Below are 121,896 nucleotides of genomic sequence, written 5' to 3'. Positions count from 1 at the left end.
GTAGACCATGCGGTGTGGAAAGAGACTGACTCAACTGGGCTTGAAGAACTGACTTCCCCATATTCATACTTGCCCCACTCTCTCTATTCGTAGAGTGGCTGGTATGATCTTAAAAGATCATAAAATGCAAGCATGGTCACTTGACAACTCAAAGTCCACTGTTCTCTAATGAATGACCTAGTCTTTACCCAGAATGCCAGTTTGGCCCCTTCCACCACTTCTTCGTTTCTGCCCTCTCCGTTCGGCCCCTCAGGCTGCAGCCACGTTGCCTCCCTGAGACCCCCAAGCCTCAAATTTTGGAGACTCAACATGAAGTTACTATGCAACAGCTCTGTTGAGTCTCTAAACTGATCACGAGGTCAGGAGATTGAGACCAGCCTGGCTAACAGTGAAACCCCGTTTCTACTAAAAATACAAAAAATTAGCCGGCATGGTGACACGCATCTGTAGTTCCAGCCACTTGGGACGCTAGAACTACAGATGCGTGTCAGCACAGGTGACTGTTCTATTTTGTTGGAACAGCCCACAGCCCTCTCCATTGTTGGCTGAATCCGCCGTGATCCCTAGGGCAGCCTGGAGAAAGCGTGCAGACTGCACACATGCCAAGCACACAGCTTTTGGGGCCCTGTGGGTTGAAGATGTTGTACTGACAGTTCATCTCATTCCACAGAAGGTTTAAGGCAAACCGACGTCCTTAGTCCACAATTTGAGGGTGGATTCTTTAAGGATCTAACAGAGGATGAAGGGGAAAAGCAAAAAACAGAGCTGTGACACGTTTTAAAAGTTGAACAGAATATTTTATTTCTCAGCAGTTGTATGCAGACAAATTAAACATGAGATGAATAGAGAGTTTATTGAGAAAGCAAGAGAAAATTTCTATCAACCCCAAGAAGGACTCAAAGTGAGGCTGGAAGAGGACTTAGAGTATGAAAGTACTCTAAGAGTTTATCTAAGTTGCCTTTTCTGGGTGGGAAAGTTTAACCTTAGCGACGAGGTAAAAGGACATCAGACATGAAGATGTTTAAGTTGGAGGTGGCAGCATGAACTGCCAACAGGGCCTGCTTCAGTGACTGTGTGCCTGTAGTTCCAGCTACTTGGGAGTCTGTGTGAGGCCCGGGGTGCCAGCACACCAGCTAGATGCTCCGTAACTTCTAGGCCCCATTTGCCCCTCTGAAAATAAGAGGGTTGGATCAAAAGATCTCTTGGGCCTCAGCATCTCAAATCCTGTGGATCCTCCCACTCATCCCTTAGAGAGCCTTGCTGGGAAGTCAGTCATTAATGGTGTGGCCAGTTATCTGCAAGTGGTAAGAGCCTATTTACCATAAATAATACTAAGAACCAACTCAAGTCAAACCTTAATGCCATTGTTATTGTGAATTAGGATTAAATAGTAATTTTCAAAATTAACTTGATTTTAAAAATCAGTTTTGTGAGTCATTTACTACAAGCTAAATGTGTACACTATGACAAAAACAACCATTGTATTCCTGTTTTTCTAAACAGTCCCAATTTCTAACACTGTATATATCCTTCAACATCAGTGAACTTTGTTTTCTTTTACTCCAGTAATAAAGTAGGCACAGATCTGTCCACAACAAACTCGCCTCTCATGCCTCGCCTCTCACTGTGCTCTGCTCCAGGTCAGCCCCCTTTTGGCCTGTTTTGTCAAAAGCCTAATCTCCTTGCTTTTCTTGGTAATATATGGTAATATATATTTAGGGAAGGTGTTGCTTTGCCCACACACAGGAAGCAAAGTAAATACAGACCACAAATGTTCAAATTGTAAGCCACTTAATAGCGTTTTGCACATTAAAAATGACAAGGGTTATTATACAAGTAGCCTTTTTAAAAATTCTCACACAAAACAGCTTTGTATTTAGACTTAAAGCTGTTGCTAGTTTGCTAGTGACATTTGTGTTAACAGTCAGTGTTCTAGGCCATTGATTATCAGAATCAGAAGTGACTGCACAAGAGCATAAGCCAGTCAGTCAGTGAGAACAGATTACAGGCTGGCACCAGCGCTTGGCACAGCACATGGAAAGGAGGACATCAGAGGGAACCCAGAGGTTCTCTGTCTCCCCTTCACAGCAGATGAACTCTTCCTATAGGTGGACTCTTCCTATAGGTGGCTGTTAATTTACACAAAGTTATATTCCAGAATCAGGAAGCCCCACTGTCGCCAACACTTGAAGAACTATGTTCCATTTTTGGTGTTGAACTTCTCATGAAATACCTATTATCAAAAATTGTGACATCTTATTAGACACTTCAAAAGTACCCCCAAAAAACTCTTTAAAAGACCAATCTTTTCCTACACACAGTACATACTAAAATTTCACAATAATCATTTTTAGATGTACATTTTATTCAGTACATTTCACAGTTTTCAGTATTCAGTCCCTTATGAACATTTATACTCATCTCTTCAGTCCTGATGTCAAATGTGATTCCAGTTCAATTCAGAGTGTATGATTCCGCTTTTCATGCTGATCAAGTAAATTTATGGTATCTCTTTTCTGATCTTCAACATTAAAAACTAAAAAGGAAAAAAAGATACACGTAATCTAGTATTAAACATTTTGAGATACCAGCCCTAGGCAGGTCCCATTTTATCAATTTCTAGAAACTGTGTCATAAAGAGGACTATCTCCCACAACAACACTGTAATTGGGAGGTGCATTCCTCGTCAAGGACAAGATAGCAAAGGTGATACGGGAGGAGGGCAGGGTGTCTGGCAAGGGCTCCACCCTCAGGCCTGTGTCCATGGACCTACATGAGAACAAGCACTCCTGTCTTCGTGCTCAAATGTTGCATTTTCCAAGACCACTCCGGCCTGCCATGCTCCCCCATTCTGTGCCCATAAAAACCCTGAGACCCCAGCGGGCATACACACACAGGCAACTGGACATCGAGACGAACACACTGGCAGAACACACCGAAAGATGCTGGCAGGCCACTGACGGCAGAACGATTCGGACGCCAAGGGAAATCTGGCCAAGGACAGTAGGAGGAGAGCCCGGCTGCTAAGCAGCCCGACTCCAGGGGAAGACCACCTTCCCACACCATCCCCCTTCTAGCTCCCCATCCATCTGCTGAGAGCTACTTCTGCCACTCAATAAATCTTGCATTCATTCTCCAAGCCCACATGATCTGATTTTTTCAGTACACTAGGGCAAGAACCCAGGATACAGAAAGCCCTCTGTCCTTGCGATAAGACAGAGGGTCTACTTGAACTAAGCTGAAGGAGCGCACTGCAACACACACCCACTGGGGCTCCAGGAGCTGTAAACACACAACCCTAGATGCCGCTGTGGGGTGGGGATCCATTCTCCCCACGACCTGCCCGTCTGCGTGCTCACCCTAGGGGTTTGAGCCGCGGGGTACTGAGGAAGTGAGTCACACCACCACTGCATGCCCTGTGAGAAGGTAAGGGAACTCCTCCCCCTTTTTTTTTTTTGAGACAGAGTCTCACTCTGTCACCCAGGCTGGAGTGCAGTGGTACGATCTCGGCTCACTGCAAGCTCTGCCTCCCGGGTTCACGCCATTCTCCTGCCTCAGCCTCCCCGCGTAGCTCGGACTACAGGCACCCGCCACCGCGCCCGGCTAATTATCTGTTGTCGTATTTTCAGTAGAAGACGGGTTTTCACTGTATTACCCAGGATGGTCTCGATCCCCTGACCTCGTGATCCGCCCGCCTTGGCCTCCCAAAGTGCTGGGATTACAAGTGTGAGCCACTGCGCCCAGCTGGAACTCCTCCCCTTTCAAAGGGTCCAAATGGATGGCCAACAATGTGCCATGAAACAAAGCTGAAGCACCTAAAGATTCCATACTTGTTTGTAACAGTGACGTACTGCCCCATATGCCATAGGAAATGGACAGTATCAAGTGCACTCATGACATTTTAATACAATCACCACGCTCCTGTGCAGCGTGATTCCCTGGCTACTGCACTTCGAATGGCACACGCTGCCTCCTGAGAGCGGTCGGCAGCTTCAGACAGCTCTTGTGACTCCAAAGCTCTCCCTTTACAGAGCTGATGTCTGTGTAGCTTCTACCATCTGGTCTTACTCTATCCTTTCACACACAGAAAACATATAAAGGAACATCCCAAATAAAACCTAAAACCACGGTCTTGATTGATAACTATGGCACATTAAATGGTAGTTTAATGACAATTCATTTAAATAACTGCCTTATTAAATTAATGGTATCTGTTAAAGGCTCTAATAAAGTTGGAGCTAATGCTTTTTTCTTCCAATTTCCCTGGAGCAAGTAAGGTCTCACTATTTCAATGACAGTCTTAATGTTGAAGCTGATGTTGACGACATTTCTTCAACTTCTTCAAAGAGCTACCAAGGCACTCATCATCTTTACCTTACCAACTTTGTTTCAAACCTTGCACAAGGTCAAGTCCTTAGGACGATGTGAGTGTAGGAAATGAGAGATCCAAAAAGGCTTCACTGCAAAGTCAAGCATTTAGTAGGACACTAGGCCCAATTTAAAAGGTTTCAGAGCCAGGCGCAGTGGCTCACACCTGCAATCCCAGCACTTTTGGAAGGCTGAGGCAGGCGGATCACCTGAGGTCAGGAGTTCGAGACCAGCCTGGCCAACATGGTAAAACCCTGTCTCTACTAAAAATACAAAATTAGCTGGGCATGAGCCTGTAATCCCAGCTACTCGGGAGGCTGAGGCAGGAAGATCATTTAAACCTGGGAGGTGGAGGCTGCACTGAGCCAAGAGCATGCCACTGCACTCCAGCCTGGGCAAAAACAGCAAGACTCCGTCTCAAAAAAAAAAAAAAAAAAAAAAATTGTTGTTAGAATAGAGGTAAGACAGTGTGACCAGACCGTGAAACGTGCTCAAGCACGCACATGAGTGGAGTCAATGACAAAGAACAGAAAGAGACTTTGTATTTGCTTCAAAGTCTGGCTGCTAGTGTATTTTGCCATTTGCCTTTTTAAAAAATGGCCTAAATGAAGATAGCTGAAAATTCAAATTAGGACTTGCATTCTAAAAATTCCAAACTCTGCCAATTGAAACAACTGACATCCTGGATAAATATAAAAGATAATTTTTAGGGGGACATTGTTGAAGAATCAGACAAGCACAGATTGAGGGACTTTCAACCAAATAACTGGGCCCCTATCCTGCAAAACAGACCCACACCACAAATGATAAAGACAGAAACTGCTCCACGATAAAGAACACTACAGAGGTCTGACAATAAATGCAGTGTATCATCCTGAACCAGAAACAAGACATGAATTGGACACTCACTAAATTTGAACGAAGTCTACAGATAATAGCATTGTATCAACATTAATTTCCTTATTTTGGTAATTTTACTATGGTTATATAAGATGTTAACAACTGGTGAACCTGGGTGAAGGGTATACAGAAATTTTTTGCTTTTTAAAAAAATCTAGATTATTTCAAAATGAAAAGGTAAAAAAATGTAAGTATTAAAACATTAAATGAATAATGCATTGGCCAGATGGTAATAAAAGAAGGCATTGTTAGCCAGACGTGGTGGCTCACGCTTGTAATCCCAGCACTTTGGGAGGCCAAGGCAGGCAGATCACAAGGTCAGGAGATCAAGACCATCCTGGCCAATACGGTGAAACCCTGTCTCTACTAAAAATACAAAAAGTAGCTGAATATGGTGGCGCGCACCTCTAGTCCCAGCTGCTTGGGAGGCTGAAGCAGGAGCATCGCTTGAACCCAGGAGGCAGAGGTTGCAGTGAGCCGAGATCATGCCACTGCACTCCAGCCTGGGCAACAGAGCAAGACTCGGTCTGAGAAAAAGAAAAGACAAGACACTGGCAAGATCAGCAAGGCCAAAACTGAAGTGAAGTAGTTGTTACAACTACTCCTGCTGCCCTGAGGATTTCTGCTGAATTCTGAAGTTTATGATGATATTTTAAAAGTAGTCACACTCAGAGGAAGACGGGAAAATAATTCAGTCATGAAAACTGTTAAATAAAAAGGAAAAAAATCAAGCATTTATCCTAATATCTACCTTATACAAACAATACCACTGAAGTGAAAAAAATCAAGCATTTATCCTGTCTACCTTATACAAACAATACCACTGAAGTGTTTTTTTTTTTTTTTTTTTTTTTTTTTTGAGGCGGAGTTTCACTCTTGTTGCCCAGGCTGGAGTGCAATGGCACAATCTCAGCTCACTGCATCCTCCGCCTCCTAAGTTCAAGCAATTCTCCTTCCTCAGCCTCCAAAGTAGCTGGGATTACAGGCACGCGCCACCACACCCAGCTAATTTTCTTATATTTAGTAGAGACGGGGTTTCACCATGTTAGATTGGTCTTGAACTCCTAACCTCAGGTGATCCACCCTCCTTGGCCTCCCAAAGTGCTGGGTTACAGGCGTGTGCCACCACGCCCAGCCGAAGTGTCTATTTCTAAGAACATTCCAGTTAACAAATGACATAAAAATGAATTGATACAGGCATTGACTATCAACTGGTATCACAAAAAGAAAGACACCAGGTTGCAGTTAGCCAAGATTGCACCACTGCACTTCAGCCTGGGCAATGAAGCGAGACTCCAACTCAAAAAAAAAGGAAGCCAGAAATGACGTCCCTCCCGATGAAAGAATACACCACCACTTATCTTACCAAGGGCTTGAGCCTGGACCTGAGTCTCATCAAGCCTCTGGGTCTAGCTGCCACTCTACAGAAAAGAGGGCAGGAGAACTCGCTCAACTGCCCCGTGACTCTACAATCAGCAGTATCCAGGCTGTGGGAAACCAGTCACATGGCTTGGGTTCTCTTGTTGAGACGGAGTTTCACTCTTATTGCCCAGGCTGGAGTGCAGTGACACGATCTCGGCTCACTGCAACCTCCGCCTCCTGGGTTCAAGTGATTCTCCTACCTCAGCCTCCCGAGTAGCTGGGACAACAGGCACGCACCACCACGCCCGGCTAATTTTTTGTATTTTTAGTAGAGATGGGGTTTCACCGTGTTAGCCAGGATTCGATCTCCTGACCCCATGATCTGCCTGCCTTGGCCTCCCAAAGTGCTGGGATTACAGGCGTGAGCCACCACACATGACCCAGAAAAATGTATTTTAAGAAAGTCCATAGTGATACCAAAACAAGCAAGTGTGTGGGAGGAGGGAGAGGGGTTCCTTACACAATGTCAAGTACTAAATGTTCTGGGATGGCAGCATGTAAAATGTCACCGCTTGGGCAGTGTTCATCAATGGATGGTAAAGCCACACAAGTTCCAAGCCTCCTCTTCTAGATGATGTATTAATAGCAAAAGGAAAATGCCCTTCTGAGACCTCATGGGCACGTTAGCTAAGGGATCCACCAACCACCTGCAGGACCACCTGCTGTTATGCCTCCTGGGGAGAAGCAAGAATTCATCAGCCTGAATCCATCACAAGCAAACAGACAAGGCCAGAGTTTGATATATTCTACAAGATACTGGCCTGGACTCTTCAAAAATTCAAAACAACACTACAAAGGGCAGCTCTCATAATTGCCTGGAAGCTCTATGCACATCCCGGGGCTTTTCATCTGGGAGGCAGACTGATTAAGTAGTGACCTAGCCATTTTGTTTGCAAATCCCTGAAAGTCACTGAAAAATCATCCTACTTAAAAGACTTGAGCCACACTGAATATGTTTCTAGAAACGATGCAGGCTTTCCGAATGGTTTTCATCAACTTAGGCTTCTCAACCCTCACCTCCCTCCACTGCCCTTGGTTTCAAAGGCTCCTAAAGAAGAGACGGTCTCTTTGCAATGACCTATTAATTACAATATAATGTTGGGGATTCACTGGATAATCACAGCGAAGGACCAGAAAGGGGAAATGAAAGGTGACCTCGCCACCGACCCAGGCCCCATTCTTACCATCTATGTTTCTGTCATTCCCTGCCAGGGCCGCCTGCTTGTCTGTCTCAGATTCTGCCTCATTTTCATCCATGTTGTAGTCATCTTCTCCTCTCAGTTTCTGCTGGTTTCTCCCTGTAAAATTAGCACATAAAACATAAGCTACATCATTTCTGTCTTGATGTCACAGGAGTCTCAGAGCACAGGTGCTGGGTGTTAGCCATACTTGCTCACAATCAGATCTGCCGGCTGCCTCTCTGGAAATGGTAGGGACGCACGGGCTGGCTTCCGGGACAAACACATGCATTGTGTACTCCACTTGAACTCTGAATCTAGAGACAGCATGGCCCTAAATAAAAGGGTGCATTCTAGGCTGAACACGGAGAAACTAGCTAACAACTCAAATCTCAAGGTAAAAGAAAGTGCCACTGTTGTGGGAAGGAACGGGTATCTATAGTTAATGACAACATCTCCTTAGAATGGAGAGAAGAAATGGAGCTGCCGCCGTGAGCCACAGGAGAAACCGTCCCTCATACTTACAGCGCGAGAACCCACTACTCTATTCACCCCTGGAGGGGCAGCAGCCAGAGATGATGAGGACAAAAGGCTTTCAAGAGACCTACTCAAAGGGTTTAACTTACATATTTTATGTGTGTGTGCAGGCGGGTAAACAAAAACCTTTTTTTTTTATTTTTATTTTTTGAGATGGAGTCTTGCTCTGTCGCCCAGCCTCGAGTGCACTAGCGCAATCTGGGCTCACTGCAAGCTCTGCCTCCCGGGTTCAAGTGATTCTCCTGCCTCAGCCTCCCGAGTGGCTGGGATTGCAGGCATGTGCTGCCACATCCAGCTCTTTTTTTAGTTTTAGTAGAGATGGGGTTTCACCATGTTGGCTAGGATGGTCTCGATCTCCTGACCTCGTGACCTGCCCACCTCAGCCTCCCAAAGTGCTGGGATTACAGGTGTGAGCCACCGTGCCCGGCCAAACAAAATCTTTTTTAAAAGTGCACACCTGGAAAAGCAGCTCTAGTCTATTTCTCTGGCTCACTGCCTGGGGTGGAAACTGCACAGGCCTGCATGTTTCTTCAAGTGAGGTCACCACACCTGCGTCTAGAAGCAGGTGCATCCTACAGGCACTGTGGCATCTCAGGCCCACCTTTTGTTACACTTCGTGACCAGCCGCTGAGGGGTCTGATGCTGCAGCGCCACAGGCTGAGCCAGCCGGTGGGATCTCCCTGCCTCAGGTACCATGAGCGTCTCCTTGCTGCGTGGACACGGAACACAGCGACCCAGCAGGAATACTTAGCGGGAGGCTGACAACATGCACTTCTTTAACTGGAACTTGGGAGGACACGTTCTTCAGAAAGACAATGAAGTGGAAATTAGATTGAAATGGAATCAGGGTAACTTCTGCAAATCAGTATATTCTCCAACTTGTGTGACTGGTCCACCCCAGAGCGCAGGTGTCATATCGTCAGAAGTGTTCCTGGCTCAGGTGGGAAGGACTTTTTCCCCATCTGAAGGGACTGAAATATATCCCGGAATAGTCGGTTGATCTCTGATTCCTACCCTTTATTTCTTTAAAAAGAAAAAAGTCAACCAAACCAAAAAGGATTCCCATGTCAAGTTTCCTCAATGTTCACATGCGCATGAACCTTCATCTACCCAATACTCCTTCCTTCCTTCAGTCATTCATTCACTAGGCACTGATTGTCTAAATGGCACCAGACGCTGCACGACAGTGGAGATGCAAAGATGGGCCATGTGGCCGGCCTGCCAGGAGGAGGCGTCCCCTGGATGCTAAGCACCCATCAGGCCACCCACCTGCAAGGTCCCCGCGACTCCCCGCCGATACTGCATCTAAAACCTCGAGTTCTGGAGCATATGCCGCTCTTCCTTCCTGCCTCCCTCTTGAAAACGAGTAAGAAACCTTCAAATGAAAAGGAACTGGCAAATTGTGGACTGTGTTTGGTGAAATTCAGGGTGCTCCGTCGGTGCTGGGAAGGAGATGGAAGTGGCTGGGTGTCTGGTGGAAGGGAGTCCACGGCGGCCCCCGAAGCTTCACACCCACCTTCCCTGGCAGCTTCCTGCTCCTCCTCCTGTCCATCGGGGATGACAAGCTGGTCTCGCTCGGGGCCCTCCATCTCCGGATTTTCCTGGCTCACTGACAGGGCAGCTGGCACCTGTGGGGTCCGGCCCGGTTCTCTGGCTCCCCCGAAGCCTCTTCCGTCCACAGGTCTGTCTTCCACCACCTGCTCCCGGCCTGGCTCCTGCGGCAGCCCCAGCCTGTCCCTCTGAGGCTCCTCCTCACTCACCACCCGGATCTCATCGATTTCCTCTGTGCACAGAACAGTCAGCTGTGACCTCGCCAGCATTTGATTTAAAAAAAAAAAAAGAAAAAAACCTCATTCCCCTCAATTCCCAGAACCTTCCCAAGGAATGGGGGTGGGGTGGGCTGCACACAGGAGAACCACCAGAGAGCTCCTTTTGCGATCTCAGCCACCGACTGCAGGCCTCTCTGTGCCTGCGGCTCATCATCAGAACCGCGACGAAGGGAAAAGCAGCTTACCAAAAAAACAAAACAAAAAAACAAAACAAAACCTGGACTAAATTATCCTGACAAGGTACAAAGGGAAGAGGGTGTCCTGCTGAGTGACCTGATCGTCTTGTCCGCTGGAGACAAGCACTTGGGAGCCAGGGCAGGCAGGCTCACCCGGGGCTTGCTCAGGGACAGCAGCCTCCTGGTTCCCAGTGTCTGGGGCTCAGCCTCCTCCCCCGAGTCCCACAAGCCCACCCACGTCCTGCATAAAGGTGCAGCCTGGGCCTTTCTCTACACAGCTGCCGAAGGACAAGGCACTGCGTTTAGAGGAGGAGACATCAGTCAGACAGACAAGAAGCCCCAGTGCCGCAATTCCAGGTGCCCAGAGAGACACAGCCGCTCCTGGCTGCCCGCTGCTGGGTTCGCTGACTGCTCAGCAGCTCACTGGGACCGCTGCCTCTGACGGGGCTCTGGAGAGCAGGGGACAGGGCAACTGCTGGGCTCTGCTTACCTTTCTCAACTTGTCTCTTCGAATCCAAAACCACTTCGGAACTGGGGGCTGGAGTCTGGAACTTGCTGTTACCGGGCACGTTTCCTTTCCCTTGTGGCACCTCTGCACGTGGCAGGCCTGCTGCCTGCTGCCTGGGCTGAGGCTCGCTGAGGGCTTGGAGCTGAAACAGAAGCACAGGACAGAAAGCCAGGGCAGGGCTCTGTGAGCAGAAGCCGTACAAGAATCCCGCCAATCCCACCACCACATCCTTCCGACCAAGACCCTGAGAAACGCCACAGTCTACTCTGGTCACGCCCTGGTCATGTGGCGTACATCAGACGACAAGAGGTTGAGTCAAGGTCTCCCAGAAAGTACTGTCAATACGGAATAAAACTGGGCAGAGATTCTGCTGAGAGGAAGCGTTTATAGAATCATAAAATACCTAGGCGGAAGATCAACAAAAAAGAAGACATGAACACCACAAATGCTCCTTGACAGAACGAACATCTCCAGAACCCTCAGTCCAGCAAGGGGAAATGCACCTGCTTCTGAGGTACACACGGAATATTTTCCGGGATGAACAAATGGCAGGCCACAAAGCAAGCCTCTATACACTTAAATAACTAAAATCACACAAAGTGAATTATCTAACAGCAATGGAATGGATTATAAATCAAAACAGAATGAAACTTGTGACATTTGCAAATATTTGGAAATTAAATCACACACTTCTAAATCACCAGTGAGTCCAACAATAAACCACAAGGCAAATTAGAAAATGCTTGGCCAGCCAGGCGCGATGGCTCACGCCTGCAATCCCAGCACTCTGGGAGGCTGAGGCAGGTGGATCACCAGAGGTCAGAGACCAGCCTGGCTAACATGGTGAAACCCCATCTCTACTAAAAATACAAAAATTAGCTGGGCGTCATGGCGGGCGCCTGTGATTCCAGCTACTTGGGAGGCTGAGGCAGGAACATCGCTTGAACCCGGGAGGCGGAGGTTGCAGTGAGCAGAGATCATGGCACTTACGCTCCAGCCTGGGCGACAGAGCGAGACTCTGACTCAAAAAAAAAGAAAATGCTTTGACACAAAACAATAACACAGCATACCAAAACTTAGGGGAAGCAGCTCCAGCAGTGCTGAGGAGGAACGTAAGACTTCGAGTTTTCAGTTCCTCACGTGAGAAGCTTACAAGTCACCACTCAGTCCTAACAACAAGTAAAAAGCTAAACAGACTGAAAAGTTATCAGCTCTTCTTGGATCCATAGGAGAGGTGAGGACAGAGTGTCAATCACTGTCCTTAAGCCTGGAGACAGGGTCCAATACGGTGAGTCCCGGCTCACCAGGACAGGCTCGGGCAGACGTCACCGAGGGAACTGGTGTTAGGGTGGGAGAGCCTGACCTGTCATGTATGAACTGTTTGAGGCTCAGTGTGGATGAGTCTGAGAGTTAAAAACCTGCCCCAGCTGGGTGTGGTGGCTCATGCCTGTAATTCCAGTACTTTGGGAGGCTGAGATGGGCTGATCCCCTGAGGTCGGGAGTTCGAGACCAGCCTGACCAACATGGAGAAACCCGAGATCTACTAAAAATACAAAATTAGTCAGGTGTGGCAGTGCATGCCTGTAGTCCCAGCTACTCAGGAGACTGAGGCAGGAGAATTGCTTGAACCCGGGAGGCAGAGGTTGCGGTGAGCCAAGATTGCGCCACTGCACCCCAGCCTGGGCAACAAGAGCAAAACTCCAACTCAAAAAAAAAGAAAGAAAAAAAAAAGTAAAAAACCTGCCCCAGTCGTAAAGGGCTCCCATACTTACGAGTTTTACCCCTAGGAGCTCAACCAGGCTCTCAGTAAATATCAGAGAAAAATTGGCTTGTGCTTCCAGCAGTGTGGCGGGGAAAGGAACCACTCTGAAACAGGCCACAGAGCTCTGTTCTCCTTAACCAGGCTGGCCCTCAGGAGGAGTGTATTACCCAGAGTCCCTGCTGGGATATTATCCGAGCCTAACTGACCTGGGGGAATGAAACACCCAACTCCAGTAAGCTCTAGACTTCCACTTGGGAGACGGAAGCTACTCAACTCCAGCCCATTCTAGCCACTCTGTCCCACTGGGGTAGGGAGTGGGTACTGAGCAGCATAGGGGACATACACAGCCAAGGGACTCAGGCTCACTGAAAACCCTCAAACTTACAGCACAGATTTTTGACAAAGGTGCCAGGACAATTCAGTGGGGGAAAAGCAGTCTTTCTTTCACCAAGTGATACTGAGACAACTTGATATCTACACACACACAAGAATGAAGTGGGAGCTCTACCTCACACCATATGCAAGAATTAAATTAACTGAAAATGAATCATAGGCCTAGATGTAAGAACTAAGAATGATAAAACTCTGAGAAGAAAATGCAACAGGAAATCTTCAAGACCTCGGGTCAAAGTGTTCCTAGATACAACACCAAGAACACACAACAAAAGAAAAAACAAATACAATGGATTTTGTCAAAATTAAGAACTTTTGTGCTTCAACTAAACACCAGCAAGAAAGTGAAAAACCCCACAGAATTGGGGAAAAAAAAAAAACTGGCAAATCATATATCCATTATATATTTAGTAAAATAGATTCTAAAAACTCTTACAACTCAAAAATAACTCAATTAAAAAATGAACAAAGGACCTGAATAGACATTTCTCCAAAGAAGATATACAAATGGCCAGTGAAGCATGTGAAAAGAGGCTCACTATCATTAGGGATATCATAGTTATGAGGGAAATGCAAACCCAAACAACAATAAGCTACCACTCCACACCTGCTAGGAAGGGTATCATGAAAAAGGTAGTTATCAAGAGTTGGCAAGGATGTGAAGAAACTGGAGCCCTCATAAACTACTGGTGGGAGTGGAAAATGGTATGGCCACTTTGGAAGAAGTCTGGGAGTTTCTCAATAGGTTAAATATAGATTATCATATAACCCAGCAGCTCTACTCCTAGGTAATATCCAAGAGATATGAAAACATATGACCACACAAAAGCTTCATGTTCATACAGCATTATTCATAATAGCCAAAACGTAGAAACACTCCAAATGCCCATCAGCTGATGACGAATAAACCACATGTGGTCCATCCACAGGATGGATTAATCAGCCACTGAAGGGAATGCAGTACTGATGCATGCTGCAACCCTGATGAGCCCTGAAGCATTTATACTCAGTCAAAGCAGCCAGACAGGCCAGGGGCAGTGGCTCACGCCTGTAATCCCACCACTTTAGGAGGCCAAGGTGGGTGGATCACTTGAGGTCAGGCGTTCGAGACCAGCCTAGCCAACATGACGAAGCCCCATCTCTACTAAAAATACAAACATTAGCCAGGCCTGGTGGTGGATGCCTGTAAACCCAGCTACTCGGGAGGCTGAGGCAGGAGAATCGCTTGAACCTGGGAGGCGGAGGTTGCAGTGAGCCAAGATTGTGCCACTGCACTCCAGCCTGGGCAACAGAACGAGATGCCCTCTCAAAAAAAAGCCAGACACAAAAGGCCGCACATATATGATTCTATTGACAGGAAATTGTCCAGATGAGGCAAATCAAGAGACACAAAGTAAATTAGCAGTTGGCTGTCTAGGGCTGTGGGGACTGAAGGTAAATGAAGAGAGAACTAAGAGATACAGGGTTTCTTTTGTGCCAATAAAAATGTTCTGAAATTGACTGTGGTGATGGCTGCATAATTTTGTGAATACACCCAGAACCCATGAATTGTAAATTTTCTATGAATCATAGGGAATGCAAATTATATCTTAATAAAGCTGCTATATTTTTTGAAAAACCAACCAAAGATCACCCAGAAGGCTTCAAGCAGCAGCTTCGTGGGCTGTGCTCTGCACGGGAGGCGGAATGAGAGCACGAGACGTGGAGTCGGCCAGACCTGAGGCCTTGATGGGCTCTACCACTGACCAGGTGGTGTGACGCTGGCCACAGAACTTCACCCCTCCCGTGGGCCTGGGGTCCTCAAATCAGGAAAACAGCAACTCTCTCCCAGGCTGGCTGCGAGCTTTAAATACGATAATTCCCGTAAAGCCCTGAGCTTGGGAAGTGGGACTGGCGGCCAGCACCCTTGGTTAGGGTCCAGTCATCCCCGGACCAAGTTCTGCTTTGTTGTATCTCAGGGAGCCAAGCCCACAAGGAGGGCAGAGCCTAGAGAAAGCCAGGCAGCACATAAAAGAAACAAAATGCTTCAAGATAGGGGTACCTTCTAGAAACTCTTGGCAAAAATTCCCCAGTTACCTGCTGTCTCTGATCGTTGTTTTCACTCAGGTCTCTGGAAGCTACAGCTTCGTTCCCCTTTTTGGTGACCTCTTCTATTCGCTCCTCACACTGTTCCTTCACTTCCTTCATCTGACTGATGCACTGGCTCCTTTGGTGAGAGAAAGCAAAGGAAGGGCCTGATGTCTGTGGCTGTGTCTCTGCTGGACGGTGACATTCACTTCCATAAGAGACACGGACCTTTTACACTGTTGGTGGGATTGTAAACTAGTTCAACCATTATGGAAAACAGTATGGCGATTCCTCAAGGATCTAGAACTAGATGTACCATATGACCCAGCCATCCCATTACTGGGTATATACCCAAAGGATTATAAATTATGCTGCTATAAAGACACATGCACACGTATGTTTATTGCAGCACTATTCACAATAGCAAAGACTTGGAATCAACCCAAATGTCCATCAGTGACAGATTGGATTAAGAAAATGTGGCACATATACACCATGGAATACTATGCAGCCATAAAAAAGGATGAGTTTGTGTCCTTTGTAGGGACATGGATGCAGCTGGAAACCATCATTCTTAGCAAACTATCGCAAGAACAGAAAACCAAACACCGCATGTTCTCACTCATATGTGGGAACTGAACAATGAGATCACTTGGACTCGGGAAGGGGAACATCACACACCGGGGCCTATCATGGGGAGGGGGGAGGGGGGAGGGGGGAGGGATTGCACTGGGAGTTATACCTGATGTAAATGACGAGTTGATGGGTGCAGCACACCAACATGGCACAAGTATACATATGTAACAAACCTGCACGTTATGCACATGTACCCTACAACTTAAAGTATAATAATAATAAATAAATTAAAAAAAAAAAAAAAAAGACACGGACCGTCTTCCGGCTTCAGGCGCTTCATCTGAAGAGCGCACTTAAGACAGGGCAACATGTGTGTTCAACGACTAAACGACCAAAAGAAACACACTAAAAATAATCATCCCATTGTTCTAAACAGTGAACTTTACTGATTAGGAAAAAAATTTTTTTTAACATACAATCTGTAGAATAAAAAAGTACATATATGTTTTGGTCTTCATCCCTGGCTACTGCCACAGAGCTCTTAAAACCCTTGGAAGTTCCTGAGGGGGAATCTGGCTCGTCACAACAAGCCCCTCTGGACCAGACTTGAGCTTACACTAATGAGGGGTCTTGGGAGTGGGGAAGGATGGGCGTCAGAGTTTCAGGACGGATGCTGACTGCTAGAAGAACCCGCCACAGGACTGGAAAGCTGGAACTTTCAGCTCCACCTCCTCCGGGGTGGGGAGAAGGACTGGAGATTGAGTTCAACCCCGTGGCCGACAGTTTTATCAATCATGCTATATAAAAGACTCAGACAAACTCCGGACCACAAGGCTCAGGGAGCTTTCGGGCTGGGGAACATCACTGATGCACTGGATGGGAATGGCTGACTCCACGGGGCGGCCGCTCCCGTCCCCGCCATGGCGCCAGCCCTCACCTTAGGACTCTACCACTGGGCTGTTGTGTAAAAGTCAAAACAGCTTTCCTGAATTCTGTGACAGTTATTCTGGCAAATGATCAAACCTGAGGGGGTGGTGGGTAATCCTAAAGCTGTGGCCAGCCAGGCAGAAGTGAGGGGGGCTGGGGGACACGTCGGACTTGTGGCTGGCATCTGAAGTGGGAGCAGGCGTGTGGGTGGAGCCCCTTAACCCGGGGGTCTGTGCTAAGTGGGTAGTATCAAAACTTGAACTGGAGGACACTCAGCTGAATTGTTGTTGCACTGCTTCAGCGTTCTGCCTGGAATTTATTTTAAGAGTATTTCGACAAGTGCCAGAGCTATGAAGTAATTAAGAGAACTATCTACTCATTTTGCAAATAAGAATGCTAAGGGGTGACACGGTTGTCTGGCACGGACCAGGGTCAGAGACAGGCAGAAACCGAAGCCAGACTCCAGCTCGCCTTTTCTGAGTCGCAGGCATTTCAGAGCCAAATGTGAGTGAGGACCACACTCAACCTCTGACTCTTGGAATATACCCTTCAGTGCAAAGCACCATGGGGTCACAATGCACCACACACAGAGAAGAGTACCAGGTGCTGCGGAAATAACGCAGTGCGGAGTTCCTGACCTGGGACAGCTGAGAGATCAGGTGAAAATTTCATTTAAATACAATGCTCACAAAATACAAGCCACAGGTGGTAGACCGGTGCACAGGAGCCGAAACAGAGCGAACAGAAAGCTGTCCGGATACTGTAGAACTGAATGAGCAGCTCATCCGCTATCCCTGGACCTTTAAACCTGCAAAGGGGAAGTACTGGTCGCCCCTGCTCCCAGCCCCGCTAAAATCAAGTACAAAGAGCCTTTATCTCCCAGCCTTGCAGATGAAGTGCAGCTTTCCACGTTGCAGCTTGAGAGCCAGGAGCCGAACTACCTCCATCCTCAATTCTGAGACAAAGGTCATGTAGACTGTGACAGCGTTTCTTCCTGAAGACTCAGGTTGGCTTTTTCTTACATGTAACTGGCAAATATTCCAGCACTAACTGGAGCTAAAGTGGAGAGAAATACAGGACTTGGCCACTAGTGATTATTCTAACTGGGGCAACTGATGGCCAGAGTACCACTGATGGAATGTGTTCACTACAAGGATCTATCGGGGCAGGTGATTCCATCACCCAGGGCACCGACCATCACTGTATTACTTTACGTTCCAGTATCAACACTGGAAACTGTCTCCTCATAGCAGGGAGATGAGATGGCGAGTGGTTCATCTCATGTGCTGACTCCAGGTGTTTCAGGGAGAAAGAACGCAAGGCTATTTTCAGATGGAGAGCAGTGATCGCTTAGCGATGCCTGCCACAGGTGTAGGAGAGTAAAAAGTGGGATGTGTGCTGGCTGATTCAAACAGAAAGAACAGTAAGAACACTACCTTGTACATCAGGAAACCTGGCCTGTCCATCAGCTTTTGTGTTCTTGGCACTGCCTTCTATAGAAGGATTAGACCAGACAGGATGTTTTAAGGGAGGGCGTGCAGAATTAAGGGAGGGCCCGAAGAATTCGCACAAATTGCACACTTTAGGCAGGTGTCCATTTATAAGTTTGCTAACAAAGTGTTCGTACTTTTTATCAGATTCTCTCAAAGGGCCTATAATCCAAAGAAAGTGAAGAATAACTAGCTCTTTTTTGCTTCCAACACTCCACGAACATTATCCCTGGGAAGCATTGCATATCTGGTACAGGACCTTGGGCACAAGTAGTGAAACAGACACAGCCAGAAAGAGCTTTCAATCTAGGTATCAACCTGCCAGGAGCAAAGGAGTGCATCCTACAAGTGTCTCCAGCCCAGCTTAGAGGTGTCCACCCATCGCCTGGGCCCAAGCTCTCCTACATGGGGAGCAGAGATTTCTTGTCACTGGGCTCTGATTTCCAGGTAGGTCAAAACCTTCTGGGGCAACATTTATCAAGTGAGGCCATTTATGGCTTTTTATGTTTCTATCTATATGAGGGAAATATTCACATTAAGGTGTCTTTAAGGATGAATAAGAAGACTGAGGTACTTCATTTCTGTCTAAATGCAATTCTTTAATCATCAGCCTAACTCAAGGTTTCTCAACCTTAGCACTGTATATGTTTTAGGCCAGATAAAACGTGACTGTGGGAAGCTGTCTTGCGGATTATAGGATGTTTAGCAGTGTGCCTGGCTTCTACCCACTAGATGCCAGCAGCAGCCTCCTTGTAAGCCGTGACAGACGAAAATGTCTCCAAACATTGCCAAAGGCCTATTGGGACAAGACTGCCCCCACATGAGAACCACTGGCATAGCTGAATAAAGTTCCACACACACAAGTGACAATCACATCTCCCTTCTACTGACTGGCTGCTCATGTCCTCTACAGAGACATGTACTTGGTTATAAAGTTAGTAGGAAGATATTACGGCAGGTGGACAATGTTTTGGGGGAACATGGAAATCCCCAAGAACGCAATGAATAGGAGACAACTGATTCTTCCAGGTTGCTGGTGACCATGCAGACAGCTCAAATCCTTTCAGAATGCAATTTGACAATTCACACCCAGCAACAGGCTAAACTACAGATGAGCCTTTTAGAAGGAAATAATCCAAAATAGTAGTTTTTAAAAGACAGGAGCTATATGGACGTTTTAAATATAATCTAAGTAATATACTTTTTTAAATTTAAAAATTAAAAAATAAGAGGCTGGTCGGTCGCAGTAGCTCACACCTGTAATCCCAGCACTTTGAGAGGCCACGGCGAACAGATCACTTGAGGTTAGGCGTTTGAGACCAGCCTGGCCAACATGGTGAAACCCCATCTCTACTAAAAATACCAAAATTAATCAGGTGTGGTGGCGCGTGCCTGTAATCCCAGCTACTCGGGAGACTGGGTCAGGAGAATCACTTGAACCCAGGAGGCAGAGGTTGCAGTGAGGCGAGATCGCGCCAGTGCACTCCAGCCTGGGAAACCAGAGCAGCGAAACTCCATCTCCAAAGAGCCTATAGCTAATGTGTTGTCATTACTTAGGAGAAAAATTATGGCAATGGATATTTTTATCCTTAAAATCCCTTTTTATCATTGCATATCTACCTAATTTTACTTTTAAAAATAAAATTTTTGTGGCCGGGTGCGGTGGCTCACACCTGTAATCCCAGCACTTTGGGAGGCCGAGGCGGGCAGATCATGAGGTCAGGAGTTTGAGACCAGCCTGACCAATGACACGGTTTTAGTAGAAACCCCGGGTATTGTAGCAGACACCTGTAATCCCAGCTACTCAGCAGGCTGAGGCAGAAGAATTGCTTGAATCTGGGAGGTGGAGGTTGCAGTGAGCTGAGATTGCACCACTGCACTCCATCCAGCCTGGGGGACAGAGTGAGACTCCATCTCAAAAAAAAAAAAAAAAAAAGAATACACACACACACACACACACATATATACACACACACATATATATACACATATACACACACATACATATATACATAATACAAGTAAGTAAAAGAATGATTAAATTGTTTGGATGATGACTGCAATTAAGTAAACATTCGTGTGAACTTGGGCATGGACTGGATAGAGTTAAGTCAAAGGGAAAAGGGCAGTCATGAGGGCTGGGCTGTGGGTGGCTGGTTCTCTCTGAATCCCAAACTGCCTACACATTAGCTGTATTGTTTTTATGAGGGAAAAAAGTAGAAAAAATAAACACAACCTTATCCTGTGACCTGTAAGCTGGTTTTTACTAACTTCCCACGGGGCTTAGCTCACTTTTCAATAGTTTAATATTGCTTGGCTTTGATTATAAAAGTACTCCATTCTCACTGTACTTAATGCAAAAATTTAGAAAATCACTGAAAAGTCTAAAAAAAACCCAAAATGCCCACAACGTGATCACCAGGCAATAAACTATTACTATAGCAATATTTTGCCAAAATGTCTTTTAGTCCACGAATCTGATTTAGCTCACGTGGGCACCTGTGAAACACATTTTTAAAGCTTTATGTTGTTGACTTCACCAGTACACCTGTGCCTGATAGAGGTTTTAAGTTACATTTTAAGGCATGCTGAGAAATTCGTTTCCTGCTGAGAGCTGGCCTCCTTGTGCGTTTGTGTAGGACATGAATCCGAGAGGGGCCCGGGGGCCCGTGCCTTTCTCAGTCCTGCATGGAGCAGAAGGTGCATGCTCTATCATAGGTTACGTCTCCATCCGCCACCCTCAGCTTAACCCCCTGCCCCCGGTGGCGGGCACCCTGCACTGTGGCACGCACTCTGAGGTGCACTTACAGGTCGTAGGAGAACTTCCTCTCCAGGTTGGTCTGGTTCTTCTGAAACTGGAGGACATCCTGCTGCAGCCTGCCGTAATTCCTCTGCAGGGTCTTTAACTGGTCTACACCAAGGGGACAAGGAATTGCACAGGTTACTGGCACAATAATGTCATGCATTCATTCAAAATATGACAGAGGCAGACTCACACATCAGACCATAAACAACAAGGACAGATCAGGACAAAGGAGGGGACGGACAAAAAGCTGAAAACACAGCCCCTCCGCAAAGTCACTACACCCCAGCCGTGGAGAGAGCTCTGGAAGAGCAGCAACCCGGAAGAACCTGTGTCTTCATCCTTTTCCAAACGTCTCTCTTAAATCTCCTTTATGGCCGCTAGCCTTTAACGTATATCGGAAGCTTCTATGTGCCTGGTCTCTTTCGTAGACATCATAAGCCCCGAGCTCTCCCCAAAGGTCACACATTCCACCCTGCCCTCATCCCCAGCCGACTCATCCTTCCGTCTGTAAAACACTGATTTTTGACGTTTGGTCAGATAAGCAGCCACTCCTGCTGACACCCTGCCCTCGGCCACCAGGCTACCGGCCAGCATCCTCCCTCCAGTCATTTATTCACAGCCAAGCCACTCTCCAAGGCCCTGTGCCCATTTAATCACCCAACACTCTCATCAGGGAAACAGCGGCTTTAAGGAAATTAATCAGCGCCACCCCTGCTGCCCTGATGACTCGGCTCATCCCAGTGGGCAAAGGGCCGAAACTGAGGCAGAGGGGAGGGCAGCCACCAGGGGGATACCAGAGTGGACAGGAGCAGCAGCCAGGCCCGGACACAGCCGGGACACACAGGCTAGGACAGATGTAGGCATCCCCGAGGTGTGCCCTCACAACACTAGACCTACAACAGTCTCAAGTGGAAAATGAAGTGAAATAAAACAGAAGGATTCTGTGAATTATGACACACACAACACGGACTCATCCCAAAAGCCTGCACGTGACACCATCAAGAGACAAAGCTGTGGTGAAGAAAACAGCTGGGTGGGAGCTGGGCCCAGAGAGAGAGGGGACTGGTGACTTCGGCATGGGTGAGGGGTCCTGGAGTGGCGGGCAGGTGCCATGTTGACTGCAGTGGTGATCCGCGAGACTTTGTTAGGACTTACCCAACTGTACCCACAAGGGGTAAATGTTCTTGTATATAAACGATACTTCAATATGCCTAACTGAACACACTCCGCAATTCAACTAAGCATGAGACAACAGAATACAATTCAGCAGACAAAGAAATGAATGACTTGTATCACAATGGCATGGACCAATCGCAAATAACTATGCTGAGTGAGAGGAGCCAGGCAAAAAATGACACAGATGGCCTGATGCCATCTGTATGCATGCACCCAATTATTATTATTCTTTTTAAATTCTACTTTAAATTCTAGGGTACCTGGGCACAATGTGCAGGTTACATCTGTATACATGTGCCATGTTGGTGTGCTGCACCCATTAACTCGTCATTTACAACAGGTATTTCTCTTAATGCCATCCCTCTCCCCCTCCCCCCACCCCACCACAGACCCCAGTGTGTGATGTTCCCCACCCTGTGTCCAAGTGTTCTCATTGTTCAATTCCCACCTATGAGTGAGAATATGCAGTATTTGGTTTTCTGCCCTTGTGACTGTTTGCTCAGAATGATGGTTTCCAGCTTCATCCATGTCCCTACAAAGGACGTGAACTCATCCTTTTTTATGGCTGCACAGTATTCCATGGTGCATATATGCCACATTTTCTTAATCTAGTCTATCATTGATGGACATTTGGGTTGATTCCAAGTCTTTGCTATTGTGACTAGTGCCACAATAAACATTCGTGTGCATGTGTCTTTACAGTAGCATGATTTATAATCCTCTGGGTATATACCCAGTAATGGGATCGCTGGGTCAAATGGTATTTCTAGTTCTAGATCCTTGAGGAATCACCGCACTGTCTTCCACAATGGTTGAACTAGTTTACACTCCACCAACAGCATAAAAGCGTTCCTATTTCTCCACATCCTCTCCAGCACCTGTTGTTTCCTGACTTTTTAATGATCGCCATTCTAACTGCTGTGAAATGGTATCTCATTGTGCTTTTGATTTGCATTTTTCCTATGACCAGTGATGATGAGCATTTTTTCATGTGTCTGTTGGCTGCATAAATGTCTTCTTTTGAGAAGTAGACACTTCAAATCCTTTGCCCACTTTTTGATGGGATTATTTGATTTTTTTCTTCTAGATTTGTTTAAGTTCTTTGTAAGTTCTGGATATTAGCCGTTTGTCAGTTGGGTAGATTGCAAAGATTTTCTCCCATTCTGCAGGCTGCCTGTTCACTCTGATGGTAGTTTCTTTTGCTGTGCAGAAGCTCTTTAGTTTAATTAGATCCCATTTGCCTATTTTGGCTTTTGCTGCCATTGCTTTTGGTGTTTTAGTCATGAAGTCCTTCCCCATGCCTATGTCTTGAATGGAATTGCCTAGGTTTTCTTCTAGAGTTTTTATGGCTTTAGGTCTAACATTTAAGTCTTTAATCCATCTTGAATTAATTTTTGTATAAGATGTAAGGAAGGGATCCAGTTTCAGCTTTCTACATATGGCTAGCCAGTTTTCCCAGCACCATTTATTAAATAGGGAATCCTTTCCCCATTTCCTGTTTTTGTCAGGTTTGTCAAAGATCAGATGGCTGTAGATATGTGGTATTACTTCCAAGGGCTCTATGCTATTCCATTGGTCTATACCTCTGTTTTGGTACCAGTACCATGTTGTTTTGGCTACTGTAGCCTTGTAGTATAGTTTGAAGTCAGGTAGCATTAATGCCTCCAGCTTTGTTCTTTTGGCTTAGGATTGACTTGGCAAAGCAGGCTTTTTGGCTCCATATAAACTTTAAAGTAGTTTTTTTCCAATTCTGTGAAGAAAGTCATTGGTAGCTTGATGGGGATGGCATTGAATCTATAAATTACCTTGGGCAGTATGGCCATTTTCACGATATTGATTCTTCCTATCCATGAGCATGCAATGTTCTTCCATTTGTTTGTGTCCTCTTTTATTTCACTGAGCAGTGGTTTGTAGTTCTCCTTGAAGAGGTCCTCCTCATTCCTTGTAAGTTAGATTCCTAGGTATTTTATTCTCGTTGAAGCAATTTTGAATGGGAGTTCACTCATGATTTGGCTCTCTGTCTGTTATTGGTGTATAGGAATGCTTGTGGGTTTTGCACATTGATTTTGTATCTTGAGACTTTGCTGAAGTTGCTTATCAGCTGAAGGAGATTTTGGGCTGAGATGATGGGGTTTTCTAAATATACAATCATGTCATCTGCAAACAGGGACAATTTGACTTCCTCTTTTCCTAACTGAATACCCTTTATTTCTTTCTCCTGCCTGACTGCCCTGGCCAGAACTTCCAACACTATGTTGAATAGGAGTGGTGAGAGAGGGCACCCCTGTCTTGTGCCAGTTTTCAAAGGGAATGCTTCCAGTTTTTGCCCATTCACTATGATATTGGCTGTGGGTTTGTCATAAATAGCTCTTATTATTTTGAGATACATCCCATCAATACCTAGTTTATTGAGAGTTTTTAGCATGAAAGGCGGTGGAATTTTGTCAAAGGTCTTTTCTGCATCTATTGAGATAATCATGTGGTTGTCTTTGGTTCTGCTTATATGCTGGATTACGTTTATTGATTTGCATATGTTGAACCAGCCTTGCATCCCAGGGATGAAGCCCACTTGCTCATGGTGGATAAGCTTTTTGATGTGCTGCTGGATTCGGTTTGCCAGTACTTTATTGAGGATTTCTGGATCGATGTTCATCAGGGATATTGGTCTAAAATTCCCTTTTTTTGTTGTATCTGTCAGGCTTTGGTATCAGGATGATGCTGGCCTCATAAAATGAGTTAGGGAGGATTCCCTCTTTTTCAATTGATTGGAATAATTTTAGAAAGAATGGTACCAGCTCCTCTATGTACCTCTGGTAGAATTCGGCTATGAATCCATCTGGTCCTGGACTTTTTTTGGTTGGTAGGCTATTAATCATTGTCTCAATTCCAGAACCTGTTATTGGTCTATTCAGGGATTCAGCTTCTTCCTGGTTTAGTCTTGGGAGGGTGTATGTGTCCAGGAATTTATCCACTTCTTCTAGATTTTCTAGTTTCTTTGGGTAGAGGTGTTTATAGTATTCTCTGATTGTAGTTTGTGTTTCTGTGGGATCGGTGGTGATATCCCCTTTATCATTTTTTATTGTGTCTATTTGATTCTTCTCTCTTTTCTTCTTTATTAGTCTTGCTAGCAGTCTATCAATTTTGTTGATCTTTTCAAAAAACCAGCTCCTTGATGCATTGATTTTTTGAAGGGTTTTTTGTGTCTCTATCCCCTTCAGTTCTGCTCTAATCTTAGCTATTTCTTGCCTTCTGCTGGCTTTTGAATGTGTTTGCTCTTGCTTCTCTAGTTCTTTTAACTGTGATGTTAGGGTGTCAATTTTAGATCTTTCCTGCTTTCTCCTGTGGGCATTTAGTGCTATAAATTTCCCTCTGAACACTGCTTTGTGTCCCAGAGATTCTAGTATGTTGTGTCTTTATTCTCATTGGTTTCAAAGAACATCTTTATTTCTGCCTTCATTTTGTTATGTACCCAGTAGTCATTCATGAGCAGGTTGTTCAGTTTCCACGTAGTTGAGCAGTTTTGATTGAGTTTCTTAGTCTTGAGTTCTAGTTTGATTGCACTGTGGTCTGAGAGACAGTTTGTTATAATTTCTGTTCTTTTACATTTGCTGAGGAGTGCTTTACTTCCAACTATGTGGTCAATTTTGGAATAAGTGTGACGTAGTGCTGAGAAGAATGTATATTCTGTTGATTTGGGGTGGAGAGTTCTGTAGATGTCTATTAGGTCCGCTTGGTGCAGAGCTAAGTTCAATTCCTGGATATCCTTGTTAACTTTCTGTCTCGTTGATCTGTCTAATGTTGACAGTGGGGTGTTAAAGTCTTCCATTATTATTGTGTGGGAGTCTAAGTTTCTTTGTAGGTCTCTAAGGACTTGCTTTATGAATCTTGGGCATGCATCCAATTATTTAAAATGCAAACTAGTCTACATGGCAGACCAGAGGCTGCCTGAGGAAAACGGATCACCAGGGCGCACAAGCAAACTTTTGGGGGTGATGAATATGTTCCCTGTGTTGACTTTGGTGGAGTTACTCGACATGTATGCTCTATCAAAACTGCTGTCCAACTGAACCTTTGCGTGATACCCCCCTACCCTCAGCCCCGCAGCCAGGCAGCCTCTTCAACTCTGTGTAACCCTATGTTTCCCCCAAACACATTTCACAAAGTGACTCCTTTTCACATAAGACTTTCTAACATTCTAGAACCTGACTTAGAACTAGAACTCTAAACCAGCCATGATCAAAAGAACTACAATGCAAGTTGTATAGCGAATTTTTAACTTCCCAGTAACCACACTTTTAGAGTAAAAATTATTCAACCCAACAGATGATTTAGCCCAACAGCATGGACCTTGCTGACCCTCCTGTCACAGAGGAAGGAGGAGCCCACCCCCCCCCCCCCGACAAAGGACAGCACCCATTTCCCGCCCCGTGGCTGCTTCAGAAGGACTCAAAGGAAAACCAATCCCCAGCTGCCAAGTGGAGTCACAGGAACAAAGAGGGGGAACTAAGTTGTGCTGGACAGGTTTTCCAAGTTTCATGCAATCGAAATTCAGCATGACCCAATTCACAGGTCACATGTACACCATGTGTATATGTAACAGAGTATGTGCCTATCGTAAGTACTATTTCTATTTCTCAACACATTCATGAGTGCCATTCTGAACTCTTCTGTATCTAACAGCTTGCAATGTATTTGGCAATATTGTTTTAAAAGGAAAAGCCTCTTAATGAGATAGAGTTAGGCAAAAAGAATAAAGATTGCTCAATGACTCATGATACTATCTGCCATGAGATTATCACGGAGACCCACCTGGGCCTAGAGAAGGATGAGAGAAATAGAGCTTCCTCCTAAAAACAGCGCCTGGCGTGGAGGAGCGAGCGGAACTTACCTTGCAGCACTCGGATGAGCCTCTCACCTGTGGTGATGTTATTCACCAAAACCGCCTGCAAGGAAGATAAACACGCATGAAACACCCAAACCAACACCTCAGCCTGACAGCCAGATGCGATGGAAACCAAAGATGGGGCCGCCCTCCCCAACCCAGTGCCGCTGGCGCTCAGTGCTTGGCCTGGACCCTCCCGTGTCTGCTGCTGAAAAGGAACAGCCCGACCTAGAGATCAGCTCCCCACCGCGGCCTCCGGACCCGAGCAAAAGCCAGCAGATCCGGACTCCACTCCAGCCCAGGAAACGCAGCTCCTCCAGGAAAGGGCCAACCAGGCCCTGCTTCCTCCTGCTCAACACAGCGGAGGTTCTGGGCACCCAGAGGAACAATCAGCAACCTCACACCGCACCACACCGCACACCACTCCACACCAAACCACACCACACACACCACATCAAACCACACCACACACACACCACACCACACACACACCACACCACACACCGCACACCACTCCACACCAAACCACACCACACACACATCAAACCACACACCACACACACCACACACACACCACACCACACACCAGTCCACACCAAACCACACCACACACACATCAAACTACACCCCACACACACACCACACACACGACACACCACTCCACACCAAACCACACGACGACACATCAAACCACACCACACACACCACACCACACAGACACACCTCACACCACTCCACACCAAACCACACGACACACCACACCACACACACCAAACCACACCACGACACACGACACCACACACACATCAAACCACACCACGACACACACCACACACACACCACACACGACACACCACTCCACATCAAACCACACACACACCACTCCACACCATACCACCAGACCACACCACACACCACGCCATAACTCCACACCACACACACCACTCCACACCACCCACACCACTCCACACACCCCACACCACTCCACACACCCCACACCACTCCACACCACACACACTACACACCACATGACTCCACACAATACCAAACCACACCACACACCACACCAAACCACACCACGCCACAACACACCACGCACACCACCCACACCACTCCACACACAACACACACACCACTCCGCACCCCACACACACCACTCCACATCACACACACAGCACACACACTACACCACACCATATGACTCCACACCACACACCACTCCACACCAAACCACACCACGCCACAACTCCACACCACACACACCACTCCACACCTAACCACACCACTCCACATCAAACCACACCACGACACACACCACCCACACCCCCCCACACACACACCACACCACACATACTCCACACCACATGACTCCATACCACACACCACACCACACACACCAAACCAGATCACACCACACCACACACATCACGTACCACACCATACACTGCTCCACACAACACCACACCATGCCACACCACTCCACACAACACACACCACGGCACACACACAAGACCACAGCACACCATACACCACCACACACACCACACACCACTTCACACCAAACCACTCCACACACACCACTCCACACACACATCACACACTCCACACACACACCATGCCACACCACTCCACACAACACGCCACACACCATTCCACACCAAACCATACCATACACCACTGCACACCCCACACAACACCCCACACAACATACCACACATCAGACTGCCCCACTCCACACACATCACAGTACTCCAAGCACACCAAACCATACACATCACATACTGCTGCACACAACACCATACATAACACACTGCTCTACACCACACATCACATACCATACCACACCAAACCAAACCACGCCACACCACACCACTCTACACCAAAGCACTCTACACCACACCGGCTCACACTGCATAGCTCCGCACCGCTCCACACCACACCAGCTCACACTGCACAGTTCCGTGCTGCTCCACCCCACACCAGCTCACACTGCACAGCTCCACACCGCTCCAACCAACACCAGCTCACACTGCACAGCTCCACACCGCTCCACCCCACACCAGCTCACACTGCACAGCTCCACACCGCTCCACCCCACACCAGCTCACACTGCACAGCTCCGCACCGCTCCACACCACACCAGCTCACACGGCACAACTCTGCACCGCACCACTCCACACACCAGCTCACACTGCACAACTCTGCACTGCACCACCCCACACGAGCTCACACTGCACAGCTCCGCACCGCTCCACCCCACACCAGCTCACACTGCACAGTTCTGCACCGCTCCACACACCAGCTCACACTGCATAGCTCCACACCGCTCCACCCCACACCAGCTCACACTGCACAGCTCCACACCACACCACTCCACACACCAGCTCACACTGCACAACTCTGCACTGCACCACCCCACACCAGCTCACACTGCACAGCTCCACACCGCTCCACCCCACACCAGCTCACACTGCACAGCTCCACACCGCTCCACACACCAGCTCACACTGCACAACTCTGCACCGCACCACTCCACACACCAGCTCACACTGCACAACTCTGCACCGCACCACTCCACACCAGCTCACACTGCACAGCTCCACACCGCTCCACCCCACACCAGCTCACACTGCACAGCTCCGCACCGCTCCTCCCCACACCAGCTCACACTGCACAACTCTGCACCACTCCACACACCAGCTCACACTGCACAGCTCCGCACCGCACCACTCCACTCCACCCCACACCACACCAGCCCAGGTCTCCCTCGTTCAGAGCTCAAACTCCGAATTCCAGGTTGGCTAAAAAAGAAAAGGGAATGCAGTGGCCACTCCACTAACAAGACCTCTTGATGCACTTGAACTTCTGGCCTCCTCCTGTCCACACAGTCTATAAGCTTAGGCACTGGAGGGTTTCACACACAGTCTCACCATGCTGGGAAAGTCAACAGCAGAGGAGGGCAGAAGCCACACAGAATCCAGATAACAACAAAGTGAAAAGTAGGAAGAGTGAGTGTCAAGGTCAGTGTAACAACTGGCCAATATGCCATGACAAGTCACTTTATGCCAGGAGCTCTTCTAAGCCCTCCACATCTACTTGCTCTTTTATTTATTTGTTTATTTTTAATTTTTGAGACAGAGTTTTGCTCTGTCGCCAGGCTGGGGTGCAATGGCACAATCTCCGGCTCACTGCAGCACCTCCCGGGTTCAAGCAATTCTCCTGCCTCAGTCTCTCAAGTAGCTGGGAGTAGAGATGGGGGTTTCACCATGTTGGCCAGGCTGGTCTTGAACTCTGACCTGAAGTGATTCGGCCGCCTTGGCCTCCCAAAGTGCTGGGATTACAGGCGTGAGCCACTGCGTCCAGCCTCATTTATTATTCTTGACAGTTATGTGAGGTAGTAGTATACTATCCCGTTTCGGAAAAGGGAAACTGAGGCCCAGGCTCCTTAAATGGCTCACAGTCACCCACCTACTAAGAGGCAAAGCCAAACTCCAGCTCCAACAGACATGCTCCAGAGAGCAAGTTCTTCACAGCTACTTGCCAAATTGCTACAAACCCAAGCAGGACACCAACGTAGTGGGCTGCAGCTAATGCTAAAAACAAACAAAAGCCTGAAAAAAGCGGGGAACAGAATATTAAGTGTCAGAGTGCACTGCCCAGGTAAACGCCATCTTACAGACAAACACATACAGCATGTCCGTGTGCTGGGCCACATGGCGAACATTTCTTACTGTGTCATCATCAACAAAGTTTGTAAATACTCCACTACTTGACATGCTGCCCATAACGTGGAGACACATTTGTGTCCCATTCCTGCTTAGTGGTGGACGGTGACAAGCACGGCACCTCTTCCTCCTCTGGGAACTTTGTTTTCTCAGGCCTGGACAGAAACAAGGCTTAGGCAAACAACAGCCTTCTGGAGTAAGGTGCTTGTGAACACAGGGATGCATGCCCACAAATGAAATCGCATCAAACAAATCTGGTGTTTGGGAGCTCTGAGGACACGGAACATTTCCTGGGGCAACAGCAGAGACGCTGTGGTGCTAACACCTGTAAAGTCATCCCTCAGGGAAAGATCATCCGAATGGGTGTGTATAGGTATGCTATACTCCAGGGATTTTGAGGGGAGAGAGAATAGGAAATGAAAGCAGGACCCACAGTAGGAATCAGATTCACGCAGCACCTGCTACTCTTGGAAAAAGCTCGCTCTGCATGAAAAGAGAAAAGATTACCACAGGATCCAACAACCCACTTGTGGGTATGAACCCAGAAGCATTTAAAGCAGGATCCCCAAGAGACATCTGCACTCTCATGTTAGCTGCAACATCACTCACCATTACCAAGAGGCGAATGCAACCCAGGGGGTCACAGAGGAATGAATGGATGAGCAAAATGTGGCATACACATACAATGAAATATTACGCCACCTTTACAAAGAAGGAAATACCGACACATACTACAACATGGATGAATGCAGACAACATTACACTAAGTGAAAACATAAGCCAGTCATAGAAGGACAAATGCTGTATGATTCCATTCATATGAAGTACCTAAAGTCATCAAAATCACAGAAACAAAATAGAAAGGTGGCTGTCCAGGGACAGGAGAGCGGGGAGGGAAATTGGTGTTTAGCGAGCATCGAGGCCCAGTGTTGCAGAATTAATTTCTAGAGATCTGTCGCACAACAACGTGAATATCCTTCACATCACTGATCTGTACACTTAAATTTCCACCTTGCATCGGTATGAAAACCATGTTTCCTCTGGAAATCAGAGTGAAAACCGAACAGTTAAAAAAAAAAAAAAAAAAAAGAACACTTAAATAATTATACAGTGTTTACCCCCAGAGTTGATCTCCTGGGTAAATAATATCTTCCATATCTCCCGGGTAAATAATTTCTATAAAAATTATGGCAATTTGATGCATGCTTTTCCATCCATTCCCCTTAGCTCCCCTCCCCTCCAAAATCACATTAGTGCTTGCAACTATCTGAGGGTTCAGATACTGCTGCAATTTGAAATATCTGAAGCTATTTCTGTCTCCAAGTGACTTTATTCTTCCAAAAAATATATATTTTTGTTATCTTCCCCCATCTACTTACTTATGCATGGAAAAATACAGCCTCCACTTAGGAAAATAAAAGAAGGATCATAAAATGCCATCAAAATCTTTTACATACAACTTTATATTTATAGAAATTTTGTTGAATCATTTTCAGGGAAACTATGAAAATGCTTCTTAGCTTCTTTTGGGATTCAACATATTATAAAGAAGAAAAAACTCTGAGTTCAACAAAATCATTTTTATTTTTGATTTAACATATATATATATATTTTTTGTGACAAAGTCTCACTCTGTTGCCCAGGTTGGAGTGCAGTGGCATGATCTCGGCTCAAAGCAACCTCTGCCTCCTGGGTTCAAGCTATTCCCCTGCCTCAGCCTCCCGAGTAGCTGGGACTACAGGTGTGCGTCACCACGTCGGGCTAATTTTTTGTATTTTAGTAGAGACAAGGTTTCACCATGTTGGCCAGGATGGTCTCCATCTCCTGACCTTGTGATCCACCCGCCTCAGCCTCCCAAAGTGCTGGGTTTACAGGAGCCACTACGCCCGGCCAAAAAAATTTGAGACAGTCTCACTCTGTTGCCCAGGCTGCAGTGCAGTAGCGCTATCATAGCTCAATGCAGCCCCCAGCTCCTGTCCTCAAGTGATCCTCCTGCCTCAGCCTCCTGCAGCACTGGGATTCTAGGAGTGAGCCACGGTGCCGGGCCATAATTCAACAAAACAGTTCTTAAATGAATTATATATTCTACTCTAAACAGCCAGGTTGTTTTTCACATATTGGTGCAGACGGATTTTAGGGGTAGCTGTACTTCCTGGTGTTCACGAGCTGTTCCCTGAAAACACAGTCACAGACAAGGAGGCAATAAGCACCACCAGTAATTAACTGGAAACTAAACCTCAAAGAATCTGGGTGAATCACACATGTACAAATTTAGTATGACCATTCCATCCTGGGAAACATGTATATTTCGATCAAACTTTTTCTGTATTAGATTCCTAGAAAAATAAGCTCAATATTTCATAATAAGTTTTCTTTTCTTTTTTTTTTCAGACGGAGCCTCCCTCTGTCGCCCAGGCTAGAGTGCAGTGGCGCGATCTCGGCTCACTGCAAGCTCTGCCTCCCAGGTTCATGCCATTCTCCTGCCTCAGCCTCCTGAGTAGCTGGGACTACAGGCGTCCGCCACCACGCCTGGCTAATTTTTTTGCATTTTTAGTAGAGACGGGGTTTCACCGTGTTAGCCAGGATGGTCTCCATCTCCTGACTTCATGATCCGCCTGCCTCAGCCTTTCAAAGTGCTGGGATTACAGGCATGAGCCACCGTGTCCGGCCTCATAATAAGTTTTCAAAGCAACAAATCTATAATAAAGTATCACATTCTGAAAGCTCAATAAGATGTAATGACTAATTTTTAAAATACTAAGATTTGAAAATCTCACTTGGAAGCAGGATGCTGATCACACTGTAAAAAGTAGAAGGTGACTTTTAACTACTGTATTTGTTTGGCTCATTAAAATAACCAACCTGCTTTGAGGGCGTGGGTCCACCTTAATTTTCAGGGTTTCTTAAAAAGGACATTTATCTAACCCAAGTCAACCCCCTGCATTCAGATGCCTGGAAAACTTCTTTGTACTGAAATTCCTGTTACTGCTTCAGAGTTACTCCTGTTACTGCCTTATAATGAAAAAGTTAATCTTAGTGACCTAGGAATGACATAAGAATGAAGGGAAGATGATCAAATATTCATTGGAATCTTTTTACCTCTTACCAATTTCAAAATGGTGCTATCCAAAGCAGTGCTATTCAACAGAAATAAAATGTCAGTCGTACCCGGAAATTAAAACTTTTCTAATAGCCACATTCAATTAAGTAAAAAGAAACAAGTTGGGCAAAAGATTTGAATAGACACCTCCCTAAAGTAGACATATAAATGGCCAATATGTATATGAAAGATGCTTAACCTCATTAGTCACTAGTGAAATGCAAATCAAAATGAGAAGATGCCACTTCACATCTATCGGTATGGCTGTAATTTTAAAAGAGGGGCCAGGCGCGGTAGCTCACGCCTGTAATCCCAGCACTCTGGGAGGCCGAGGTGGGCAGGTCACTTGAGGTCAGACCTGGCCAACACAGCAAAACCGTGTCTCTACTAAAAATACAAAAATTAGCCAGGGATGGTAGTGTGCGCCTGTAGTCCCAGCTATTTGGGACAGTGAGGCAGGGGAATCATTTGAACCTAGGAGGCAGAGGTTGCAGTGAGCTGAGATCATGCCACTGCACTCCAGACTGGGCAACAGAGCGAGACTCCGTCTCAAAAAAAATAGCCCGGGCAAGATGGCGAGGTGGCTCACGCCTGTAATCCCAACACTTTGGGAGTCCGGGGCGGGCGGATCACCTGAGGTCAGGAGTTCAAGACCAGTCTGGCCAACATGGCAAAATCTCGTCTCTACTAAAAACACAAACATTAGCTGGGTGTGGTGGTGGGCACTTGTAATCCCAGCTACTCAGGAGGCTGAGGTAGGGAGAATCACTTGAACCCAGGAGGTGGAAGTCGCAGTGAGCCAAGATCGAGCCATTACCTTCCAGCTTGGGGGACAGAGTGAGATTTTGTCTCAAAAAATAAATAAATACATAAAAATAAAATAAAAATAAAAAAGGAAAATAACAAGTGTTGACAAGAATGTGGAAAAGCTGGAGAGAAATAACCCCCATACACAGCGGCTAAGAATGTAAAATGTAAAATGCAATCCCTATGAAAAAGTCTGTCAGTTTCTCAAAAAGTTCAGCACAGAGCTACCACACGACCCAACAATCCCATTTGTGGGTATACACCCAAGAGAAATGAAGACATATCTCCACTCGAAAACCTGTCCACAAATGTTCACAGCAGAATTATTTATGAAGGCCAAAAAGTGGTAACAATCCAAATGTCCGTCAACATGTGAACAGATAAAGCAAACAGCTATATCCACATAAGGGAACAGCATTCAGCCATAGGAAAGAAGTATTACTGACACCTGCTACAACACGGATGAGGCTTGGAAACATTACCCTAAGTGAAAGATGCCAGGCACAAAACAAAGGCCATCTCCTGCATGATTCTATACTACACGATATGCCCAGAATAGGAAGATCTCTAGAGACAGAAAACAGATCAGTGGTTGCCAGGGGCTGGGGGAAGAGGGAAATGGGGAGGGATTGCTTAATGGGTACACATTTCTTTCTGGGGTGATAAAAATGTTCTGGCCAGGTGTGGTGGCTCATGCCTGTAATCCCAGCACTTTGGGAGGCCGAGGTGAGATCACTTGAGGTCAGGAGTTCAAGACCAGCCTAGCCAACATACTGAAACCCCCTCTCTACTAAAAATACAAAAATAAGCTGGGTGTGCTGGCACCTGTAATCCCAGTTAGGAGAATCGCTTGAACCCAGGAGGCGGAGTTGCAGTGAGCCAAGATGGTGCCACTGCACTCCAGCCCAGGTGAGAGTGTGACTCTATCTCAAAAAAAAAAAAAAAGTTTTGGAATCAGTGGTTATAGTTGCATGGCATCGTGAACATACCCAAACTACTGAGATGTATGATACATTAAAAAATGGCTAAAATAATGAATTGTATATTATGTGAATTTTATCCCAACTTTAAAAACAAGAAACAGATGAAATTAATATTTTATTTACTCTAATGTATCCCAGTTAACACTGCGACATGTATCCCACATAAAAATTATTGAGAGATTTGGCTTGTTCACACTCAATCTCTGTACTCCAGCATATCTTACACTTGTAGCACATCTCAGCTGGGACATGCTAAGGCTCAACAGCCACCTGCAGCTAGGGACAGCAAGTTCCAGAGGAATAAGAAGGTCGGGGGAAAGCGGGAGACAGAGAAGGGAGGGAGACAGGGAAAGCGGGGAGAGGGAAGGAGAGAGAGGAAGAGACTTGCAAACGAGTCATTTATGGTGTCCTGCTACGATTACACACTCACACACTCATTCACACACACAAACAAGACAAGCAGTGACTCCCAAATGCTTCATGCCTACAGCCACCACTGAGCCAAATGCTGGGTCACTGGATGTATGTTCCCAAAGGGAAAAGGGCACAAAGTGATGAGAAAACTAGTCCAGTCCACAAGCCTCTAGAGATGACATGATTATGTTTTGTGGGTCAAGAAGTTACACAACACAGAAATGTTGTTGTGACTGACTGAATACTTGACATGAAGGAAGAACTGGATGTTTTGGTACGATCATGGTATTGTGGCTATGAGAGAGACGATCCCACCTTTTAAGGATGTGTGCTAAAATACTCATGGCTAAAACAGCATGAGTTATAATCCCCAAGTTATAAAGCTTGGCACTGGATGTGTGGGGGCTCCCTGGGTCACTCTACCTTTTCGTGTTTACAGTTTTCCACAATCAGCCTACACACACAGATACGCACACATAAGCTTGTCACATGGATAATTACATCTGCAACACAATTTTTAAAAATCTTCAAGGCTGGCTTTAGAGGAAAAGAAAGGTGAATCAGAAGATGCTGAGATAAACGTGTTGTCTGGAGAAATTTGAGGTAGGTTCAGGAACTTTTAGAAGGGCAGGTCTTTGCTGCGCTATTTCTCATTTGTAATTTCACTCCTAAAATTCAGCAATTTTCTTTTCACAGTATAGCTCCATCAACAATGATCCGCTATGACAAATGGTTTTGAAGCTCACAAATGAGGATAAAGGGAGGAAAAAGAAAAGAGAAACGAGTGACAGAGAGAGAAGGCAGCACAGGGAAGACCAGGATGGGAGAGATTTTCATGAAGACCTGAGACTGTGCCGTCTGGTTTGGGGTACGCTGCTCATTTGCTCCTTGACTTTGGACGCATCACTTAACTTCTCTGTGCCTCTGTTTCCCCAAATGGAACCTGCGCAGGGTGGCCTGCTGAGTTTTATTTAAAAGGGGTACCTTACAGGCACCTCAAGTGGGAACCCCAAAAATGTGGGCATGGATCAGAGTGTGAATGAGTGTGTGTATGTGAGTGTGAGTTGAACTGAGTGTGAGAATACCAACAGGAGGAGAGGAGTGGCTGTTTACGGCACAGTCAAATGTCAGCGTAAATGGTAGGATCCTGGTCAGAGAGCAGCTGAGGACACTCCAGGGCAGTGGACACAGAGGGGCCGAAGGGCGGGTCTGGACCTGCAGCTGTGGGAGAGTGCGCACAAGTCACCAAGTTTACATGGAAGGGCGTGGGGAGATTAAGTGTAACTCTCTACGAAGCTTCAGAAAACACCATCTATCCAGGAAAATACCTAGTACACACAGACACTGTTGCTACACACCCAGAATAGCTCCTGCCAACACATGCCTGTGTTGTTACACGGAGGGTAACATCCTCCCACCCCGTCCACCTCGCAGCTTGGCGGGTGTGGGAAAGCACCCCGCTGGGAGGGCGCGGGACCCGCTGTGGGATCACCCGGGTGCCCAGCTCGGCAGAACAAGGTTCATGAGGTGTGGTGACCATTGCAGAGATAAGCACAGGGTTGATGGCGAGGAGGCCTGAACCCAAGACTGGCTCACACCCTCCCCCAGCATCTTCTGGGCAAGGCGCACTGCAGGTGCTTCGGGGAAGGAGGAGAGAGGATGGGCAGGAGGGAGAGCGGAGGAAGAAGAGAGGAAAGGATGGCGAGGAGAGGGAGAGAAAGGAGAGGAGAGGGAGAGAAAGGAGAGAAGAGAGACAGAAAGGAGAGGAGAGGGAGAGAAAGGAGGACAGAGGGAGGGGAGGAGGGAGGGGAGGGAGGGAAGGAAGGAGAATGGAGGGAGGGGAGGAGGGAGAATGGAGGGAGGGGAGGAGGGAGAATGGAGGGAAGGGAGGAGGGAGAATGGAGGGAAGGGAGGAGGGAGAATGGAGGGAGGGGAGGAGGGAAGAAAAGAAGACAGAGAGGAGGATGGAGGAAAGGGATGGAAGGAAGAGGAGAGTCTGGAGGGGAGGAGGGCAAGAGGGGATGGAGGGAGGAAAAGAAGGACAAGCGAAGGGAGAAGGGTAGAGGGATAGAAAGGAAGAGAAAGGATGGAGGGAGGGGAGGCGGGAGGAAGGAAAGGAGGAGAAGCAAACAGGGGAGGCTGCCCTTGCCTCTGAGAACCTGCCACACTGCCTCCTTCAGTGGCAGCCCACTCCTGTGGTGGGCTGAGATAGTGCCTGAGAGCCATCCCACCTCAATGCAGGCCCTTCCCACAGCTTACAGGCACCTATTTCCCTGTATCAAATCCTTCCTGCTTAAAATAGAGGGGTGGTTTCTCTGTCTACACTGACCCCAGTACACTCACTTCCTCATCTTTGTCCAGCACTCAATGGTACATGAACACAGCCTGCACATGACTGGGCACAGTCCAGGGCCGAACAGAACAAATACTGAACGGACTGACAGAACTGGACCCGGAAAATCGGTGAGAATAAAAACAGAAAAGCTGCTCTAGAACTCTGGATTCCTCAATCACAGGGATTAAAGGTGATAAAAATCAAAGACACCACGTGTATCTGCACAAGACTGCTCTGGTTCCCCAAGAAAATCAACCCTCCAGAAGACAATCGTCACATTCTCAGGGGCACAAGCAAAGCTGGCCCAGAGAGAAGACACTGGAACCCTCTGAGAACTGCATCTGGCCACAGGAGAACGCAGTCTGGTGGGGCCAGTGTGACGAGCAGACCTGGCAGCCCCCAGCAGCCCCACGCCGGCCACTCTCAGGTCCCAGGAGCCTTCCATGACCTCTCCTGCTCTCACTCTCTTCCCCTCTGTCTCAAGCGGCAAGAATGACTGTCTCCTAAAGAAATTAAATGAGAAATTAAATATGTTCACGTCAGGCCAGGTGCAATGGCATACACCTGTAATCCCAGCACTTTGGGAGGCTGAGGAAGGTAAATCACAAGGTCAGAAGTTCAAGACCAGCCTGGCCAACACGGTGAAACCCCATCTCTACTAAAAATACAAAAATTAGTCAGGCGTGGTGGTGCGTGTCTGTAATCCCAGCTACGCGGGAGGCTGAGGCAGGAGAATCACATGAACCAGGGAAGCGGAGGTTGCAGTGAGCCAAGGTTACGCCACCGTACTCCAGCCTGGGTGACACAGTTGAGACTCTGTCTCCAAAAAACAAATAAGTATGTTCATGTTACAAAAGCACTCTGAAACTCTAAAGCAGAACCAATGACCAGACTTGTGAATTATTTCCTTTTGAAGAGGCAAAATCCTTCAGCAAAAGTCACTCATAAACAAATGCCATTGCACGTGAGAGAAGCGACCCCATCTCAGACCCAGAGGACACTCAAGAACGCATTCCACGAACCAACTCTTTACAAGAGGAAAGCACTGTAAACGCCTCAGAGCCTCCTCGTACCCCAAGTTACTGTGCAAGAGGAGAAACCGGGCAGCTCCCTGAAACCACCGGAACATGGGCGCAGGTCGCACGGGCGAGCATGGCCACAGTGAGGCTGAGTGCCCCCTGCACTTTCCCCACTCCCTCTTTAAGCTTTTCTTCTTCCGGACACAAAACGATAAGCAAGTCACCAACACCTCTGTTCTTCCACTCAGCAATCATTCTTTCTTTACTCCATTGCTCCTCTTCAGGAAAGATACAGGAACTCTATTTTCATGACAAAGGAACTGTTGCTAAAACATTATTTTTGCACCACTGCAATGTTAATGCACATTATTTTAACAAAGAAGTAAAACGCATAAATGTCGAAGTAGATGTGCAGCTGCGAGAAACCAGCCGAGTGAGAACGTTACAAGCGCAAATGCCGAAAATGAAGCCATTTGTGACTCGAACTTTTGGCAAGCAAAAACAAACACATTAGCAGGAAGATGTGCCTTTCCCTTCACGTAGTGCTAGTAATTCAAGGTCTCCCAGACTCTTCCCCAGGCATTTCAGAGAGCAGGTGATGCCACCCCCAGGCCTTTGTGGCCACTGCAAGAGGGGACCCAGGATCTTTTGAAGTCTTCAGACCCAAATTATTATGATGATTATTTTTTAGATGGAGTCTCACTGTTACCCAGGCTGGAGCACATGGCGTGGTCTTGGCTCACTGCAACCTCTGCCTCCCAGGTTCAAGCCTCAGCCTCACGAGCAGCTGGGACTACAGGCATGCACCACCACACCCAGCTAATTTTTGTATTTTTAGTAGAGACGGCATTTCTCCACGCTGACCGAACTCCTGACCTCAAGTGATCCACCAGCCTTGGACTCCCAAAAGTGCTGAGATTACAGGTATCAGCCACCATGCCTGGCCCAGACCCAAATTATTAATCAGCCTCTGTTAACAACATAAAAGCATGAATTAAACCACTCTATTCCCTCCTTGGGAGATAATGCACACCTTTACAAGTGAATCTCCACTGGCTTTTGCCAAAAACTAAAACCCAAGTATCTGTTTTTATTTAGGCCCCTTAAAAACCTGTTTGATATGTACACATGTACAAATCTGTAAAAAAGAAAACAGCATTTCACCAGTGGTTGCGTGAAGATTATTTCTATGCACACGAATGAGGTAGTTTAAAAACATGACCACAAATTCATTGACACTACTCCCAAAGGAGGAGTCCAATTCCCCTGAAATTCAGGGCAGCCCTAGTGACTTGCTTCTAATGAATGTAGAAGTGACCATGCTCACTTCCAAGGCAAGGTCAACAAAAGTGGCTGTGGGTTGAACAGTGTATGCCTGAAATTCATGTCCACCTGGAACCTGTGAAGGAGCCCATGAATGACCTCATTTAGAAACCGGGTAGGCCGGGCGTGGTGGCTCACGCCTGTAATCCCAGCACTTTGGGAGGCTGGGGCGGGTGGATCACCTGAGGTCAGGAGTTCAAGACCAGGCTAGCCAACATGGTGAAACCCCATCTCTACTAAAAATACAACAAAATCAGCTGGGTGTTTTGGTGGGTGCCTGTACTCCCAACTACTTAGGAGGCTGAGGCAGGAGAATCACTCGAACCTGGGAGGTGGAGGTTGCACTGAAAAAAGATCGTACCACTGAACTCCAGCCTGGGGCAACAGAGTGAGACTCTGTCTCAAACATAAATAAATAAATTAATTAATTAGTTAATTAAAAAAAGAAACAAGGTCTATGCAGATGTACTTAAATGAAGATGAGGTCTCTAGGTGGGCTCTATCCAACATGACTGGTGTTCTTAGAAGAGGAGGAGAACAGGCGAAAAGACAGAGGCAAGCAGGCCGTGAGAGGTGGAAACTGCACGAAATTGTACCTACAAGCTGAGGAATGTCACAGGTGTCAGCAAATCCTAGAAGCCAGAGGGGAGAGGAAGGGTCCTCCCATAGCCCTACTGGCACCTGGATTTCGGGTTCCCAGCCCCTAAAACTGTAAAAGGACACATGTTTGTTGTTTTAAGTCATCTAGTCTGTATTAATTTGTACGCAGCCCTAGGACACAAACACAAAAAATGACACAGCTTCCTCCCGCTGGCCGTGTCTGCTGTGAGCGAGGATGCTAACTCCCAGAACCCAGCCCTATGCTGAAAAGAAGCCACGCCGCCACGTGGAAAAGGGAGTGTAGGTGTCTTGGTCCCGACCCCTGCCCCTGCCCAGGTCTCAGCTGACAGCTGCACTTACTGCCAGGCCCCTGAGTAAGGGACTCTCTGGATCACTCTAACCTCAGCCTTCAAGGCACCCCAGACATGAAGCGCAGAGTAGAGACAACCCGTTCCCACCGAGCTTTCCCCAACTGCAGATGCGGGAGCAAAACACATGTTTGTCATGGGTTTGGGGATAACCTGATACGCAGTAACAGATAACAAAAACAACACACGTATGTCTAAATTCACCAGAACCAAACGTATGTTTTATGTTCAAAACACAGTTACCATCCCAGCTGGATATCGGAGCAGTGTACAGAAGCTCCTTTCTGCAAACAGGTATGCGGAGTCCTCTTATCTGGAGTCACACCTCTGACTGTCTACTTACAAAGTAGTTGCCTCAACTAAGATAGAAGGCACGATAAGCCAACGATGTCGGGGTATTTTTTTTTTTAAACAATATGCAAAAGCCAGAAACGGTTAAACATTTTATCATTTAAAGAACCCCACTTATATTCTACAATTTTCATGGCACATCTACATCTATAAAAGCATACATAGTAACTGATAAAAGCTTACGTGTAATCTGTTTTGTTTTTGTTTTTTTTTAAAGAAAGGGAGTGGAGAGTTCTCAGTAGCTAATATCTGGGTGAGAACTACAGGTGAATTTTTCTTTTTTGTTTTCAAATTTGCCCATAATCACATTATTTTAATTAAGGAAAAGCCAACTTTTTTTGAAAGTTACTTAACATAAGCAATCATTGCAAAAGAAGGCTTAATACCCTTTCTTATACACAGAAAAGGAAGCGTGGTGCTTCCACTAAGTTATATAAATTCTCATGAACTTGCACAACTGCAGCGATGCAGTCAAACCATCTTCACCAGACCTACTGCTGCAACAGACAGGAAGGTGAAAAAGAAAGGAAACGGAAATGGCAGCTCAGTCCCCAAGATTCAACTGAGTCTCACTCATCTGAAGCATTTACTCTCGAATGAGCACAGTCCACAGGATTTGGTTCAGATTAACAAGACACAATCAAACGAACCCGTTAATACTCTGGCCAGTGGATGGATTCCTTCCATCCACTGTGAGGTTCCTCCTCTCACCCAATGGGCTGTGGGTGTGGGGTCGTTAAAATGGAACACACATGGCCACCTAGCCTTCCACATGGGCAGGGTGTTAGCTGAGGCCAGCAATGACACCTGTCATTTTACATCTTTATCTCCCAACACTCTTCCCAACTTAGGTGGGACCTATCACACCTCCACAATCCTTTTCTAATCCTGTGATTGCACTACTCTACGTGCTGAAATGCTGCCCTTCTATCCTTCTCTAAATTCCATTTTAGTCTCCAAAGCTCAAAGCCAATCTTTTTTTTTTTTTTTTTTTTTTTTTTTTGAGACAGAGTCTCGCTCTGTCACCCAGGCTGGAGTGCAGTGGTGCGGTCCCAGCTCACTACAACCTCTGCCTCCCGGGTTCAAGCGATTCTCCTGCCTCAGCCTACCGAGTAGCTGGGATTACAGGTGCACGCCACCACGCCCAGCTATTTTTTTGTATTTTTGGTAGAGACGGGGGTTTCACCATGTTGGCGAGGCTGGTCTCGAACTCCTGACCTCGTGATCCGCCTGCCTCAGCCTCCCAAAGTGCTGGGATTACAGGCGTGAGTCACTGTGCCCAAACTAAAGCCAATCTTTTTAGGAAAAAAAAAAAAAAACTATAACTACTTTAGCCAGTACCCATCTCTCCTTTCACATAACTCCAGCTGCTGTTAAAAACTGATTATTCTCACCGGGCACAGTGGGTCATGCCTGTAATCCTAGTACTTTGGGAGGCCAAGGTGGGCAGATCACGAGGTCAGGAGTTCAAGACCAGCCTGGCCAAAATGGTGAAACCCTGTCTCCACTAAAAACACAAAAATTAGCCAGGCGTGGTGGCACACGTCTGTAATCCCAGCTATTTGGGAGGCTGAGGCAGAGAACTGCTTGAACCCGGGAGGTGGAGGCTGCAGTGAGCTGAGATCGTGCCACTGCATTCCAGCCTGGGCAATAGAGCGAGACTCTGCCTCAAAAAAAAAAAAAAAAAAAAAAAAAAAGATTATTCTCTAGATATGTGAGGGAATCTCATCTTTCTCCAAAACAGCATTCAAGCTGCTAAGGACACAGGGCCCCAGGCACATCCTAGACATCCAGTAAGTACTGGCACACAGACTGAGATTCCCATTCATTCATTTATCACAAACTCAAACTTTTACTAAGCACCAGTCTCAAACTCATGAGATAAGCTAATTGATCAGGCGTATAACTTAACTTAGATTGGAAGAAATAAGAAAAGAGTGAAATATTACACATAGAAATGTAGGGCCAAAGGATCTGATCTGCAGGCCAGGAAACTGTACACAGTGAAATACAACAGCAGGAACAACGTTCTATGGCAACAGCTAACAAAAATGAGAGGATGTACAACCATCCAGCTACTTAATGTCCAGGTGTATCTCTATATCTTTCCATTCAGACTCTTTTAACCATGACTCACAATGATAAATTTATCTTGTGATTCAGTACATTTACACACATATATACATATATATACACACATATACATGTATATGTACACATGTATATTTAGAAACAGGGTCTCGCTCTGTCACCTAGGCTGGAATGCAGTGGTGCAATTATCGTTTATTGAACCTCAAACTCCTGGGCTCAAGTGATCCTCCCACCTCAGCTTCCTGAGTAGCTAGGATGACAGGCACACAACAACCATTCCCAGCTACTTTTAAATTTTCTGTAGAGACAAGGTCTCAGTATGTTGCCCAGGCTGTTCTTGAACTCCTGGCCTTAAGCAATCCTCCTGCCTTAGCCTCCCAAAGCACATATTTTTTATATAAAATGCAACAATGGTGGTCAGGCATGGTAGCTCATGCCTGTAATCCCAGCACTTTGGGAGGCCAAGGCAGGTGGATCACTTGAGACCAGGAGTTTGAGACCAGCCTGGCCAAAATGGAGAAACCCCGTCTCTACTAAAAATACAAAAATTAGCCAGGTGTGGTGGTGCAGGTCTGTAATCCCAGCTACTCGGGAGGCCGTGAGAATCGCTGTGAGGTGGAGGTGGAGGTTGCAGTGAGCTGAGATCATGCCATTGCACTACAGCCTGGGCAACAGAGTGAGACTCTGTCTCAAAAAGGAAAAAAAAAAAAAAAGCAATAACCGTTTCATAACACAATGGTTAACATATACAATAACACTCTAATATTTTTAGTTTTTTAAAACGTGGGTCATTATCCACTAAATTATTAAGCACAGCTCACTATAAGGTCCCAAACTGTAGTTGGCAAACACTGCAAGCTTGGAAAAACCCCAGGTGCCTGAAGAGCAACTGTACGAGTACACTCACTGTACCTTCTTCTCAAGGAGTGAAAAACTAGAGCAGTGGGTAAATAAACTGGGGTATATTTACACAAAGAAAGAGGGTACGGCAGTTAGAAAGAATGAACTAAATCTATAAAATCAATAAAGACCTCAAAAACAACAGTGACGACAAAAAGCAACTTACAGAATGATAGAGTAACCAAACATATGCATTAAAACACAGAAAAAATAAACATGTTGTTTTTGAACGTGTATAGTAATAGTTCAGAAATATAAGCTACAGGCCGGGCGCGGTGGCTCAAGCCTGTAATCCTAGCACTTTGGGAGGCCAAGACGGGCGGATCACGAGGTCAGGAGATCGAGACCATCCTGGCTAATACGGTGAAACCCGGTCTCTACTAAAAAATACAAAAAAACTAGCCGGGCGAGGTGGCGGGTGCCTGTAGTCCCAGGTACTCGCGAGGCTGAGGCAGGAGAATGGTGTGAACCCGGGAGGCGGAGCTTGCAGTGAGCTGAGATCCGGCCACTGCACTCCAGCCTGGGCGACAGAGCGAGACTCTGTCTCAAAAAAAAAAAAAGAAATATAAGCTACAAAGACAACCATTAACATTCACAACAGTGGTTGCACGGGCAGGAGGGAAAGGAGGGAAGAGACAGAGAAGGGGAACCCAGAGAACCTTGACTGTATTTATGATGTTTTTTGCTTTAAATAATATCTGGGTGAGGGGCACGCAGGTGTGAGCTTATCATTCATCTGACTTCTCTGTATGTCCAGCTATTTCATAAGAAACCCACTTTATGTCTCATGATGTCACCACCACGCAGCTGTTGAGAAGCTCACGCGATGTCTTGCACTTGCCCACCCCCTCTGGGTGACATTCTAAGGGGTATCTGAGCAAGCCTGTCTCAGTGCTGAGGACCTCGAGATTCACGTATACTCAAATCCTAGGTGAGCTGGGCATTTTGGGGAAAAAAGTAGCGATCAGTAAGTTTCCAACTGGGTACAGCTTCTAAAAACATTCAAGGATTCCAGTAAATGTGGGTGAAGATGAAAGAAATACCTTAGAAAAACAAGTATTAACTCAATTACTTTGTAACAGCTTTACCAAATTACATTTAGATGAATTACGGTCAGGCATTGCTTAACGATCGGGATAGGCTCTGAGAAATGCATCATTATGAGATTTTTGTCTTTGTGCAACCATCATAGAGTGCACTTATACAAACCTAGATATTATAGCCTACTACACACCTAGGCTGTATGGTACAGCCTACTGTTCCCACGCTACAAACCTGTACAGCACGGGACTCTACTGAATACTGCAGGCCTTGTAACACAGTGGTAAGTATTTGTGTATCTAAGCATAGAAAAGATGCAGTAAACCGATGATATTAGAATTTTATGGGTCCATCATTGACCAAAACATCATATGCGGCGTGTGACTGCATATCTCTTAATTATAATGCCCTTTAATTTTTAAATCACTTCACTGAAGAAGAGTAAAAAGGAAACTGAAAAAAAAAAAAAAAAAAAAAGATGACCTTGACAATGCATTTCTTTTTTTTTTTTTTTTTTTTTTTTTTTTTTGAGACGGAGTCGCCCTCTGTCGCCCAGGCTGGAGTGCAGTGGCCGGATCTCAGCTCACTGCAAGCTCCGCCTCCTGGGTTTATGCCGTTCTCCTGCCTCAGCCTCCCGAGTAGCTGGGACTACAGGCACCCGCCACCTCGCCCGGCTAGTTTTTTGTATTTTTTAGTAGAGACGGGGTTTCACCATGTTAGCCAGGATGGTCTCGATCTCCTGACCTCGTGATCTGCCCATCTCGGCCTCCCAAAGTGCTGGGATTACAGGCTTGAGCCACCGGGCCCGGCCGCATTTTTATTTCTAAAAGTGTAATTCTGCAAAACACTTGATCTCAATCACCAGTTTCTGGATCAGCTAGCTGCATCACAGTGGTCTGGAAATTTACAGGGAAAAAAAACCATGTATGAATACGTATGTGTATGTCTGTGTATGTGTGAGATCTTTAAAAAAAAATTCTATATTCTGAGGCCAAACATCCAGAGAGTCTGATCCAGTGTAATTTTTAATCTGTATTTTGTTCATAAGCTCGCAGGTGGTTATCATGAGCAGCCAGGCGAAGGAGGATTGCTCTGAAACAACTTCCATAACAAATAAGATCAAAACCCTAAGCTGGGGTGTAAACAAAAGCTGATTTGATAAGCTGAACGGATCATTCTGCATCAGAACACCAACAAGCTGCAGAGACTTACTTTCGGGGGGGCACAACTCCCCAGGACGAAGGTGATTTCATCTTCCATTGCCCAATTCCCCACACCGCTCCCAAACCTTACAGAGAAGGGGGAAAGGCACCAAGGAACCGCAGGAGACTCAGACTCTGCCCTCTGCTCCACCAAGGAACATGGCTCCTTATGACTCAGAAGCCCAAACAAGGCTTTCCCCAGCGTTCTGCCAACCACTCAAACCTGTGCTGTTCAACGAGGCCATTATTTAGCTATTTACATTTAAATTAGATAAAATTAAATAAAATTCAATTCTTCAGTCCCACTAGCCACATTTCAGCTACTCATTAGGCTCATGTAGCCAGTGGCTACTGTACTGCACCAGCACACAAACATTTCTGTCATCACAGAAAATTCTATCAGACAGGGCCAACCCAAAGCAGTAATTTCATTACGAACAGGTGTTTGTTCACATTTTCTCTGATGATAGGTTTGGTTTTCAAGCTTTTGTCCAGCCCCCCACTTGAGGGATACAACACCCACCCAGAGTGACAGTGACTGCTGGAGGTGAGGGACGCTGGCAGAGACAGGCAGGGAGATCTCTAGGTCAGATGTAATTTGCAAACCACCCCCAGCCACAGGTCCCCACGCCCCACCTCCTCCTATGGCTGAGAATCACCATGGTTCTTCAAAATTTTTTGAAGGAGCCTTGTTCCAGTTCTAACCACAAATGCTAACCTTCTAAGATTTTTAAAAAAAAACAAAAAACAAAAAAAAACAGACAATGTAGAGAAAAGTATTTAGGTGAAGGATCAGCTCATTCATGTAGCCAAAACAGAGCTAGTTAGAACACAGCGGTCTTTGGAAGCAAGGAGATATAAAGAGGATGTTTTTAAAGTTTCTACTGTGAAGTCTTTAATGCAGACGAAGGTAAACAAGCTAGTATGCTGAACTCCCACGTACCATCACCAGCTTCAGCACTGACCAACTCACACCCACCTGGTTTCCTCTATGCCGCCTCCCCTCCACCTTGGTGCCCTTCAGGTAGGGGCAGTCAAGAAGCTGTGTCCACACTGAAGGAAGAGGAAGGCCAGTGTGCAGGGGTGGAGGCTGACCTAGGGGCTCTCTAGGGTCTAGGTGTCATCCTGGGTGGCAGCAGCTAACTCTCTGAGCCTCCGTTCACTAATAAAATGAGCCCCAATCTCATCACACTACTGGGAGGAATTCATGAAATGGTCCCTGTGAAATGCTCAGCCTCACGTCTGGCCAAGCACAGGCTCAGGAAACGTCCACTACAGTGGCTGGTGTGGTGCCTGTCATCGTTCTCCTTCCACAGCCCCACCACACTGCTTGCTCTTGGTTCCACCTCCCTCGGTGTCTTCCTAACTCTTTTGAAAGCTAGCACAATTTGGTTTCAAGGTTTCAATTTTGTTTTTTTTTTTCAAAACAAAAAATCTGCTATGGTCTGAGTGTGGGTGTCCTTCAAAATCCATACGCTGAAACCAAAGCACCAAATATCAAATGGAGGTGATAATGTCAGAAGGTGAGGCCTCTGGGAGGGTCAAGCCCTCATACACGGGATTAGTGCCACAAAAGAGGCCCCAGAGAGCTGCCTCGCCCCTCCCACCAGGCGAGGACACCACAAGAAGGCGGAGGCCATGAACCCGGAAGTGGGCCCTCACCCGATGAATCTGCCCATGTCTTAATCTTTGACTTCCCAGCCTCCAGACCTGTGAGAACAAACATTTGTTTATACGTTGCCCAGTTTATGATATTTTGTCATAGCATGTTATAGCAGCCTTAAACAGACTAATTCTCTGTTCTATTAAATGTCCATACAGAAAGAGATAATATTATCACCACTACCGTGGTGGCTTACGACGGCGCCCACCACTACTGCTGTGATCACGGCCTCCACGGCCATCGGCACAATGAGGCAGAATAATACCAACCACCAGCTGCTGAGCTTCCATTCTATGTTGAGCACTGTGTTAAACACTTTATCAACGTTATCCCATTCAGTCCTCACAGGCACCCTGTGAGATTCCTTTCTCATTTCCACTTGACAGTTGAGAAGATAGATCCAGAGAATTTAAGTGACTTCCCTAAAATCACACAGCTGAGGAAACTTTAAACCCAGGTCCGCCTGACTCAGAAGCTCCATGCCTCCCACCACCAAACCACAGCTAAAATCCTCCTACAGCTAAGGTTTGATGGGAGAACCCACCCTTGCTCACCAAAATGAAAAGACATTTATACCGCATATTCTACAAGAGAAAAACTGTGAAAACAGACTCTCTTTTCAAAGAGCTACTTGATGCTCTTTTTTTTTTTCTTTTTGAGAGATGAGGTTAAAAGGGATTTCAGGAGCACAAAAAGTGTATCTGACCAGTGAGAAAAGGAAAGAAACATAAAGAAGCACTTTATTACTACAACATTATGAACAATTCCCAGGGAAGAAATATGAGCTTGCAAATACAGGAAAGTACTCTGCAAATTAAAAAAAAAAAAAAAAAGTACTTCTTGCATTTTAAATCAGTTATGCGAGAAAAGTCTGAGTCCCTTCCTGGAAATAATTCATTTTCTGAGACAATTCAAGATAATGGAAGTTGAGCTACAACCTTCTTCCAATAAATTAGCCACTCCAGAGAGAGAGGTACATGTATTATAAACGCCAAATTTTTCAGGCCGGGCACAGTGGCTCACACCTGTAATCTCAGCACTTTGGGAGGCCGAGATGGGCAGATCACCTGAGGTCAGGAATTTGAGACCAATCTGACCAACATGGTGAAATCTCATCTCTACTAAAAATACAAAAATTAGCTGCACGTGATGGCACATACCTGTAGTCCCAGCTACTTGGGAGGCAGAGGCAGGAGAATTACTCGAACCCAGGAGGCAGAGGTTGCAGTGAGCCAAGTCGGCACCATTGCACTCCAGTCTGGGCAACAAGAGCAAAACTCCGTCACAAAAAAAAAAAAAAAAGCCAAATTTTTCTAGTTAGTAAGTGGCCATGAGTTTGATGCACTTTGGGACAGGAGATATTAGTAACTCACACAGTTATACAATTTAATAAACAAAATATAGCCATATATTCCTACATAAGAAAACCAGGCCGGGCACGGTGGCTCACACCTGTAATCCTAGCACTCTAGGAGGCCGAAGCAGGCAGATCACGAGGTCAAGAGATCAAAACCATCCTAGTCAAAATGGTGAAAACCCCGTCTCTACTAAAAATACAAAAAGTAGCCGGGCATGGTGGCCGGCACCTGTAGTCGCAGCTACTCAGGAGGCTGAAGCAGGAGAATCTCTTGAACCCAGGAGGTAGGGGCTGCAGTGAGCCGAGATTGCACCACTGCACTCCAGCCTGGGTGACAGAACGACTCCATCTCAAAACAAAGAAAAAAAAGAAAACCAGAAAAACTGACACATAAAGCTTAGATATTTTAACTAGCAGGAAGGCCCTTTTAATCTACGCAGGATTTGTTGGTTTTTTTCTTAGCTTAAAAGCCAGTGTGCAGTACCCTACTTTCTCTGTTAGTATTTAGTAGAGTCTGCCTCTCCTCTCCTCCGTTAGATACTTGGAGGGCACAAATATCATTCCTCTCTGAGACATAAGCACCTGGCATAAGCCTGGCACGGAGTGGGTATTTAATACATGTTTGTAGAAAGTGGGGGAAAAAAAAAACCAATAGGAGAGAGAGAAAAAAAAAAAACCAATAGGACTAATCTGAAATTGTTCTTCTGCATTTCTCCTGTTTATTACCATTGCAAAAGGCTTCACCGCCAGCCCAGCCAGGGACTTGGAGGGAAAAGGGGGAGAATGCCCACAGCTTGATCAATGGGCTCTTTCCACATAATTACATAAACCTAAACCCAGCCGCTGGCCCACCCTCCTGCCAAGAAGAAACAGACAATGTAGACACCATCCCTTAGAAGAGAACTGAGAGGAAACAAAGCAGGCCTTGCCTTTTCGTCCTGGTACAGCTTGTTGACACTCTCCAGCTGGAAGTTGTGGCTGGACTGGATTTTGTCGAGCTGCTCCCGCTGCTTCTCTAGCTCTCCCTGGAACTCGTTCTTCTTCAGCTCCACGGCGCCTCTCTCCGCGGCCGCCCTGCGGACCCTGCCTTCCAGCTCCATGATCCGTGTCTACAAGGAGACCACAGCGTTAGGGCTGATGCCAAGTTACCCACGGAGCCTGGACCACCTGAGCGCCCTCCACAAAGACCACCCTGGGGCCCAGGGCCAGCACCAGCCTCATATACACGAGTGCCCAAGGCTCTGTGTTTTAAGTCAACTGTAAAGAAGCTGGCACAGGTTCTTCTGGAAAAATGGTCTCTGTCAGTGTAAGTGAAGGAAGGCTCCATGCACTCACACCACGCTTCCCACTGGGGTTTCGTGAGGCTTAAATACGCTAAGTGCATAGAATGCCTCATGCTTTACCTGACATGAGATGATGCTCAAATATTTAGTTCTCCTTCTCCGCTAACAAAGCACTTAACAAATCTTTAGCAGACACGATTTCTGAAAACAGATTCAGTTCTCCAACCCAGACAAGCAGACTTCATCTGCCCAGAGAACAGGAGCTCCTGTGGAAGCTGAGACACAGGGAGTACAAGCCCAGGAGGGTAAGTGTGAGAACAGGACAAAGTGCAGACAGGCTGCGGTGCCCCAGCTAAGCCCACGCGGGTTGGAATCCCTGCTCCACCTCAACCTCTCTGTGCCTCAGTCTGACACCTGTGAAATGAGGAAAGTCAAGTCCCAACCTTGTAGGGTTTGTGCACCAAAGGAGTAATTTGTGTAAAGTACTGTGGAAGAGAAATTATTCTGACATTTATTAAAACGGTAAGAAAGACTACTCAATATGATTGCGGTAAGAGAGGGAAACTGTTCTCAATGCTGAACACATCAAACACAGCTGGGGATTTACAGTCAACCAGCCAGCACAGTGCGGGGAGCCAGTGGATGGAAATCGCCCTCAGAGTAGGGGGATTCTTGCTAAACTGGCCTAACAAGATTCTTGCTAAACGCAGGCCAAGGACTTAGACAGCAAGGGTAGGGATGAGGAACCTGGTCAAGGATCAGGGGGAGAAGGATGGCTTAGCGGGATCCTTTGCTATGACTGGGCTGGGCACGCCACAGACAGGGAGTGGGAGTGGGGAGGGGCCAAGATCAAGGCCTAGTCAAGACAACGGCTCAGAAGGGCCCGATTCAAGTTTGATCAAGAGGACCATCTCTGTCACTGCTCAGCACTGTACCTGACCCATGACTGCAACAGTAAATGAGAACCTTAAAATTATCATTATTAAATGATGAAGATAAAGATTGGTACCTTTAAAAACATATTTCTTACACCCATCATCCAAGCACACTTCCAGTACTGCTCTTCGATATCTTGTGCACTGGAGGACCGCAAACGACGGACTGTGGCCAGTGTACGTAAGCAGGCTGTCTTCCCAGAACCACCCCAGTAGCTCAAATGAAAGCTGTTAACTCACAGGAAAAGCAGGGAGGGATACAACCGCAATCCTACACAACCACAGAGGGGGCCTCTCCCACCCAAAGCGGAGCCGCTTGGGGTCTGACCCAGGGCTGTGGGGGTGTGCAGAGCCCTAAACTCACCTTACAGCACGTGCCCTGTGCAAAATGCCCTGGCTGGCAATGAACAACAAACGCCTCGGACCCCATAACAAAATAAACAAAACAGAAACATAAAACAAACATAACAATAAACAAAACAAAACACCTGGAGATCCACGCTCCGGGAGCTCGCAATCCAGTAATTGAAGCCCAAGACGATGATGCAGGCCACCAGGGCGGCCAGCACGAGCGGCGGCGACTTCATGCTGCGACGCCCGTTTCCCAAGCCCATCATCTCAAAATCAGCACTGAGAATCTGCCAAGTAAAAGCAAATAAATACACATCAATGCTAGTATTTCTCATCTCCGAGGCAGACCGTATCATCCTTACAACATAGAGGAAACGGGTCTTGCCAGGAAGCATGGGCTGGTAGCTGCTTCTTGATGTGCAAAGCTGTCGAGGGAGAAGAATATGCGGATGGCACGCACAGAGCCCACGGTGCTGTGCACCCAGGGCAGTGTAGCCAGCTCCCAGGACAGGCTCAGAGGAGCAGGCACCGCCCCAAAACCTGTCGCAGATTAGCTCGAGAACTGGGGCAAGACATGATTTCTCTTACACTTCAGATTCCTCCCCTGTAAAATCATTACCATACTCACCTTCCCAACACAGTTGGAGAATTAATCATTTCTGTAAGCAGCAATGTTTGAAAAGTAATCATTTCTGTAAACACCAATAACAAATATTAAGTGCTTCTGCAACATATTAGAAAGAGTATATTGCTCATTACTCCTCAGAGACAGCTTTTTGCTTTGATTCCTAACAAGGGAGGTTTTTTCACCCTTGACGGGATTACTAATGACAGCCAATTAAAGCATTTCTCAAGCAAAGCAGAAAACCCATTCTAGAGGTGAATGTGAACCTCCCCCCTCCACCCATGTACATCATTATTCAGGCACAGCCCTGGCTGTAGAAGTGTCTTCTCCTTCATGACACACAACAGAAGTGGGAGGTGTGCCATCTGCCTGAAGTCACTGGGAAAAATGTGTTCCATCTTCGGATCTGAGATGGAAACAAGGCATTCACTCCACGCCAAATGAGAGCACCTTGTCTTTCGACATTCATTTCTCACTTTAGGGATGGTATCTGTGCAACTGCTGCATCGTACACCTCATGTCAGGAAAAACAGTGACTCTGTGTGAGAGCTACAGAGTGCACAAAAATACAGCTTAGAAGAAAGACGCCATAAATTTCGTTAATGGGCTTCAATTCAAAGCCAGGTCTGGCCGGCTGCAAGCACTGGTCTCCAGGAACAAGGAAACTAGACTTTTCCAAACGGCTTTTGCTGAGCCAGATAAAACAGAACCTTATCAGAGTGAGAGCGGTTGCACTGCAACAAATAGCCTTTGAGCACAGAGTGCCTTTCACGCCAGGGGTGTCTAGCAACAGAGGAGGGAAGGGAAGGGGAAGAGGAGGGGAAAAGACAAGGGATGGGGAGGGAAGAGGAGACCACCGAGGATTCACCTGCAAAACACAATTCTTAGCAGTGAGAACATGGGAGAGCTGATCCTCACCTGATGGTCTTTCCAAGTGGGTCACCAAAAGACTTCCTCTTTCTTAACAGCTAGCTACTAGTATGGGGGCCTGCCCGGAGATAAAGCAGCAATCTAGCTGAATCATCTAAAATAAAGCACCCCCAAAATTACCCTGGGTGGAAATTCTGACCTGCGCTCATGGCTTACCGGCTTCTGGCCTCTTAGGATGAACGGGGAAACAATGTTTTTCTTTCAATTATCAGCTGATATCAGCAAGCACTGAATATACTCATGGAGCATAAGTGCAGACACAAGAAACTTCTAGAAGATTCTACAGATCTGCTGAAAAGGTGTCTTCATTGTGCTATCGTATCTCATTTTGACCACAAGAGTCTCTTTTTTGACTCTTAAGTGTTTTAAAATTTTTATGTATTTATTTTAGAGACGGAGTCTCTGTCACCCAGAGTGGAGTCTTTTCCAAATGGCTTTTGCTAAGGAAAAAATGGGAAACTACACACAGTAAAGTATAAATTGGCCGGGCACGATGGCTCACGCCTGTAATCCCAGCACTCTGGAATGCCAAGGCAGGTAGATGGCCTGAAGTCAGGAATTTGAGACCAGCCTGGTCAACATGGTGAAACCCCGTCTCTACTAAAAATACAAAAATCAGCCAGGCATGGTAGTGCATGCCTATAGTACCAGCTACTCAGGAGGCTGAGGCAGGAGAAAACCTTGAACCCAGGAGGCAGAGCTTGCAGTGAGCCAAGGTCACACCACTGCACTCCAGCCTGGGCGATAGAGCGAGACTCTGATTCAAAAAACAAAAAAGTATAAATTGCATCTCCCTCATCCTACTCCAAAGGAAAGGGGTAACATTTTCTAACATCTAGGTCCTTCTATTCCAATGGTCCTCAACACTCAAGGGGCACCAGCATCACCTGGGACACTTTTTTTTTTTTTTTTGAGATGGAGTCTCACTTTGTCACTCAGGCTGGAGTGCAGTGGCACCATCTCAGTACACTGCAAGCTTTCCCCCCAGGTTCATGCCATTCTCCTGCCTCAGCCTCCCGAGTAGCTGGGACTACAGGTGTACGCCACCAAGTCCGGCTAGTTTTTTGTATTTTTAGTAGAGACGAGGTTTCTTTTTTTTTTTTTTTGAGGCGGAGTTTCACTTGTTGCCCAGGATGGAGTGTAATGGCACCATCTCAGCTCACTGCAGCCTCCACCTCCTGGGTTCAAGCGATTCTTCTGCCTCAGCCTCCCGAGTAGCTGGGATTACAGGCATAAGCTACTGTGCCCAACTAATTTTGTATTTTTAGTAGAGATGGGGTTTCACCATGTTGGCCAGGCTGGTCTCGAACTCCTGACCTCAAGTGATCCACCCACCTCGGCCTCCCAAAGTGCTGGGATTACAGGCATGAGCCACCACGCCCAGCCTAGAGACGAGGTTTCACCATGTTAGCCAGGATGGTCTCAATCTCCTGACCTCGTGATCCGCCCGCCTTGGCCTCCCCAAGTGCTTGGATTATAGGCATGAGCCACCGCGCCCAGCCTGAAACTTTTTAAAATATCAATACCTGGGCTCCACCACTGCATTTCTTTTCTTCTTTCTTTTTTTTTTTTTTTTTTTTTTTTTTTTGAGACAGGGTCTCACTCTGTTGCCCAGGCTGACATAGCTGCCCAGTGGTTCGATCCCAGCTCACCGCAGCCTCAACTTCCCGGGCTCAAGCGATTCTCCCACCTGGGCTTCCCAAGTAGCTGGGATTATAGGTGCGCACCACCATGCCAGCTAATTTTTTCTATTTTTGTAGAGACGGGGTCGTACTACATTGCTCAAGCTGGTCTCAAACTCCTGGGCTCAGTGACCCTCCTGCCTCAGCCTCCTAAAGTGCTGGGAGTACAAGCACGAGCCATCACACCTGGCCCCCACCCCTGCATTTCTAATTCAATGGGGTTTAGGGCAAAGCCCAGATATTGGTATTTTTTAACCTCCCCAGGTGATTCATATGTATAGCCACTATTGTAGATGTTTCTAGATGCATATATAAGCATCAATATATTTACTTTAATCCAAACAAGATCAAACCATTCACACTATTCGGCAAATGCTGTGTATTTCTTAGTAACACATCTTGCCTCCCTTTTTTAGTAGCACATTATGGTTTGCTCCATTCTTTTCAAAGGGCTGAATAGGGCACCACTGTGTGCCAAGATTTGCTTAACTGATCTCCTACAGAGAAATATTCAAGGCTTTCCAGGCTTACTTCCAACAATGCTACCATAAACAGCCTTATACAGCTGTCCCTCAGTATTCACTAGGGATTGGTTCCAAGACCCCCTGAGGACACCAAAAGCCAAGGATGTTCAAGTCCCTTATATAAAACAGCATATTTGCATCCAACCCAGGCACATCCTCCTCTAAACTTTAAACCATGTCTAGATTACTTATAATACTTAGTACAATGTAAATGCTATGTAATTAGCTGTTAAGCCATATGTTTAGGAACTAATGACAAAAAAGTCTACACCTGTTCAGTACAGAAGCAACCACTGTAGGCCTAACTATCTTTTTGTTTTTCTGAGACATAGTCTTGCTCTATCGCCCAGGCTGGAGTGTAGTGGCATGAACTGGGCTCACTGAAACCTCTGCCTCCCAGGTTCAAGGGATTCTCCCATCTCAGCCTCCTGAGTAGCTGGGATTAGAGGTGCCCGCCACCACACCCAGCTAGTGTTTTTTTGTTTTGTTTTTTGTACTTTCAGTAGAGAGGGGGTTTCACCATGTTGGCCAGGCTGGTCTTGAATTCTCGGCCTCATGTGATCTGCCCGCCTCGGCCTCCCAAAGTGCTGGGATTACAGAAGCCACCACGCCAGACCAGGCTTAACTACATTTTGAACAGCTAGTTAAAATTGCAGATGTGGAGCTGTGCACCCATCTCTGTGCTTACGAACTCTTACCTATGTGTACAGTCCCTTATTCACAACTTTGAAATCCAAAACAGTCTCTAAAAAGTCAGATTTTTAAAAACTTTTCCAGCAACAAAACCTGAACTGAGATCAAGGTCTGATCAGAACTTATCTGAAGCTACTTAACGTCTTTATCTTCCTCCCTTCATGTGAATACTCTTACATTTCACGGCAGAAAGATGGGTGTTTGAGTATGCGGTGCTGTCCTAGATCCTCCTGGGGCCGTCACATAATATATAATAAATGCCCGGTGTTATCTGAATTCTGAAAAAAGTCCTGAATTCCAAACCTAGCAGGCCTCAAGGAGCTTGAGATGAACCAACAGCAAGCTTACTGTTGTGAGGCACTGCTCAATACAGGGGCTCATATCAGCTTTGGGGGCAGTATCACCCCATTTTGCAGGAGATGAAACAAATCACTTCTCTGGGGATCTATTTCTGGGTCAAAAATGTATGTTTTTAATATTGATAGAGCGTCTCTCTTCCAAAATAGTTGGCAAATTACAAAGGGAAAAATAGTTATATTACATGAAGAATCCTGGCAGATGCCACCTTAGCCACTTCAAGCTTGGTATCACTGATAATGAGGCACATCGACATCACATACCCCCGATATGGTGCACTAGGAGGGCACAGCACCTCTACGGCCTCCTGCCAGCAATGTATAACCTCAATCTCATCAGAAAATTCAGAGGAAGTCAACTCGTCGGACATTCTATAACACACGTGGCCAGCATGGTTAAAAAGATAGTGCCAAAAGGTTAATCTCTTAATTTTGATAAATTCTATGGTTAAGGGGAAACAGGGTAAAGGGTATATAGAAACTATGTGTAATATTTTTCCAACCCTTCCATAAGTCTAAACTATATAATTATTTGCTAGATCTTACCATATCTGAAACAGGTCCAACCTGTCAAATGCATGAGTCCCCTGAACCTTCTAGTTAAATATTAACATTTTTTAAATGTCCCTTTTTTTGCTGGGCGCAGCAGCTTACACCTGTAATCCCAGCACTTTAGGAGGCCAAGGCAGGCGAATCACGAGGTCAGGAGTTCGAGACCATCCTCACCAATGTGGTGAAACCCTATCTCTAATAAAAATACAAAAATTAGCTAGGGGTGGCGTGCACCTGTAGTCCCAGCTACTCGGGAGGCTGAGGCAGAAGACTCACTCGAACCCAGGAGGCAGAGGTCGCAGTGGGCCAAGATCGCACCACTGCACTCCAGCCTGGGGACGACAGAGCGAGACTCCATCACCAAGAAAAAAAAAAAAAAAACAATTTCCTTCTTTTCATATAGGGGTTTTAATCACAATCTCCTGCAGCAGGAGAATGTCTGTTTTCTGACATGGTAACATAGAAAACAAACTTTTTAAGGGTCGACAATCTCATTAATGATATTTTCAAACATATTAATTGTGAGCACAAATGAGTGTCTTTTCATTTCTTGGCCAACTGCATGTTCATTTTGGTGAAATGCCTTCATATTCTTTGCCCAATTTTAAACTGGGGTGTTCATCTTATTGACTTGCTAAAGCTCTTTGTCTGTTAAAGGTAAACCAATCTTTGGTCCTTCATGTGAATAATTTTTTTTTTCAATTTTTCATCTATTCTTTTACTTTACAGAATGTTTGCCCAAAGTTTTTGTTTTTTGTTTTTTTTGAAGGTTCTACTTTTTTTTTTAAATTATACTTTAAGTTCTGGGATACATGTGTAGAACGTGCAGGTTTGTTACACAGGTATACATGTGCCATGGTGGTTTGCTTCACCCATCAACCAGTCATCTACATTAGTTATTTCTCCTAATGCTAATCCCTCCCCTAGCCTCCCACCACCTCCCCCAAAAGGCCCTGGTGTATGTTCCCCTCCCTGTGTCCATGTGTTCTCATTATTCAGTTTCCACTTATGAGTAAGAACATGTGGTGTTTGGTTTTCTGTTCCTGTGTTAGTTTGCTGAGAATGATGGTTTCCAGCTTCATCCATGTCCCTACCAACGACATGAACTCATCCTTTTTTATGGCTGCATAGTATTCCATGGTGTATATGTGCCACATTTTCTTTATCTAGTCTATCATTGATGGGCATTTGGGTAGGTTCCGAGTCTTTGCTATTGTGAACAGTGCCACAATTAAACATACGTGTGCATGTGTCTTCACAGTAGAATGACTTATACTCCTTTGGGTATATACCCAGTAATGGGATTGCTGGGTCAAATGGTATTTCTGGTTCTAGATGCTTGAGGAATCACCACACTGTTTTCCACAATGGTTGAACTAACTTACACTCCCACCAACAGTGTAAAAGTGTTCCTATTTCTCCACATCCTCTCCAGCATCTGTGGTTTCCTGTCTTTTTAAATGATCACCATTCTAACTGGCGTGAGATGGTATCTCATTGTGGCTTTGATTTGCATCTCTCTAATGACCACTGATGATGAATTGGTTGCATAAATGTCTTCTTTTGAGACGTCTCTGTTCATGTCCTTCACCCACTTTTTGACTTTTTTTTTTTCTTGTAGCTTTAAGTTCTTTGTAGATTCTGGATATTAGCCCTTTGTCAGTTGGACAGATTACAAAAATTTTCTCCCATTCTGTAGGTTGCCTGTTCACTCTGATGATAGTTTCTTTAGCTGTGCAGAAGTTCGTTAGCTTAATTAGATCCCATGTGTCTATTTTGGCTTTTGTTGCCATTGCTTTTAGTGTTTCAGTCATGAAGTCTTTGACCATACCCATGTACTGCCTAGGTTTTCTTCTAGGGTGTTTATGGTTTTAAGTCTTATGTTTAAGTCTTTAATCCATCTTAAGTTAATTTTTGTATAAGGTGTAAGGAAGAAGTCCAGTTTCGGTTTTCTGCATATGGCTTGCCAGTTTTCCCACCACCATTTATTAAATAGGGAATCCTTCCCCATTGCTTGTTTTTGTCAGGTTTGTCAAAGATCAGATGGTTGTAGATGTGTGGCATTCTTTCTGAGGCCTCTGTTTTGTTCCATTGGTCTATGTATCTGTTTTGGTACCAGTACCATGCTGTTTTCATTACTGTAGCCTTGTAGCATAGTTTGAAGTCAGGCAGCATGATGCCTCCGGCTTGTCTTTTTGCTTAGGATTGTCTTGACTACATGAGCTCTTCTTTGGTTCCATGGGAAATTTAAAGTAGTTTTTTTTTTTTTTTTTAATTCTGTGAAGAAAGTCAATGGTAGCTTGATGGTGATAGCACTGAATCTATAAATTACTTTGGGCAGTATGGCCATTTTCACGATATTTATTCTTCCTATCCATGAGCATGGAATGTTTCTACATTTGTTTGTGTCCTCTCTTACTTCCTTGAGCAGTGGTCTGTAGTTCTCCTTGAATAGGTCCTTCACATCCCTTGTAAGTTGGATTCCTAGGTATTTTATTCTCCTTGTAGCAATTGTGAATGGGAGCTCACTCATGATTTGGCTCTCTGTCTATTTCAGTGTATAGGAATGCTTGTGATTTTTGCACATTGATTTTGTATCCTGAGACTTTGCTGAAGTTGCTTATCAGCTTAAGGAGATTTTAGGCTGAGATGATGGAGTTTTCTAAATATACAATCATGTCATCTGCAAACAGAGACAATATGACTTCCTCTCTTTCTATTTGAATACCTTTATTTCTTTCTCTTGCCTGAATGCCCTGGCCAGAACTTCAAATACCATGTTGAATAGGAGTGGTGAGAGAGGACATCCTTGTCTTGTGACAATTTTCAAAGGGAATGCTTCCAGCTTTTGCCCATTCAGTATGATATTGGCTGTAGGTTTGTCATAAATAGCTCTTATTATTTTGAGATACATTTCATCAATACCTAGTTTATTCAGAGTTTTTAGCATGAAGGGGTGTGGAATTTTATCAAAGGCCTTTTCTGCATCTATTGAGAGAACCATGTGGTTTTGTCATTGGTTCTGTTTATGTGATGGATTATGTTTATTGATTTGCATATGTTCAACCAGTTTTGTATCCCAGGGATGAAGCTGTTTTGATTGTGGTGGATAAGCTTTTTGATGTGCTGCTGGATTCAGTTTGCCAGTATTTTATTATTTCTGCATCGATGTTCATCAGGGATATTGGTCTAAAATTTTCTTTTTTTGTGTCTAGGCCAGGTTTTGGTATCAGGATGATGCTGGCCTCATAAAATGAGTTAGGGAAGAGTCTTCCTTTTTCTATTGTTTGGAATAGTTTCAGAAGGAATGGTAGCTCCTCTTTGTATCTCTGGTAGAATTCAGCTCTGATTGTGTCTGGTCCTGGGTTTTTTTTTTTGGTTGGTAGGCTATTAACTATCGCCTCAATTTCAGAACTTGATATTGGTCTATTCAGGGATTTGTCTTCTTCCTGGTTTAGTCTTGGGAGGGTGGATGTGTCCAGGAATTTATCCATTTCTTCTAGATTTTCTAGTTTATTTGCATAGGGGTGTTTATAGTATTCTCTGATTTTAGTTTGTATTTCTGTGGGATCAGCGGTGATCTCCCCTTTATCATTTTTTATAGTGTCTATTTCAGTCTTCTCTTTTTTCTTCATTAGTTTGGCTAGCAGTCTATCTATTTTGTTAATCTTTTCAAAAAGCCAGCTCCCGGATTCACGTTTTTTTGTTTGTTTGTTTTTTGAAGGGTTTTTCATGTATCTCCTTCAGTTCTGCTCTTAGTTATTTCTTGTTTTCTGCTAACTTTTGAATTTGTTTGTTCTTGCTTCTCTAGTTCTTTTAATTGGGATGTTAGGGTGTCAATTTTAGATCTTTCCCACTTTCTCCTGTGGGCATTTAGTGCTATAAATTTCCCTCTAAACACTGCTTTCACTGTGTCCCCAAGATTCTAGTACGTTGTGCCTTTGTTCTCACTGGTTTCAAAGAACTTATTTATTTCTGCCTTCATTTCGTTATTTACCCATTAGTCATTCAGGAGCAGGTTGTTCAGTTTCCATGTAGTTGTGTGGTTTTGAGTGAGTTTCTTAATCCTGAGTTCTAATTTGATTGCACTGTGGTCTGAGAGACTGTTTGCTATGATTTCCATTCTTTTGCATTTGCTGTGGATTGTTTTACTTCCAATTACGTAGTCAGTTTTAGAATAAGTAAGACGTGGTGCTGAGAAGAACGTATACTCTGTTGATTTGGGGTGGAGAGTTTTGTAGATGTCTATTAGGTGTGCTTGGTCCAGAGCTAAGTTCAAGTCCTGAATATCCTTGTTAATTTTCTGTCTCATTGATCTAATATTGACAGTGGGGTGTTAAATTCCCCCACTATTATTGTGCCAAAGTCTAAGTCTCTCTCTCTCTGTAGGTCTCTAAGAACTTGCTTAATGGGGCTGGGTGCAGTGGCTTATGCCTATAATTCCAGCACTTTGGGAGGCTGAGGCAGGCAGATCACGAGGTCAGGAGATAGAGACCATCCTGTCTAACATGGTGAAACCCCATCTCTACTAAAAACACAAAAAATTAGCCAGGCGTGGTGGCAGGCACCTGTAGTCCCAGCTGCTCAGGAGGCTGAGGCAGGAGAATGGTGTGAACCCAGGAGGTGGAGCATGCAGTGAGCTGAGATCGTGCCACTGCACTCCAGCCTGGGTGACAGAGTGAGACTCCATCTCAAAAGACAAAAAAAAAAAAAAAAAAACTTGCTTTATGAATCTGGGTGCTCCTGTTTTAGGTGCTAGCTCTTCTTGTTGCATTGATCCCTTTACCATTATGTAATGCCCTTTTTTTTTTTTTTAAATCTTTATTTAAAGTCTGTTTTTTCAGAGACTAGGATTGCAACCCCTGGTTTTTTTTATTTTGCTTTCCGTTTGCTTGGTAAATATTCTTCCAACCCTTTATTTTGAGCCTATGTGTGTCTCTGCATGTGAGATGGGTCTCCTGAATACAGCATACCGATGGGTCTTGACTCTTTATCCAATTTGCCAGTCTTTTAATTGGGGCATTTGGCCCATTTACATTTAAGGTTAATATTGTTATGTGTGAATTTGATCCTGTCATTATGATGCTAGCCAGTTATTTTGCCCATTAGTTGATGCAGTGTCTTCGTAGTGTCGATGGTCTTTACAATTTGGTATGCTTTTGCAGTGGCTACTACTGGTTTTTCCTTTCCATATTTAGTGCTTCCTTTGGGAGATCTTGTAAGGCAGGCCTGGTAGTGACAAAATCTCTCAGCATTTGCCTGTCTGTAAAGGATTTTACTTCTCCTTTGCTTATGAAGCTTAGTTTGGCTGCACTGAAATTCTGGGTTGAAAATTCTTTCTTTAAGAATGTTGAATATTGGCCCCCACTCTCTTCTGGTTTGTAGGGTTTCTGCAGAGAGATATGCTGTTAGTCTGATGGGCTTCCCTTTGTGGGTAACCTGACCTTTTTCTCTGGCTGCCTTTAACATTTTTTCCTTCATTTCAACCTTGGTGAATCTGACAATTATGTATGTGTCTTCAGATTGCTCTTCTTGAGGAGTATCTTTGTGGTGTTCTCTGTACTTCCTGAATTTGAATGTTGGCCTGCCTTGCTAGGTAGAGGAATTTCTCCTGGATAATATCCTGAAGAGTGTTTTCCAACTTGGTTCTATTCTCCACGTCACTTTCAGGTACACCAGTCAAATGTAGGTTTGGTCTTTTCACACAGTCCCATATTTGTTGGAGGCTTTGTTCATTCCTTTTCATTCTTTATTCTCTAATCTTGTCTTCACACTTTATTTCATTAAGTTGATCTTCAATCTCTGATATCGTTTCTTCCACTTGATCAATTTGGCTATTGATACTTGCATATGCTTCACAAAGTTCTCATGCTCTCAAAACAAAGGTGTTTTTCAGTTCCATCAGGTCATTTGTGTTCTTCTCTAAACGGTTATTCTAGTTAGTAATTCCTCTAAACTTTTTTCAAGGTTCTTAGCTTCTTTGCATTGGGTTAGAACATGCCCGTTTAGCTCAGAGGAGTTTGTTATTACCCACCTTCTGAAGCCTACTTCTGTCAGTTCATCAAACTCATTCACCATCCAGTTTTGTTCCCTTGCTGGTGAGAAGCTGTGATCCTTTTGAGGAGAAGAGGCATTCCGGTTTTTGGAATTTTCAACCTTTTTCTGCAGGTTTTTCCAAATCTTCATGGATGTATCTACCTTTGGTCTTTGATACTGGTGACCTTCAGATGGGGTTTCTGTGTGGACATCCCTTTTGCTGATGCTTTTCCTGTTAGTTTTCCTTCTAACAGTCAGGCTCCTCTGCTGCAGGTCTGCTGGAGGTCCACTCTAGACCCTGTTTGCCTGGGTATCACCAGCGAAGGCATCAGAACAGCAAAGATTGCTGCCTGTTCCTTCCTCTGGAAGCTTTGTCGCAGAGGGGCACCCACTAGATGACAGCCGGAGTTTTTCTGTATGAGGTGAGCTGTCAACCCCTGCTAGGAGGTGTCTCCCAGTCAGGAGGCACAGGGGTCAGGGACCCACCTGAAGAGGCAGTCTGTCCCTTAGCAGACCTCGAGCGTTGTGCTGGGAGATCTGCTGCTCTCTTCAGAGCTGGCAGGCAGGAACATTTAAGTCTGCTGAAGCTGTGCCCACAGCTACCCCTTCCCCCAGGTGCTCTGCCCCAGGGAGATGGGAGTTTTATCTATAACACTGGGGCTGCTGCCTTTCTTTCAGAGATGCCTTGCCCAGAGAGGAGGAATCTAGAGAGGCAGTCTGGCCACAGTGGCTTTGCCGAGCTGTGGTGGGCTCCACCCAGTTTGAAGTGGCAGCTTTCTTTACACTATGAGGAGAAAATCACCTACTCCAGCCTCAGTAATGGCAGATGCCCGCCACCCCCTCCCCCAACACCAAGCTCGAGCATCCCAGGGCAACTTCAGACTGCTTTGGTGGCAGCGAGAATTTCAAGCCAGTGGATCTTAGCTTGCTGGGCTCCGTGGGGGTGGGATCCAATGAGTTAGACCACTTGGCTCCCTGGCTTCAGGCCCCTTTCCAGGGAAGTGGATGGTTCTGTCTCACTGGCGTTCCAGATGCCACTGGGGTATGGAGAAAAAAAAAAAACTCCTGCAGCTAACTCAGTGTTTGCCCAAACAGCTGCCCACTTTTGTGCTTGAAATCTAGGGCCCTGGTGGTGTAGGCACCTGAGGGAATCTCCTGGTCTGCAGGTTGCAAAGATCGTGGGAAAAGCATAGTATCTGGGCCAGAGTGCACTGTCCCTCACGGCACAGTACCTCACAGTTTCCCTTGGCTAGAGGAGGAGTTCCCCAAACCCTTGTGCTTACCAGATGAGGCGATGCTCCACACTGCTTCGGCTCACCCTCTGTGGGCTGCGCCCACCGTCTAACCAGTCCCAGTGAGATGAGCCAGGTACCTCAGTTGGAAATGCAGAAATCACCTGTCTTCTGTGTTGATCTCACTGGGAGCTGCAGACCAGAGCTGTTTCTATTTGGTCATCTTGCCAGCCACTCTGCTGTTGTTTTAAATAACCTAATCTTGTCAATCTTTTATTACTTCTCGATTGTTGTTATACTTAGAAGGGCATTTCCTACTCTAAGTCTATAAACACACTTACCCACATTTTTTCCAATGTAGTTTCATATTTACGTTTAAATTGTTCATCCATTTAAAATTCTTGTTTGATGTAATGAGTAAGGAAATATAAATACTGCAGACGTAAGGAAATACAAAGAATGCAGCTTTTTTCTTCCTGTAGTGACAAGCCAGTTCTGCCAGCGACCTTTACTGAATAATCTATTTTCACCTACTGCTTTGAACAACTATCTGTTATATACTAAATTTTCTAATAATATACTTTTTTTTAAGAGATGGAGTCTTGCTTTGTCGCCCAGGCTGGAGTGCAGTGGTACGATCATGGCTCACTGCAGCCTCGAACTCCCGGACCCAAGCAATCCTCACACTTCAGTGTCCGAGTAGCTGGGACCATACGCACACACCGCCGCACATGGCTTAACAAAATACTTTTAGATATGACCCTTGCAAGGCCTTTTGTTATTCTAGTAGATGTAAGTCAGTGGGTGGGGTATATTATAAGTTTGAAAGCAGAAAATAAACTCCATTCTCACTTCAAGGGAAGTGTACAGATAATCATGTAATATTCTCTTTCCCTTAGACAGCCAATAAAAAATTTATTGAGCAGCTACCATGAGTCAGGTGCTGTATTCACATCAGGCAGCTCAGGGTGGTGTTAAGAGCACAGACTGGAATCCCACAGCCATGTCTGACCCTGGCTCTACCACTCAGGGGACACAGGACCTGCCTGTGCCTCACTGTCCTGCTCACAAGGGTTTTACAAGGATTCAGTGAGTTAAGTGAGAAGCGCTTAGAGTTACATTTGGCACATAGTAATTGCTCAACAAATGTTGACAATTATTAGGGATGGAAAGTAGAATAACAAATCATTTCTAGATTCAATCTTTTTTCTAGTTTATGAGGAAACAGTGATGCATGTTTTCCTTCCATAACCATTCTACTTTATAGCAACCTGCCCTCCTCTTTCCTTCTCCTGACTCTGCCACCAACTAAAACAGCGGTACCTGCCATTACCTGGGGCTGACCTACAGATGCCACTCCAGCAGTGGACATCCCAGATCAGGACCATATTATGAAAAAGGTTTGAGGAAGCCAAACCTCAAACAGTCCTGGAAGTTGTACAATCCTGGAAGCCCCTCACTATCACCCAGTGCTTGGCTGGCACTGTCTCATACCAGCTGTCTAGACAGCACTCTTAGGAGAGCCCTGGGCTCCCAATGGGAGCAGGGCTGCCCGGGTAAGCAGTGACACGAAGAAGGGAGGTAACACAATCAGCCTTCAGGCCTGCAAGGTGCTTCCTCACAGGCTTCCAGGAGTGCAGGAACCCTTGCTGCTGAAGGATGAGGGACAGATACTGGCGAGAAATGATCCAGATTGATGAAGGCTGAGGGCAGAACTCAGACGCAGAGTTTATGGTGGTCAAACACATCAGACACTCTCCCTTCTCCCATGTTAGAATTTATGTGGATTGGGGATGAGATGGAAGTGGGTGAGTGATATACTGTGTCAAACAGATATATTAATTTAATATTCATTTTCATTTAAGCTTCAGAATGTTTGTCTCATACTTGATCATAAGCTTCCAACATACTGAAAATGATTAACTTAAATCACCTAAACTCTGTGAGGCACCAGGCTTTCCCAAAATGAAAACAAGTGGTGTGTTTTTGCATTAAAAATCACTGGATAGGCTGGGTGTGTGCAGTGGCTCACGCCTGTAATCCCAGCACTTTGGGAGGCCAAGGCAGGTAGATCACCTGAGGCCAGGAATTTGAGGCCAGCCTGGCCAGCATATCAAGACCCTGTCTCTACTAAAAATACAATTAGCCAGGCATGGTGGTATGTGTCTGAAATCCCAGCTACTTGGAGGCTGACACAGGAGAATCGCTTGAACTTGGGAGGCAGAGGTTGCTGTGAGCCGAGATTGTGCCACTGTGCTCCAGCCTGGGTGACAGAGCAAGACTCTGCCTCAAAAAAAAAGAAACAACCCCCCCCCCCCCAAATTATCTGGGTGTGGGGCACACACCTGTAATCCCAGCTACTTGGGAGGCTAAGGCATGAGAATTGCTTGAACCCAAGAGACGGAGATCGCGTCACTGCACTCCAGCCTGGGCGACACAGTGAGATTTCTGTCTCATAAAAAATAAATAAAATAAATAAAATAAATCACTCAATAAATCAGAAAAGAAAAAACTCCATATTCTTACCTACTGGTTTAATTAATTTAAAATTTCAACCTATTGGTTAAAATTATTATTTGCCTGTAAGACAAAATGTTTGCAATTTAACAAAGACTTCTAATCACTTTTTAAAAAAGAAACAAAAGGCATATGAAAATGTACAACATGCCAAATACACGAGCCCCTTGACCCTCCTAGTTAAATATCATGTTTAACATTTCCTTATTTTCATATAGGACTTTTAATCAGAAAAGCAAATATATAGGAGCAATCGGGTCAGATTAGCATGTTTGACCAACGTCAACCACTGCAGAAACTGGGCTTCTCCAAACACTGGTGGAGCCACACCTCTATTCCTTCTCAGAGGAATGGCCCCAGCGGCTCAGCAGGAAGTTCAGAAGTCACAGCAATGAGCAAACAGACCTGAGCACACCCCAGCGCAGCCTGGAGTCCGGGAAAGAATCAGTCACCAAGTTTTCTGATGGCTTGGAAATATTTCACCCTGTCCCAAGACTGTCTCTAAACCAGGGGTGAGCAAACTATGGCCCACAGGCCATATCCGGGCCTGGGTTTTTTTTTTGAAGTTGTACTGTACACAGCCATAAATACTGTCTATGGCTGCTTTCTGGCTACAAAGTAGAACTGAAATAGCTGAGACAGAGACCTACCCACAGACCAACTCTGCCCATAGGGTATCATGAGGATTAAACATTTACCATCTGACCATTTAGACAAAGTTTGTCAACTCTGCCTCTAACCCATTGGGATTAAATGACCAAGGTCACTGTGTTCTGCTTAAATTGCTTTAAAAACTTACTAGGAAATACACAGAATCTCTTCCTCTCACTTCCCCAAAATGAACACTATCTTTTCTCCAATGCTAGAAGCTGACAGTGTCTAAAGATGAAAACTTTTAAAATCAATGTATAGTGGTAGGTGGTAGAAACACCAAAAAGCAAGGGAGATGAGTGAAAATGAACTAGAGAACCAAATTCTTCCTGTTTTGAAATTGTCTGAAGAAAGGCCACCCACCGTCAAGAATATATCCTGGAGCCAGCATGGTGGCTCACGTCTGTATTCAGCACTTTGGGAGGCTGAGGCATGAGGATCACTTGAGGCCAGGAATTCGAGACCAGATTGGTCAACGTTATGCAGGGAGACCCTGCCTCTACAAAAAAATATTTAGAAAAGAATACATCTTGGGCCAGGCATGGTGGCTCACGCCTGTAATCCCAGCACTTTGGGAGGCCAAGGCAGGCAGATCACCTGAGGTCGAGAGTTCGAGACAAGCCTGACCAACATGGAGAAACCCTGTCTCTACTAAAAATACAAAATTAGCCAGGCGTGGTGGTGCATGCCTGTAATCCCAGCTAGTTGGGAGGCTGAGGCAGGAGAATCACTTGAACCTGGGAGGCCGAGGTTTCGGTGAGCTTAGATTGTGCCATTGCACTCCAGCCTGGGCAACAAAAGCAAAACTGTCTCAAAAAACAAACAAAAAAAAGAATACATCTTGGTAGGAGCTCAATTTTTCCTTGAGTTCAGGAGTCACAAACTGCAGCCCAAGGGCCCGATCCTGCCAGGCATCTGTTTCTGTACACTGCCCACGATTTTTAAAATACTTACTTTTTTTTTTTTTTATTGAGACGAAGGCAAGCTCTGTCACCCAGGCTGGAGTGCCGTGGCACAATTTCAGCTTATTGTAACCTTCCCCTCCTGGGTTCAAATGCCTCAACCTCCCAGGTAGCTGGGATTCGAATGCCTCAACCTCCCAGATAGCTGGGATTACAGGCACATGCCACCGTGCCTAGCTAATTTTTGTATTTTCCTTTTTTTTTTTTTTTTTTTTTTTTAAGTAGAGATGGGGTTTCACCATGTTGGCAAGGCTGGTCTTGAACTCCTGACTTCAAGTGAAATGCCCACCTCAGCCTCCCAAAGTGCTGGGATTACAGGTGTGAGCCACCGTGCCTGGCCAGTTTTTACATTTTCAATGGTTGAAGAAAGTTAAAATATTATTTCATGAGAGAGTGCTTCACAGGGCTGAGAAATTCTCCCCATATTCCTGGCTGACTGGAAGATTACGCCAGCATGGGGAAGACCCAAAAGAGCCCAGCAGGGCTGAAAATCATGAAGAACTGAGAACCAGCTGAAACTTGCAGTGTTCCCCAACCCCCACACAGACCTACTGTTAGAGGGATGGAGACCGACCCAGCAGGTGACTCCTGGTTCAGTGCTCCTTGGAGAATCTGGACACCGTGAAGTGGTATTAGATGTCAGTTTAGCTACCCGTTATTTTGAGTGCTTCCTTAGCGGAACTGTTGAGGCAGTATGGCTTAGGAAAAGAGCACTGATGGGGGTCAGGCCAAAGGGAGTTTTAATCCTAGCTTATTATTTGCACAAATTTTGGTGAGTTGTATAATCTGCCTCTCTGTATCTTATTCAATCCTTGTAAAAGTCCATTGAAGTAGGCTTACTACTGTCCCCATGTTCTAGAATGCAGTGATATGAGACTTTAAATCTGTAAAACCTTTTGTTGTTAGGATTAAAAATTACAGTGGCAATAAAGTACACACCATATGATAATAGCTCAACAGATTGGTTTTTTTTTTTTTTTTTTTGGTTTAGAAATAAAAGGATATCTCATGAAACATGAAAATTACATGAAATTAAAACTTCAGTATCCATAAAGTGTTACTGGAACAGAACCATGCCCATTCATTTACATATTGCCTGTGGCTATTGGGCTATAAGAGCAAAGCTGAGAAGTTGTGACAGGGACCATAGGGTCTGCAACACCTAAAATAGTATCTGGTCCTTTTCAGAAACAGGTTGCTAACTCCTGCTGTAGTCCAATGGTTCTTAAAGGGTGGTCCCCATATTAGCAGCATCAGCATTACCTTGGAATGTGTTAGAAATGCAAATTTTCTGGCCCACCCCAGACCTACCAAATCAGAGGTCTGTTTATTTTACTAATAAATGCAAACACAGGAGAGCAAAAGACCTTGAGCCAGCCTTGCATGAGTTACCTCAAGGCTGTACTGAGCCAGCCTTGCACGAGTTACCTCATGAAGTAGAAACCATGCTGATATAATCAGATCTGACAAGACACAGGCCAAAATACTTAAAATTAAGAGAAAGTATTTAAAACAGGGGCTCTACCTCTAATGTTATTAACAACAAATCCAGCCCTATGTATATATTGGGCCTTGAGATACAATATAACTGTAACAGCAAATACATTGTTTATAAATAAGCAATAAATGCACATAAAGGAGAGTGTTAAGAGCTTTTTTTTATTACTGAGAAACATCAAAAAAGTTGGGAAACGATAGCAAATTACAATATAAACAACTATAATCATATTATATAGTATTCATATATGTACTTTTTTCTGTCAGACACTAATCTTCAAAATCTCAGCAAGGGGAAGTCCTATTAATAAAGCGCTTAAGGGTTTTAAAGGAAAATAAGATCAAAATGTAAAAATCTGAAAAGGCATGGACTTTTTTTTTTTTCCTGAAAGTGTGAGAAATATCTGTGTGAAAGAAAGGAATGACTCGAGATTTAAGAAACACTTCATAAATTTGGAGACAAGTCTCTCTTTTAATGTCACTTCATCGACAACTTGAAAAGTCCAGAAAAACACCACGATCTTTAAGAACAGTTTTGGGGAGCAAGTGAAGTATCATTTGCCCTTTTCTAAGATGAGAGCAAAAGCATAGTAGGACCATTCCTTCTGTTCCTCCTACTTTTTTACAAATGTTTTAAAAATTTAGTTTTACAAAAACAGAAGTGCTTTTTAAAAATCCCAATTACGAACGTTGTTTCTCACATTAGACCGATGAAAAAGAAATGTATCTTTTTTCACTGGGCAACTTATTTTTTTTTTCTTTTAAGAAAAAACAAGTAATAATAAGGCTGCAGAATTTAAACCAGAGGCAGGGAACACCACTCCCCCGCCCCCAGTGGCCACCCCAGGTCCTTTGAGAAATGGGGCTGGATCTCAGGGACCACGCTGCCTTCAAGTTCCCTTGCAGCAATAGTACCCACCAACTGACACCTGCCTCCTCTCAGCACACCTGCCTAAAGTGATGCTCCACCCTTCCTACTGATCACACAGATGCATTTTCCCCAGGTTCTGCCCGCGGTACTTCCAATGCAGAAAGCCAGCTAGCACTTTCACAGGATAAGGGTAGCAGTTCCCTCCTTCTGGGGAAGGTGGTCATACATACAAACCCAGGTAGCCCCAGGCCTGCTATGGCCAGCTGTCCTAACTGTTGTTTCTGCCCAGGCCTCAACAACAGCAGCAGCGGGTGGAATGTAAATGCAAAATCTTTTCATTTCCCATCAATAACTGAACCTAAACCAGCAATTAGGAAGCAGATGGTATCCTTGGCCCCTAATATCCAAGTCACCACAATTTCCTGGCCCCACCCTCAGCACTCCTTTCCTCTCATTTCTTTCATTTTCCTGTAAAACCAACTTTAAAAAAATGTGAAAATTGGATAACCTCTCCATAGGAGAACAAAATATATCTTAAAAGCTAACCTCTTTTCTTTAAACATCCTAATAATTCAATTTACTTTGTTCACAGACACCTTAAGAATTGAGTGGCCTAAAAACAGTAAGTCTTAGCAAGTTACTAGCTTCTATTTAGAAAGAGAAGTAAAAGTATTCTTTCCAATAGCATGAGCTTAGCTTCATCTTTTATAGCACAACTGGAAGAAGCTAGGATGCCTTTGGAGACCCACAAAAACTAACAAGAGATTGTCCCATGCCCACCAAAATTGAGAAATACTAAAACTGAGATTTGAGCCAACCTGATGGCCATGAGCTAAACAAAGCCACTCAAGCGCCGCTAAACACTTCATCAGGTTACTGCATATCTCACTAATCCAGTCCTAGAAATGTTCAATAATTTGCATAATGTAGGGCCTAGCGACCCCAAATCAGACAAAGGAAACCTCAAAACCGTGAAAGTCACACAAGTTTAGTTTTGCAAATCTGGCTATGGGACATCTGCAACTGTCCAGCATCATCACGATATTTTAAATATAATAATTCTTAAATTTTGCTTTAAAAAATCATCAAAATTGTTATTCACACTTTGCTTCTTAAAAGCAAGTCATTAAAAATATTAAACAGGATATGATTTTTAAAGCAGGGCAAAGTTGTGTGGATCCTCCACGCTGGCAAAGGTGGAAACACAGGTATGCGGGAAAACCTCGAGCATCCGCGAGAACCGGTTGCAGCTGCGCTCTGGCCGCGCGGCGGGAGGACCCGGCGCCAAGCTCCGGGGTCACTAGCCAGGAGGCCCCGCGACAACATGGACCCCAGGGCGGCCGAAGCGCGCCTGGGGTTGGAGGGGAGGAAGAGGAGGCGGGAGCCGAGAGGCTCGCGGCTCGGCCAGCCCTCCGCGCCTCGTGCAAATCACGCCGCAGAACTGGAACTAGTACGACTTTGGGGGTGCACGCTTTTGACTTTGGATGCCGACGCGCGTGACAAAGCTCATAACAAAAAGAAAGGCCCCGCATCGCCTGAGACTGCAGGGCAGGGAATCCTCGCGAGGCCCCTCATCGCAGGGCCAGGGGGCCGCGCGCCCGGCCTTGGGGAGCGAGCCGAGGGGCCCGGGCGGCCACGGGCTGCTCGGTGCAGGAAGGTGCGGGGCCAGCCCCGAGAGCAGCCAGCGAAAGCTGGAGCCCTGGCGCAAGCCGCAGCGAGGGTCCGGGGACCGACGCGAGGTCTCAGGGCGCGGGGCACGGGGCTGGGGCCAGGGCCAGGGCAAAGCAGGGAGGAAGCGAGGGACCCCGGTTCGGGCGGTCTGGGGCGGCGCGCCGCCCACTCACCTCTTCCGCGGCTCCGGCCGCCACTCGGCGATGCGGGGCTCCGCTACGAGGCTACCCGGGCCGCTCTCCCGCCGCTGCCGGCCTCGCGCTTCGGCCGGCTCCGCTCGGTGCGCCCCGCGCCTCAGCGTCCAGCGCCGCCGCGTCCCCGGCCTCCGCAGCTGCGAGGCCCCGCCCCCGGGCAGCGCCGGCGGCTCGAAGGGAGGAGGCGGCGCCGCGAGCGCGGAGAGGCGAGGCCGGGGCCGCCGGGGCCGCGCGGACTCCCGCCTCCACGGTGCGCGCGCCCCGGCCAGCGGCCCCCACTCGGCAGGAGCAGGAACGCCAGCTTGCGCCCCTCCCCTGGGCCACCCCAGCGCCCCTTCCGACGCGGGAGACTGCTCCTGAGCAGCGGCGCGGAGCGGGGAAGCGACAGTGGGGGAAAGGGTACCTGGGGGAAACCCCATCCCACGTTCCACCCCAAGGGAATGTTCCCGAACAGCCAACCACACCCAGCGCCACACTCACGTTACCTTCTTTATAAAGTCGTCTGGGTGAAAACTGCCCAGAGAAGGAAGCGAATGAAAAACAGGTTTTTAGGGGGGTTATACTCACAAAATTGTCTTTTTTCTCCCACTAGGTATCCCTGTTGACCATCGTCTCGCTTCGGTTGTCACCGCTCAGGCCTTAGTGTTTGGTCTGTGACCCTTACACTACTAGCAACCGAAAAAGTGAAGATTCCCGGACGCCTTCGGGTGTGATCTTCTAGCCTGGGCAGCTGCATTTAAAACAGCGCCTCAGGTGACGCTCAGGCGCACTGATGTTTGAGAAGCCCTGTGAGGCCCTACCTCCTGGAGAGAATGCCACAAAACTAATGACCTACAAGGAAACCGTGCTAGAAAATTCTAAAGCAATGGTTCTTAACTCTAGCAGCACCTGCCATCCATTAGAATTATTTGGGGAGCATTTAGATACCAGGGTCCCACTTCCAGAGTTGAAACTGAACTTGATATTTTTTGTTTGTTTTGAGCTTCCCAGATAATCCTAATACAGTATACGGCCAAGGTTGAGAACAGTTTTCCTAGAGTCATGTCTCTTCGTGTCTTCTTAGCTCTGGTGTCTGGGAAAGGAAGCTCCTTCCTCTGCGCCTCTCCCAAATCCCAACAATAAAAAAAACAAATACATGAACACCTAACGGAATGCCCACAGCTGAAATTGATTTTAACCAGAACAAAGCGTCACCTTGAAAAAGGTGATCAAGATACTCTACTGCCACCTGAGCATGGAGCTTCTTAACTGCAGGAAACATCTTTATGAGCCAAAACCTCTTAGCTGAATTAGAACCTGACAATAGGTGACCCCTTTAGAGGAATGTTCTACTATATTCCAAAATGATATTTTTGTTATCTGCAGCTGTTATATCTGCAGGGTCAGACCAAAGCATTCAGAAGCTGAGGCTATGTTGGATGTCAGCCCTGGTTTTGCAGACTTGCATTGCTTTGCTCTTCTAGTGAGCTTAAATAACCATAACTGGGGACAGGTACAGGAAATTCCCTTTCCTGCCCAATTTAGCTCTCCTAGTATAGTTTGCATTCTTAGACTGGTGGACCGTAACTTCTATATCATTTGCCCCTAAGGAGGGTCTCCCTTAGTCTCTCATTTATCAGCAACTAATTAGTCAGTGACTCACTCAGTGATTCTTAAACACTTTATGGAGCAGGTCCATATGTCTAGGTGCTAAGGCAACTAGCTGAATGAGCTGCATTTTAATTGAAGATGAATTAGTCCTTTTCGTTAGATTCTTTATGACAAAAGTTGAAAATTTTAAGATGCAGTTTTATATAGGTCTGTATACATAATTTACATTCCTTATAAATAACCTATTCAGTTGCCAGCCCTAAAACTTCAACTGGATGGGTTTTGATTAAACAATGTGCAAGGGGCTACAGTGGTTGGTTGAAGGAAGCATCCATGTTTGCCTGTTGAGCATCCTTTCCTTAATGTCTTAGTCCATTTTGTGTTGATATAACACAATTCCACAGACTGAGTAATTTATAAAGAAAAGAAATTTATTTCTTATAGTTCTGAAGGCTGGGGAGTCTAATATCAAGGTGCTGGCATCTTGTAAGGGCCTTCTTGCTGCATCATCCTACGGTGGAAGGCAGAAGGGCAAGAGAGTGCATGTAAAATTGAACTTGCAGCCTCAAGCCCTCTATAATTGGCATTAATTTATTTATAAGAGTGGAGTTTATTTATAAGAGTTTATGACCTGAACACCTCCTTTTGGGCCCCACCTCCCAACACTGTTGCACTTGAGATTCAGTTTTCAACACATGCTTTGTGGAGCACACATTCAAACCATAGCATTCTGCTTCTATGCCCTCCCACCCCCAGTTCATATCCTTCTCACATACAAAATACATTTATTCCATCCCAATAGCCCTAAAGGCATTTATTTATTTATTTATTTATTTATTTAGAGACAGGGTTTCACTCTGTCCCCCAGGCAGGAATGCAGTAGTGTGATCATGGCTCACTACAACCTCGACCTCCTGGGCTCAGGTGATTCTCCCACCTCAGCCTCCCGAGTAACTGGGACTACAGGTCCATGCCATCATGCTCAGCTAATTTTTTTTTTTTTTTCTTTTTTTTTTTTTTTTTTTTTGGTATTTTGTGTAGAGATGAGGTTTTGACATGTGGCCCAGGCTGGTCTCAAACTCCTGGGCTCAAGTGATCCACCTGCCTCAGCCTTTGAAAGTGGTGGGACTACAGTCATGAGCCACTGCACCTGGCAGCCCTAAGGCCTTCACTCTAGCACCAACTAGAAAGTCCAGAGTCTCATCTAAATCAGATATGAGCAAGACACAAGGCACAATTCATCCTAAGACAGATATCCTCCAGCAATGAGCCTGTGAAATTAAAACAGATTATTTACTCCCAAAATACAGTGGTGGCACAGGCACGGTATAGGTATTCACATTCCAAAAGGGAGAAATAGGTAAGAAAAGAGGGGTAACTGGTCCCAAGTAAGTCCAAAACCCAACAGGGAAAACAACATTAAATCCCAAAGCCTCAGAATAGTCTTTCTTGACTGTGTCTCATCTTCTAGGCATACTAGAGTGAGGGTTGGACCCTAAAGGTCTTGGGCTGCCCCATCTGTATAACTTTGCTGGACACAGTCATGTCACAGACCTCATGGTTTGTAGTGTCATGCCTGAAGCTCTTCCAAGCTGTGTTGCACACTGGTAGCTCTACAGTTCTGGGGGCTCTGGGACAGCCCCAACCCCACAGTTCCATTGGTCTAGTGGTGGTTCCCTGCTATGGCTTTGCTCCCATGGCTCCACTAGGCATTTCCCTGGTGGGGAATCTCTGTGGCAATTCTACCTCTATGGCAAGTTTCTGCCTGGATCCCCAGGCTGTCCAGTACATTCTTTGGAATCTAGGTGGAGGCTGCCATAGCCCCACAGCTCATGAACTCTGTGCACCTTCAGAATTAGCACCACATGGATGCTGCCAAGGCCCACCACTTGCACCCTCTAGAACAGTAGCCCAAGCAACACCTGGGCCCACTTGAGCCACACAACTGCAGCAGCTGTGGAGTGCTGTGCTGGAATGCGGGGAAAAGATACTTGAGGCAGTGCCAGGTAGCAAATATGGAGGTCCTATGGCCACCTCTCTGGAAACCTTGCCTTCAAGGTCCTGCTCTAGACCTGCGTTGGAAGGGGCAACCTGAAAACATCTCTGAAATGCCACTGGAGCCTTTCTTGTCTTGATGAATAGCACCTGGCTCCCTTCTATCCATGGTAATCTCTTTAGCAAGGGGTTCACTGGACCACATCCCTACAAGGACTTACATCCTTATGAGACTCTCCAGACATCCCTTTGCACTCTTGGCCAGGCTGAACATTTTCACAATTTTTACTTTCTGCTTCCTTTTTAATTATAAATTTCGTCTTTTAATCATTTATCTCTTCTCTAATTTTACTGTAAGCAACCAAAATAATCCATGCAACACCTTGAATGCTTTACTGCTTAGAGATTTCTTCTGCTAGATATCCTAGTTCATTGCTCTTAAATGCTGCCTTCTTTTCTCTAGCTTACCTTTTTGTAAGAATACAGTATAAAATACATATAACATGCAAAATATGTGTTAATCAACTGTTTATGTTATCAGTAAGGCTACCAGTCAACAGTAGGCTATCAGTAGTTAAGTTTTGGGGGAATCAAATGCAAATTTCCAACTGTGCAGAGATGGGGGTGTATCTAACCCTTAGATTGTTCAAGGGTCAACTGCATGAAATAAATTGAACTGAACAGACTAAAAAGTATTTACTGTAAATGTCTTGCTGTGTTTGCTTTCCAGCATCCCTTATTTCCTTTTTCAGGTACCAACATCATCATTTTTTTGGAGAACTATTTCTCCCTGACTTTTCAATCCTAAGTATCTGTTGTAAGCCGAACAGTTGTCCCCCACCAAAGATATATCCATGGTCTAATCCCCAGAACCTTTAAATATTATCTTATATGGCAAAGTATGTAATTAAGCTAAGGATCATGAGAGGGGGTGCTTATCCTGGATTAAACTGTAAGTGTCCTTATAATCAAAAGGAAATGGGAGTTTTGAGACAGAAAATAGGAGGCAATGTGACTACAGAGGGCAGAGACTGGAGTATGGGGCCACAAGCCAAGGATGTCTTTGGCCACGGGAAGCTGGAACAGTTTCCCTGCTGTAACCTTTGGAGGAACACAGCCTCACCTCCAGAACTATGAAGGAATAAAATTTCAATTGTTTTATGCCATCCAGGTTGGGTAATTCATTATAGCAGCCATAAGAAACTGATACAACGTCCGATTCTATAGGCTATAGTAATTGGTTCAGGGAGAGGCACATGACCCAATTAGTCCAGTTAAGACTCCATTATAGGACAATCCCTGAAACTACTGAGACAGAAAAGTTCTCTTTTCCCACAAAGGCAGCCCATATTGGGAGAATATAGGCCTCAATCTGTTTATGGCCATCATGTAGAGACCTGGGCCTTATATGTGGAGAAAGATAGAGACAAATACCTAGTGTCGATGATGTCATTTGAACTTCTGGATCAAGCAGTATCTGAAGCTAGATCTATCCCTGGACTTAGCAGTTTTATCAGCCATTTAACTTCTCATTTTACTTAGGCCAGTATGAAATGGGTTTCTGTCATAAGCAGGCAAAAGAATCCTGACTAATAGAGTCTTAGAATCTTTTTGTTACCTGGTAGGTTTGCCAGTTAAATATGAACTTCAGATTAATAACAAATAATTGTTTTAGTACAAGTGTTTCCCAAATGTACCATGAGACAGATACTAAAAAAATTATGTGTTGTTTTTCTGAAATTCAGATTTAACTGGGTGTCCTGTTTGGCTTTTGCCATTGTTTTGTTTTTGTTCTCTGGAAATCCTGTGTTGGAAGAAGGTTTTTTTAATTGATTATTCCAAACCTTTGAAAGGTCAGGTTGTTACAGTCCAAAGGAAAGTAGAAATTCCTGGACGTTGATCCATCCTCATTCTAGAGTAGATGGCTCTTGTAATTTTAAGCATTCAAGTAACTGCCTTCAGTCTTCTGTATTGATTGGGGTTGTAAAACAGTGCGATTATACCTCCATGGTGTCATGAACCTGGATGCAATTTGGAACTGAGAAGGACATATTGGTTTGTAAAAGTCTCCCATCACCGAGTAAAGAGGTGCGGTAGTGTGTTGTGAGACCTGTAACATCTTTTGACTGATGCTCTTACAGAGCTGCCTTCACCATTTGCTCTTCTTGTTGTGGGGTACACGTTAGAGACAGGTCCAAATGCCAAGGACTGCGGAGGAACCAGCCAGAGGGGCAGGGCGGGGCTGTGTGCAATGCCTGTCAGTTTCCTCAAGCAAGTGAGAAGGAAAAGGACCATGCTGGAGGATATCATGTCACAGTTTGAAGATGTGAGGTCTGGTATATATTAGAGTGGTGCAAAAGTAATGGCAAAAGCCACAATTAGTTACTTGTTTTAGGTTGATGCGAAAGTCATTGTGGCTCTTGCCATTACTTTTGCACCAACCTAGTATAAGGTAGCACCCTGGTCCAGTGTATGTGGGAAAGGTGTGTGTTTTTGCATCAAGATGAAGTTGTACGAAAAATGGTTCTTCTACTTTACCAATGCTTGCATGCCTTTTGTTCTCAGAATATTCCCTCAGCTCCTTCAAAAGGCTACTGAAGTTAGTAGTTTTTTGACCTTGAGGCTTATAACTGCGGAATGAGAGGTTCCATGGTTTATTTTAACTGTTGCAGCAATATTAAGAATACTTATAAACTTACAAACGTAAGAAGTTGCCTGGCTCAATGATTCTTCTACTATAGCTTGGTTTTCAATGACTTTTGAGAAAGGAGGATACTTATTTAAAATAGTTTGGGGCTGGTGTGGTGTGGTGGCTCACGCCTGTAATCCTAACACTTTGGGAGGCCAAGGTGGGTGGATTGCTTGAGCTCAGGAGTTCGAGACCAGCCTAGGCAACATGGAGAAAACCCATCTCTATAAAAAATATGAAAAATTAGCTAGGCATGGTGGCACACACCTGTACTCCCAGTTACTTGGGGGTTGAGGCAGGAGGATCGCTTGAGCCCAGGAGGAGTTCGAGGCTGCTGTGAGCCGAAATTGTGCCACTGCACTCCAGCCAGGGTGACAAAGTGAGACCCTGTCTCAAAAAAATTTTTTAAAAGTTTTAAACATCAACATCAATTGTATTTCAGTGGTTTCTGTCCTTTGTTTTGATAGTATTCTTTTTTCACACAAGTATGTGCTTATGGGCTGTGGAATAGAGCACCTGCACCCAATTCTTCTCATCCTACCTTGATTTGTGTGCCCAGAGACCTCTCATCTTAGGAAACTTGATGAGTTCTCTGCACCCAGAAAGCTTTTCTCATAACCAGAGTTAAGAATCAAGGCACCAGCTGGGCGTTATGGCTCACACTTGTAATCCCAACCCTTTGGGAGGCCAAGGCAGCGGATCACTTGAGGTCAGAAGTTTGAGACCAGCCTGGCCAACATGGTGAAACCCTGTCTCTACTAAAACTACAGAAAAAATTCGCCAGGCATCATGGTGCACGCCTGTAATCCCAGCTACTCAGGAAGCTGAGACAAGAGAATCACTTGAACCCAGGAAGCAGAGGTTGCAGTGAGCTGAGATCACGCCACTGCACTCCAGTCTGGGTGACAGAGTGAGACTCCATCTCAAAAAAAAAAAAAAGTGAACCAAGGTATCCACCAAGGGTGACATGGTGAGGTCACATCTATGTGGGTTTTGAAATGAGTCATGCCCAGCATTAGTCATCAGAAAGAAAGAACATAGAACATCTAAGGTAGGTGGGAGAGAGGGCCAGTCCTGCTTTCTTGGTCTGCAGCAGTGGTTGTGTCATTATGTTAGGTGTTAAAAGACAAGCACAGAAAGACAAATATCACATGTTCTCACTTAAATGTCGGGGCTAAAAAAAAAGTGGATCTTATGAAGCTAGAGGGTAGATTGGTGATTACCAGAGGCTGGGAAAGGCGGAGGGGAGGAGGAAGAGAGGTTGACTAATACAGTTCAAATATACAGTTTGATAGAAGAACTAAGAACTAGTGTTTGATAGACCAGTAGGGTGACTATAGTTTACAGTAGCTTATTGTATATTTCAAATAGCTAGAAGAGAATAATTTGAATGTGTTCCTAGCACAAAGTAAAGACAAAGATTTAAGGTGATAAATATTCCAATCACACTGATTTGATCTTTACAAATATATGAATGTATTAAATTATCACATGTACCCTGAAAAATGTACATTTATTATGTATCAAAAAAATTAAAAACAGACCAGTATTGTACAACACATACACACACACACTCACACAAAGCAGTGGTTTCCAACTGAGGGTGATATTGTATACCTAGGGAGCATTTGGAAATTTGGGGAGACTTTTTTTTTTTTTTTTTTGAAGCAGAGTTTTGCTCTTGTCGCCCAGGCTGGAGTGCAATGGCATGATCTCGGCTCATGGCAACCTCCGCCTCCCAGGTTCAAGTGATTTTCCTGCCTCAGCCTCCCGAGTAGCTGGAATCACAGGCACCCGCCACCATGCCTGGCTACTTTTTGTATTTTTAGTAGAGACAGAGTTTCACCATGTTGACCAGGCTGGTCTCAAACTTCTGACCTCAGGTGATCCACCTTCCTCGACCACCCAAAGTGCTGGGATTACAGGTGTGAGCCACCACGCCCTGCTGACTTTTGTGTTTTAACAGTGATTTGTGGGCATGAGGGTGAGGGAATGTCTGCTATTGACCTTTTTTCTTTTTTTTTTTTTTCTTTTTATGAGACAGAGTCTTGCTCCATCATCCAGGCTGGAGAGCAGTGGTGTGATCTCAGTTCACTACAACCTCCACCTCCCAGCTTCAAGCAATTCTCTTGCTTCAGCCTTCCGAGTAGCTGGGACTACAGGTGCACACCACCATGCCTGGCTAATGTTTTAAAAAATATTTTCATATTTATTTTTATTTATTTATTTTTTTGAGACAAGTCTCACTCTGTCGCCCAGGCTGGAGTGCAGTGGTGCAATGGTGCGATCTTGGCTCACTGCAACCTCTGCCTCCCGGGTTCAAGTGATTCTCCTGCCTCAGCCTCCCTAGTAGCTGGGATTACAGGCATGTGCCACCACACCTGGCTAATTTTTATATTTTTAGGAGAGACGGGGTTGTTTTCACAGTGTTGGCCAGGTTGGTCTTGAACTCCTGACCTCAGGTGATCCACCCACCTTGGCCTCCCAAAGTTGTTGGGATTACAGGCGTGAGCCACCGTGCCAGGCCTGCTATTGATTTAGTTAAGTGTCCTGCACAACAACAAAAATGCTTTTGTCTCTCCATATGAGTAGCACGCCTATTGAGAAACACCAGATTCAAGAGCGAATCTAATGTTTTAGTGAATAGTAAAAGGATATTCAACCGGATCTGGGGAAGATCCTTTTTCTTTTTAGGGTTCTGCTCTTTAGGACATAAAGCCAAGACAGAGAGCTTTGGTTTTTATACCATTTTAGGATTAGGCTCAGCTGTCTCATCACCACAAGAAGCCAAACATGACAGTGACTTAAGCCCGTAAAGTTTTATCTTCTCACAGAGTAAGTCTTTAGTGGGCAGTCTTGGGCTGAAAGGGCAGGTCTGAAAGTCGACAGGGACTCGGGTTCCACCGCTCCATGGCTCCAAATACCCTGGGATCCTTGTAATCCCAGACGGCCGAAGCTGTCACTTCCATATTCCATTCAGCAGAAAGGAAAAAGAGCTTCTTCCCTTCCTTCAAGGCCACCTTTCAGACGTTGCGTACGAGATTTCTGATTACTTTGCTTCTCCAGAACTTAGTCACATGTCCACATCTAGCTGCAAGGCATCTGGGAAATAGAGTCTCATATTGTGGGAAGCAATGTGCCCAGACAAAAACTGGGTGTTTTTCCTAAATAAGAAAGGCAGAAGAGATGTTTTGTGACAGCTACCCGTCTCTGCCATTCCTAGTGAGGCAGGTTAATGGCAAGTGAAGCCCTAGTATCTTTTCTTCTTTTTTTTTTTTGAGATAGAGTTTAGCTCTTGTTGCCCAGGCTAGAGTGCAATGGCGCAATCTTGGCTCGCTGCAACCTTTGCCTCCCGGGTTCAAGTGATTCTCCTGCCTCAGCCCCATGAGTAGCTGGGATTACAGGTGCCCACCACCATGCCCGGCTAATTTTTTTGTGTTTTTAGTAGAGATGGGGTTTCACCCTGTTGGCCAGGCTGGTCTTGAGCTTCTGACCTCAGGTGATCCGCCCACCCCAGCCTCCCAAGGTGCTGGGATTACAGGCATTAGCCACCACACCTGGCCCCTAGTGTCTTAGTAAAGCTGGAGTTTCAATGGTCCAGACTTAACTAAGGAGGGCAAAGGGAAAGTTGTGACTTGCTTTGGTTCCAAAACTCTTGGACACTCCTTCCATTGAGAGTAGAGTCTGTGTCTCTTCCCCATGAATCTGAGTGGGGGCTTACGACTACTCCAACAGATGGACTACAGCAGATCTGAGGCTGAGGCTGGGTCATGAATCTGGGTGGGGGCTTACGACTACTTCAACAGATGAGCTACAGCAGATCTGAGGCCGAGGCTGGGTCATAAAAGGTAGCACAGCTTCCTCCTGGCTATCTCTTGGGGAGCTCCTGTTGCTGTGAGGAGACACCATGCTGTGAGGGAGCCCAGGCCACATGCAGAGGTCATGTGTAGGTGTCTGTCCACCAGCCCCAACTGTGGTCTCAGCCAACAGTTAGCATCACCTGCCAGACGTGGAGACCTGTCAGCTCTGTAGTCATCCTCTCCTGCTGCCGAGTTTTCCATCTGACTGCAACTGCAGGAGATACCCTGAGCCAGAAGGATCCACTGCACTAGTCAGCACCCAGAACCAGAGGGAGAATAAGAAAATGATTGCTGTCTGAAGCCACTGGATTTTGTGATGCTTTGTTATGCAGCAATGGATAACCAGAGCAGCCAGCAGGGCATTGATACTTTGGTAATGATTGGTTTTTGAGTATATTCCTGAGGGCAGTGAGTGGAAATCAATCAGAAGGAGAGATTCAGGGACACAGTGAATCAGGGGCCAAGGGGGAGGATGGAGATTGTGGGGGGAAGGAGGAGGTTGCATGAAAAAAGACGCAGCTATTTTCTTTGCCAAGGGTATCTTCTAACACCCACCTTGTTTTTCACGTCGAACTTCTAAAAGAAACCACACGATGAGAAGAAAAAAAAAAAAAAAAAAAGTGGGGAATCAGGGAGCCAAAGCAAAGAGGGGGAAAAAAAACTTGTGTTAGGCCAGGTGCAGTGGCTCACGCCTGTAATCCCAGCATTTTGGGAGGCCAAGGCAGGCAGATAACCCGAGGTCAGGAGTTCAAGACCAGCCTGACCAACATGGAGAAACCCTGTCTCTACTAAAAATACAAAATTAGCCGGGCTTGGTGGTGCATGCCTGTAATCCCAGGTAGTGGGGAGGCTGAGAGAGGAGAATTGCTTGAAACCAGGGGGCAGAGGTTGTGGTGAGCCAAGACCGTGCCATTGCACTCCAGCCTGGGCAACAAGAGCGAAACTTCATCTAAAAAAAAGTTGCGTTCGATGTGTCAAGGGTTTATGACGGGAAGTAGAGAAAGGCAAGCATCCAAAAGTCTAAATTACATGCACTCCTGTCTTCCATTTTCATTCTAGGTAAAATCATAAAGGAGGAAACTCTGGTCTTTACATTTGGGTGCCTCTACTTGTGGTTTTCCCCGTCTACCACCTCAGCCTTCCAGAGACTCAGTTTCTGCCTTTGGAGGCATAGACACCACCATCACCAACCACCACCACCACCACTACCACGGGTTTGTTAGCTAGTGATTATGCAGCACTGATCTGTAAGCCGGAAGATGCAAAGCCCTGACTTCAGTTATTTAGACACCCAGACCCTGGATGTTTACAGTGGTGCAGGATGAGAAACAGTGACTTGCATGTATACAGAGAATGCTGCTGCTTTCTTTTATCGAATAGAGCTCATCTTCCTCTTGAGTTTCCATAGAGAAATGGTGTGGAGTTGGGAAGAGAACCATAAAGTAGCTAGTTAATGCTGACTTCAGTCTCTTTTAAACAAATGCTCAGTTTTTCTGATTTCTTCCTTGTTCCTCTGCTCTTTCTAGGAGAGTCTAGTGGGGACTCAAGTGATACTGTATTGGAGGGAAGCATTCAACCTTGGATTCACCAGGCTGCTGGAAGGATTCGTTCCTTTCTAACATGTTGCTTCCTTCCAACAAAGTGTCTTTGACTTCAGTCTTGAAAAGAGTTTTACCCTCCCATGTCACAGAATCCTAATGTTGCCACCCTAGGTATCACCTCACTCAACACTTTACATTTTTTGTTTGTTTGTTTGTTATCAAATATGCTTTTTTATTGCCAGCCAGCATTTTTTTTTTTTTTTTTTGCCTCTGGCCTACCTTCCCAACCATGCAATGTAATAATCTAAACCAGATGATCTCAAGCTTTTAGTCTCAGGACCAACATTTTAAAGTAAACACACTTACAAATTATTGATGAGCCCAGAGTTTTTGATCATGTGACTCTATCAATATTTTAGGAATTAAAACTGAGGCCGGGTGTGGTGGCTCATGCCTGTAATCCTAGCACTTTGGGAGGCCGAGGTGGGTGGATCACCTGAAGTTAAGAGTTCGAGACCAGTCTAGCCAAAGTGGTGAAACCTTATCTTTACTAAAAATACAAAAATTAGCCGGGCATGGTGGCACACGCCTATAATCCCAGCTGCTTGGGAGGCTGAGACAGGAGGATCACTTGAACCCAGGAGGCAGAGATTGCAGTGAGCCGAGATTGCACCACTGCACTCCAGCCTGGGCGACAGAGTGAGGCTCCATCTCAAAACAAAACAAAACAAAAAAACTGAGAAAAACTTAAAATATTAATTTATTTAAAAGCGATACATCCATTACATGTTAACATAAACAATGTAATTCAACCCACAGGGTGTGCAGGGATCATCTAGCCCTCTTTGCATTACCCTGCCAGAAATGGGGCTCAGAGAACGAGTACAAATGCTGATATTCTGGATATTGCTATTGTTGTAGCAGTCTTTTATGTCTGACCCAGGAGTCTCGTGTCTTCTGTCAGCATCCCTGAAACTGTCTCATGCAAATTTGTTACCCTTCCTAGTAGGGTGAAATCTCAGATGCTTCACAGTTCTTGATATAACACCTAACTGAAATTTAACATTTCCTTCCATTTTAACATAGACAGCTGACCTTTTCCACAGTACTCATAACTTTGCAACCAATAGAAAACACAGGTGTTTTCATAGCACTTTAGCTTTGTGGCACGTTTCAGAACAACACTTATGCACATCAACAATTTGAAATAAAACTTTATCTTATTAATAATGTGTTAATAAAGAAGCACACATATTATATCACACATTTGGTTTTTAATGTATTGACAATTTGTCTTTTAATATGATTGGTTTCCTTCTTCTTTTATGCAATGAAGGGGCCTATAGACTACACCAGCCTGTACAAAGCAGCTTCAAATAAGCTCCTGATCTAGGCAGTCTGTGTGCATTGCATAAGGGTATGGATAGCACAGGGGAAAAACAGGAAGAAAAACAGGTTCAATTATTGGTCTTTGAATTTTAAAAGCCTCAGTGCCAGGGGCGTGAGGGGGACATAGAGGGATGCATGCAGTTAGAAAAAGATTTGGAAGAAATCTTGAAAGAAGTCTATTCAAGACCAACCAGCGGGAAAATCGAGACCACTCCCACCCCCCTGCAAAAAATGAGCTGGGCTTGGTGGCACCTGTAGTCTCAGCCGCTCAGGAGACTGGGGTGGGAGGATCTCCTGAGCCTGGAGTTGGAGGCTGCAGTGACTCTAGAAAGGATTCCCTGGGTTGGGGAGAGGACTGGACACAGGCCTTGTCAGTGCCTCTTCAGGGCCTGCAGCCCACCTGCTCACCATCTGAGTGGCCCGTACGCTTGCCTAAACCACAGAACCTCTGTTTTCCCTCTCCGTATGGGTCAGTTCCCTCCGCATCCAGAAGGCCCCATGCACTGCGAGGGAGGATCGTGCCAGTATCAGCCACCAAATTGTGTTTGGCTCCAAACAGCTCACTTCTCCCCGCTTTCCACAGCCCCAGATGTGAGTGTCCTGAGGTGCAGGTGGCTCTGAGCCCTTAGAGGGGTGGTGATTGCCGAATAGAGAGTCCTCCTGACCTGTATACTGAGTCACTGCTATTTTGGGTGGGATTAGACAGAACCATCTAGATTTTCCTCTGCAATGAAAGAAAAACTCTCTCCTGTCACACGTAGGAGAGGAAAGTGGTCTGGAGGCATGCAGTAATTTGATCAAGGGATACCATTCTCTATTTTTAATATCTATGAGCTCGGGAAGGGTTGCTCCTTTAGTGGCCTGAGGCAGCTGCCATCTGAGTCGTGGTGTGTGGGGGCTGCGCTGCCAGCCCCTTCGTGCCGCAGATTTCAGTGGCGTGCTCCCGTTGCTATGGTAATGAGCTGGGGAAGATTTTCAGGCTAGCCAGGAAGAGCAGCCTTCTTACAAGAAAGGATCTGTCAGGGCTGCAGTTTGAAATTTGGAAACAGTCGGAGAAGAGGGACTTGGAGTTTGAATTAAGGATGGAAAGAACACAAGAGTGGAGCCAGCCTAACCCATGAAGGAGCTGGGGGGAGAAGAGGGGACAGCTTTGGGAGCCGGGCCTGGTGGATCCTACCCTCACTGCCTTCCTGAAGAATGTCTGATGTTGCATCATTAATGTTTTATCTCTTTGAGTGTTTATGTAGTCCTCTCCCTAATATAGATATGTGTGTTTGTAAGCAAACCTCTAGAGATAGAAAAAATATCAAGGTACTAATACTTTTTCTTTTTTGGAGATGGAGTCTTGCTCTGTCGCCTAGGGTGAAGTGCAGTGGTGCAATCTTTGCTCACTGCCACCTCCGCCTCCTGGGTTCAAGCGATTCTCCTGCCTCAGCCTACCGAGTAGCTAGGATCACAGGCACACGCCACCACGCCCAGCTAATTTTTGTATTTTTAGTAGAGACGGGGTTCACCATGTTGGCCAAGCTGGTCTCAAACTGCTGCCCTCAACTGATTCACCTGCCTCAGCCTCCCAAAGTGCTGGGATTACAGGCATGAGCCACAAGGTACCAATACTTTTGATAATTAAAAAAATAAAAATAAAAAAATAAAGACCCTTTCTTTCCTCCACCAAAGTAGAGCATTGTTCACATATGGACAGCACGGCTGGCAAGGGGCCAAGGGAAGTATGTAGGGTAAAGAAAGAAAAGGAGGGAGGGATGAGGGGAGGTGGGAAGGAGCTGCTAAAGATAGACTGCTGCCAGGCAGAGTCCCAAGACCATCTCTGCCCCTTTGAGGCCATTCTCGGATGAGAAAACTCAAAAAGCAAGACCTTCAGTGGTTGAGAGCTCCTGAAGGACAGCTCCTGAAATGAGCATTTCCAAGGCCCCAGGTTAACATGATTCATTTCTCCTACAGGTTAGGAACAGTCTGTTCTCCTTCAAGCCTGTCCTTATGCTTGGAGACATCAACACAGCTCAAATTAGGTATTTCTCTTGAAGATTCCTATCCACCAAGACCTCAAATTATGAAATCGGGCCCCAGTTAAATGAGGTGACCGTAATTCTAAGAGGCCATTGTAGCAGTGAAACAGCAAAAGAACGAACAGAACTCACTCCATTTTTGTTTAAAGGGCCTTTACCCATTCTTGCACATAGGCTAGGATAATTTTAGAGCACCGAGATAATAAGTAAAAATAGCAATTGCAGGCCGGGTGTGGTGGCTCACGCCTGTAATCCTAGCACTTTGGGAGGCTGAGGCGGGTGGATTGCCTGAACTCAGGAGGTCAAGACCAGCCTGGGTAACACAGTAAAACCCCATCTCTACTAAAATACAAAAAATCAGGCGGGGCGCAGTGGCTCATGCCTATAATCCAAGCACTTTGGGAGGCCGAGGCAGGCGGATCATGAGGTCAGGAGATTGAGATCATCCTGGCTAACATGGTGAAATCCCATCTCTACTAAAAATACAAAATATTAGCCGGGCGTGGTGGCGGGTGCCTGTAGTCCCAGCTACTGGGGAGGCTGAGGCAGGAGAATGGCGTGAACCCGGGAGGCAGAGCTTGCAGTCAGCTGAGACCGCACCACTGCACTCCAGCCTGGGCAACAGAGCAAGACTCTGTCTAAAACAAAAACAAAAACAAAAAAATTAGCTGGACATGGCAGCATGCACCTGTAATCCCAGCTACTCAAGAGGCTGAGGCAGGAGAATCGCTTGAACCACCGGGAGGCAGAAGTTGCTGTGAGACGAGATCGCACCACTGCACTCCAGCCTGGGCAACAGAGCAAGACTCTGACTCAGAAAAAAAAGAAAGAAAGAAAGAAAAGAAACGAAACAGATAAACGTATTTGTAGAAATCATTTAGAAAAGTGGGAGTTAGAAGCCTATTCCACAGGTTCCTTATTTATCCCAAGAGTTTGGTTTTAACCAGCCTTACCATTTTTACAATTTGCATTATTATCATGTAAAGATGATTAATCATTGAAATATTGTTTTCTATCTAGTTAAGGAAATCTTGTAATTCTTTATCTAGATTAGCTATAGTGATAACCAGTGAAGCCAAAAACTAAAAGGTAAGAAAGAAACAGACAAGGAAGAAAGGAAAAATAAGGTCAAAATTAAGGTTCATGTCCCCATAATCCCTATCTTCAATAACAAAATAAGTAAAAAAATTAGACAAGGACATCTATCAACAGCAGCAGTGACATCTCTTCCAACCCTCTCCGGTTCTCAGCCCAGTGCCTGCGTAGTTTGCTCTCACATCCTGGAAGGGTTGGATAAATGATGAAAGCATAAGCCATGTCTACATCCAGGGGGACTGCATGTAATAAAGAACTAAAGGCTTAAACTGAAGGAATGAAGATCTAACTTGGAATTTGGGGCATCCTGGGGGAAGAAGTGTGGAGGTAAGAGCCTAGTGGCGAATAGAAACCTACAGACTAGGTGGTTCCATCCAGATTAAGGGGGGACCACAGGCCTCCTGTGTAAATCCCTCTGAGTGCGCTTCCTATTTTACAATGTACCCAAGATTTTCTTTGTATGCAGGTACAGTGAGACCAAGAGTTCAGGAGATGACTGCTATTGAAAGACAGTTTGTGACTCTTGGTTCTCAGCAGAAGGGGGCAGGCCAGGCTCTGCAGGACCTCATGGGAAACAGCAGGATTGGTCAGGAGACAGAGGGAGCAAGGGGAAAACCTGGGCAATAGTCTTTAGCGTGGTTTCCACAGAAAAGTCAATGCAAGGCATGGTAAGCAGATTTAGGATTGTCTAGTTTGAGTACAGTGAGGTCTGGGGCACAGGGGCTGTCCCTGGTTGCCTGGTACCTGACTCTGGGGTGATTAGGGCAGGTGGATAGTGACCTAGAGTGTGAGAGTCAGATAGAGAAAGTTGTGGGGGGTTGGTAGGTGAACTGACTTTGGATTGGTTGGTTTGCATATGAAAGGCATACTTTCTTATGCAATACACACGTTCATATGCAATACACACTTTCAATATGCAGGACACATTTTCATATGCAATATACATTTAAAATACGCAATACACACTTTCATGTGCGGTGACTCATGCCTGTAATCCTAGCACTTTGGGAGGTCAAGGTGGGCAGATCACGAGGTCAGGAGATTGAGACCATCCTGGCTAACATGATGAAACCCCATCTCTACTAAAAATACAAAAAACTTAGCTGGGCGTGGTGGCATGCACCTGTAGTCCCAGCTACTTGGGAGGCTGAGGCAGGAGAATCACTTGAATCCAGAAGGCTGAGGTTGCAGTTAGCCGAGATCACGCCACTGCACTCCAGCCCGGGCGACAGAGCAAGATTCTGTCTCAAATAAAAAGAAAAAAAAAAAAAGAAGAAGAAAAAGAAAGGCACACTCAGATGAAAGCCACACTCAAATCAAAGGCAGGCCATGTGCTATCTCTAGCAATTAGCCAACCCTGGGAGGGTTAGACTCTATCTACCTAGTCAGTGAGGCCCCCAATGCCAGAACATCACAGGTACAGAAAATAAGGCTGGACGCAGTGGCACGTGCCTGTAATCCCAGCATTTTGGGAGGCCAAGGCAGGAGGAATGCTTGAACCCAGGAGTTGGAGACTAGCCTCGGCAACATGGCAAAACCCCGTTTCTACAAAAAATACAAAAATGTGCCTGTAGACCCAGCTACTCAGGAGGCTGAGGTGGGAGGATCGCTTGAGCCCCAGGAAGTTGAGGCTACAGTGAGCCGTGATCGTCTCACTGGACTCCAACCTGGGTGACAGAGTGAGACCCTGTCTCAAAAACAAAAACAAAAAAAACAAAGAAAATAAAAGAATACAGAGAATGAGAAGAGATGGTTAATAAACACACCAGCAGTCATGGTGTGCTCTGTGTTGTCCTGTGTGCCTCCTAAGCACATGCTGTTGAAATCTCCGAGCTCATTTCCTTCAACAATTTCAATAGTGCCTATACCTCTTGTAGATTTTGAGCTAAAATTAGGTTTGTAGTCATCCAATTTAAGAACAACATGTCTTCAGTGGGAAATTTGAAACAATGCTCTGGAAACCAAAAAATTCTATTTATTGAAATTTAAATCATATAATGTAATGTCTAGCCTGGGAACTAAGGCTTGCTTTGTGACTTATTCCTTTTGTTTCTAAAACACAACCAAGAAGAGTTTTCATTTTCAGTGTAATGTTGCATTTTAAAAAATGACAGGTCATGCTCTTAGAATTAAAAGGTCACTTAATCATGCTTCATCTTTTCTTTTTTTCTTCTTCTTCTTTTTTTTTTTTTTTTTTGAGACAGAGTCACTCTGTCACCCAGGCTGGAGTGCAGTGGTGCGATCTCGGTTCACTGCAACCTCTGCCTCCCAGGTTCAAGCGATTCTCCTACCTCAGCCTCCCAAGTAGCTGGGATTATAGGCGCACACCACCATGCCTGGCTAATTTTTTGTGTTTTTAGTAGAGATGGCATTTCACTATGTTGACCAGGCTGATCTTGAACTCCTGATCTCAGGTAATCTGCCGACCTCATCCTCCCAAAGTGCTGAGATTACAGGTGTGAGCCACCATGCCCAGCCCATACTTTATCTTTTAATAAATCATTTATTAATATGCATTTCCATTAGTTTGCTAGAACTGTCATAGCAAAGTACTACAGACTGGGTGGCTGAAACAACAGAAATTTATTTTCCTGGAGTTCTGGAGGCTGGAAGTCTATGATCAAGGTGTCAGCAGGGTTGGCTTCTCCTGAGGCCTCTCCCTGGCGTGGAGATGGCTGTCTTCTCCCTGTGTGTCCACATGCTTTCCTTCTGTGCATGTTTGTGTCCAAATTTCCCCAGCTTATATCATATTTGATAAGGGCCCACTCATATGACCTCATTTTACCGTGACCACCTCTTTAAAATCCCCCTCCAAATACAGTCACATTCTGAGGTACAGGGGGTAAGGACTTCAACATAAAAATTTTGAAGAGACACAAGTCCATCCATAGTATAATATTTATATAAAATATAGAGTGTTGGGCTGGGCACGGTGGCTCACGCCTATAGTCTAACACTTTGGGAGGCCGAGGCAGGTGGATCACCTGAGGTCTGGAGTTTGAGACCAACCTGGCCAACATGGTGAAATCCCATCTCTACTAAAAATACAAAAAATTAGCCAGGCATGGTGGCGGACACCTGTAATCCTAGCTCCTCAGGAGCCACTCCAGCCTGGGCAGCAAGAGTGAAACTCTGTCTCAAAAATAATAATAATAATAATATAGGGTGTTTTGTTACTTGTAAGCACCTTTCTAAAAGTGGTTATGACAGCACAGAATTAAATAGACATAATGTCTTCACTACACGGAGTTACTACCACTGTTCCTATTAAAAGAAAAAAATAAAAGCAAAGTTTCCAAACCAACACAGACTTTGAGACATTGAAGTCTAATAAATACTAACACAACAACCTTTGACAATAGCCAATGATTTCTAGTGATTACCACGCATTATACATTGTGCTAAATTCTTATTTAATCCCTGTTATAACAACTCTGTGATATAGATACAATTATTATTCTTGTTCTATGCATGAGGAAAGGCTTGGAAGTTAAGTGACTTGCTCCAAATCATAAGAAGTGGTAGTGGTGGTGTTGAAAACCAGGTGTCAGGCTCCAGAATCCAGACCAGTGACTGTTATGCTACACTGGACATTGTTCATATTCTGATGGGGCTAGAAATGTATGGACACCAGCAGGAGCCTTTTGTATTGAAGCCTCCTGGTGGCTAGAAAACAGGGATGCAGGTCAGGCTCTGCTTTTTAATGCAAGGCGGAGTCACCATTCAGTAGCATGGCATTGACACAGTGCCCCACATTGCACTTTCTGTAGGTTACCAATTTTAAAGAAACTGGTAACCTACAGAAAGCTTAAGCTTGTCTTGCAGGAGGGCAGATAAAGAAAAAGTTTGCTATAATCCCATCTGCTTACAAAGCTGGCTGAAGCAATCTTGCACCAATATGGCTGACTGGAGTCTGCACAGCATAGGCTTTGGTAGGCCAGATGAGTGATCTTTCTTTTTTTTTTTTTTGAGACAGGGCCTCGCTGTGTCACCCAGGCTGGAGTGCAGTGGCGTGATCTCAGCTCACTGCAACTTCTGCCTCCCAAGTTTGAGTGATTCTTTGGCCTCGGCCTCCCGCATAGCTGGGATTACAGGCGTGTGCCACCATGCCTGGCTGATTTTTGTATTTTTTTTTTTAAGTAGAGATGGGGTTTCACTATGTTGGCCAGGCTGGCCTCAAACTCCTGACCTCAAGTGATCCTCCCACCTCGACCTCCCAGAGTGCTGGGATTACAGGCATTGAGCCACCACGCCTGGCCGATGAATGACCTTCTGATGTTACAACCAGTTCCCTCCAAATTTGCACATGTGACCCATGAAGAAACTTGAAGAGGCAACGGCACATACCCAGAGACTTTCCAAACCTCTTCCTTTCAGCCAATCATTGTCCAACTCCAAAATTCCACCTCTAAGATCTTTCCCTTAAGTCTACAAATGTAGGTCTTATACGGGGAGACAGTTTTGAGCCTGACTCCCATCTCCTTGCTTGGCTGCCTGGCAACAGTCCTTTCTCCCTACAAAAATCTGGTGCTTTGGTGTTTGGCTTTCTGTTGCATAGGCAAATGAACCCATTTCTATCCAGTGACAGTATTCTTTTCATGTAGGCCAAAAGGTGGTGGTGTTTTCATGAGGTAGGAAAGAAACGTTTTGCTAGATCCATCTCTTACCTTGAATGTAAAACTTGCATACAATGAAATGCACATTCATTAGATTTTGATGAATGCATTTGCCTTGTAACCACAAAACCCTACCAAGACACAGAATATTACCATCAACCTAGAAAATTGCCTCATGCAACCTTTACAGTCAATCGTCACCTTGCCCAGAAAAGCAACCACAATTCTGATTGTTTTCACATGGGTTGGTTTTAAATTTTACAAATTGATTTGCATTTAGGTTAAGTTCTCCAGAACCTTTAAGTCACTCGTTATATCACTATCAAACTCCTTCAAAGTGCTGTGGATGCTTGGGATCAAGGGAGGGAAATTTGCATTTTAAAGTCCCTTTCTTTTTTCTTTTTTTTTTTTTTCCCACTCTATAGAAGCTGATTATTCTGAGTATTGAACAAATTTTACACAGAACAAAAGAGTCACCCCCAAGCAAATAATTAAAAAGAACAGCCAACCAAGTCGGCCACAGTTAATTAACAGCAGTTTTCGAAAGACCACCAGACAGTGTAGACTCCAGGCAAGCAGCAAAACAGGCGGTCTTGCCTCCCTCGGGACTGCCAGAGGGCTCCTGTGCATGAGGGCTAGCCTCTTACTCCCTCAAGCCCTGCGGTGGTCATGCCAGCCCCTACCAGGTAGGAGGGGCAGGAGTCCTCATTTCTCAGAAGGGAAAACTGGTTTAGGTGGTGTAAGTGGCAGCCTCCTGCTCACACAGCAAGCGATCCACACAGCAGACTTTCCGTCTCTCCACAGCCGCTCCTTCAGACTAAGGTTTTAGTGACTGATGGTAGCTTGCACGAGACAGTCTTATCTGGTAAATCCCAACACGGACGTGCGTCCAAGGGAAGTCCTGCCATTTACCTCTTGGAGTAGAGTACCTGTCAACGTATACTTGCGTTAAGCGCTTTGAGATAAAGATGTAGGAATCTGGATAAATTGCTCTTCTCTGAGAAGAGATCAAAAGCATCTGGCTCAACTGCAGAGGCACTTGCTTTGTAACAGACATTCTGCTTTTTAATCCTTCCCTTTAGCTGAATGACTGAGGTCTTGACAGTGGGATTTCAAGGCAGCCTTTATGTAGAGAGGCAGCTTTTAGACAAGTTGACGTGAATTCACATCTCATGGTAAAGTTGCCTACCTTGCAGAACCTTAAAGGAGCTCTAAGGAGCTGTTGCCTGGGGCGCCTGTTTAAGCTGCTAGTGTTGGGGCCAGTCTTTAGGAATAGTGATTCCATGGGCAGAGTGATGCCCATAAATCTGGATTTTAAATGGATATCCTAAGCTGTTGCTCTGTACTTTAAGAAATGCTGGCTGAGTGCAGTGGCTCACGTCTGTAATCCCAGCACCTTGGGATAACAAGAAAAAAGAAAACCTACAGAACAATATCCTTCATGAACATCGACACAAAAATTCTAATAAAATGTCGGCAAATTTAATTCAAAAATACATTTAAAATATAATAAAGCATGACCAAATAAGGTTTATCTTAGGAATTCTGAGATCTATTATATCAATATTATATTGCATGTTATATTATTATGCATATTACACATAACATAATATTAATAATGTCAATTATTGTTATTAATTGACTAACCATATTAACTAACAAAAATGACAGTGATAACAAAAGCCACATCAGGCTGGGAGCAGTGGCTCACGCCTTTAACCCTAGCACTTTGGGAGGCTGAGGCAGGAGGATTGCTTGGCCCAGGAGTTCAAGATCAGCCTGAGCAACATAGTAAGCCCTTGTCCCTACAAAAAAAATAAAAATAAAAAATTAGTCAGGTGTGGGGATGCGTACCTGTAGTACCAGCTGCTTGGGAGGATGAGATGGGAGGATCGCTTGAGCCTGGGGGAGTCGAGGCTGCAGTGAGCTGTGATTGTACCACTACACTCCAGTCTGGGTGGCAAAGTGAGATCCTGTCCCAAAAAAAAGAAAAAATTATATGATAATCTCAATAAATGGAAATAGTTGACAAAATACAACATTCATCCCTGATAACAGCTTTGGCCGGGTGCGGTGGCTCAAGCCTGTAATCCCAGCACTTTGGGAGGCCGAGACGGGCGGATCACAAAGTCAGGAGATCGAGACCATCCTGGCTAACAGGGTGAAACCCTGTCTCTACTAAAAAAAATACAAAAAACTAGCCGGGCGTGGTGGCGGGCGCCTGTAGTCCCAGCTACTCGGGAGGCTGAGGCAGGAGAATGGCGTGAACCCGGGAGGCAGAACTTGCAGTGAGCTGAGATCCGGCCACTGCACTCCAGCCTGGGCGACAGAGCGAGACTCCGTCTCAAAAAACAAAACAAAACAAAACAAAACAAAAACTCTCAGGAAACTACTACTACTAATAGGGAATTTCTTCAACTTGATAAAGGGCATCTGCAAAAATCCTATGTTTAAGATCATATTTACTGTCAAAAGACTGTGAATACTTCCCACTAATAGGAGGAAGAAGACAGGAGGTTTTGCTCCCACCACTTTTATTTAACATTATGTGGGAACTTCTTTCCAGGATAATCAGGCAAGAAAAATAAGTAAAAGACACCTAGACTGGAAAAGAACAAGTGAAACGATCTTTCTTTACACACATGAGAATTTTCAGATCCTTCTATCAGAAAATTGGATTGGATTTTCCGTTAGAAATTGCATCAGAAAACCTGATTGACTCTGCAAAGGAATTACTAGAACCAGGAATTTGGCATTTTCTTAAAACATTAAACATGTACCTACAGGAATTCCCAGCCATGCTAAGCCTAGATATTTAACCAAAAGAAAAGAAAAATAAATCCATACAAAAATGTGTATACAGATGTCCATAGCAGCTTTATTCCTGATAGCCCAAAACAGAAAACCACCCAAATACTCATCAATGGGCAAATGTATATTACAAAGTTGTTATATATCCATATAATAAAATATTCCTCAACATTAAAAAGAAAGGAACTACTGATACACACAACATGGATGAATCTCAAAATAATTATTGTGTGATAAGCCAGAAAAAAAAGCAACTATCATATAATTCCATTTATATAAAATTCTAGGCTGGGTGCGGTGGTTCATGTCTGTAATCCCAGTACTTTGTGGGGGGGCCTAAGTGGGTGGATCTCCTAAGGTTGAGAGTTTGAGACCAGCCTGGCCAACATAGTGAAACCCTGTCTCTACTAAAAATACAAAAATTAGCCGGGCGTGGTACCATGTGCTTGTAATCCCAGCTACTAGGGAGGCTGAGGCAGGAGAATCACTTGAATCTGGGAGGCGAAAGTTGCAGTGAGCCGAGATTGCACCACTGTACTTTTGCCTGGGCGACAGAGTGAGATTCCGTCTCAAAAAAAAAAAGAAAAAAAAAATCTTGAAAATACCAACTAATCTGTATTGACAGAAAGCACATCAATGTTGGAGCGTTGGCTTGGGAATGAGGAATGGGTGGGGAGGATCATGAGGGAGGCATTGCCAAGGGGCCCAAGGACACTTTGAGGAGGATGAAGATGTGTACCTTTTGAGATGATAGTTTCACTGGTGTGTACATATATCACACTATATACCTTCAATATGTGCAGCTTATTGTCTGTCAGTTACACCCCCAACAAAGTTTGTTTTTTTTTTTTTTTTTTTTTTTTTTTAAAGGTGGGGCCGGGCGCGGTGGCTCAGGCCTGTAATCCCAGCACTCTGGGAGGCTGAGGCAGGTGGATTACCTGAGGTCAGGAGTTAGAGACCAACCTGACCAATATGGTGAAACCCCATCTCCACTAAAAATACAAAAATTAGCCGGGTGTAGGAGCGTGTGCCTGTAGTCCCAGCTACTTGGAAGGCTGAGACAGGAGAATTGCTTGAACGCAGGAGGCGAAGGTTGCAGTGAGCCGAGACTGCGCCACTGCACTCCAGCCTGGGCAACAGAGTGAGACGCAGTCTCAAAACAAAACAAAACAAAACAAAACAAAACAAAATCTGTTGCCAGTTTCCTAGGAATGCTCTGGGCTTATTCTCTGCATTTTCCCACCCTCCCCCTCCCCTCCTTCCCTCTTCCCCCTCTCCTCTCCACAAATGGGAACACATCATACAGGCTGTTCTGCTCCTTACTTTGTCAGTCTCTTGTGTGTTTTAAGCTTATTCCATATTAGCACACAGGCTCTGCCTCATTCTTTTTAATGGCTGCATAGTTCTGACCTCAGTGCTCTAAAGCCATGCGTTTAGGTTATTTGTCCTCTGCTTGTTCAGCTCTGAAGTTTGTCATTACACAGGCTTAACCCTGTATCAGTTAGGAGCCACTTTTCTATTCCACTCTCTTATTGTTCATATGTGAGTCCAAGAGATTATGAGTTAATTGAGGGCGGGGACTCAAATATCCACAGCTTTATCTTCCACCAAAAAATAATGTTCTGTTCTGCAAACAGCAAATACAAAAAGCACAGCACAAAGTTTGCATCCAGCAGGCTTCAACCTAGCAGAATAAGCGAGAGGGACTCAGCACCAATCGATCCCTTTTTGGTTAGTGAGAAGGTGGTGCCTTAGGGAAGAACTCTGCCTACTCCGAAGGCTGCTCTAGGGCCTGTGATCACAGCCCTGTGCGTTTGGGTTCATTCACATGGTGTTTATCTTCTGGGATTTGCTCCACAACACCCTTCAGGAAGGGTTTTGAAAGTTGTGGAAAAATCCGTGTGTGCAGCCATCAACAGGACAATAAGCCAGTTGTGGTTACACAGGGCTGTTGTAAGAGGCAATCCACGTTTGGACTGGGGGTGGGGCACAGTCTTTTGTCAAGCATTTTCTGCAGCAGAGCTCAATCCGCGTCTACAAGGCAGGGCTGGGCCACTCCTGCCTCTGAGCCTGTCTTCAGTAGTGGGTGCCTTTGTAAGGGGCCAGCCTGCCCCCAGACCCAGGCAGAGCAACAAAACAGCTACTCATTCATGAAGAACACAGGCTGTCTCCATAACAACCACGGTTAACATGACTCTGTTGAACTACGGGCGTGGCCCTTGAGTCTCCTGGCCTGGCTACCAACATGCCCATGGCTTTTCACTGGGCCCCGTGAGTGCTGGCGGGGCTCTGAAGCAGGTCTGACTCATCCTTGAGCTCCCTACTGGGACTGTGACCCTGAAGCTAACAAACCAAACCTAAGGGCAAGGCCGGGCGCAGCAGCTTTCTGAGTCTCTTCTGAAGTGACTTTGAAATCGATACTGTGTGTGTATGTAAGACTTAGCCTGAAGGAAGGTGCTTTGTTTAGTTGCTGACTTATTTTCTTGGTGATAAACTTTAGATATCATTTAGTTTTTATGTTTGCTTGTTTTGTTATAGATTAAGTAGCTATCATAAGAAAAAGGACTATTTAGTTACTATCTGGAGGCTTGTTCTGTTTGATACCACGAGGTCCAAGTTCAATTTAGAGATAAGAGCCTTGAAAGTTATAGATTGCGAACAGTTTTTTCCCTGAAAACAAAACTGACATATTTATATACATTGATAAATACATAGATAGACTGAAAATCAGTATATGCATATTTAGCAATATGCCTCTCAATAATCATCACATTAGTCATAATATTTATAAATCCATAAATATAAGTGCACATTAGAGCAACTTATTAACAATGTTCTATAAGCCAGAAAAGCACCATGAATATAAAATAAATTATTAGAGTTCCTGAACAATAGTTTTACCTGCTAAATATTTTGCGACTTTCAATGGTTCAGCTGGACAGTCAAAAGGAGAACAGCTTAGCAGAAGATTCTGGTCTAGCTGAGGATTCAGATCACTGAAGAAGTTAAGTTTAGGCTGTTAAACAAAATTATGGGAGCCCATTATTTTGGACTGAACTCCTATACTAGCCCCCAGCAGACCAGACCAAACCAAAATGGAGTCATTCATGCTAAATGCCTCATCATCAAATAGAAGCTTTAGGAAAGCGATAGATCCAACACAGACTAGTTTTTCTTGAGAACAGGAGATTCCAGTCTACGTGAGTCAGTGCAATAAGGAAGTCCTCTCTGCTTTAATTTTTACACAAAAAGTAACCTGATGTAGCCAATCCACCTTAAAATTTTTTTTTTCCTGTTTCCTTGTTCTCACTTTACAAAACCCACTGTTCTGCTGCTGACCAGCAGGAACCCTCATGCTATTTTGAATGGAAGCTGCCCTGATTTGTGAATTGCAAATAAAAGTGACTTAGATCTATAACTATATTTATTGGAATTTTGTCTTTTGATAAGACCAACTGGACCTTCCCTTTCTTGGTTAAAATCTGCAAGACTCTTCTTCCTTGGTCACACTGGCCAATTGGCTTGGTAGAGCTGCAGTCAGAGGAACCTGGGAGAGACTTGACCTGTGAAGAAGACAAAGGCCAGGGTGCTGTTGGTGGTGGTGCTGGTATTCTGAGATGGCCAGAGCTCAAAGAAGTTCATGTCAAGAGATGACAAGCCACAATGAATTTATGAATTTATGGAATTTTGTTTCTATGTTTATGGAAATTTATGTGTGCACTCATGCGGTGTTATTGACTGAACTGTGTCCCCTAAAAATGTGTATATTAAAACCCTAACTTCTAATGTGACAGTATTTGGAGGTAGGGCCTCTGAGGAGGTAATTAAGGTTAAATGAAGTTGTAAGAGTGGAACCCTGGTGATGAGATCCATGCCCTGTAAGAAGAGACACCAGCCCTCACTATCTCTCCCTGTCTCTCTCTCTTTCTGTCTGTCTTTCTGCCTTGTAAGCACACACAAAGAAGGCAGCCACCTGCAAGCCAGGAAGACAGCCCTCACCAGGAACCAAAATGGCCAGCGCCTTGATTTTGGACTTCAGCCTCCAGGAGAGTGAGACATAAATTGCTGTTTCTTAAGCCACCTAATCTGTGGTATTTTGTTATGGCCATCTGAGCTGACTCAAACACCCAGGATCACTTATTTATCTGTTCATTAATTTATTGATTCATTCAAGAAATTTAACAAGTCTCTACTGAGTGCTTTATGTAGCAGGCACTGTTTTTGGAGGTCGGGATGCATCAGTGACAGAAGACAAAAAGATTCCTACATTGTAAGCTTACCTGTAGGGACAGTAAACAATCAACGTTAGAAGTAAATAAATCCGTGGTGATGACACTATATATTTTGTAATGTACCTTAACAGTACACCTCTTATTGCATCTGACCTGGCAGATCCTGTGAGGTATTGTAGGCTACTAGTATGAGGAAATGAAGCCTAGGCTCCAGATCACATGGCTGGTGCCAATTATAGTAGTAGCTGATAAGTGTTTAGCTGCTTATTATGTGCGAGGAACTGTTCTATGTATGTGTTAACTCATTTAATCCTAGCAACAATTCTAGAAGTTGTTTTCTACAATAAAGGCAAAGAGAAGTAATTTGCTCAAGGTCGGCCAGGCGCGGTGGCTCATGCCTGTAATCCTACCACTTTGGGAGGCCGAGGCGGGTGGATCATGAGGTCAGGAGTTCAAGACTAGCCTGGCCAAGATGGTGAAACCCCATCTCTACTAAAAATACAAAAATTAGCCAGCATGGTGTCGGGTGCCTGTAATCCCAGCTACCTGGGAGGCTGAGGCAGGGAAATGCTTGAATCCGGGAGGCGGAGGTTGCGGTGAGCTGAGATCGCACCACTGCACTCCAGTCTGTGTGACAGAGCAAGACTCTGTTTAAAAAATAAAATAAAATAAAATAAATAAAAAAAATTGCTCAAGGTCAGACTATAGTAAGTGCTGAGCCAAGATCTGAACTAGTGAGCATGCATCCATCATGTGAAGCTCCTCCCTCTCTAGAGCCATCACTTAGTTAGTTATTTGCCTTCCTGGCAGACTGTAAGCTCCTTGCAGGCAGGCCCCCATCTCTCTGCTTTGCCGCTTTCTTGGGCACGCAGCAAGATGTCCACAAAGTCTGAACACATAGGCAAATGTGCATAGTGTCATCAAGGACATCTGCAACTTGTAAAATCTGTTTCCAGACTTTATAAATACTCTGTAGGTACTGAATGAATGAATGAATGAATGAATGAATGAATGAATGAAATCTGGTCCTTTAACCTTAGCTTCCCACCACACCACCCAAGTTCTTTAGATAGTTAACATCTCTTTCCTGCCACAGTTCCCTAGAATATAGATTTTGAGGGTGAGAGGGGGTAATATAACTAGCTTTGCATTATGCAAGAAGGGAGAATCATTCTTTCCTTTAATACTTAAATAGTAACAATGCAGGCCTCATTCTTCAGAAAGCCCGGGATCACTTCTAAGGATCCTGGTGAGTCTGTGAATTTCTATACATTCATTGGTTGTTGTTTTCCACTTCTTGCTGTGGATGCGTGCTCTGGGTTTCTGACACCTCTGGCCATCCCTGGATCACTCTGATGCCTGCATGGCTATAGCAGAGACTCTGAATGCAGGTCGTGTGCCTGATTTAGTTTCCTATACTGCTATAATACATTACCACATGTTTAGTGGATTAGAACAACACAAATTTATTATCTTACAATTCTGTAGGTCAGAAGTCTGACGTGGGTTTCATTGGGCTCAAATCAAGGTGTCAGCAAGGCTGTATTCCTTCTGAAGCCTCTAGGAAAGAATCCGTTTTTTAACCTCCTCCAGCTTCTAGAGGGCACCTGTATGCCTTGGCTCAGGGCCCCCTTCCATTTGCTAAAGCCAGCAATGTTGCATTTTTTTGTTCCTTCCTTCTGTCATCATGTCTCCCTCTGACTACAGCCAGGAAGCATTTTCTGCTTTTGAGGGTTCATGTGATGACATTGGGTCCTCCAGATAATATGAGAAAATCTCCTTATCTCAAGATACATATTTTAATCACTCCTGCAAAGTCCCTTTTGCCATGTAAAATAACATATTCACAGGTACTGGGATTAGGGCATGAACATCCTAGGGGAGGGAGATTACTATGTATACCACAGTGCTGACATCAGTCTTCCCTTCTGTACTAATAGAACTTCTGGTTTTTCTGGTTTTTAATTGAACACGTGGGCATCCAAAATAAAAATTACATCTCCCAGTCTCTGTTGCAGCTAGGTGAGGTCATGGGAGTATGTTCTGGTCAATTAGATACGGAGATATCACGTGGGGCTTGAGGAGCTATCCCTCAAACGTGGGGGGGTAACCTTCTTCACCGCCGTCCTCCTTCCTGAGAATGTGACCTGGCAGCTGTCAGTCAGGCAGTCATTTTGGACCCTAGGTGGATGTGACATGTTGAAGATGGGGGAGCAACAGAATAAAAGGACCCCAGGTTCCTGATGGTCTTGGAGCCCCCACACCAGTCCTTGGCTGCTTGACTTTGGGACTTGTTTACATTATTTAAATGTTCTCATATTCTGTTACCTTTCACCTGGAAGTAAACCTAATCCTTAATGATATTGTGGCTGTCTCACTGATACAATGGGTTTGCTTCCTTTGAAAGTAGGGGCACAGGCCTTTATTTCTCTTTTTCCCCTAAGGCACCGAGAATACAACACTGTTAGCTATAACCAACTCCACTCACAAATTAAAAATAGAAAAGTTTGACACTGGATATCAGATATCCTAGCTCTTGAAGTCCATGGGCCATGTCTCTTCAGGGTACTTATCCCTTCTTCCCCATTTCCTGCTACTACAATGCTGGGGCCAGCCCCTCTTCTTCTTCCTTAGGAGTCCCCCTCTCTCATTCTGCTACTCTGTGGCCCACCCTCCAAATTGCTGAACAACCCAGTAATCTCTGCAGAGCCATGCCTGTCCATAACAAAGATGGCCTTTCAAAATATACCAATTACACTGCATGCTTAATGTCTCAGTAGGAAGCGCCTACTTTTGTGTAGGAACTTCACTTAAATCCACATCATAAAAGGGCTCACCAATGTGATTCCTCCTTGAACTGATGGAAAGTTTCCCCTCAAAAGTAAAGTGAGCTTTTATCAATGTTTACAAATATTAGTACTCTACAGTTTCCAGCCATCAGATACATAGGTGTCCGTTGTATATACATCTATGGTTATTGAGGGCAGTAGGGAAAATCCAACAAAGGAGAAAGCTGAGCAAGCATGGAAAATGAGACCAGGAGAAGAAGTGAACAGCTTTGTATTTGGATGGAGAAGAAAACAGCAAATGCTGACATTCATCAAAATAAGAGAGAGACTAAGGTTGCAACGAAGCTGCAGGAGTGAGATGAAGGTGGCCGCACCGGTTGCAGATTATTGAGATGGTCCCGGGAAGTGGCAAGGCTTGAGCAAGGCTGGGAGATAGCAGCAGAACCTCGATGTGCAGCCTCAGTCTGGGGCAAACGGGCTTCCCAAACACCCCCACTGGTTGAATCTCTGGCTATCGGGGGAACCAGCCCCCAATATTTCAACGTAAGTTCTTTTCTATTTTCCCTAAGTGTCGGCCAGTCTGAGAAATAAAGAGAAAGAGTACAAAAGAGAGAAATTTTACAGCTGGGCCTCCGGGGGTGACATTACATGTCAGCAGGTTCTGTGATGACCTCTGAGCCGCAAAACCAGCAAGTTTTTATTAGGGATTTCAAAAGGGGAGGGCTGTACGAATAGGGAGTGGGTCACAGAGATCACATGCTTTAGGGGCAATAAAAGATCACAGGGACAGAAGGGCAGGGCAAGGTCACAAGGCCAGGGCAAAATTAGAATTACTGATGATGTTCTATGTCCTGCTGTGCACGCATTGTCATTGATAAACATCTTAACAGGAAAGAGGGTTCAAGAGCAGAGAACCAGTGTTGAAATTCCAGGTTGGAATTTCCTAATTCTAGCAAGCCTGAGGGCGCTGCAGGAGACCAGGGTATATTTCATCCGCAGGGTTATTCCTTACTGGGAAAAGAATTCAGTGATATTTCTCCTACTGGTTTTCTGCAACAAGAAAAATGTGACTCTGTTCTGCCCAGCCCCAAGGGCAGTCAGACCTTATGGTTATCTCCCTTGTTTCCTGAATATCGCTGTTATCCTGTTCTTTTTCAGGGTGTCTGGATTTCATATTGTTCAGACATACATGTTTTATACACAATTTGTGCAGTTAACGCAATCATCACAGGGTCGTGAGGCAACATACATCCTCAGTTTACGAAGACGACGGGATTAAGAGATTAAAGTAAAGACAGGCATAGGAAATTATAAGAGTATTGATTGGGGAAGTGATAAATGTCCATGAAATCTTCACAATTTATGTTCTTCTGCCATGGCTTCAGCCGATCCCTCCATTCAGGGTCCCTGACTTTCCGCAACATCTGGCTCTGCATCCTTTTTGATGTGGTTTTTTTTCTTTGCATACCTTTTGCCATCACTGATTTGCTGACATCTAAATTAAGAAGTTGGCCCTGGAGCGAATTCTGAAAATGACTACATACTTCTTGAATAAAGAAGATAGGACTGTCAGTAGAAGAATTTCAAAGTTCCAAATGACCCTCCTTTTATTTTACATTGTGATATGGTTTGGCTGTGTCCCCATTCAAAATCTCATTTTGAATTGTAATAATCCCCATGTGTCAAGGGTGGGACCAGGTGGAGGTAATTGTTCTCATGATAGTGAATGAGTTTCATGAGATCTGATGGTTTTATAAGGGGCTTCCCCCTTTGCTTGTCTCTCATTCTTCTCCTTCCTGCTGCCACGTGAAGAAGGACAAGTTTGCTTCCCCTTCCACCATGATTGTAAGTTTCCTGAGGCCTCACCCAGCCCTGCAGAATTGTGAGTCAATTAAATCTCTTTTCTTTATGAATTACCCAGTCTCAGGCAGTTCTTTATAGCAGCGTAAGAATAGACTAATATACGTTGTTACTAATTTGGAGAACTCTATGAAATGGGTAGGATTTCACCCACTCAGAGCTAAGTTGTTAAAACTAGACCCTTTGGTTTATATTTAAAAACTTTTCCAACATCTGATGGTTTTACAGGGGCTGAATATAAAAGTATTTGTACTGAAAGGTTTTGTGTGTTCATTAAGAAACATAGTAATGTCTTTTCTTTAGCATTTTAAGGGCTGATCAGGGTTTAATATGATGCAATAATATGATTAATAAGGTGAGGTTTTTATGAATTCAAAAGTAAATTATTTAAAAGTGGGGAAGGATTTTGAGAGAAGGAACAAAGTGTTCTTAGAAGGCATGGAGGCGATATACAAAAGATATACAGGAAATGCAGGTCCGTAATGTATTTATTGGCTCTAAGTTCCAGTCTCATTTTTAGATTAAGTGGGACTCTTATGAAAAGACAGGTCATGGTCAACAGGTTGATATGGTCTTAGGAAAAGTAGATAACATCCAGCTATTGGAAAGCTAGTATGCTCTCTTACTTGGATATGTCTCCCTTTCTTTTAAACTCTTGAGCCCCTTAAAATTAAGGATTATGTAGTTCAAACCTGTTTTTTTTTTTATTACTGTTACAGTAAGTAGGCTTGTGGCCAAAACATTTATTTTATTTTATTCCTTATTTTTGAGACAGAGTCTCACTCTGTTGCCCAGGCTGGAGTGCAGTGGTGCGATCTTGGCTCACTGCAAGCTCTGCCTCCCAGGTTCACACCATTCTCCTGCCTCAGCTTCCCGAGCAGCTGGGAGTATAGGCACCCACCACCACACCCGGCTAATTTTTTGCATTTTTAATAGAGACGGGGTTTCACCATATTAGCCACGGTGGTCTCGATCTCCTGACCTCGTGATCTGCCTGCCTCGGCCTCCCAAAGTGCTGGGATTACAGGCTTGAGCCACCGCGTCCATCCCAAAACATTTATTTTTATAATGTCTATAACTTGCTTAAATACTTCAGCAAAATCAGGGTGATATTTACTGACTCAACAAATATTTGTGCCCTCACAATTCACCAGGGATTATTTTAGATGCTACAATGAACAAAACAGACAAAAATTCTGGCCTTCGTGGAGCTTACAATCTCATTTGTTATTTAAATCGAAATTTTATTTAAGAAGAATTTGCATTCTAGAGATGATCAGCTAGTATTTAATCAGAAAGGCCACACTCCCACAGCACCTACTGTAAGTATTTGAGAAGCTATCCCTGTTAGCCCTAAAGGCTTTACATGAGGAATGTTAGAAATGGACTCTTGTCATTGAAATTAGCGGCATTCAATATAATATGTGAACTGTCTTAAATATTTTGAAGATATTCCCTCCCTCATAAACAGGGCATAATATGTGGTAAACTCTCTGGGTGCAGTGGCTCACGCCTGTAATCCTCACATTCTGGGAGGCCGAGGCAGGTGAATCACCTGAGGTCAGGAGTTTGAGACCAGCCTGGCCAACATGGTGAAACCTCATCTCTACTAAAAATCAGCACACACCTATAATCCCAGCTACTCGGGAGGCTGAGGCAGGAGAATCGCTTGAATCGGGAAGTGGAGGTTGCCGTGAGCTGAGATAGTGCCACTGCACTCTAGCCTGGGAGACAGCAAGATTCTGTCACACAAAAAAAGAAAAAACAAATCTGGTAAACTCCGTAATAATCCTCCTGCCTTTCAGAATGGCTCTTAGGGTTTTAGCAAGTCTGGAATTGATTTTGAAGATTTTTTAATTGCCTGATGCTGACTATAAAGTAAGCAATTATGCAATTATGCTTTTAGGATGTTGTTGCGTCTCCCTAAAGAGAACCATTTTTGCAAGGTATGGTTGCAGCGTCTAGAGGAATACAGAACTGAATGCACTGAGTGTACCAGACAGATTGTATAAACTGTTTCTCCACTGCTTGCTAATGGCTTTGTCTGATAAATGTTTACTTATATATAAAAAAAGAGAAATGCATGACCAGGAACTGACTTAGCTCACTATGGAAGGAGCAGTGGGGAAAAAAAGAAACCAACTAGAATTTCACAAATGAAGGCAAACTGCAGTGTTGACAAGATGCTTCCCTGCGGCAAGGATGGCTCAAGGAGAAAATGTATTTCAGATTAGGCAGAGTGGGAAGAGGAAGAGGCAACAGCCACAGCTGTGAGAAAGGCGTATCACTGCAGCTTCTGTTGAAGCCTCAACCGTGCTGTGGCCACGCGGTTCCTGGGCCAGCTCTTACACCCAGGTACGTGAGCTCACTTGCAACTAGAGGTCCCAGGGACATCTATCTCAATGGTGCTTGGCATCTGCACTATCATAAACTACAATAAATGTTTTATCACATTAACTGCTAGCTTTATTCAATCTCACAGACACATTTCTGGACAAATAGAACAGGTTTTCTTTGAGATATATGAAGACTTTCATCTGTCTTCTTGTGTTTAGGTCTGGTCTCTGAAGGCAAGATCAGCTCCAAATGCACCCTGTTTGCAAGTTCAATTTCATTGGTTTTCTGGCTTTCATAAGCTCTAGAAAGGCTTGTTTGATTAAGAACAATGGCACTAAAGGAAACTAATCCAAAACCATTCACAGTCACACAGCTTAATTAAGAACAGAGACTGTTTATACACATACACACACACACACACACACACACATTTATTTATTTATTTTTTATGGAGTCTTGCTCTATTGCTCAGGCTGGAGTGCAGTGGAGTGATCTCGGTTCACTGCAACCTCCCCTTCCTTGGTTCAAGCGATTGTAGTGCCTCAGCCTTCCAAGTAGCAGCTGGGATCACAGCCACCATGCCTGGCTAAATTTTTTTTTTTTTTTTTTTTTTTTTTTGGTATTTTTAGTAGAGACGGATTCGCCATGTTGGCCAGGCTGATCTCAAACTCCTGATCTCAAGGGATCCGCCCGCCTTGGCCTCCCAAAGTGCTGGAATTACAGATGTGAGCCACCGGGCCAGGCTGAGACTGTCAATATCAACATACTTTATTCTTCCAGGAAATTCTTGCCCAGGAAGATAACATTGCAAATGACTTTATGGTTTATGCCAAAAACTTCCTGGAAACCCATTTATCTGAACTATATACTCAACTATCTCTTATCATCAGGGTTAATAGCTCCCTTTAAGAAAAGCAGTTTGATCAACTGGGCTTATCAAACAATTCTTTGTTCCTTAAGGCTCAGTTCAAAACCAAAATCTCCTCTATGAATTTTTTTTTTTTTTTTTTGAGACGGAGTCTCACTCTGCTGCCTAAGCTGGAGTGCAGTGGCATGGTATCAGCTCACTGCAGCCTCCATCTCCCAGCTTCAAGTGATTCCCCTGCCTCAGCCTCCCAAGTAGCTGGGATTACAGGCACCTGCCACCACACCCAGCTAATTTTTGTATTTTTAGTAGAGACAAGTTTTCACCATGTTGGCCAGGCTGGTCTCAAACTCCTGACCTCAGGTGATCCACGGGCCTCAGTCTCCCAAAGTGCTAGAATTACAGGCATGAGACACCACACTCCGCCCTCTCTGCACCTATTAAAGTACAAATCTCACCTACGCTTGGTCAGGTCCCACACCCGCATTGAAGGACCTACCTTATACCAAACCTCTAAAGCCTTACCCTTGAGACACTGCTATGAGTGTGCTGGTAGCCACCATAGTCTTGCTTGATCAGCAGATTGGTGGTCCTTCAACCTGCTGAAGGAGTTGCTCAGCTTTCAACAACGTCAACATCAAAACTGAATCCTGGGCCAGGCGTAGTGGCTCATGCCTGTAATCCCAACCCTTTGGGAGGCCAAGGCGGGTGGATCACCTGAGGTCAGGAGTTTGAAAACAGCCTGGCCAACATGGCAAAACCCCGTCTCTACTAAAAATACAAAAAATTAGCTGGGCATGGTGGTGTGCGCCTGTAATTCCAGCTACTTGGGAGGCTGAGGCAGGAGAATCACTTGAACCCGGGAGGTGGAAGCTTCATTGAGCAGAGATCATGCCACTGTACTCCAGCCTGGGTGACAGACTGAAACTCTGCCATAAAAACACCACCACCACCACCACCACCAAAACCAACAACATTGAATCCTGGATTGATGGGTCATCATGAAAGGTATCATGAGTTGGTGTGCTAGGTACCGTGTGAAGCACTTGATATTTATAAACTCATTTAAGATTTGGTAGTTACCTAGCAAAGAGGGAACAATAGCACTTATGGAAGGGCTTACCATGGAATTGGAATTGCTCTAAATGCTTCACATGTGTTAACTCATTTAATCATGAATGAAAACCTAGAAGGTTGTCAACCCCCATTTTTTTGCAGAGGAGGAAACTGAGGCATGGGGAAATTTAGTAACTTGTCCAAGGACATATAAAGGCAAATGACAAAGCAAGCATTTTTGTTCAGACTTCTCTTGCTATTTAAATTTTCTTATACTTGACGTGTAGCTCAGAGAAATTTTATAACTTGGACAACATCATACAGTTGTAGTGATGAAGCTAAGACTTAAATCCAGGATTTTAAATCTAAAACAAATGTTTCTAACCATATCAGTGTTGGTTTTTATTCAATTGGCAACATTTTAATGTTTCTTTTCATCAGGGCAAAATTTGATCCCTATAAAGACAAAATATATTCTTAATAAGTTGAAAGGTTGTATATTTAAAAAATTTTGGTTGCTGGGTGCAGTGGCTCATGCCTGTAATCCCAACACTTTGGGAGGCCAAGGTGGAAGGATCACCTGAGGTCTGGAGTTCGAGACCAGCCTGACCAACATGGTGAAACCCCCTCTCTACTAAAAATACAAAATTAGCCAGGCATGGTGGCACATGCCTGTAATCCCTGCTACTCGGGAGACTGAGGCAGAAGAATTGCTTGACCCTGGGAGGTGGAGGTTGCAGTGAGCCGAAATCAGGCCATTTCACCCCAGCCTAGGCAACAAGAACGAAACTCCGTCTCAAAAATAAATAAATAAATAAAAATAAATTAAAATTTTGATTTATCTGTTTCCTTCTGTGGGTTTTGAGTTTGTACATTAATCTTTATTCTATGTTATTTGGATAGTGAATTTACCCATGTTTATTTTAATTATGAAAATATGCAACCAGCCCAAATGCCCATCAATCAATGAGTGGATATCGTGGTATATGTATGCCATGGAATACTATCCAGCCATAAAAAGGAATGAAATAATGGCATTCACAGCAACCTGGATGGAATTGAAGACAAGGATGTCTGCAATTGCTACTTCTTTTCAGCCTTGTAATTGAGGCTGTAGCCAGAAAAATTAGGCAAGGAAGAGAAATGAGAAAAAGAAGTAATCTCGGCCGGGCATAGTGGCTCATGCCTGTAATCCCAGCACTTTCAGAGGCTGAGGCAGGCAGATCACTTGAAGTCAGGAGTTTGAGACCAGCCTGGCTAAGATGGTGAAACCCCGTCTCTACTAAAAATACAAAAATTAGCCAGGTGCGGTATCGCATGCCTATAATCCCAGCTACTCAGGAGGCTGAGGCAAAAGAATCACTTGAACCCAGGAGGCAGGGGTTGCAGTGAGCCATGATCATGCCACTGCACTCTAGCCTGGGTGACAGAGTGAGACTCTGTCTCAAAAAAAAAAAAAAAAAAAAAAAACTAGAAAATGAAAATTGGCAGAAAGAGGAAAATGTAAAAGACCAGAATTCTACTCATTACCTTGAGACAATCACTGATCCTAGGTTTGTGCATCTTCTTTCAGATTTGTCTATGCGTTTGTACATATGTATCAGAAAAATTCATTTAACGTTTGTACAGTTGATTCTCATTATTTACAGCAATTATATTGTATAAAGTCACCTCCGACACTGAATTCGTGAACACTGAAACGTTACTCCTAGGGGAATACAGGGTTAGGTGCCTGTGAGCCTCTGTCACAACATTTTCAGCAACTGAGCAATACACAGTCTTGGTTTATACATGTTTCTGTTGAAAGACACCTTATTTAATATATATTTTTCATCCATGAACACTGAACTTAAGATGAGGAGCACTTTAATTCATTTCTAAACAAAGATTATCCAACATACATGACGATGATTTTTCTGTAAGGCACATCCTAGTCTTCTTGGACTTGGAAACACTGGACATTTAAGTACTACACTGGGAGACATTTTAAACAATGGATTCACCAACATTACACATTTTTCACAAAAATGTGAAAAGCATGGCACTAAATAAATAGCAAAAAGGGGCTGGGCATGATGGTTCATGCCTGTAATCCCAGCATTTTGGGAAGTCGAGGCAAGTGGAGCATATGAGGTCAGGAGTTTGAGACAAGCCTGACCAATATGGTGAAATCCTGTCTCTATTAAAAATACAAAAATTAGCTGGGTGTGGTGGCATGGCCCTGTAGTCCCAGCCCCTCGGGAGTCTGAGGTGGGAGAATCGCTTGAACCCAGGAGGTGGAAGTTGCAGTGAGCAGAGATCCCACCACTGCACTCCAGCCTGGGCAACAGAGCAAGAATCCATTTCAAATAATAATAAATAAATAAATAAATAAATAAATAGCAAAAAGGACATTTGGATACAGTACGAGAGCTGCAATAAGAGGGCAGAACATCACTTGTTTGACCTCAGCTGAAAATGTGCTTGTAAGTCAACTCAACATGTTCACCACTCTAGGAGTCCACAAATGACCACAAAAGCACCATGGATATTTATTTTAGGGTTACAAATACATGTTAGTGAGTAGGAAAATTCACAAAATATGGAATCTGTGAATAATGAGAATCGACTGTATCTGTGACAAATCAGTTCTGTGATTTTGTAGCAGGCACTGTCCTCTCAATATATCTTCCATATCACTAAGTATACTTCTTCATGATCATTGGCAATGGGCTCATAGTATTTTCTTATATGGATATAAGAATCATTTACACAATCTGATTTATTTTTCTGGAGCCACTGTAACAAACGGGTACTAAGCTCTGATTTCTTTTATCTTGCCCAAATTCCTATGTAAGGGGTCTGAGAGTCACCTCCCACAAATCATAAATTCCCATCAGATGGATTTTATTTAACCCTGTATATTGTGATTTACTTTCCAATCTGACTCTGGCATAACATTATAAGACAAAGAAGAAAATCAAAATATTTTACCCCAAAACATGTTTCTCTGCCATATCTCGAAATGGCCCTGCAAAGTCATCCTATGTCGGGGAGAATCTAGATCTGTAAAGAGTCTCTATTAACATAGCTAGATCTTTTTCTTCCAGGCCTTCCCAGTCCTGAAGAGATTCTAAAAGTCTAGCACCCTGTAAAGATCTGAATAGGCTGGGCGCCGTGGCTGATGGGAAGGCTGAGGCAGGAGAATCTCTTGAACCCAGGAGGCGGAGGTTGCAGTGAGCTGAGATTGTGCTATTGCACTCTAGCCTGGGTGACAGAGCGAGACTCTGTCTCCAAAACAAAAACAAAAACAAACAAAGAAAACTTTCTTGTCTCCCTTTTTTTTTCTTTTTCTTTTCTTTTTGAGACGGGGTCTTGCTCTGCCTGTCGCCCAGGCTGGAGTGCAATGGCACGATCTCGACTCACTGCAAGCTCCGCCTCCCAGGTTCACGCCATTCTCCTGCCTCAGCCTCCCGAGTAGCTGGGACTACAGGCACCCACCACCACGCCCGGCCAATTTTTTTGTATTTTTAGTAGAGACGGGGTTTCACTGTGTTAGCCAGGATGGTCTCAATCTCCTGACCTCGTGATCTGCCCGCCTCGGCCTCCCAAAGTGTTGGGATTACAAACGTGAGCCACTTCGCCTGGCCTCTTGCCTCCTTTTAATAGGGCTATAAGTGACTTCATTTAGGGTCCACTCTGATAATCCAAAACCTGAGAATGAAACCTCAGGCACAGAGATAGTGTGCAAATTACATTTGCCTGCATCAAGCCTAAAGACACAGATTTCAGCAAGGAGGGAGCACCAGATAAGGGAAGTTTTCAGGGTTTCCTTATGGGAGATAGGTTCAAGGTGGTAGCAGCAATGGTTAGGAAGTCCAGGGAAGAGTACCCCAGATCATAGGAAATGCCAGACCAAGGGCAGTTTCAACCTCTTGTTCCACCAGGAAACTGAAATTTTAACACAATTAATTTATATGGCTGCAAATATTCCCTTAGGGGAGCTATGTCACCTAGTTACAATGTGTAGTTATGGGTTCATATTCTAGCTGTACCATCAGTGCCATATTTTAGAATCTGTCATAGGTTATACAGTTAAAATACTGCAACCAGTATGATAAAGAGTTATCTTTTTTTTTTTTGAGATGGAGTCTTGCTCTGCCACACAGGTTGGAGTGCAGTGGCAAGCTCTCAGTCCACTGCAGCCTCTGCTTCCTGGTCACAAGCAATTTTCCTGCCTCAGCCTTCCAAGTAGCTGGGATTACAGGTGTGCACCACCATGCCCAGCTAATTTTTTTATTTTTAGTAGAGACGGGGTTTCACCATGTTGGCCAGGCTGATCTCGAACTCCTGATCTCAGGTGATTCGCCTGTCTCGGCCTCCCAAAATGCTGGGATGACAGGCGTGAGCCACCATGCCTGGCCGAGTTTTCATCATTGTATGCAAGTATTGGGAAGAAAAAACTTTTTCTCTATCCTCTTATTCTCAGTGTAAATTAAATAACAAAAGACATTAATAGGAGAAAAAGATATACAAGTTTAGGTGATGTTTTAATTTTATATGCATGGGGCTACACAGAAAAGAAGTAAAACCTCAAAGAGGTGGTTAAGCTCAGGGGCTTATGTACCATTTTAATAAGGGCAATCAATTGTGGACAAGTGACTAGCAAAGGAAGGGTGGGGCTTGGGCCCCTAGGGGTAGTAAATTGTCAAAAGGTAAGTGTGTGGTGAAACTAATGGAAGACAGGGTTATTTTAGGAAGGCTTCTTTGTGCAGATTCATCTCAGTGTCAGCTTTCCATCTTTTTCATGGACATAAAACGCCCCTGGGGAGAGAAGGGATTTATGGCAACCTAATTTCTCGGAAGTTTCTGCTTTTAGTCAGATAAAGGAAGCTACAAGAAGGCTTTCTTTCTCTATCTGTTGATTCCCAATAACCTTCGACTCAAAACAATCCATATGCCAAACTGGCATATGTTAAGGTAGCGTACTCTGGCCGCCTTCATGAGCATGTATTTCTTGCATATAAGGCCTGAAGGTTGGGGCCAGCATGCAGCAGGCCAGGCCAACACCAGATATGCTCCTGGCATTTCGGGGGCTGGAGCTACAAAAGCTAAGGCCCTGGGGTGGTAGTGAGATGGAGCAGGGACTCCTCTTAGGAGCTTGCTGGGTCCCACAAGCACGGAAATGAAGAAAAATTTTGAGTTCTTCCAAGGAAATTCTAGTCACCTAGCTGGCCCTGCAACCAGCAATTCAGAAGTAAATGAATAGCGTTTGAAGCAAGAAGATAATAATAGCTTAAACAGCAGCCACCCAGTAAGTCAGAGTCACAAAGTGTTTGGCTCTCTAAACTAAAAGATTACATCTTTTTTTTGAGACAGAGTCTCGCTCTGTCACCCAGGCTGGAGTGCAATGCCACAATCTCGGCTCTCTGCAACCTCCGCCTCCTGTGTTTGAGCGATTCTCCTGCCTCAGCCTCCTGAGTAACTGGAACTACAGGCACATGCCACCATGCCCGGCTATTTTTGTATTTTTAGTAAAGACAAGGTTTCACCACTTTAGCCAGACTGGTCTTGAACTCTTGACCTCAGGTGATCCACCCACCTCAGCCTCCCACAAGTGCTGGAATTACAGATGTAAGCCACCACGCCCAGCCAAAAGATAACATCTTAAGTTGTTTTTCAGAAACCAGTATCCCCACCAGCTGGAAAATGCTAACTGCTGTCACATGGACATCAGGTAAGGGGAAACTGAGGGCTGAACTCTGACTATTGTTCTTTGTTTAAAATTTTATGATGGGGCCTGGAGACAGTATGCCTGCAGACCATCAGTCTTGCTAACTGGTCACTCTGACACAGTATGCTATGACTTGCTCTCATAAACTGACTATGGCATAGCAACGCACGATGATTCTTATCCTAACGAACATGTTAAAGCCAAACCTTTACATTCCTTTCCTGCTGGCCTAAAGTTTTTAGACAAAGCCTTGCTCCCTTAACCAACTGCAAATCAAAGAAGCTAGAAATGGAACAGACACTAAGGGATTGACCTGGAGACCAGAGCTGGGACTGTGGGAGCTGTTGAAGAAAAGAAAGGGTTGGGCATGGTGGGCTCACTCCTGTAATCCTCCTTTGGGAGGCCAAGGAGGGTGGATCATGAGGCCAGGAGTTCAAGACCAGCCTGGCCAAGATGGTGAAACTGTCAGGCCCCTGAGCCCAAGCCTGCACGTATACATCCAGATGGCCTGAAGCAACTGAAGAACCACAAAAGAAGTGAAAATAGTCAGTTCCTGCCTTAACTGATGACATTCCACCATTGTGATTTGTGCCTGCCCCACCCTAACTGATCAACTGACCTTATGATATTCCTTCTCCTGGGCAATGAGTTTCAGAAGCTTCCCACCGAGCACCTTGTAACCACCGCCCCTGCCTACAAGAGAAAGCCCCCTTTGGCTGTAATTTTCCACTACCCACCCAAATCCTATAAAACTGCCCCACCCCTATCTCCTTTTGCTGACTCCTTTTTCGGACTCAGCCCACCTGCACCCATGTTATTAAAAAGCTTTATTGCTCACACAAAGCCTGTTTGGTGGTCTCTTCACATGGACGCGAATGACATTTGGTGCCGAAGACCCGGGACAGCGGGACTCCTTCGGGAGACTGGTCCCCTGTCCTTGCCTTTACTCCATGAGGAGATCCACCTATGACCTCGGGTCCTCAGACCAACCAGCCCAAGGAACATCTCACCAATTTCAAATCAGGTAAGCAGTTTTTTCACTCTCTTCTCCAGCCTCTCGCGCTTCCCTTCAATCTCCCTGTCCTTCCAATTCCAGTTCTTTTTCCTCTCTAGTAGAGACAAAGGAGACACATTTTATCCGTGGACCCAAAACTCCGGCACTGGTCACGGACTCGAGAAGACAGTCTTTCCTTGGTGTTTAATCACTGTGGGGATGCCTGCCTGATTATTCACCCACATTCCATTGGTGTTTGATCACGACGGGGATACCTGTCTTGGTCATTCACCCACATTCCCTTGGTGGCAAATCAATTGCAGGGATGCCTGCTTTGGCTGCTCATCACCCCCTTCTCCATGTCTCTACCTTTCTCCTTAAACTTACCTCCTTCACTATGGGCAAGCTTCCACCCTCCATTCCCCCTTCTTCTCCCTTAGCCTGTGTTCTCAAGAACTTAACAACCTCTTCGACTCACACCTGACTTAAAACCTAAATGCCTTATTTTCTTCTGCGATACCGCTTGGCCCCAATACAAACTTGACAATGATTCCAAATGGTCCAAAAATGGCACTTTTGATATCTCCATCTTAAAATACCTGGATAATTTTTGTCGAAAAATGGGCAAATGGTCTGAGGTGCCTAATGTCCAGGTATTCTTTTACACATTGGTCCCTCCCTAACCTCTGCTCCCAATGCGACTCGTCCCAAATCTTTCTTCTTTCTCTCCTGTCTGTTCCTTCGGTCTCTACCCCAAGCTCTGAGTCCTTTGAATCCTCCTTTTCCAGGACCCATCTGACCTCTCCCCTCCTCCCAAAGCCAGGCCAAGCCAGGTCCCAATTCTTCCTCAGCCTCCGCTCCCCTACCCTATAATCCTTCTATCACCTCCCCTCCTCACACCCAGTCTGGTCTGGCTTACAGCTTCGTTCTGTGACAAGCCCTCCCCTACCTGCCCAACAATTTCCTCTTGAAGAGGTAGCTGGAGCTAAAGGCATAGTCAAGGTTAATGCTCCTTTTTCTTTATCCGACCTCTCCCAAATCAGTTAGCGTTTGGGCTCTTTTTCATCAAATAGGAAAACCCAGCCCAGTCCGTGGCCCATTTGGCAGCAACCCTGAGACGCTTTACCACCCTACACCCAGAAGGGCTGGGAGGCCGTCTTATTCTCGATATGCATTTTATTACCCAATCCATTCCTGACATTAGAAAAAGCTCCAAAAATTAGATTCTGGCCCTCAAACTCCACAACAGGACTTAATTAACCTCACTTTCAAGGTGTACGGTAATAGAGAGTAGGTAGCCAAGTGGCAACGTAGTTCTGAGTTGTAATTACTTGCCAGCACTGTGAGAGAAACGCAAGCCACATCTCCAGCACACAAGAACTTCAAAATGCCTAAACCACAGCAGTCCTCCAGGACCTCCTCCCCCAGGATCTTGCTTCAAGTACCAGAAATCTGGCCACTGGACCAAGGAATTCCTCCAGCCCGGGATTCCTCCCAAGCCGTGTCCCATCTGTGCGGGACCCCACTGGAAATCAGACTGTCCAACTCACCCGGCAGCCACTCCCAGAATCCCTGGAACTCTGGCCCAAGGCTCTCTGACTGACTCCTTCCCAGATCTTCCCGGCTTAGCGCCTGAAGACTGATGCTGCCTGATCGCCGCAGAAGCCTCGTGGACGGTCACAGATGCTTTAGGTAGCTCTTACAATGGAGTGTAAGTCCATCCCCTTCTTAATCAATACAGAGGCTACCCACTCCACATTACCTTCTTTTCAAGGGCCTGTTTCCCTTGCCTCCATAACTGTTGTGGGTATTGACGGCCAGGCTTCTCAACCTCTTAAAACTCCCTAACTTTGGTGCCAACTTGGACAACATTCTTTTATGCAATCTTTTTAAATTATCCCCACCTGCCCAGCTCCCTTATTAGGTCTAGATATTTAACTAAATTATCTGCTTCCCTGACTATTCCTGGGCTACAGTCACACCTCATTGCTGCCATTTTCCCCGGTTCAAAGCCTCCTTTGTATCCTCCCCTTGTGTCTCCCTACCTTGATCCACAAGTATGGGATACCTCTACTCCCTCCTTGTGACCAATCGTGTACCCCTTATCATCCCATTAAAACCTAATCACCCTTACTACACTCAACGCCAATATCCCGTCCCACAGCAGGCTTTAAAAAGGTTAAAGCTTGTTATCACCCACCTGTTACAACATGGCCTCTTAAAGCCTACAAACTCTCGTTACAACTCTCCTATCCTACCTTCAAAAACCGGACAAGTCTTACAGGCTGGTCCAGGATCATTGCCTTATCAACCAAATTGTCTTGCCTGTCCACCCTGTGGTGCCAAACCCATATACTCTCCTATCCTCAATACCTCCCTCCACAACCCATTATTCTGTTCTAGATCTCAAACATGCTTTCCTGACTATTCCTTTGCACCCTTTATCTCAGCCTCTCTTCACTTTCACTTGGACTGACCCTGACACCCATCAGTCTCAGCAACTTACCTGGGCTGTGCTGCTGCAAGGCTTCAGGGACAGCCCCCATTACTTCAATCAAGCCCTTTCTCATGATTTACTTTCTTTCCGTCCATCTGCTTCTCACCTTATTCAATATTTTAATGACTTTCTACTTTGTAGCCACCCACCCCCCAACAAATCTTCCCAACAGGACACCTTCCTGCTCCTCCAACACCTATTCTCAAAATGATATTGTGTATCGCCCTCCAAAGCCCAAATTTCTTCCTTATCCATTACGTATCTCCTCATGATTCTTCATAAAAACACACGTGCTCTCCCTGCTGATTGTGTCTGGCTAATCTCCCAAACCCCAATCCCTTCTACAAAGCAACAACTCTTTTCCTTCCTAGGCATGGTTAGATACTTTCACCTTTAAATACCTGGTTTTGCCATCCTGACTAAACCGTTATATAAACTCACAAAAGGAAACCTAGCTGACCCCATAGATCCTAGATCCTTTCCCTACTCCTCTTTCCAGTCCTTAAAAACAGCCCTAGTAGCTGCTTCCACTCTACCTCTCCCTAACTCATCCCAACCCTTTTCATTACACACAGCCAAAGTACAGGGCTGTGCGGTTGGAATTCTTACACAAGGACCAGGACTGTGCCCTTAGCCTTTTTGTCCAAACAACTTGACTTTACTCTTTTAGGCTGGCCCTCTTGTCTGTGTGCAGCGGCTGCTGCTGCTCTAATACTTTTAAAGTCCCTCAAAATCACAAACTATGCTCAACTCACTCTCTACAATTCTCATAACTTCCAAAATCTATTCTCTTCCTCACACCTGATGCACATACTTCCTGCCCTCCTCACCCTCCGCCCCCTGGCTCCTTCAGCTGTACTCACTCTTTGTTGAGTCACTGACAATTACCATTGTTCCTGGCCCCAACTTCATTCCGGCCTCTCACATTATTCCTGATACCACACCTGACCCCCATGACTGTATCTCTCTGATCCACCTGGCATTCACTCCATTTCCCCATATTTCCTTCTTTCCTGTTCCTCACCCTGATCACACTTGGTTTATTGATGTCAGTTCCACCAGGCCTAGTTGCCACTCACCAGCAAAGGCAGGCTATGCTATAGTATCTTCCACATCTATCCTTGAGGCTACCGCTCTGCTCCCCTATACTGCCTCTCAGCAGTGATTTAACTCGAGCCCTCACTCTTGCAAAAGGACTACTTGTCAATATTTACACTGAGTCCAAATATGCCTTCCATGCACCACCATGCTGTTATATGGGCTGAAAGAGGTTTCCTCACTATGAAAGGGTCCTCCATCATTAATGCCTCTTTAATAAAAACTCTTCTCAAGGCGGCTTTACTTCCAAAGGAAGCGGGAGTCATTCACTGCAAAGGCGATCAAAGGGCCTCAGACCCCATTGCTCAAGGCAACAATTATGCTGATAAGACAATTAAAGAAGCAGCCAGTGTTCCAACTTCTGTCCCTCATGGCCAGTTTTTCTTCTTCTCATTGGTCACTCCCACCTACTCTCCCACTGAAACTTCCACCTACCAATCTCGTCCCACACAAGACAAATGGTTCTTGGACCAAGGAAAATTCCTCCTTCCAGCTTCACAGGTTCATTCCATTCTATCATAACTCTTCCATGTGGGTTACAAGCCACTAGCCCACCTCTTAGAACCTCTCATATGCTTTAAGACATTTGCCCTGCATTTCACTCCATCCTTGGCTACCTTCCCCTTGTTATTCAGATTCTCCTCTCAGCCCCCCTTCTCGTTTACTTATACCCAACCCAATGAATAGCAATGAAAGATTGCTTGTAGACACTGTGTGCTTTCTCATACACCATAAAAAATGAACCTCCCTGTCTACCCAGTTGGCCCATCAATCCCCATTACAACCTCTAATGGCTGCTGCCCTCACTAGATCCCTAAAAGTCTAGGTACAAGACACCTCTTTTAGTACACCTTCTCATCTTTTCGCTTTGCATTTTCAGTTTTGCCTTGCACAAGGTCTCTTCTTCCTTTGTGGATCCTCTACCTACATGTGTCTACCTGCTAATTGGACAGGCACATGCACATTAGTTTTCCTTACTCCAAAAATTCAGTTTGCAAATGGGACTG

General features: G+C 45.1%; 1 protein-coding gene across 1 annotated transcript; it reads right to left on the bottom strand.

Moving 5' to 3' along the window:
* Nucleotides 1-775: 775 nt before the first annotated feature.
* GOLM1 (golgi membrane protein 1) lies at nucleotides 776-73,992 on the bottom strand. Its single transcript, XM_007969644.3, has 10 exons — nucleotides 73,818-73,992; nucleotides 52,983-53,132; nucleotides 51,206-51,385; nucleotides 27,004-27,058; nucleotides 20,942-21,044; nucleotides 15,150-15,279; nucleotides 10,901-11,060; nucleotides 9,922-10,188; nucleotides 7,875-7,988; nucleotides 776-2,536 (listed from the first exon to the last, which is right to left on the bottom strand). The coding sequence occupies exons 2-10, from the start codon at nucleotides 53,109-53,111 to the stop codon at nucleotides 2,460-2,462; spliced, it is 1,215 nt and encodes a 404-aa protein (XP_007967835.3). The 5' UTR covers nucleotides 53,112-53,132; nucleotides 73,818-73,992; the 3' UTR covers nucleotides 776-2,459.
* Between the last annotated feature and the right edge of the window lie 47,904 nt (nucleotides 73,993-121,896).

This window comes from Chlorocebus sabaeus, chromosome 12 (genome assembly GCF_047675955.1).
Source record: "Chlorocebus sabaeus isolate Y175 chromosome 12, mChlSab1.0.hap1, whole genome shotgun sequence".
Classification (NCBI taxonomy): Eukaryota; Metazoa; Chordata; class Mammalia; order Primates; family Cercopithecidae; genus Chlorocebus; species Chlorocebus sabaeus.
The sequence above is the reverse complement of the archived record's forward strand: the minus strand, read 5'-3'. Positions and strand labels throughout refer to the sequence as shown.

Coding starts and splice junctions, on each gene's coding strand:
- GOLM1 (XM_007969644.3), bottom strand. CDS start 53,111: ATGATGGGCTTGGGAAACGGGCGTCGCAGCATGAAGTCGCCGCCGCTC. Junction 21,045..27,003: donor GCTCATCCGAGTGCTGCAAG/GTAAGTTCCGCT, acceptor CCCTTGGTGTAG/ACCAGTTAAAGACCCTGCAG. Junction 7,989..9,921: donor GCAGGAAGCTGCCAGGGAAG/GTGGGTGTGAAG, acceptor CTAATTTTACAG/GGAGAAACCAGCAGAAACTG.